The sequence below is a fragment of the Zootoca vivipara genome, chromosome 10, assembly GCF_963506605.1.
Source record: "Zootoca vivipara chromosome 10, rZooViv1.1, whole genome shotgun sequence".
In the NCBI taxonomy this organism is placed as follows: domain Eukaryota; kingdom Metazoa; phylum Chordata; class Lepidosauria; order Squamata; family Lacertidae; genus Zootoca; species Zootoca vivipara.
The window spans coordinates 35,937,212-36,081,390 of NC_083285.1; the positions used below are offsets into that span (position 1 = coordinate 35,937,212).

Here is a 144,179-nt window from a genome sequence, read left to right on the forward strand (position 1 = left end):
ACTTAAAGGCATACTAATTGAGACTTTCATAGGCATGGTATAAATTCGCAGACTGAAAAACCTTATGCTTTTATGTATTCTCTTATTCCCCTCCCCAACACAAAAAGCCTGTCACAGCTTGGGTCATTATGTATACCTGCACTTATCTTATCGTGCAGGATTGCCTTTGGGAGGCAAGGTCATCAGTTGCTTCTGTTACAGTCCTATAATCTTGGACAGGACAACGATTGGCTTCCCAGAGCAGGGCTAGGAAACATGTAAAATTTGCAATTGGAGAGAAAGGAACATGGTCAAGTGTTCAAAACTAAATATATGACAAAAACTAATTAGCGAGTCACATTTCTTTATTAACATCATCATCATCATCATCATCATGTAAAGTTGTTTGACTAAAAATAAATTACTATGGCTACTGTGGCTCTAGTTATATATAATTTAGCATGCAAATCTACTTTTTCGGAAGGTAAAGATAACATTCACCAACTAGAGATGAACAGATCTGTCAAATTCAGTTCCTGTTTCTCATTTTTCCAATTTTAAGTTTAGTTTGCTCCATTTCTATATCAGTTTACATTTGGTTAAATAAAGGCTGCACAAAAATTTGAGCACAGTTCATGTGTATTTCTCCTAACAAAAGCATTTTTGCAGATATCTTTGTGCACTTTTTCAATAAACAGATACCTAAGGCTGCTTCTGCTGTTCATGTGCAATGATAAATGAAATGTGTTGTAGCAATGCTAGTGTTGTAGGGATGTACAGTGGTGCCTCGCTAGACGAATTTAATTCGTTCTGTGAGTCAGTTCATTTTGCGAAAAATTCGTCTAGCGAATCCCATAGGAATGCATTGAATTTTTTTTAAAAAATTTGCCCATAGGAACGCATTAATTGAATTTCAGTGCATTCCTATGGGAAACCACGATTCGCTAGACAAATTTTTCACAAAACAAATTCGTCTTACAAGGCAACCTCCGCTCGAAAAATCTCTTTGTTAAGCGAAAAATTCATCTCAACAGGGCATTCGTCTAGCGAGGCACCATCACTGGCATTCATCTTCTTATAACTCTTCCCTCAAAATTCCTCAGATGGTTTGTTAAGGTATACCTTCAAATTTCTTACAGGTGGAATTTACTGACAATTTTGCTGGTATATCATGAGGGAATAGTACAAGTAAGAAAGGACGTGTTTAAACATCACTGCTGGTGGAAAGCCATGCTCCATGCATATGGAGCTTCTGAACTGTATGATTTTACATGTTCATTTTTGTAGAGAGAGATATTTGGCCCCATTCTAACAAAATGAAGCAACATTGCAGCTGTTAATGTCTTCAATATAACACTTTCCGTGAATGAAGAGGGTGGGAAAGAGATTTCTGCTACTTATTTTTATCATTAAACATGCTATCTGGCATCTACAGCAATGCTCTCTTTTTTTAAAAAAAAAAAAGATAGCAAAATAAGCAGTTATATATTCTACTTTTGCTTAATATGTGATATGTACTACACCTGAATCTGCAGGCCCAATATGTATAGAGCGTAGAAGAATGATGCCAAAACTTTACTTGAACCCACAGCTAGATAATACATTTGAGTAGCAAAAGCATCGTCTTAATAGAGTGACATTTAAAATAATTGGGCCAGGTTGGCTGTACCAAGAGAGTATTTTTGAGAAAGAAGAAGAAGTGGTGAAACACTAAAAATTTAAAATCAAACTCCATGGGGGGACAGTATAATTGACCAGAAAACATCTGGAAGTTCTAACAAGTTTAATGCCAGCAAAACCTGTTTACTAACGCAATAATGGTACCGGTAACACTAAGCTGTCCTTAAATAACAACAGCATGAAGAAGCCGGAAGCATAACATGAGGTCAAATGGAATTGGAGGTTTGATTTCATTGCCATCCAGGCGGAGATAGCGGAGTCGTGGTAAGTTTCTCTCATAGACATGATCCCCTGGGATAGGAACTGGACATATTTGGGTTCCATTAAAACCTAAAACAAAAAAAACCAAAACAAGTGCATAAGAAAAGTGGTTGGGAGTCATCGTTCTCCCTCCCCACAAAAAACTACCAAGTAAATATTTCAAATATGATCCTGTAAGATTAGGCCTTGTTGGGAAGCCAGAGGAATATCAGTTCATCATTTGCTTCCTTCTATTTTTTTTTATCATGGAAGATGAGAAAGGTAACAGAGCAAATTAAAAGTGGCTGCTGCTTAACAGTCACCAGGTGATGAGGCTGCATGTTGCCTCTTAAAACTTGGCAGTGTCTTCTTCACCCCTTGTGAGGAGTGGTTTTCTAGTAATTTTGATTTGCCTGGGATTTGAGTTTTCTAGTGTGATTGTTCTTTGAACTAGAAGCTCTTAGTGTTTCCCATCTGTAAAATGGGTGAATTGTTTTTGGAAACAATGCCTAATTCTGTCGTGCTATGATGCATGTGTGTGTGATAATGTGACTCAATGTGTGATTTGTTGTTAGGCTCAGCAGCTTATGGTATGCACTAATTGTTTGTTTTATTCTTGTGATGCAATTGCAGTCTGGTTTGTATTAAGCTGATCTTTGTTGGCCTGGTATCATGCTTGGATCGGTTGTTTAATGGTAAGGGATCTGCCAGCACACAAAATATCTGTGTACCTTAGGTCAGGGATGGGGACCAGGGATGGGGGAAGCCTTGACCATGCCAATAGGCGTCATCACTTCCCCCTTCCAGCGGCGGCGAACAGGGGGCGGGCTCTCTCTGCTTGAACATATGTTCTCCAGAGCCAGCCCCAACCCCCATACATGTGGATAACCCCGATGCCTCTCAGAACCCCGCCTGGGGACTGGGAAGGATAACGCCCAATGCCTGAGCCAAGGTCTCCCTACATCTGAATCTTAATAAAGTTGTGGCCAATTTGAATCCCATAGCACATTGTCATGCGTCTTTATTCTGCTCAGCGGGTCACCTGGGGGTTTGGGGGACTCCGCCTGTCCACGCAAAATATCTGTGTACCTTAACCTTAGGTCAGGGATGGGGACCATTCTTCTGTTAACATGTATATTCCTTCTGCAGCAATCTATTGTGACTTGTAAATCATTATTGTGTGAATCCATCCCTTTGGCTGTTCTCACTGCTCAATCCTCCTCCTCCTCTGCCTATGGCCTTCCATAGCCACATGAAGTTAAGCTATGGGCCACAGAGTCTGCATTATTGTCTTAGGTGAGCAGAGCATTCTGTGGGCTCCACCCTCTCTCTCCAGTTAATAAGACCCATCTACATTTTACTTTGGATCTCCAACCATGTGCCAGAATTTGTTTTGTGGGAGCTGACCCTATGTTCATTGTACTTGATCCTCATCCCATTATATGTGATCACAAATATGAATGCCGAATGCCAAAAATTCAGAAATGACTGCTTCCATTTTTGAACACGCCTTGGAAGTCGAATGGCTTCCGAGGTGCATTTTTCAGGTTCCCCCATTGAACTTGCTGAGAGACCTTTGATCCTCGGTTTTCAAACATTTCAGAAGTCAAACGGACCTCCAGAATGGATTATGTTCAAAAACTGAAGTTCCACTGTAGTAGACAAAATAGGGCTTAGTCACTAACCAATGGAATTTACAATTTAGATCAAATGTACAGAACTTATATTTCTGAAATACAATAGGTTTCTCATTAAACAAGAGCTGGTCTGATTTCTTGTTTCTTTTAATAACTATACACTTTTGGACTTGTGAATGTGTGTGTGTGTGTGTGTGTGTGTGTGCGCGTGTGCACAGCACTGCAACATTTGTGCTATAAATGGGAGTGGGGGAGGGGTATTTCTGTGGAAAGACTTAAGTCTGAGATTGCTGATATGCACTTACTGTTGATCCTGTTGTTGTCAAGATAAAGGTGCTCGAGGTGAACATTGATAGATGGGATTTTGGTGAGTTCATTGTAAGATAACTGAAGGTCAAGAAGAGATGAAATGTTAAATACTTTGGATGGTAGACCTTTATCAGTTAATTTATTGTTGTTCAGTCGAAGGAAAATCAGTTTGAGCGTTGCATCAAAATAATTTTCTGGTATTGCTTCAATGGAGTTATTGTCCAAAAACAGCTGTATTACATTAGCTGGAGGGGTTGGTGGCATTTTTGTAAGTGAATTTTGAGCAATGTTGAGTTGCACAAGGCTGTTAAGTCCTTGGAAGGTGTCACTTGAGAGAGTACTGTCCAACAGCTTGTTTTGATGTAGATCTAGTGCAGTGAGGTTTCCCATATTGTTGAAGACCCCGGCAGGGATTGTAGTGATTTTGTTTCTTGCCAAACGCAGCTGCTCTAAACTCAATGGCAGTGGAGCAGGCACTTCTTCTAACTCATTATTCTCAAGAAATAAGTAGAGTAGATTTTTCAAGTTGCTGAATACACCCTTTTCAATTCCATTGCTGGTAATTTTGTTGTTGTTCAGATTTATCCATTTTAGTTGTGTGGCATTCACAAAAGATTTCCCTGTAACTGTTTCAATGAGATTGTTTTGGAGGTAGAGATACCAGATTCTTGCTGGGATGGCTGGAATATCTTTAAGTTCCTTGCTATCGCAATATAAGGCATTTGGGAAACTAGGAGGGCAGAAGCATTCTTGTGGACACTCAAAGCTGTAGAAAGACCAGTCATATGTATCATGCTGATCATACATTGGCCTGATATTACGAGTCCACACAGTATTGGTCAAGAAGACTACCAATAGTCTGGAATACAATTGTACATTCATAGTTAACCTTGGAGAAAAGGGGAAAATAGTTATAAGAAAGTATACATCTCCACAGTATCTTTTTCTGAAAGCAACAATGTGCATTCCTTTATAAGGGTGAAATACTGCCTTGCATGGTGTCACAACTTTTTTCAAGAGAAAAAAGAGGAGTCAGTTGTATCTTAAATTCAGGGGGTACTACAAGCTATGACTCTAAGAATAGTATGTTTCAATCTGGATTTCATTCCTTTTCTAGATGCGGTAAGTGTGTGCACATTCAGTTCAAGTTTAAAAGAAGCTAGAGACAGAGTCTGCTTCTCTTATTGAATTTCACTAACATTTAAAAACTTGCCCTTTTCCAAGCTAGGGAAAATATTTCACATGCAAAAATCCCACATCACCCAAAACAGAGGTGGCATACAGTGACTGACATAATTGCCTTTATTGACTGCTATCCAGTCCTACTTTGGTCCTCCATGAAGGAACTCACATGTTCTTTTGTACTCCTAGATGAGAAGGCATATGGATCTGATTCTCTAGGCCTGGTTCTCATCACACACAAGAAAAAGATCAAAGAATATTTTAACAGCTGCTTGCTGGGTATGTTCCCTAGAAGTCTAGAGAGCTTTGTTTGAAAAACCTTCTCCTCTTCTTCAATCGCTCCCCTGTGCCCCAAATTATTGGCTTTCCTCTTTAAAATGTAAATTACTTAGGAAACAAATTATCTCTAGAACTTCACTTTTATTGCTTGGCCACGTATTCAGATTTCTTTGTCCTGTTCTTTTTTAAAATTGTTCACATTAAAACTAACATTTTCCATAGCTATACATTAAAAAAACCTAACATGCAAGCCAAGTTGCTACAATGCAGTAGTAATTATACAGCAACAGTGCACCCCCATTTTTTAATGTCTGTCTTGGTTTTCTAAAAGTAAGTATATATAACATTTCAAAAGAAAGAAAGAAAATAAATAAGCTGGATACACTGGTGAGAAAGGTGGTTTTTTTGGAGGGGGCTGGTTTTTTTTTGGGGGGGGGAGTATTAAAGAAAAGCATAAGTCATAAGGATAACTAAATCAAAGGGAAAACCAATGCTTTCCATGGGTTTTGGTGGTGTTTTTTTTTAAAAAAAACGCTGTTTCTCTAAGTCATCAAGTCCAGTAGCTGAAAAGAGCTAACAGGCTCTGAAACTGCTGTCCACAAAATACTGCCTGAAGTAATAAAAGAGAAAGAAGAGCAAGTGAGAGAAACTAAATTATTTCCAGAGAATGTCATACTGGATTTAACACAATGTCTCTGACATCTTTCTCTTACAAGAAATATATACCAACATTGTTATAATGAGTAACTGAAATATTTTACCTTGTACAGGTTAGATGATGATTTCTGGTGGCTGTTGGAAATCATTTAAGTTCAAAAGTCTTTGTTTCCTTTTAACATTATTTGTAGTCTGATCTCTTGTAAATTTGTAGCATAAAACCCTAAATATGCAGCAGTAATCCCCAGACACATTACCCAAGACACCTAACATTCTGTTGTTTCTAATTTGACAATGCTTGAGAATCTAGCTTACCTCAGCTTCCTTGGATTCTCTTCTGTTCTCCCTATTGGTCACTGCGGTTAGACTGTAAGAGGTTGACTCAGGCAACACGCTGTGTTTGATGAATACAGCCTAATATATACGCATCAATGACTACAATTGTTAACCCTTAAAATAGCTATGCACCTCAGCACCTACATGCTAAAGTACAGGAAATCCTGGCTTTCACATCAAACAGATGCAGCCCTTAAGGTCATTCCCAGAGATGTTAAACTCCAATTTTAAAAGAATGAATAGACTGGGCAAAAGGAATCATTACTGCATATATAATAAAATGTTAATAAATCATTTTCATCTTAATTAGGGAACAAAGCATTAAAACTAGTGCCATCTGTTCCTGCGGAAACTTTTTATTTGATTATGATCAAAAACAGATGCAGGAATGTTTTTAAAGATATGATTCTTGATAAGGAAAAGTAAGTAAGATTATTTGCTAAGAAATTCTTTGATACTGTTAGAATAGTTTGATATAATTTGATGCTTATTTTGCTTATGTTATTTTTGAATAACTTTCCAGAAATGGAACTGACTTTCTGCCACCTGATCTAACTTTTACGTTAATTAGTTTTAAGCATTTGTTTTCTAAAGAGTTTTACAGTGAGAAGCATATGTATCCCACATGAGACTAAAAATAATAATAAAACAAAACATAAAGTGATCTCCAGATCTGAAGAATCTTTTTGCTTTGAAATTGTCTGATGCAACTTCTAAAGTGGGGTAGGGGGTAGTAATAGGTGCCTCTATGCCCATACTGATGTGGTGCCCATACTGAATGGTGCCTCTATGCCCATACTGATGTGCAGCAGCTTGCCTATAGTGGGGCAACTTGGGGCACAAGGCACAAATATCAATAGCACTAGCATGGTACTCAGCCAACCTCCACCTGCCTCTTGCTGTTCACTTGCAAGGGCACATGTTTTCCTCTACTGTTGGCCAGTAACCACATGCAGATCTTTAAGACAAAAACATTACCAATCTGACAACCTGACTACTTGTCATTTGCAAAACAATTTTTTTTTAAAAAAAGAGACTGTGATTGAAATATTGACGGCAAAATGCGTTTCTGCTTAATTAGTAGGACTTGGGGTGGAATTCAGTGTTGAGCAAGTACAAGTGTTCTGACTGTGTAAGCCTAGCAGCTTGCTACCCCTCTCTACCCACTGCATGTTATTCTGGGGGTTCTCTTAATCCCACCTGCCCCCAACCCAATTTTGATAGCGGGGGCTGGGGGGCTGGGGAGGAAACATTCTTGCTTAGGGTTTTCAGTGCTGGGGCATGTTGAGTTAATCCCTCCATTGGTATCTAAATGCTCCTGTAATGTGAAACAGTTTTGGTTCTAACTCTATGGCCTTTTGGTTTAATAAAACATATAATTACAATGTTATATAGCATTGAGTACTTCATTCCTCAAAATAGTAGTAATAAAGGAAGAATGCCAATGAAAGAAGGTGTCATAGAAACACTTTTAATGTGATCCATGGAAAGTGTGTTTAATTCTACAATCGGGAATATGCTTACTTGAATTCAATGCCTACTGTGTGATTTAATTTCCCAGGTAAGGTGTTGGGACTTGATTGTTCCCATTAGAACTTTTGTGTATCTTTAAATGGACAAGTTCCATGGATTCTAGTGAGGTTAAACTATGCCTAATCTTTATTGTATTCAATAATCTTTCTTGTATTCAATTTAATCAGAGAATCGTAGAATTGTAGAGTTGAAAGGGATCCTAAGGGTCCTCTAGTCGAACCCCCGCAGTGCAGAAATTGTTCGGGTTTTTGCTGAGTCAGTAGCATAAAACACCATCAGATTGCTTCTTCACTCAATCGAATCTAGGTCAAACTAATCTAGGTCAAACTAATAACATTTGGCAGAAAGCCAAGGTCTGCTTCTACCTTAGCAACAGCGTTTCTATTGGTTGAGGTTCAACACTGAGACTAGTTATCTGTGAAAGCCAGTTCAGTATGTGTGTGGTGAGTGTAGGAGAGAAATTGCTGTATAGGTTGAGAGAGAGACAGAGAGGAGAGGATTTATTTTGCTTTGTATATAGAAACTCTGTTTTATTTTATTTTAATAAATCCTGTAAATAGTTTATTCTGCGTCCAGACGTCTAGTCATTTCAGTTACCGCCAGAAGCTTCCGGAAAAACCTGCGCAAACTCTGCTGTGTTCAGGCTGCAGTCACACCTGACACTTAAAAACTCTAAGAGGTTATGGGAAGGACACTGGCTGGTTCCTGGCTGGCGTGTTGGCATCAGTGAGCTGGTGAAGCCGTGGACGTGTGGAATCGTTTGGACAACAGCTGCAGCGTGGAAGTGCTGGATGCTGTGTTTCCTGTTCTCTCTCGGAGGCCGTGAGTAGCTGGTTCCAGGTTCCAGGGAACATTGCTCTCAGATGGCGTCACAACCGTTTCAGATGGCGTTTGAGCGTCTGAATGACAGCAACTACTTGCTATGGTCTGAACGCATGCAGGCAGTGCTGCAAAGGGAACATCTCTGGCAGGCTGTAAATAAGCCACCTGCAAAGCCAGATGATGAAGACCTGGATAATGACCAAAGAGCAAGGCACCCATGGCAGAATGCCATCCAACCTCTACTTAGGGTTTCCGGACCCTTGATCATTTTGCTCACTCTCCTCTGCACAGGTTCCAGCTTGTCAATATCCTTCTTAAATTGTGGCACTCAGAACTGGACACAGTGCTTCAGGTGTGGCCTGACCAAAGCAGAATAGAGTGGTGCTATTACTTCCCTTGATCTGGACACTATACTTCTGTTGCTGCATTAGAATAGTATTAGGTTTTTTTGCTGGTGCACCATACTGTTGACTAATGTTGAACTTTTTTAAAAAATCAAACCCAAAATGTGATCATAATATCGTGCCTTGCATGCACTGTATAGAGAAGCATTCATATTTGCACCAAGGAATTGTGCAAGCTTTTGCAAGGATGCAGAGTAAGAGCCAGACTAAATGTGACATTAGGAACACAGGAAGTGCCATATACCAGATACCCATCTAGCTCAGTATTGCCTACACTGATTGGCAGGGGTAAAGAGAGTTTCAGACAAGAATCTTTCCCAGCCCTATATGGAGGTGCCGCAAACTGAACCTGGGGCTTTCTTCATGCAAATCCATGATCTCTTCCACTGACCTGCAACCACTCCCTAAAATGCATATTTGAATTTAACATGCATGTCTTCTTCTTCTTCTTCTTCTTCTTCTTCTTCTTCTTCTTCTTCTTCTTCTTCTTCTTTAAAAACAATGCAAATAGCTGCTAGGTGGTAGTGTGTGATCACTGTCAAAATTGTAGCATGTATGGAGGGAATTTTTTTAACCCTTGTTTTGGTCTTGAATAAAATAGCTACTCTGAAGCTTTTATTGCATTAGCATGAAATTCCCCATATGTGCTTAAAGTGACTTTCCTCCTAATAGAGATACGGTTTCAGAATAGTGATCTTCCTCATAGCTGCAGCAGGGGAGGAAACAGTTAAATTCACAGTTCACACATGTTGTGAAGCATCCTTTCAACAATGGGTGTGGTTTCACATAAAGGCAAATACACTTTTAATGTCATGTCTCGTATGACCCCTATTGGTTCATTTAACACAGGTTTGTCAATTGTCTATTTCACATACCCTCATCTTTATTAATAAGGAACACTCTAGTTTGAGCTTCTGGGCACATTCTTGAGGGAGGAGGCAGCGTTGCAGTCTAAGTGTGAAGTCACAATGGAAAAAACAATTGAAGTTTGCAGAATGCGTACAGACACCTAAGGTGTTATGTATTGTGATAGCTACACATTTTGGACAAAATACATTCATTTAGTGCAATATAAACATTACTAATAAGCAGACTATTAACAAATAGCTTATATTTTCTTTTGTAGACAAGGTTAGTTCGTATCACAGTTCACATTGATTGATTTCCTTGAGCAACCCTAGATTAGGGTCATCATGTAAGGGAAAAAAAACCCTTTTTCTGTAGAAATATGGGGTGCCTTAATAACATATGTATCAGGAACTGACTGCGACATGCAACTTCCGGCAACACATGCCCAATTGTGGCAGGATACATTTGGCTGACCCCTGTACCTTGTTAACTTGAGGGAAGGGGGGTGATGTTTATTGTAAGGGGATTTTTTTGTGTTGTTAGATTAGAAAAGCTAAATAAAAACATTTATTTGAAGGAAGCAGCAGAGCAGAATGTTCCAAGGACAACCAATCAATATGCCCAAACTTTTACAGAAGAACTCAGTCAAGGAAATAATTGGAGGTGAATGCTCCCACTTCAGATGTATTTGGAGCACTTCCAAACAAGATTAATCTGAAGTGGTTTGAACCAAAGCATGCCAGTCTGAAACTGCTTTGGAGATTTGGAAAGGTTTTCATTTTTAGGGTCCTTCCTCAGGTTGATACTTTGATGTAGCTCCCCCATTTGACTCAGTGTTATCCATAAAGCAAAAATGCCAGGTAGAGAAGGTGGGGTGTAATTTTGTGACAGACAGCTTTATTTTCCAACCAGGGAATGACTTTACCAGGGCTATTTATTTTGCTTCCTATCACAGAGCTTTTGGAAGGATGCAGATGACCATGATAAAATACGGTACTCTTCTTTGCACTTTGTAACTGGCAGCAGCAGTGCACAGGGTGTTTTGAGAACCATGTTTTTGTTGTTGTTTAGTTGTGTCCGACTCTTAATGATCCCATGGACCAGAGCACGCCAGGCACTCCTGTCTTCCACTGCCTCCCGCAGTTTGGTCAGACTCATGTTGGTTGCTTTGAGAACACTGTCCAACCATCTTGTCCTCTGTCGTCCCCTTCTTCCTGTGCCCTCAATCTTTCCCAGCATCAGGGTTTTTTTCCAGGAAATCTTCTCTTTTCATGATGTGGCCAAAGTATTGGAGCCTCAGCTTCAGGATCTGTCCTTCCAGTGAGCACTCAGGGCTGATTTCCTTAAGAATGGATAAGTTTGATGATCTTGTAGTCCATGGGACTCTCAGGAATCTCCTCCAGCACCATAATTCAAAAACATTAATTCTTCAGCGATCAGCCTTCTTTATGGTCCAGCTCTCACTTCAATACATCACTACTGGGAAAACCATAACTTTAACTATACGGACCTATGTCGGCAAGGTGATGTTTCTGCTTTTTAAGATACTGTCTAGGTCTGTCATTGCTTTTCTCCCAAGAAGCAGGCGTCTTTTAATTTCTTGACTGCTGTCACCATCTGCAGTGATCATGGAGCCCAAGAAAGTAAAATCTCTCATTGCCTCAATTTCTTCCCCTTCTATTTGCCAGGAGGTTGATGGGACCATTGGCCATGATCTTAGTTTTGTTGTTGTTGAGCTTCAGACCATATTTTGCACTCTCCTCTTTCACCTTCATTAAAAGGTTCTTTAATTCCTCCTCACTTTCTGCCATCAAGGTTGTGTCATCTGCATATCTGAGGTTGTTGATATTTCCTCTGGCAATCTTAATTCCGTTTGGGATTTATCCAGTCCAGCCTTTCGCATGATAAATTCTGCATATAAGTTAAATAAGCAGGGAGACAATATACAGCCTTGTCATACTCCTTTCCCAATTTTGAACCAATCAGTTGTTCCATATCCAGTTCTAACTAGCTTCTTGTCCCACATAGAGATTTCTCGGGAGACAGATGACGTGATCAGACACTCCCATTTCTTTGCCATAGTTTGCTGTGGTCGACACAGTCAAATGCTTTTGCATAGTCAATGAAATAGAAGTAGATGTTTTTCTGGAACTCTCTAGCTTTCTCCATAATCCAGCGCATGTTTGCAATTTGGTCTCTGGTTCCTCTGCCCCTTCGAAATCCAGCTTGCTCTTCTGGGAGTTCTCAGTCCACATATTGCTTAAGCCTGCCTTGTAGAATTTTAAGCATAACCATAAATAAGACATTTTAGTGCCTCTTTTGCCATTAGTATCACATTGAGCATTGTATTTTATTTTTAGTACATCTGCTTTTCTAGAGAAAAGTAGGTGATTTTCTTGCCATCCTATTTGAGATTTGGTTAAAAAAACAACCTAGAGATGCCAGGATTGAACCAGGGATTTTTGCATGCCAAACATGTGCTCTACCATTGAGCTACAACTCCTCTACTACCAATTTGAAGGGTAACATCAACAGGCAGGAATGAAGAATAAATTAGAAACACAGTTGCATAGAAACTTTAGCTATTGTTTTATCAATTTGGCTGTGATATTGACCAACTTTCTGGGGAAAAATTATTCATTGTTATTCTAAATTAAATATAAAATCTGGTTTGAATTTGTGCTTTTGTGGGTTTGTCTAGTACTTGTATCTAGCAGATGGACTATTTAGAGGAAAATGAAGCCACGAGGCTCTTTTACAGAGTCTGGGACTTGAGAGTTCTAAAAAAAAATTGTACCCATCACACTCTAGAAGCAGAGACAGCTGGTATTAAAAGTGTGGATTCTACATCATCACCACCATTTAATTATTAAAAATATGTCTAAGCAGGCTACAAAAAAATGAAGCAACAACAGACAAAAAATACAGTTACTTATAAAATGTACAGCCACAAAAGTCTCACAACAGCAAACATTACCCTAGCATCTCACTCTGCTTGCTTTTTATGGGTAGGCCTAAGGTAGATGGTATTTCCTGAGGCTGCCAACAGCTGTGTCCCACTCAGCTGCGCTCTCCACACTCTGTTCCAGGTACAGCAGATTTATTGAGTTTCCGGGGGGGGGGGGGGCATAAGGATGGGGAAAGGCTCCCCCTCCACTCACAGCCCTTTCTTCACCCTCTGTTATCTCCTCCTCCTTCTCCTCCAAATCCCATTGAAGCAGTTAAACCACTATAACTTACTTGTGTCCACCATCCCTAAGCTCTTCCTACCTCTTCTACTAGAGGTCTGCAACAGAAGTTCCACTCATTTAGCCATGACTGCTAAATGATTCAAAGAGAGTACACCTCTGGATGCTACATACAAGTGACAAAGAGGCATCTGGCTAGCAATGAATGCGGGTCCATTAGGGTGAATGAGGCTCTGCCCCACCAGGCTCAAGCAGCCCCCATCCTGCTGTATTTTGAGCCCGGAAGGAAATTGTCTGCAAACGGATTGGCCTCCTTTGCAGGTTTTGCCTTCCTGATAGCAATAGTCACAACTTTGGCAAATGGAATCCTTTAGTCGAACAGCAGGTGGGGGTGAAGTGCATCACCCCATCCTCAGAAAATGGTGTTCACAGGGTACCCCATTAGAGAGGTCTGGATCAGGCCTAGGCAAACTCGGCCCTCCAGATGTTTTGGGACTACCACTCCCATGATCCCTAGCTAACAGGACCAGTGGTCAGGGATGATGGGAATTGTAGTCCCAAAACATCTGGAGGGCTGAGTTTGCCTATGCCTGGCCTAGATGGAAGTCTCTGTCCAGAGGCCAAGGCATTTGGCTGATGGGCCATAGAACTGCCTTCAGCAGCCTGGGAGGGCCATCTGTGTAGGTCTGCATCTTGTGGATAGCCCATTAATCCTAAGCTTGACCCTGTCATGCCTCAGCCCTACACCAGGAGGCTGAGAGGGATATACACCCAATACTTAAGCCAAATCCTACCTCCATCTGGAATTGATAAAGTTCTGACCAATTTTACAATACCAGAACGTTTTCTTGTCCAGTTTGTTCACTTTCCTTAATGCCTTGATCCCTGGGGAGGGTTTGCTGTTCATAGGTCTGCAATAATATTGTTATTAGTGGAATCAGCATCCTACCTTTTTTCTGGTGTTTGAGCTTCAGAGACTTGCCAGCAATCACTTAGTTGGATTGGATTTATGGCTGAATTTAGGTAAAAAATTTTTATCACCCTTCATCCTAAAATTACAGGACAGTTCACAGCATAAAAGTACAAAATGAGAACACAAAATACATAAACAAAAACAAACCAATAACCCCCTTCCACCCCTCCAACCCCCAAATTTAATAGGCCATAGAATGTTAATCAGCCAAAGGTCTGTTTATAGAGAAACTTTTTTGCCTGGCACTTAAAGAAATATACAGTAATGAAGGTGCCAGGCAAGCCTCTCTGGGGAGAGCATTCCCCAAACGGAGCCACTGCAAAAAAGGCCCACTCTCATTTTGCCTCCCCCTGGACCTCTAATGGATGAGGCTCATGAACAAGGGCCTCGGATGATGAAAGCAGGGTCCGGGTTCGTTTATATGGGAAGAGGCGGTCCTTGAGCTGTTGCAGTCTTGGATTGGAAGCTGTACCTATCAACAAATATCCTGCATCTAATAACCTGTGACATCACACACATACACACGCACACACGCACACACACACACACACACACACATTTTCCTCGTATGATGCGTCTATAAGATTTTGTTTCATATTTGAAACATCACTAGTGACACCAGTCTGATATTATACAATTCTGAGTTGCCTGGTTTGTTGCACCTGCTCCAGGAAGGAGCGCACTGCCCTGTACGAACTGGAGGCTGCAGCAATAACCTCTGTGGCACCCGAGTTCAGTTTCTAATTGATGCTTCATAGTGAGTCTGTGTATAACCCCAGTAATTTTGACAATCTGCTATAGTCATTCATTATTGTACACAAAAAGAACATGTTAACTTGGCTGCTGTTAATAAATTTCCAGCTTTATTTAACATGATCTATGATGGCTATTTTTAGCATTTTCTTGCTGTTTCTTTACCATAGTGATTCCATAATGGTTTTGTGATTCTATGCAAGTGCTTAAGAATTATGTTTCTTTTGGCTGTATAATTTAACCAGGCTGGTATATCAATCTTGACATAAATCTGTTTCATAATTTGCACGAGGACCTGGTTGCGTTGTTCACAATGTAAAAAGTTGGTCCTGATTAAATTATAAAGTAGATAACCAAATGTCTGCAAGTGTCTCAGGTATTTCTGCTAAATGAATAGAAATTACAATGTCAATTGGCAATCTAGACAAATAGTAGAATATACGGTTGTCTGAATCATAGAATTGTAGAGTTGGAAAGGGACCAAAAGGGTCATCTAGTCCAAATCCATACAATGCAGGAATCATATCAAAAGAATGCATAATATATAATTTTGGGGAAATGATGTCTCTATTTGGCACACAGAAATTTCAGTGAGCACTGGATAATCAGAGGTAGGAAAACTGTGCCCCTCCATTGGTTGCTAGACCTCAGCTCCCACCACCTGTGACCACTGGCCATGTTTTCTGGGGCTCATGGGAGTTGGAGTCCAACAACATGTGAAGGGCCGCAGGTTCCCTAACCCTGCTCTGATTTTGTAAGCCTCAAGGGCAGGGAAGCTGCACTCAGTGCCACACATGGATATATTTGGTCTCAGCTCTATGTCTCGTTTGGATACTATGCTCCCTGAGTACTTGAAGGACCATCTTTCACCGGGCAAACCTGCCTGTACATTGAGGTACTATTGATGGTCCTTCTCCAGGTGTCTTCACCTTTAGAAACTGTGGCACCTCTTTCTTCCCCAATGCAACAGATTGCTGTACCCCAGAGCAGTGGGATATGAGTATCGTCCTGCAACATTACACACAATGGGATTCCTACTATTAAGAATGATGAGTCTGTATTATATTTTACTGCTTGACCTACTGTATTCTTATGCTAACATTTTATGGGCGAGCATGAGGAAGTAGGGAGATGCAGCCCAAGATAGGAAAAAGAGGTGGTAAGGGAACACCTAGCTACTTTACATGAATTCAAATTTCCAGGGCCTGATCAGCTGCATCCAAGGGTACCAAAGGAGCTTGTGGATGTAATCTCAGAGCCTCTGTCTGTAATATTTGAGAATTCTTGGAGAATAGGTGATGTACCTGCAGACTGGAGGAGGGCAAATGTCCCCATCTTCCAAAAAGGGGGGAAAGACCCAGGTAACAGACAAGCCTGATGTGACCTTGGAGTTTTCAAGGTATCTGGCCCTATTGTTGTTCAACGTCTTTATAATTGACTTGGATGAAGGAATTGAGGGGATGCTCATCAATTTTGCAGATGATACCAAACTGGAAGGGGTAGTTAATGTCACAGAAGAATTGTTATAATCAGGATTCAATATGATCTTAACAGAGTGGAGAACTGGGCCCAAACTAACAAAATGAGGGTGACCAAGATGACCATTGGTCTGGAAACCAAGCCTTATGAGAAATGCTTGAGGGAGTTGGGTATGTTTAGCCTGGATATGAGGAGACTGAGAGGAGATATAATAGACATCTTCAAATACTTAAAAGTCTGTCACATTGGAAGATGGAGCAAGCTTGTTTTCTCTTGCCAGGACCCAAACCAATGGGTTCAAGTTACAAGAAAGAGTCTAGCTACTGGAAACTCTCAGAACATTCAAGAATCCATCAGATTCCATAAGTCTCCAGGGGTAGAACTTAATAGTCCACCTGCACTGGTGAAGGTTGTTGCTATGAGATAAAACCTTAGGTTATCCAACATCACACTTGAGACCACTTCTACCACTACCATTACCAATAGTCAAGGAAGCTATTGGGATGCTAGGGCAGTCTCTGCATCTGGGACCTTCTTATCTTTTCTGCCATTGTTTGTGGTCTCCAGTCCAGTAAAACTTGTATAATAAAATGAATTTGTCATTGGAGTTGATTCAGAATTTCCTGCTTCTAGTGCTGCAATAAAATAGGTTTCTGCCATACAGTATGGCTAGTCTAAACCCTTTATACAGAACTTGTGTAGCTATATTTGAAAGTATTGGCTGCAACCCTGCACACATTTGCATATGCTTATGTCTCACTGATTTCCTGGGAGTTCTATGAAGGTTATTATGAGAGTATCCTCTTATCCATAATTCAGCTCATTGGAATTAGATACAATGCACATGGTAGATAAGTTTTGTTTTGTTTTTTTCCTTTTAAAAATAACTTTTAAAACTATGAAATACATAAAACAATTTATTTGATGGAGTTGTAGTCTTACAATAATTCAGCAAAATATAAAATAGTGTATTTTTTGGTTTGTTTTCATCTGCACTTACTGTTTTCTAAAAATGTAAACATACATTGACAATAATTTGCACTCAGTATTTTTATTTGCTATGTTTTATTTTCTACAATCATGTTAAATGTAGCATGCAAATAACTGAATAACAATATTGGTGTACATGTTTGACTGTAAAGTAACAATTCCATTTTAAAGATTTAAACAAACCACACCAAAACATTTTTTACTGATTAAATATAAAATGCATTAACAAAATAAAAACCTGGAAAATGTTGCTATTTATTTCAATTCTTTGCATAAATCATAGTTAACAGGGTTTTAAAATATGCTTTTGTATGTGTTTTCAATAGCTATAATGATTTATTGCTTTCATGTGTAATATAATCACAACAAGAAAACATATCAAAGGAATAAAAGTGGGTGAGACCCTTTGATTTGAATATAGGAAAATAATGTACATATATTGGTCCAGCCCTAAAGTACTAAATACTCTATCTAGATCAGAACATGCCTGACTTCTGCAAACCTGAGTTAGGACTGCACACCTGAGTAGGACTGCACACAAGGAGTGGTGTGTGTTTATCGTGCATGTACAGTGCTTTTCAAAAATATCCTTTTCAAACTCAGGCTGTACTTGTCTAGAAAAGAAACATGAAAACAATTTTGTCCACAATCTATGGGGACTTCCTAGCTTTACAAAACTTTGACCTCACAGATTTGCTAGAACAGAAGCATTATTTTTAAAAGTGGCCATGCTACTTGTTAACAAACACAATTGACATTATGCAATATGGCATTCTAGCTTTAAAGTGTGGTAAATTACAAAAATGGATATGGCCACTGAATGAAGTAATGCACAAATCACTCCACGGTGATATCAGCAGCCATTCGGAGACAGCTGTACATTTCTTGAGGAAGATCAGATCTTGTGAGATTATTTGCATCCAAACGCAGATGTCTGACTCTTGAGTAGGCCAGGGCTCCCACAACTTTGCAAAAGCTGCTCACTGGAAATTCTGTAATATCAAAGGCACATTATTAGTAGTAGAATCATATGCAGTGGTCCCTTGGTTTATGAACAACTTGGATTAATAACGCTGCAAACCCAAAAGGTAGGTGCTTTGGTTTGTGAACTTTGCCTTGGAAGCAGAACATATTCCGCTTCCTGTTGAGTGTGTTCCATTTGTAAATTGAATCCCCCGCTGCAATGGGAAAGCACGCCTTGGTTGAAGAACGCTTTGGTTTAAGAACGGACTTCCAGAACGGATTAAGTTCGTAAACCAAGGTACCACTGTATTCCACAAGTGGTGTTCCCTGGAATCTACAAAGATTTTGTATATTGAAACATATATTGACTATTGGATTTGTCGTCTTTGCAATAACAACATGATTGTGTCATGTGATCATCTCATGAGTCATAGTCAAAGCGATCCATGTCTGTGTTTTTAGATTCATAGCTAATTATAAAAAATAAATGAATTAACATCTGATATTGGGTCAAACCACAGAGCCTAGGGCTTGCTAATCAGAAGGTCGGTGGTTCGAATCCCCACGACAGGTTGAGCTCCCGTTGCTCGGTCCCAGCTCCTGCCCACCTAGCAGTTCGAAAGCACATCAAAGTGCAAGTAGATAAATAGGTACCGCTACAGTGGGAAGGTAAACGGCGTTTCCGTGCGCTGCTCTGGTTCGCCAGAAGCGGCTTTGTCATGCTGGCCACATGATCTGGAAGCTGTATGCCGGCTCCCTCGGCCAATAACGCGAGATGAGCGCCGCAACCCCAGAGTCGGTCATGACTGGACCTAATAGTCAGGGGTCCCTCTATCTATTGTATTATTTTAATACATTTTCTCTACAACTCATGAGAATTATGCAATTCCTCCCCCTGCATTAAATTATAATTACTATCAACAACTCAGTATCTCCTGAAATTTTTGGAATTAGTGAAGTTTTCTAACAAATATTTCAAACTGAGTGTTATTGTATTTCATTTTCATAGATAAATTGGAAGCGGTAGCAAAGTTTTTAAATGAAGATGATTATTGTAAAAGATTGTGGAAACAAACTGGTGATTTGGTAATCAGAACAAGTTTTTTAATTATTACAATTTTAGGATTCCAAAATTGGTCTCCTTATAACAATTGTAAATGAAAGATTTGCACTAGATTTGAGGTAAAGAGACAGGGGTAAATTTAGAGAGGAGATTTTGTAATTTTAAACTCGAGACCTCATTTGTGGTCCATTGTGGTCTGGAAGGTTCCCCTCAATCTTGTATGGAGTAGATCAGGCATCCCCAAACTGCGGCCCTCCAGATGTTTTTGCCTACAACTCCCATGATCCCTAGCTAACAGGACCAGGGGTCAGGGATGATGGGAATTGTAGTCCAAAACATCTGGAGGGCTGAAGTTTGGGGATGCCTGGAGTAGATTAAAGAAGTGCTCCTTTAGGGAGAAATTTGCTCAGTTGAGACTGAAGGTCTCATTAGAGTTTTAACTGGGTGGTAATGGTAACTGTAACTAATACTTCCACTCATAAATTTGGTTTTATCTTTGCTTACTTTGGTACTAGTTAAATTTCCATTGCCACCGAGGCCAAACTAGATTTGATGCAGTAGTGGTTGGTGGGGCTGCACAGGTGGGGACTGTGTTGGTTGAGCTCTTGACTCCTCCCTGCCATGCATCACTGGGCCTCCACCATGCTGAGCTCCCAGCTGCCTTGCCTCAACCCTCCACTGCCCTAGCAACCAGCAGTGATGCACAGCATTGGGAAACCAGGAGAGCAATGCAGCCCCACATGCAAAGTCCCATCAGGTGCTACTGGTTTGATGACAAATGCAGGTCTGTTAACCCAGGTGGCTGCCACACTGTTAAAAAGCAGCAGAAGCACACTGTGATTTGGACGGGAGAAGTAGAGGTAAAGCTGAGGGTTTTTTTACTTTCTCAACAGTTGTTTTGCCACTACAAAACTGATTTAGAGCTGATTAATCTGATGAAGCATACTAAAATCAGATAAAATATACCAAAATACAAATTACAGTCATTTTAAAGTAGAATGGCATGAAACAACTGAAAGCATTCAAAGTAATGCTAATCCAATCATATATTACTGTCCTGCAATGAGAACATCAGCCTGCCCATAAAATGTGGGGAAATGTTTGAGTAGGAACATTTTTATTTTATTATTATTATTTGGCTGCAAGATGCAGATTGATGTGATACCTTTGTTTGATCTCACTGGAAACACCTTGAGATTTTAAAATGATGACCTGTTGATGTGTGGATGCATGACTATGAAAAGAACTTTCTATACAATCAACCATGGGTTGCCTTGTTGGGATGGAACAGATGGGAGACCATTTTGCAGTGACACAAGTCCTTTCTTGTCTGTAGGTCTTGGAGGGTAGTGCTTTGAGGATTTGTATTCAACCCATTGACTGGGGCTCCACAGGGTTCAGTTTCATCCCCTTTGCATTTCAGAATCTTCATGAAACCACTGGGAGATACTATCTGGGGATGGGGGATGGGTTTTCATCAGTATGCTAATACTGTATCGTCTTTCCATCACATTCTGGTGAAAAGGTTCTTAACCAGTGTTTTGGAGTACCTTGTATGTGGAGCTAGGGTATCTTTTCTCTCTATGTCCCAGAGCAACAGAAGATATTGTTCTTTAAACAAATTTTTGATTCTGTCGCTGCTTAACTTACTTTATTGATTGATCGTTTTGGCTCTTTGATGCTGTCTTTAGTCTATTGTGTCTTTTGAGATTATTATTATTTTATGCTTTTATATATATATTGTACCCAGGTGGCGCTGTGGTTAAACCACTGAGCCTAGAGCTTGCTGATCAGAAGGTTGGCGGTTCGAATCCCTGTGACGGGGTGAGCTCCCGTTGCTTGGTCCCAGCTCCTGCCCACCTAGCAGTTCGAAAGCATGTCAAAATGCAAGTAGATAAATAGGAACCGCTACAGCGGGAAGGTAAACGGCGTTTCCATGTGCTGCTCTGGTTTGCCAGAAGCGGCTTTGTCATGCTGGCCACATGACCTGGAAGCTATACGCCGGCTCCCTCGGCCAATAATGCGAGATGAGCGCGCAACCCCAGAGTCGGTCACGACTGGACCTAATGGTCAGGGGTCCCTTTACCTTTTTATATATATTGTAAGCTGCTTTGAGCATGTAGTCTAGACAAGCAGAACTGCTTAACTTCTATTCACTCAATAACCAAGAGGTTGTGTAGTGCTTATACATTACCTTGGGTACCCACGGGCCCACATTGTTTTTCAGAGTCTTCTAGTCACCCTTTCCCAACTCTTATTCTGAAAACTAATAGCCACAAATCTAAAAACTAATAGCCACCACTAGTGCCTGCTTGTTTCTTTACTGCCTTGCCTCTTCCCAAGAAGTCTTCTTTTTTACTTTTGCTGGATTGCTTCCCTTTTACTATGACTTATTACTCCATCAAAGAAATTTCAGTGAAGCTCATCTACAGTAGACATGTTCCTTGTGTTTATTCAAAACAAAATTTGACAACTCTTCACCCCATGCTTGTTTGATCATGCCTTAAGAATACTTTCACTGGAATAAGGATGGAAATGTTAGTGGCCCATTCTGTGTTATTTGAGTCCACTGGCAAGTCTTGCATGAGTTCCCAAGCATCTGTTGAATACCACAATGCTCCCTTTATGTAGTCATAGCTTTTTATTTATTACTAGTAGCAGCAGTAGCAACATTACAATGACACATTTCTTGTATATTAATGGACTTCAAATAATTTTGACCTAGCGTTTTCTTTTTAGGCCTAGTTTTGGAGTCACCACTTAGCATCCTATTTATTAGATGGGTTTGGGTTTTTTTTGTGCAAATTCAGATCATAAATGGGTGATAGCCAACATTAGTCATAAAATAGACCAATTGAAATCAGTGGACTTAAGCCCACTGATTTCAATGGGCTTGGTTTGAGTATGACTAATGTTGGATATCACTCAATATCATTAATTGATTTCCCCATGTCTTATGCACTGTCTACTCTAGACCAAAGTAACTAGTACTTATTGGGACTGGGTACAGCCTCCTATCTACCTCATGACCTCAATCCATGGGTTCTGAATCAAGTAGACCCACACTGGGCTAAAATGGCGACCACCTGCCTAGCACTGTATCTGGTCCCAAAGTAGGGGTTTTTTTTGGGGGGGGCTTATGTTTTATTTGGAATGGGGTTTGTGTGTGTGTGTGTGTGTGTGTGTGTGTGTGTTTGTGTGTGTTTTAAGCCCGAATTAAACATACAGTCAGAAGGGGGGTTGCTCTCTTTCCTTCCCTCCCAACAAATAGCAGGGGGTAAATTCTGTGGGTATTACTCTGCAGGCAGCTTCTTTGGAGCCCTATTGAAATTAATAGGAGAGCAAGCTGGTGCTCAAATGAACCCTAACAATTATAGATGGGATTGTGCAAACAATTTTCTAAGTGAACTATGCCTACTTATGTTGCAGTAGAATTGATTTATGGGATAAATAGATAGATAGATAGATATGTTGAAGTATATCACAATTAGAAAAGAAAGCCAAAGGGGGCTACTAATCGAAACACCAGGTTTGCTTTGAAAGCAATGCTTCCCATAAGAGATGGTAAGCACCAAATTCATGCCACATTATGAATTGAATACAGGTTATAAAGACCACCTGCTTTCCCCATCTAGCGCATGTATTATCATCATACATCATTATCATCATACAGTATTGTTAGGACAGCCAGAACTTCTTTTCTGAAAGAAGAAAAACACAATTTTTGTCACCAGGTCTGTTATTTTCCAAGGTGCTACCTTCAAGCAGGTTTCATTCATCTCCTCCAGCACCTTGCTAGGTGAGACAGAATAAATGAAACTCCTGTTTGTGATGATTACTTGAGCCAAAGCATTGAAAACTTCTGAGAGCCAAGTTCTGAGAGCCAAGGTTTCAGGTAATAGTAGGTAGAAGAACTATATTTGAGCTGATGAAAGATGAGACAAGTATGAAGTAAAGGGAAATGCAGGAGAACTGTGCAGGAAATGCAGGATAACTCTGTGCTTTTCATTATTTGGAAAGGCTATTTGTTTATGAAGAAGTAATCTATTTGTACATGTGGGTATATATTTTTATTAATGGAAAGTATACCTATTTCTGAATAGGGGCATCTTTTGATTGATGTAGTAGAACATTAGTTTTTATGAAGGGACTGTCAGATCCCACTGCTCTTAATTCTAATTCTTCATATTATTATTCATATATTCATAGTACACTATTCTCAATTATTTTGATACTGGTTTTGTTGGTTACAAGTTGGCATCCCAATGTTCATGTCTTGTGAAAATTTTGACATCATAAAATACACAAAGTGATGTATTTTGGAAGAACTATATTCAGGCAAGAAGGTTGGTTCTTCACTTCCAGAGTTGACTTCTGTGGAAGTCAACTGGCCCACTATGAGGTAGTCGCTTCCACTAAGTTCTCACAAGTTCTTGCCAAAATATCACGAGATCTTGTGAGATCTCGTGTGCTCCACAAGTTCTCATGATAGCTCTGCAAGATCTCACTGCTGCTTTGTGGGCGCTGGCATGCAACTCAGGTAAGGGAAAGTTTGGCAGAGATAGGACTTAAGTGGTGGAACCTTCCCATGTCTCCTCAGGTGGACCCCTGACCCTATAGTCATCTCTGTGAGGAAACCAATGTATGAATGCATTCTGGCAATAATATCACTCCCTGTGAGGAGTACTAAGCAGTGCAGGCAGGAGGAAGTTCCATAGGTCAAACTTAAGGACACACCTGTTATTTAGCTAACATTTCATTGTATCACCTTTACCTTTTTTCAAAAGTGGAAACATTACTCACTGTTTATCTGATTGACTTGGAGGTAGTAGTTTTCGAGATGCTCATTTACTGTTGGAATGCTCTTCAGCTGATTATAGGAGAGATCCAGCTCAACAAGGGTAGATATATTGAAAGCATTGCCTGGTATTCCAGAATCTGTCAACTTATTGTGAGATAGACGTAAATACTGAAGATCTTTAAAACCCTGGAAATACTGATCAGGAATGTTGGTAATCTGATTATTGTCAAAATATAGCATCATTAAATTAGGGGGCAGTCCCAAAGGCAGTTTAGTAATCTTATTAAAGCTCAAGTCAAGATACAAAAGTGCATTTAGGCCTTTAAAAGCTCCAGAAAGTGCATCTTCAGACAGTTGGTTGTGCTGTAGGTGAATGACAGTCAGGTTCACTAGTCCTTCAAATGTGTTGGGATTGATTTTTGAAATCTTGTTATGAGTGAGTTGCACATCATCCAGAGTATTGGGAAGTGGTCCAATAGCTTCAGTTAAATTGTTGTTGTTAATATGAAGTTTTTTCAAACTCTTTAGTTTGGCGAAGACTTTGCCTTTTATTTTTGAATTTTCCAGATGGTTATGATCTAGGATTAGCCACTCCAGGTCTGTTACATTATCAAAAGCTTTCTCTTCTATACCTTCGATCATATTATGGCGGAGATACAGGTATTTAATTCCAGAAGGAATAATTGGGAGACTCTTCAGTTTAAGATTGTCACAATACATGGCTGATGGGTAGCTTATAGGGCAAGTACATTCTGGTGCACAGACTGCTGTTGAGTGATCAAACATTGAAACAGCATAACCATAATCAGGCTGTGGAGCATAATACCCATCATAATCATATTGACAAAAGATGCCACTAATCAAGAAAATGAAGAAAGGAAGAGAATTCAGATGCATCTTTGCAGTGTGTGCTGATCCTGTTGATGGAGATAAAATGCATACAGTTACTTGACATGATTACAAGGAAGCATATCAAAATAGTAAAAACAGAAGTTCATTTTTCTATGAAGGGATGTATGGAAAATGAACTGACCGTTTGAAAGTATAGTGAAATTTGGTGCATTGTTAATAATTATAATCAATAGAGAAATTAATATAGCTCAGAATATCTGTGTTCATATTCCAGTCAGGGATTGAGCCAGTTGGGATACTTTGGGCCTGTCATTCTTTCAATGTACTGTAACATACCTGTCCATGTGAAGATGAAATGGGATCACCTATGTATGATGACCTTGGTGCAAAGTGGAATGCATTATCTGTTACAAGAACTTCTTAATACATGTCCAATATCCTACATAGATATCACTTTCACATAACCATCATGTGCTGGACCATTTTCTTGCCTCAGTAATGGACTGGATGAGAGCCAATAAACTGAAGCTTAATCCAAATAAGACTGAGGCACGGTTAGTAAGTGGTTTCCTAGACTGTATGGGTAGGAGGTGGCCTGTTCTTGATGGAATAACACTCCCTTTGAAGGAGTAGGTATTCAGCTTGCAGGTACTTCTGGATCCTTGAGGCTCAGGTGGCTTCAGTGATACAGAGTACCTTTCATCAGCTTTGGCTGGGGGCCCAGCTACACCTCTATCTGGACAGGGATAGCCCAACTTCTGTCTATGCTCTGGTAATCTCTAGATTAGATCACTGCAACACATTATATGTGGGGCTGCCTCTGAAGATGGAAACTTCAACTGGTGCAGAAATCAGTGGATAAATTGCTAACCGGGGCAAGAAGGTTAGAGCATATAAAGGTAATCCTGGCCCTACTGCACTGGCTGTCAATTAGTTTATGGGCCCAATTCAAAGTTCTGGTTTTGATCAGAAAGCCTTAAACGGCTTAGAACTGCAATACCTCAAAGACTGCCTCTCTCCATATGAACTGACCTGGACCCTGTGATCATCATCTGACGCCCTTCTTCATGTCTCCTCCACAAGAGGTCTGGAGGATGGCAACATGAGAACAGGCCTTTTCTGTGTTGGCTCCTCGTTTAGGGAATACTCTCTCCAGGGAGACTTTGTTACATATCTCTAGGTGCCAGGCAAATTGGCTAATTAAACAATCTATTACTGTATTGTCTTTTAAACTCTGTGGGGCAGGTGTTGCTGTTTTTGTTTGTTACTATGGTGGGTATTTATGTGCTTTTAGATTGTAGACCTCCCTGTAATCCTTGCATGAAGGGTGTTATATAAATTTAATAAATAATAATACGCTATGAACACACACTTTGGCATGCATTCATGTTGTTAGATCAGACTTTATTGGGGACGTGCATGTGTTCATTCTTTTATTTATAAAGCGGCACAAATTGTGTACAATAGAGAGAAAAATGAAATGGTGTAAACCCAAGCCTTTATGCCATATCTGTAATAATTTCACTAGGAAATCAGAAAACATTAGGAAATGGATGGCTAATACATATTGGAAATAGTAAGTCTTATCATATTTTTGTTTAACACGTTTTATTTGAATATGGTTAACACGTACCCTAAAGCACTTTCACAGAAACATAAGAACATATTCTGATTTCTTAACATACTGGATGGAACGTGTGTCTTTCATGTAGTTCCTTATTTGTTGCATTTAGGTTATTAGAAATATATTTGACTTCAGAACTTTCCCAAAGCAACAGTTCTTTGTAGTAAATGTTCTGTGGCAAACAACCCCCTATTGTTTCACACAAAGTGGGATACTTTATTTGGGTTTGATGAGGATAGGCTACTTGAGCATTTCAGCTGTTAACCTTTGAAATTCCACAAGTAACAAAAGTTAGTGGCAGTCTTCCAACACAACATTGCATCTCAAAACTTGGGAACACCAAGAACACACTTCAGCCTGACTGTCAGTAATATTCCAGTCATTAGTGCAGGGAAAATGTGGTCAAAACGTATCTGCACAACCTCAGAGTGGAAACAACTGAAAACTTTTATGTGGTCAGTTGTCAACTTAGTACTCATAGGAGCTTCCGTCAGTCCATACTGTTCTCAATGAACAAGAGTATGTTTTGGTACCCTTGGTAGAGGCATACAGGATAGGTTGACATAGAAGTGAGACAGAAATTTGGGGAAATTTAGCAGAATGAGTAGCACAGAAATTTAGGAAATCAATAAATAAATGCTGCCCAGAGTATGGTCTGAAGGCAAATGAGGCCATCATCACCTTGCTGTAATAAGCAAGTCTGGGTCTGGTCAGTGTCTGGAAGGGGGACCATCTGGGAACCTCATGTAATGCCCCTTGGGTTCTGTGATGGAAGAAAGGCAAGATAAAAATGTAAGAAAGGGAATAAATGCCTCCATGGAAGCTAATCTTTGCAATGCAGCTGCCACAGCTGCATTAGATTTGGACAGCCACAAGCAAATTTCATGTTCTCATGTTACAAGTGCATATTTTTTTGCCACTTGATTTTTTTTTACCCTGGATAAATATGCCTAGCAACATCTTAATGGAATGGCTGGATCATTTCTGTGTGCTGCAGAGGAAAATAAAAAATTAAAAACCCATTGCTTGTATTAAATATTTGTGCAGCAAAAGTCTTTTTGTCCTAGGCAGTGATCATTCTGAAGCATTGCATCCATCCTCTCCATCCCAGGGAAATTTTGAAATATTGCCCTTGAGACCGTAACATATAAATGCACCTTATTTTTTTAGCTGTAGCAATTTATTTTTAAAGTAAAACATTTCTGTGTAGATCTTTAAGAGAAATAATAGTTGGGTGTACAGCAAATGAAAATGTTGGGCCTTGGTATGCATTTATGAAATATTTATTTATTTATTTAGTGAATCCTTGCAAATTAGAGGTAATTAGGACCTTGGAAGTTTTGGGGAAGTGAAAGACATATGGATGAGATGGTTGAGCTTCCATTGAGGATACTGGAAAATTTTCATTGATTTTAGTGGAGTTAGACAAATACTCAAACAAAAGGCTTTATATTTTAACTCCTAACCAATATATTTAAAAGATCTAGGATGGCATAGTATGTGGATGACTCCTTCAAGATTTCTCTTTAAAATTTGACTGACAGTTCATCATTGTGCTTTGTAGTCCTAAGTATTATCATTTCACATGTGTGTGAATCAAGATAATTGGGTCATTAGTAAACTGGTACTTTATGAACACTTCTCTGACACATGTTTGAAAATCATCTTAAAATCTCCTTAAAATTTCTATTGCAAGCATTACTTTGACATTTGGTATCTTCTTCCATGAAAAAGAAGCCTGTTACTTTGCAGTAAGCAAGCAAACTTACTTGTGTGCTAGTTTTAAAAGTTTCATTATGAGGACTCCAGAACATTTCCATGAAACAGGGAAATTAAACAGTAATCTGCTGCACACAAAACTCCCCAGCATATAAAATTTTGGATAGTCTTCTTTCATGCATCATAATATTCCAATTATAGTGGAGTCAAATTAAGCATATTGATTTAAATTTTAACTCTATTTAAAAATTAAAATTATTTAATTTTTTAACATACTAATCAGTAGTTGGATATATAGAAATTTTCATTTGCTAGGATTCCCCCCCCCCCAAAGGCTTGGTCATTTGTACTGAATGTCCCTTCTCGTAGAAGCCAACATGTTCTACAAAGGAGTACAACAATAACCCACAAAACATGTGGAGCATTTAAAAACAAACTGTGAAAGCAACTGCACAAAAGCAACTGTATTCAGTTTGCAAATTGGCAAAGTTGTGGCATGTTCTCATTACTGCTTCCTTCAGCTGCTTGATTGTTAGTGTTAAAGCATGCGAGAGCACTTACCTTTCTGACGTGAAGCTGCTTGCTTTAATTCCCACAGCAGATTCAGTAAGGGACTGGATCAACCAATATATGCTATAAACAGTGTCAGAAGGTAACTGGCTGCCAGATCCTCTGTGATACAAGGGCTTGGGGGGGAAATCCTAGTCACGCTGTTGTCTGAGGCTATGTCATCATGGGATTCTGGTGGTGCGGTATGTAAAACTGCTGCTGTCTAATCAAGTGCAGGTGGACACTGAATGGTAAAGGACAACCCATCTGTCCTCCCTGTGGAACAGGATGGAGATAACCCCTTTAAGGAACCTGAAAAAGTTCAAGCTGACTACCACAGCATGAACAACAGAATTATAAAGGGGGGGGGGGTAAACCAATTTTAAATAATGCTCAAATTGCAAACAGACATTGCATTTTCCCTAGCTCATTTTATAGCCTTCAGCAAAATCTAACAAATAACTCTCAAACCTCAGTGCAGCCACAGTTCTTAAGCCAAATGACTCGTTCCTTTTTTCCCCTTGTTTTTCTTTCTGCTAAGTTATGTACAGTACATAATAGTTCAATGAAAGCCTTAGCAGTGGAAAAAATATATAACCCCAAATGGTGAAACTACACAAGGTTTTTCCTTTACTGTACTGTAAAAAAAGTATTAGTAAAAGGGAAGGTTGGATATGATGGTTCGGGTTAAATATACATCTAACCATAAACCATGTACATTTTATTTTATGGCTTAACCTAAATATTTATATAACAGAAACTCTCTCTCTCTCTCTCTCTCTCTCTCTCTCTCTCGCTCTCTCTCTCTCTCGCTCTGTGTGTGTGTGTGTGTGTGTGTGTTTTGAGATAGAAATAAATGGTTGGCAGCTTCCTTAAAATTATACTAACATTTGTCCCTTTTAGGACTTAAAGACATTCAGAATCTGGAAGCAATCAACCGAGTGTTGTCTGTTTCTTATTTCATGGATACTATTCAAGAATGCTTCCTAAAGCTTGGATGTGAATGCTATTGAAATAAGACACTGCCAAATATAGTGCTATAAAAATAAGGAAAATAATTGGCAAAACTTTAAGTATTCTTTCTGGTTCCAATATATCCAGAAAATTCCCATCAAATATCTCCATTTTGTCTGAGACACATTGCTCCTTTAAACCAACTGGTTTGGTGAGGGACAAGGAAGAAGGGGCATGTTGTTGTCGTTTAGTCATGTCCGACTATTCGTGACCCCATGGACCATAGCACGCCAGGCACTCCTGTCTTCCACTGCCTCCCGCAGTTTGGTCAAACTCATGTTGGTAGCTTCGAGAACACTGTCCAGCCATCTCGTCCTCTGTCGTCCCCTTCTCCTAGTGCCCTCAATCTTTCCCAACATCAGGGTCTTTTCCAGGGAGTCTTCTCATGAGGTGGCCAAAGTATTGGAGCCTCAGCTTCAGGATCTGTCCTTCCAATGAGCACTCAGGGCTGATTTCCTTCAGAATGGATAGGTTTGATATTCTTGCAGTCCATGGGACTCTCAAGAGTCTCCTCCAGCACCATAATTCAAAAGCATCAAATCTTCGGCGATCAGCCTTCTTTATAGTCCCGCTCTCACTTCCATACATCACTACTGGGAAAACCATAGCTTTAACTATACGGACCTTTGTCGGCAAGGTGATGTCTCTGCTTTTTAAGATTCTGTCTAGGTTTGTCATTGCTTTTCTCCCAAGAAGCAGGCGTCTTTTAATTTCGTGACTGCTGTCACCATCTGCAGTGATCAAGGAGCCCAAGAAAGTAAAGCTCCTTGATCAGCATAGCATGACTCTTTCAGACAATCTAGAACAAACTTATTATTGCATCAGATATTTTTTTTTATAGATTGCAGATACCATTGGTGTTGCAGATGTATACAGTAAAATGCCACTGATTTGTGTATTAATCAATAGCATAATAACTACATTTATCTTCATGGGCTCTCCCACTTTGATCTTATGCTAAGTTTACCTTGTCTGCAGGGTGTTAGACACTCAATCACCCTAGGGCTGTCTCTGATGTTGGTCATACTCACAGTAGACCTACTGAAATTAGTAGACCTTAGGTAGTCATGTCCATTTACTTCAGTGTGTCTACTTTGAGTATGACTAACATTGGAGGCAACCCATAGTATTTAGACTTGCATTTAGACTGTTGCTTTATATAAAGAGAAGATAATTTGAGAACAACAGTTCATGCTGGCCATGTTCCTTAAACATATTGAAACCTTAAATAGTGCTCATAGCTCTTAACATTTTAGCAACTTTTTACCTATTTAGAAGTTTAACATCATACTGAATCATATAAATGTTCCATGAAAAACAATCTGCCTCCAATCGTGCAAGGCATTCATTATTTTTAATGGGAATGTTCCCAGACTGTCATTTTGCTTCTCTGATATCCACACTTTACTTGCATTTCAAATGGAAAGTATTATTGCACATAATATAAGCGTTAGAGAAGTTGTGGTACTCTTGGACATGTTTCTTATTCCTAAAAAGGAAATAGCAGCTTTGGAGATTTACAAAGTGGTACTCCTAGTACAACCTATTAACAGACCACAAGAGTATTAATTTGATCCCTGTATCTTTTTTATGGGAATTGAGAATTACTCACTGCATTGCTTCTTTCTTGAAAATGTCTAAAACTCCCCAATGTTATCCCATTTCTTCCTTCTTTTTATTAATGTCTAATGTTTACAGAAACAGGTTTTCTGATTAATTTGTTGAGAAAAATTGTGCGCAGAAAGCTTCAAAAGAGCAGGAAGAGAGATATAATTTTAATGTGAAAAGGGCAAAAAGATTAGGGGCGAATCCAGTTAATTCCACAAATGAGGGAAATCTGCACGCTTAGAGTTGCATATGCAGAAGAGGGCCTGGTGAGATCTGTGGCAGATTCAAATAGAGTGAAGCATGTGTCAGGTCAATTTACTGTATGTGAAACTATGGGTTGTGCCATGTGGTTCTTGGCTACATTAACTGTTTTTTACCAACAAAAAATTATCCGGATTTCAGTTGGCATATATTAGTTTGTCAAAAACCATTTAACCCTTATTTATTCATTATGAACAAACATGTAGAGAGAGTAAAAGATGCTTAGAAAATACAATTTCATATCTTCAACTTCATTGAAGCAATGGGGAGAGGCAGACAACTTATTTTTATTACACAATCAGTGCAGGAGGGCTTGTGTGTAAGAGCAGTCTGTGAGTACCAGGGACACGGGTGGTGCTTTGGTCTACTGTGCCTCTTGAGATTGCCAATTGGAAAGTTGGCGGTTCGAATCTGTGTGACGGTGGTGAGGTCCCATTGCTCTGTCTCAGCTTCTGCCAACCTAACAGTTCGAAAGGACACCAGTACAAGTAGCTAAATAGGTACCACTGTGCAGTGGTGGACGAAGACTTTCCGCGGCCCGGGGCGGCACTGGGGGCATGCCCCCGGGGGCGGGGCATCGCCCCACGCAGCACACATGTGCCGTGTGCGCACGACTCATGCACAGGAAGCATGTGATACATGCGCCGTGTGTGATGGCTCTGCGCATGCGTGCTGCGTGGCGGAGCTGCCAGCGGACCTTGGCACCATTTGGGGCTGCTGCTGCCTGGGATCCTCTGCTCGCGGCTGCAGCGGCTTCATCCCTGTGCGGCACTGGGGGTGTTTGCTGCTGGCTCCGCTGCGTAGCGGGGCCTCTCTGCGATGATGGTCGCACCTCGACAGCGGCAGCTGTCGTCAGTGGAGGTGGGGAGAGGGCACTGCCCCCCCCAGAGTGGAGCCCGGGGTGTCCCCACCCCTATCACCCCCCTCTTGCTACGCCCCTGCCATCATGGCAGGAAGGTAAAAGGTGTTTCCATGCGTTCTGGTTTCCATCATGGTCCTCTGTTGCGCCAGATGTGCTTTAGTCATGCTGACCACATTATCTGGGGCACTGTGGGTCAAACCACAGTGCCTAGGGCTTGCTGATCAGAAGGTCGGCGGTTCGATTGCTCGGTCCCAGCTCCTGCCCACCTAGCATTTCGAAAGCACATCAAAGTGCAAGTAGATAAATAGGTACCCCTCCAAGCAGGAAGGTAAACAGCGTTTCCGTTTGCTGCTCTGGTTCGCCAGAAGTGGCTTTGTCATGCTGGCCACATGACCTGGAAGCTGTATGCCGGCTCCCTCAGCCAATAACATGAGATGAGCGCCGCAACCCCAGAGTTGGTCATGACTGGACCTAATAGTCAGAGGTCCCTTTACCTTTACCCGAAGAATCTGTTGATGAGGGTTTTAGCTCATTTCTCATTTGGTATTGAATCCTGCAACAATTTTGGAACAGTGTATTTATCACTTATAAAATGAATGATTAAAGGACATTTCCTTCAAAATCTGATAAGCAATTTACAGTGCAGGAAGAAGAGTTTTAGAAATAAATACTTGCATATACTGTACTTGCTTTTTGCTAAAGTCACTGACACTTAACAAAATAATTTTCCAAGTCACAGGCAAGATTTAGAAAATAATTTTTGTGATACAATTATTTAGGTATGATATATAGGTGTTTAATATGATTTAACCAGGTAGATCACATTCTAATCTCTAAACCAGTTTGATGACTCTGGAACTGGTGGGTTTCCTTCAGAATATCCCTTCCCCAATATCCAGCACCTAGTTAGAACACAAGTCTTTGTTTAATTTGCATGCTTTAGGGGAAACCCAGCCAGATGGGCAGGGCACAAATAATATTTATTTATTTGGAAATGTAAATGTAAAGTATGCAAGTATAATGATCCATTTCATGGCCATCTACTCCCTTTAAGTTCTTCAATGTAAGTTCTTCAATATTTGTCTCCTAGGTCCTATTACAGAACATTAAGAAAGTGAGGAAATTAAAATGCCCAATTTGTATGACAATAGGTGGTAGTCTGTATGTTTTATTCAGAGTAGACCCATTGAAATGGATAAACATGACTACATTAGGTCCACTAGTTTCAATGGTTGTACTCTGAGCAAAGCTTAGTTGCATGCTTATCCTGTGCTGTTTTTCTCTTTTCACATCTTTATATACATGTAAGGAATTGAAGGAGAAAAATGAGCCAGGTGTATCATTCAAATCATCCAAATTTGGATACATGTGAGCAGTATATTTCCTTTCTTCATAAGGAACTCTCATTTGAAATGTTGGTGCATTTGGTGAAAACAGAAAGTTAGTGAATTAAAATTCTCTGAAGTGTGAAACATCCAGGACTTCTTCCATTTCCATCCGGGGGTGGGGTGGGGACGCATTTTGTGGTAGCTGTACTATCATGAAACACAGAACATGATAATGTTCATTATTTTAAGACACATCTATCTATGCCATCATTCATGGTGAATGCAAGAAAAACCTCTGATCACTAGAGGCCGCTGGGACACAGTGTAAGCAGTTAACTGCCTGGCCTCCTTACAGGATAAGGGTGCCCGGAAGTAAGAGACACAGGGAAGGGCACTCTCCATCCTATGGCCTCATTTGTTTTATTATTACTTCCACTTCCCATTCTCTCTCTCTCTCTCTCTCTCTCTCTCTCTCTCTCTCTCTCACACACACACACACACACACACACACACACACACAAACTTGGATACCCTCAGTTCTACCACACCCATATCCCACCTGTTTCCCCAAAACTCCCAACTCCAAGCCTTACCCAGATTTCCATTCACCATTACTGTTCAGACCTTGTTACATTATTTTAACAGTTAAACATGCTTTGTGTCTATGTTTATAGTTCTTTCCATTTTCATCAACTTTTTCTGCAAGCTCAGGATCCGATTGCATTTCTTCGAGACAATTGTTCTTTTCCTTTCCTTTTAAAAAGCAGTTGCTAAATTTGCATGAATTACATTAGATTTTGGCATGTAGCTTTATATCAGTATACTCCAGGTAGGGATACACTTTGGTTTAAACCACTGAGCCTCTTGGGCTTGCCGATTGGAAGGTCGGCAATTTGAATCCCTGCAATGGGGTGAGCTCCCATTGCTTTGTCCCAGCTTCTGCCAACCTATCAGTTTGAAAGCACACCAGGTACCGCTGCCTGTTTCTGTGCACTCTGGCACTCACCACGGTCCTCCATGTGCCATTAGTGGTTTAGTCAGGCTGGCCACATGACCCGGAAAGCTGTCTGTGGACAAACACCAGCTCCCTCAGTATGTAAAGCAAGATGAGCACCGCACTCCATAGTCACCTTTGACTGGATGTAACCGTCCAGGGGTCCTTTACCTTTACCTATTGTACTCCAGGTAGGAAGGGATCTGTCAACCCTCCATTCTTTCAAAATTACCCGAGAAAACCCTTTACCCCCTCAAAGATCTCAACTTTTTGCTGTTCCCACAGAACCACCAGGTGACTGTTCTGCTGTTCTCCCCCCACACACACCTTAATGCTTTTTAAAAATAAATAAATAAAGCATAGTATTGTGGATTTGAATACTGCACCTAAATTACAATTGCAAACAAAAACAACCAATTTCCATAATGATATTAATTATTCTAGTGTAAAAAGTCAAAATTTCATTTGCTATAATAGAAACTGAAGAAATTTTGAATGGTTAAGAATTTATTTGTTACTTCTTGGAATAGCCTTCTTCATCATATTAGTGGAACAACACTCATTCCTAGCAACCGGCGTTCTGAAGCTCGGCGCCTGTGAATTTGAAACCAGCATGGCTAGTAGCCACTGATAACCTTCTCTTCCATGTATTTTTCTAATCTCCTTTTAAACACACCAAATCTGTGGTAGCAAGATCCATAGTTTAAATATATGTTGGGTAAGTGCATGTTGTGAAAAAGCACTTCCATCAAGGCCATATCCAACATTCTCTGACAGAGTTTAAAGGTACACAACAACAGAATCCTAACACAGCAGTTGCACTAGCAGAGGCAGCAGCTGATTATTCTTGTGCAGTCTGTTCCACAAGAATAGTTTGTAACAACGTAAAAACAAGTACAATGTAAAGGGACCCCTGACCATTAGGTCCAGTCGTGACCGACTCTGGGGTTGCGGCGCTCATCTCACGTTATTGGCCGAGGGAGCCGACGTACAGCTTCCAGGTCATGTGGCCAGCATGACTAAGCCGCTTCTGGCAAACCAGAGCAGTGCTACTGTAGTAGTTTTTTTGAAGCTATTCTGACATTGTTTTGGACAGGAGAGGCTATATAACACACACCAAGGTTTTGGAGTTTGCCAGTACTGTTTAATATAAAAACATACATACATTGAAAATATTGTATTTTAGACAATTAAGAGGTATCCAAACTTTTATTTGACATGTGGAAAGATGTATAGTTAACTTTGAAGACAGTGATCCCAGAAATATACATCCTTATTTTGGTATGCTCGCCACTAACTGAAGCCAGTTATAAAGATGAATGTAGAAGGTTTGGTTTCAGATGACTTCTAAATCTGCTCATCAAGTTCTGGCCAGTTACATATTATCAGATGTAATTCTAGATACTGCTGGAAAGGAAGTCTGCACATCTCCCTTCATTCTATTTTATTTGAAACTCAAATGCAGTGAAAAGATGAAAGTGCATTGTTGTATTTAAGAGCAATGAATTAATGTGGGCTTATGCCTACTTAAATTTACACATGCCTGCAGATTCACTGTGTACATCCCCTTGAGTGGGTTACTGCAGTTGCTCAGATGAATGGGAATCATATGGGTATATTGTTTGGTGGATTATGACACAGGGAAGTGGTAATGAGAGCAAGGAGAAACAAATTGCTCCTCTAGAAGTTAGCTGTTGTAGTCCAGAAATAGCAGCATCCAGGGATACAATAATCATGTATTTTGTGCAGCAGATGTTTCCTAATCTTGCATAGAATTATATTTAGGATATTTATAAATGAAAATTTGAATATATTAAGAGAGTATTTTAACCAAGAATGCTAACAAAAGCAACATTTTTAATATTGCTTATGTTATGTAAGCACACCTACATTCAGGCTGTATTCCTATGGAATTTGGTTGAGTCTTCGGTTGACTATTCCTGCCCCACACCAAGAATAATATATATATTGGAAGTTTCATTTCCTTTTCCTCCAAGTAATTCCTTTGTGTTGCTGTAAATACCACCATCTATATAATTTCTAATTGTGAAAAGCATGACAAATATTTACCCCAAATCTCATGCACAGTGGAATACTGAAATCTGTTGCGCTCAGCTAATCAATAGATACCACAGAAATATACCACATGCTGGCAAGGAAGTAAAACATAGTAAATTCAGCAATTTTGTCTTGGAATGATCTATTAGGTTTTTGCTTTTTTTACATACATAATGATATCCACTCTGCAGGTAAGTTTCCAGTATTTGGCTTTAATGTTAGCAAACATTTTAACAGGCAATAGGTATTTCTAGTAGAAATGCATTTGTGCATTTATTTGTAATTTCCAAGTTGTATTACAGATCGTTCATAGATACAGCGGAAGGAGGATGGTTGGATTTCCCAGTACTGCACAGGGTTGCTAAACAGACTCACTCCTGAATAAGCAGCCTTTTTGGTGTTGTATCCAGGAGGACAAAAATCATTGGGACCAACGGCAGCAATTTTATTGTTGTGAAGGTAGACCACCTGGAAAGTTAGAAACATTGAGTGAGACAAGCTATTGTGTTGCAGAAACCTAACATGGGTCATTTATCATCATTTCTTACATGGATTTCCACATACTTTAGCCAAAATCACTTTTTAAAAAATCATGTCTTGAGCAATCACTGCAACCAGAATAGAAGAAACTTGCTCCCACTCATTATTAATATTTTATTCTGCCCACCAGGAAACACACTAAAGTTCCCTGCATTGTGTTGTCATCTCCATATATATTTGTTGCCATCCTTGTGATACTACAGGAAGACCAGAAGGCAGAAGTTCTTCTGATCCTCTTATGTACATTTCCAAAACATATAAAAGTCCTATGCAGGAGTTATAGTGCTTACACAGTTGGGTTGGGGGGTGGGGATATGTCCCAGCCCCATTCTCCCATCTTTTCTTTTGATTGCATACACTTAGAAGCTTCTTTGTGACTGGGAACACTGATAATGCAGATGTTATCACTTTGAAGTGTGTTCAACCAAACCTGCTTAAAAACTTTCTTCAGACCTTCCCACTCAGTTCGGGAATGTCGACAATGGAGCAGTTGGAGATGAGGATATTGGGAAGTGGGGACAGCATCCCTCATGCTCCCCCTGCACCCATGGTTTAAGCACAATTACAATAGCACTAGAGCAGGGCTGTAGACTTGCACAACCCCAATTTATCACTGTTGAGGAATGCTCTCTGTTACACATGTGGAACAGTGAGTGACACTGAGATTAATGTGGCCAATCTCTGCTTGTCTGCTGCAGTCCCTGCTTTCCCCCCCTGGAGCCACTGGATTACAAAAAGACTATTGAGATTGTTTTACAACAAATGAAAATAAGATACCTTGTAATGCAGATATTATCACAAGATCAGTAGCTAAGCAAAGTGGGTGGAAAAGTGTAAATGAAAATGGTTTTTTTGTTTGTTCACCTGGTAATTAAACTAGTATTGTGTTATCTGTTATTTATTCATTTATATATGCTTTTATTCCTATGATGGAAGTGTAAATAGTAAACATCAGGTTCCTAGGTGGTGTCCCACCCAGGTAGCTAGCAGACACAGACTATCCTGTGTTAACTTCAGGAAGGTTACTATAACTTTCAGAAAGGTGGTTGGATAATGGCATTCAGACCAATTTTTACATCTCTGCATGCACCATTACTTCATATAATTAAAAAGGTAGTTCATCAGAATGATATATTGCAGGTAAGCATTTATGTATTAGTGAATGGAGGAAATTCAGTTTACTGCTCTATTATATTTTCCAACATCTTTGTTAGATGTAGGTACTACTGTCCTATGTTGCCTGTGAGATATACAATAATTAGAAATGTTGTGTATCTCAGTCTTATGGTCTACTTTACCTGTACATATTTGTGTTCTCCAAGCCCAGGAGGTACTTTGGCAAGATCATTGTGGTCTAAATGTAATTCTCTCAAATGTGGCACGTTAGCTAGAGAGCCATTATCCAGGTTAGCAATGTTATTGAAACTGAGACCAAGCCTGCAAGAGAAAAACATTGTGCAAGCTGTAGTGAAATAACTGTTCTCATAGATAATAATTGTTTCTGTAGATTCACCACACATTAAATACATTGTAACTTATTATCTGTATTCTCTAGCCATGCCACAAAAACAGGAAAATAGTGCACTAGTTGCTATACTAAAAAACATGTACTATAGTTACATTTAATTCCATTGCACATGGCCACTTGTAGCCATGTATTGGGCCTACATAGGCTTATTACGAAGCTAATTTCACATCATACAATTATCACTATGTGGACAATATATCAGATTAGTAACTGGGTACTTAGTAATATTATTTTAAAGTTAGATTTTAGTACCAGATAAGATTGCAATACATCTATACATACTGCTGCAGCTAGAGATACCTGTATAACAAGAATATCAATGCATACCAGGGCAGGTGGGATGTTGTTTTATGTAGTGCAGCATAAAAAAAAATTGTGGAGTTATTTGTGGAAATTGGGAGACCCCAGCAATATATATGTAATTTTTGAAGAACTGGTTCTTTACAGCTTTGTTTTTGTGGTAGCATGTATACAACCCCAGGAAATATGTACTCCAGTCTCATATTAGACATTTACTCAACGAAGGTAGCGCAAACTACATTAGTATATGAAAATTGTTGTTCATTTAGTAGATTTTTAGCCTACCTTGAAGACTATTAAACACAGAAAGATGAAACAATTCAAAGCTAGAAAACTAGCTAATGTAAAATTCAATACTTTTTCAGTAACTGCTGCTTTTCTTGCCAAAGTGCTTGGAATGATCCAACTCTAAACAGCCTGAAACTTGTTAACAGATGCAGTGAGCTGTGGCTGTTGAGGAAGGTTTAGGCTACCAATTTTGCATAATGCTGGGCATTTTTATAAAACAATAATTACTTAGCCAAATTGGTGAGTCCTTTTAGACTGTCTGCATCAACTTTGTTGATTTTGTTGCCATCAAGGTGAAGTTCTGTCAGAGATGTGGGAAGACCTGCAATAAAAGATGGAGAACATGTGTTGCAAAGACCCATGGAAGGTAGACTGTATACAAAAACACATTGCACACAAAGCTCCTGTGGGAGTCAGTGGTTGGTGTGAGCCCATCCACATCATTTCAGGGGTGATGAGATATTTGGCCTTTACTATAACATAGTCCCCAAATGCAACCCTCCCTCCACCCTTAGATGTAAACTGCAGGCATTCACTTATATGGGAAGAAGTAAACGTGCACTTTCTGGTTCATTTAGGGCCACCATACATCCAGGTTTTCAGAGTGTCCTGGTTTTTACTTTTTAAAATACGGCAACCCTAGGTTCATTATGGAGGAAGAATCCAAACTTGTTCGCTGACCAAGAAGGTCCTAGCTGCCTTGTTTATCAAGCTTGATCTTCTCTGTTTAGCTACTTTTTAGACTCTCTTTTTTGGTCTTGATAGAAGGTGACAATGTGGTTTTCAGATAGATAGGCAGACTGCTAATTAGTTTGAGGTTTATAAATGAAAGATAGAGTGGTACTAGATATGGATGGATCACTCTCTTTATAATATGTTGCAATTGCACGTGTTCCATCCTGTTTCTATGTTTATGTGATTTTTTAAAACCACCAATTAATATATGAATATGTATTTAATTATTATATATTAACACATCTTGTTCAGTTTTTGAGTTGAGAACTGTACTGCAAAAGTTGAAGAGAAAATCTGAAGGATAATTACATTACGATCTGCAGTTCATGAGGAGCAGATCAGGTCAGTTAACATTGGAATTCACATAAAATAAATTCCTTATTCACTCCAATCAGTTCAGCATTGATTCTGTCCCTCTTCATGTCCATCAACCCTGACCACTGGTCTTGCTAGCTAGGGATGATGGGAGTTGTAGTCCAAAAACAGCTGGTGACCCAAGTTTGGGAAACAGTACTGTTGGTCAGTGGTTCACCCATGCTTGTGACTGTACACATATTCCTAAAATCATTCCTAAATCTTAAAAGCAGAATGTAAATGGAATATAATAAAGGCTGACCATGCAGAATGATAGAATTAATCTCACAAGTTTAAATAAAGGATAAGTATATAGATACTTTATATTACTATTCTCTGCTCTGTGGGAACGTCCACCCTCCTAAGTGTGAATGATAAATGTATATTTGATACCACATACCGTAAATTTCCATGTATAACGCGCCCTCCTTGTATAAGATGCCCCCTATTTTGGGGGAACTCCAATTTAAGAAAATTACCCAGAGTTGTTGAGCTTTTGGGGGGGAGGATTGGAATTGTTGAGCTTATACACGGAAAAGTATGGTATATACTTCCCATTTAAACTTGAGTGTCTTTTGTTACTGTATTATAAAAGTAAAGTGATATTCTGCATGTGATGTATTATTTGCATTCAACAATTTCTTATTATTTTTTACAATTTACACAATTTAAGATAAAAATATAAAATAAAGTTCTTCATAATATTTTGGCAGTGATACTGTACACAGCCTTAGTTTCCCAAATAGTGTGCTTACCTTTAGGGACCGTTGTTATATTGGTATCTGAAATACGGATGTAAGAAAGTCTCTTCATCCCTTGAAAGCATCCATTTTCTACACCTGAGCTTTTTAATGGATTGGTACCTAGTTCTAAAAAATAAACATGGACAATTCTTAACCAACAGATTAATACCCCTCCCTCCTTAATTCTTCTCCAATTGCGTTCAGTTGGCTGGATTGTACATTGCAAAATAATTCCAGCCTTACTTTTAAAATAAAAATCACATTTAGTGTTGTGATACCCCTGTAAAGGTTCAAACTCAGTATGAACCAAAACACTTGATACACCCAATTACACTTCACTTTTTTCACATTCAACCACCCACTGTTACATCACCCCCTTGGAAGTGTTTACATCAATAATAGAATTAGGAAATTTCTTAGTCTGGATTCTGTCAAATTCTACTGACTTTGAATTTTACCATCTTTCATCTGATAAAATCTTATCATGGACTCTATTTGTAAGCGGCGATGCATACCTACAACAATCATATTACTTAGTCCATTGAAGACGGCTTTCCTTAGTTTGTTTATTTCATTTTCATGTGCTCGTAGCTCCTGCAAACTTTTAGGCATGTTTTCTGGAAGTTCCTTCAAATTGTTTTTGGAAAGGTAAAGTCTCTCCAGTTTCTTGAGTGGAGCAAAAGCTCCCGGGCTGATTTTGCTGATTTTGTTGTTAACAAGGATCAATGCCTGTAAAGCAAGAAACAATAAAATAGAACTTTGTTAATGCCATACATCATACTGTTAAAGGAAGATATAAGTATCCACTAAAGATACAAACGTCCATTAGAATGTGATTTGGCCTTCATGGTTAGGACTGTGACATGGGGAAGGGGGCCGTTAACTCTCCAGCTGTTCAACTGGAACCTAGTGCATGCTCTGAAAATAAGGGTTTACTTTGGCTTTGTTCTGAGAAATGAATGCAGTGTTACTGCAAAGAATCGGATGAAGTCACAGTGGTACAAACTAAGTACTGCGGGATGCCCCAGTAGTTCCCTCCAAGCAGGGCCGGCTCTAGGTAAGGTCCCGGTGGCGCGGCGCAGGATGCTGCGAGGGCGGGGGCGCTGGAGCGATCTCAGCGCCAGGGCGCCCGACCTGCTCCAGACTGCCCTGCCTCCAAGTATCCTCTCCATAGTAGCTGCTGTACAGAAAAGTTATCTGTGCTTAAGAAAATGCATAAAGGATCATGTAAATGGATGCCTTAATAGCCCCTCCCCCCAATGTCTACCATATCTACAATTATTTAACTCTGGACAGAAGTTGAGGTAGCCTCCAGCAATAGCCTTCTTCCATTAATTGAATTAAGCCTACATTTACATTTCCTGGGAATCATCTCCATCTTTCTCCACAAGGGATGTCTCAGTCACTTGTCTGAGAGTTATGAAATCCTTGTCACCATGCAGCATGTATTGACTGTAAAGACTCAGTACTTAAATTAATTAACAATTAGTCCCCTTTCTGTCCAGCCTTGTCTTCAAAAAAGATCACCCTTTGGGTTTAAGCTAATGCCAATTGAGAAGATTTTTTTCCTATTTGGGCTTCTCTTAGTCCCTACTTGGTTCAGCTTTCTGCGCAGGAGATCACTGCCCTGATCCATTTAAAAAAAACAACAACAACTTCCAGGAGGCTGCTTCATATCACTCTTTTTCAAGACACTCCAACCTGTTAGGGATCTTGGTTGTGATTGTGCACATAAAGGCAATAGTGAAAATTAGAAAACCATTTATATCTCCTTTTCTTGCAACAGCTATTTACATCTCATTCTTTCATTATTCTCCTTATTTCTTCAATCATGTTCTCTCTGAATTCTCACACTAGTCATTGACATTCAAGCTTCCCCCCCCCCCCCCGGTGCATTTAGGCCTCCATCTATATTTTGCCTGGTTCCCATCTATATTCCATGTAAGGTATTCTTTAAGCTCTATCTGTAATAGGAACATTTTAAGCTTATGATTCAGGGAACATGGGTTTGGGTAGACTGTGACTCATAACAACTGACCATCTTTCTAAATTTCTGTGCCAGTTATTCAAGCTACAAAGCCATTTTACTTATTACCTGTCCTTTTGTGTAAATAAACCTTACAGTGGTGCCTCGCTTAACGAATGCCCTGCTTAATGAAATTTCCGCTTAACAAAAGGATTTTTCGAGCGGAGGTTGCCTCGCTAGATGAATTCGTTTTATGAAAAATTCGTCTAGCGAATTGCGGTTTCCCATAGGAATGCATTGAAATTCAATCAATGTGTTCCTATGGGCAAAAAATAAAATAAAAAAAATTCAATGCATTCCTATGGGATTCGCTAGACGAATTTTTCGTTATAAGAAAAGACCCGTGGAACGAATTAAATTCGTCTAGCGAGGCACCACTGTATAATCATTGGAACTGGTTTTGTTAGTGTTTGCTAGTTTTCTGCAAGTAAGCAAAGCAATGTTTTGCAGAGTAATCTGGTCCATTGCAATAACCTCTATGACATACAATTATTTCCACTGAAACTCCCAGGACACACGTCCTAATCAGAATCCCCATGATTGTCAGAGTTGGCTCAGAATTTGATTTACATAGCTCACTAGCTGGCCCGGCCACACGTTGCTGTGGTTCTTTCCTGTGATTCCCCCCACTCTGTCCGGACACATGACTTATCCTGTCCCCTCCTCCCCCACCCCCGGTTCATCCCTGTGACTGCCCCTACCCTGTCCCGACCCATGAGCTATCGAGCCCCCTTTCCCCCCACCTCCTGTCTGAGCTCTCTGTTGTCCCTGGGGAGTGTTGGCCCCTCCCCCCGTATCTTCTATTAGTTACTATTGTTTAATTTTATTTTGGGGGTTGTCATTTATTTTGGTGGGTATTGTATGATTTGGGCATTGTTGTATGGTTTGTGGTTTGTTTGGGGGGGGGGAGGATTGGTCACTGCAAATATCCGAGGACTTAAACTGGGGGGGGGGGAGAAAGTGCGTGGTTGTTGTTGTTTTTAAAGATGCAGCGGCTGGCAATCAGTCATAGTATAAAGCCTAGGTTAAAAGGGGCCGCTTTAGCCTCGCATGTGACACAACGCCCACTAAATTAAAAAGCAAAAAAACCTTTTCGTACCCCCAAGTGCATGTTAGGGGAAATGATGAACGACTGCCTAATGCTGCCAGGCGTTTATTAATGCGGCCACCGGGAGAGGCTTTGGGCTTGGGCTTTGGAGGTGGAATGGCCGTTTTGGTGGTTGGCCTACTCAGTTCTCCCTGTCCCAACCCACCCCCACTGCTTTGGCTGACTCAGGGTCCTTCCCCCCCCCCATGGCTATGTGTTTCCCCCCTCCCTTTGTTGTGCCTCATCCCTGTGCCCCCCCTGGGTTGTGAAAGGCCCTATTCTGTTTGTTTTTCCCTGCTTGGCAATGCTACGGCCTATTGAAAAAGCTGGGCCTTGTTGCTGCAAAAGGCCTGTTTTCAGTTGTGTCAGAGGGCCTGATATGGCTACTCTAGAGTAACGACTCCAGCATGGTCTTTTAAGGCTTTTATTAAGTGCTGATTATTTACAGTGTTCAGAGTAGTAAAAATGCATCCTTAAGGTGAGGTGTCAGAACCTCCGAATGGCGATTGGCGCGTTTTCTTCCAGCACCAAAGCTTTGGCAGACCCAACCTCTTCCCCCTACGTTTGCGTCGCAATTCGGGAGTTGGGGGGATTGGCCTCCCCCCCCCGTGCGTCCAACTTACTGTCCCACCTGCGGCATGGGCTCCACAACCTTGCCTGAGCCTCGGACACCACTTCCTGACTCTCCGCTGGAGGCAGAGCTCTCCTTACTCTCTCCAGCGCTTGGGGATGGGCTGGAACTTAAGATGGGAGGGACTTCCCTGTATCCCTTGTCCCTCACAAGTTGGTTGCTGTGGAATTTTGTGGTGTCATCTGGCGGCGCAGCTTTTGGATGCTGCTGGAGTCTTCAGAGCTTCTGGTGGTGACATCTAATTTGGGCGTCACTTGTTTAATCATTATTTTAGGTGTGAAAGGTGTGGTTTTTTGATAATTCTTTTATGCCAGATCCCTCCCTGATATGCAAGGTACGTTCTGCCCAAATTTGTTACAATTCGGTTCAGTGGTTATGGAGAAAGGCTGTTTCATCCGCGTGCGCAATACCTACATTTATATATATATATAGGGACCCAGGTGGCGCTGTGGGTTAAACCACAGAGTCTAGGGCTTGCTGATCAGAAAGTCGGCGGTTCGAATCCCTGCAACGGGGTGAGCTCCTGTTGCTCGGTCCCAGCTCCTGCCCACCTAGCAGTTCGAATGCACATCAAAGTGCAAGTAGATAAATAGGGACCGCTCCGGCGGGAAGGTAAACGGCGTTTCCGTGTGCTGGTCTGGTTCGCCAGAAGCAGCTTTGTCATGCTGGCCACATGACCCGGAAGCTGTCTGTGGACAAACGCCGGCTCCCTCGGCCTATAGAGCGAGATGAGTGCCGCAACCCCAGAGTCGGACACGACTGATGGTCAGGGGCACCTTTACCTTTACAGGACTAACCAGTTTTTTTTCATAATGGAACAAAGTACTTTGGTTCTCTAGGTTTAAGGTTCAGTACATACATTCTGTGTTGTCACAACTATTCATCTTGCACAAGTTCCGAATTAATGTTATGTCTGAGTCACTCAAAAAAAGTTCAAGCCCCTCAGATTCTCACACAAATTTATTGTGTGTATAACCAAGAAAAGTGTTCCTTGTTCCCAATTTGTGTCTACTTGAACTCAGACTTGGAATATGTTTTAAATATCTGGTCTGTCTTAATATCTAAAGTGCCTTTGAAAACGTGAAGAGCATGCTTCCTCCTTTACTGAACAGCTATAGCTTATATACCGTCTTGTCAAATACTTAGCAACAAACTACACATTGCTTTAAATGTAAGATCATAATTAAGAAGAGCCCCGCTGGATCAGGCCAAAACCCCATCTAGTCTAGCATCCTGTTCTCACAGTGGCCAACCAGAGGCCCAGAGAGAGACAGAACCTGAAGCCAACAATATTCTCCTCTTTTTAAAGGTGAGAAGGGTCTGATTATGGAGGATTAACTCTCCATGTGCAGTAGTATCAAATGCTGTTTGTTGAGAGAGAGAAGCTATTGACTTCTCTTCGTGCATGCTGTAGACCCAATTCTGACTGGATCCCACCCATAGAGCTTCTATTAGAAAAATACACCACAAACAGGCATTAAATATGATCACACATTCAATGTATTACATCAGGTATCCCCAAACTTCGGCCCTCCAGATGTTTTGGACTACAGTTCCCATCATCCCTGACCACTGGTCCTGCTAGCTAGGGATCATGGGAGTTGTAGGCCAAAACATCTGGAGGGCCGCAGTTTGGGGGTGCCTGTATTACATTGTCCCTATGGATCCAGGGCAACTGGCATGGGTTCCATGCAGTCCTTAACCCCAACACTTTCATTTTTAGCAGTTATTACCTCCTGCTTTGCCATCATACTGTACAGTCAAAACTGCACACTGTTGTTAGTCCAGGAAAATGTTTTTACTCATGATCCCCTCTCCTCTCCAGTCCCCAAGGAAGTCCATTCCAGATCCCACACCTGCTTCTTTCTAGTTACAGAAGGTAGGCATCTTCCTGAGTAAGCTCCTGGACAGGAACTTTGATTTCACTGTTCTATTCTCCCTCACTCTCTCAGAGGCAGGCTGGTGGCAGTAGCCAGACATCTGTCAGGTGGAGGGGAAGTCGATCTTCTGAAATGAATGGTTAGAACTAGTAGGAGATCAGAAAGTGAGCTTCAAAGAGATAGAGCACTCCATTAAAAAAAAACATCTCTCTCTCTCACACACACACTCCATAGCTAGGTAACCAACCTATTAAATAACTACAGGGAGGCGATGGGGTTAATCTTTCATCTGTTCTCTGTCCCCTTCCTTCTTGATGCATCACTCCAACCACCATATAATGTAGAATATAAATTGCATTCACTTAATATGCAGCAAGTAAACTGAAGCAGAGATTGATTTGCTCACATAGTCACCAGAGCCTAAATCACTGGACCACAGAAGCAGTCATGTGGCCCTACTATGTTATGTGAACATTACTTCTTTTGTGCTGTGTACCTGTTTCCTTGTCGGACTCTCACAAAAATATGAGATTAAATATATTTACATTTGGAAAGTGCTTTGAGATGTTTGGAAAGCAATAATTATTCGGGAATAATGTTCCCTTGTTATTTTGACCACTGGAACACAGCTGTAGAGCATATTTGCTCACTGAATGCATTATCTTACTTGTAAGAATGGAAAAACAGATGGTTCAACTCTGTTTTGATTTCTAGCCATTCTAAATCCTTTCAGAATAAAACTTATGCCAGCTATCTTTAAAACGTGCAGGAGGAAAAGCTGAACATTTGCAAAGATCAGAAAATATATAAACAGCTGCAGGGAGGGAAAACATGAAGAAAAAGCAAAAAGAGGAGAAACTATTATTTTGAACAGTTCATGTGTTGTATATTTTCTCTCTAGTGTATTTGATTTCCTGTTCATTGTCAGTAAAACAGGAGGTATGTTTTGCAGATGGCTCTACTGTGTTTATGATAGATGTGCATGGTTTTAATTTTGTATACTAGCCAGGAGTGGCCAGATCTCTGAGAAGAAGAGGTCACTCAAAGTTCAGCAGTGCAGAAAGCCTCTCCCAAAAACATTTACTGTTCATTTAGCTGTGGACATATTTTTCTCTCTTCAACTCAGTGCTACAAGGACTGCCACTGAGAGTTAAATGACCAGTTCATTTTAATACGAATCTCTGAACATTGTTGATAATGTTCTATATATGTTTATACACCACCACAAACAGAGGCTGCTTAAAAATAACACACCCCTTCCCCTGCATGCGGTAGGAGTTTCAGAGCACTTTTTGTTGGCAGGAGTCAGCAACTAGATTAGGGATTTAGAGAGCTGCAGGGCCACCAGTACAAGATGCAGGTGGCGACAGGCACGTTGCTGGGTCAGCCTGGAGCTGATACAGTGATCAGGCCTAGATCAGAGCCAGTGCCATCACATGACAGCAATGGCACCAGCTTGGAATTCAACATCCTTTGCCAAATCAGCCCTCCACCCTGAAATGACTCATTTCAGGGCTTTCTGTTGTCTGCCACTTGTGGGGATCCCACATGTTCAGTGGGTGGAAAGTGGAGCTACACACCAGTGGACTGTTCCTGGCATCATTCAGCATACAAAGGTAGTGAGGGCCAGGTAGAGGGACACCTCCACCCAGTCTAAGCACACCTTTACTTTATTATTACTATTATTTATTGAATTTGTATACCACCCTATACCTGCCGGTCTCAGGGCGGTTCACAGAATATAAAACCAACAACCCAATAACCCTGCCAACACAAAATAAAAACTCCCCAAATTAAAATAAAAAACAACCCAATAATATCCCTTCCATCTCACACCCTCTCATCACTGTTGAACCTAGTCATTAGGTGGATGAATTGATAATCAATACAACTTTCCCTTTCCTTCCCACAGCTTTAAATTAAGGTGACCGCGCTGGTGGGAAGGTAAACGGCATTTCCGTGCACTGCTCTGGTTCGCCAGAAGCAGCTTAGTCATGCTGGCCACATGACCTGGAAGCTGTCTGCGGACAAATGCCAGCTCCCTTGGCCAGTAAAGCGAGATGAGCACCGCAACCCCAGAGTCGTCTGCAACTGGATTTAACGGTCAGGGGTCCCTTTACCTTTTTATGGGAATGGCATACCTTGATGGTTATTATTTCTTAAACAAATTACTAATCATCTTCTAGTGGTTAGTAAAACCACTCAAAAGGAAGTTCACAGAATAAACACGTCAATCATAATAAGCACCAACCAATAAATACAAGAAATTGCATTTTCAGAAGTCTTTAAAACAAGCAGCAAATAAACCCCACCCTCAGCATATTAACCCAAAGTGAACGAGTAGAAAAACACCCAGAGCCACTCTTGTCTTTAGCATTACTTCATGTATTTGACAGTGGATTCTGGTGGTGTCAGTGAATTCCTGGTGAGAGATGAATTTATGGCAGTAACACATGTAGCACTTGGGCTGATAGCATACCAAGTGAATAGTGCCAGATTTAGCTGGCTATCAAACACAAACTCCTCCTATCCTATCCATATAGCAAAGAAGCCAGGTGGGAAAACTTGAGAGGAGGGATTTGCCTGGACCAAGGCTGCTAGACATGCTCATGGCAATTAGAGTTCTAAAAATTAAACTGGAGTGGGAAAACAGGGATGTAGCCCATATGTTACTGCTAGGCAACCACACAAACATCTAATAATCCTGGGGCAAGGTAAAATTCTCCAGAGGTCTGGGTGAGCTCAAAAAGAAAAGAAAGCAGTGACGGTTACAGTTCTGCATGAAGCAATTCTCTTCACACAAATGTTCTCCCAATAGTTTATATGAATAGTCTTGGTGGAATCTCTCTGGGCTTTTGTATTTTGCAATTATAATTGAGTCATCTTGAGTTCAGTCTTGCATGGGATTTTGCCAAATCTTTCCAAACCTTATTTTTTTTAGATCCATTAGGGACACGGGTGGTGCTGTCGTGTAAACCACAGAGCCTAGGGCTTGCTGATCAGAAGGTCTGCGGTTTGAATCCCCGCGACGGGGTGAGCTCCCGTTGCTCAGTCCCTGCTCCTGCTGACCTAGCAGTTGGAAAGCGTGTCAAAGTGCAAGTAGATAAATAGGTACCGCTCAGGTGGAAGGTAAACAGCATTTCTGTGCGCTGCTCTGGTTTGCCAGAAGCGGCTTAGTCATGCTGGCCACGTGACCCGGAAGCTGTCTGCAGACAAACCCCGGCTCCCTTGGCCTATAGAGTGAGATGAGCGCCAGAACCCCAGAGTTGTCCACGACTGGACCTAACGGTCAGGGGTACCTTTACTTCCTTCTGCATAATTCATATAATGTTTTCGGGTTTTTTTTTCCCTTTCCCATATCCCCTTTCCATCAAGCTGTGTTGCTGGAGCAGTGGCCCTTTAGTCACAATATTGAGTCCCTGGAAGAAAACAGAACTATATGATTCCCTAAAGATGTTACTATTATCTAAGGCCAACACAATTTTTTTAAAAAATTATGTTGCCTATGCTTCATTTCTCAGTTAGCTGCTAAGCTACAGGTAAAGCAACCAGTCAAGTGCCTGCCCTTATATCACTCCATATCATAGCTGCCAAGTTATCCCTTTTTTTAAGGGAAATTCCCTTATGCTGAATAGGCTTCCTCGTGAGAAAAGGGAAAACTTGGCAGCTATGCTCCACTAGGGGTCAGGGAGTAAAAATGTAAACCATTATTAGTATTCCTGTTGTTGTTTTTGTTGTGTGTGTAATGGCTGCTTGCTAAACACAATAAACCAAACTGACTGACTGACTCCACATCCCAGACGTGAGAACTTTCTACATGTAACACCTCAGTCTCTTCAGGATTCAGCTTTAGTTTGTTGGCCCACATCACCACCTCTAAGCACTGGTCTAACACTTCAGCAGCCTCCTTTGATTCAGTTGGAACAAAGAGATAGAGCTGGAAGGGTACACTGAGGTCATCTAGTCCAACTCCCTGCAATGCAGAAATCTCAGCACATGGCCCCCCATCCAATTTGAAACCATACTGGACCTGGCTTAGCTTTGCAAATGTGCTAGCAGTTTTATTGCTGCACCACTAGGAGGTATATAAAAACTCAGTCTCCCCATGGGGGAATCAAATCCCAGTCTCCCATGTGACAGGTGGGGATACTTACCGCTATACTAATGATTTAGATGGAAGAGAGAGAGAGAGAGAGAGAGAGAGAGAGAGAGAGAGAGAGCGCTGGGTGTCATCTGCATAGTGATCACACTTCAAATCTCCTAAGAGCAGCTCCTGGAGGCTTCATATAGGTGTTAAATATCATGGCAGACAAGATGGAGCCCTGTGGGACACTACAGAACAGTTCCCATGGCACAACTCCTTTCTGGAAATGGCCCTGAAGGTAGGAACAGAACCACTGAAGCGCAATTCCCCCATCCCTCTGATATGCTCCAGAAGGATACTCTGGCCACCAATAGGAAAAAGCACTGAGAGGAGAAAGAGCAGGGTCACATCCACCCATCTCTCTTCTGATAAATGTCATGAACCAGGGTGGCCAAGGCAGTTTCAGGGCCATGACCTCACCTGAAGCCATTGTAAGGAATGCACCTAGCTTATTCATGCTCATTAATGTCAATAGGTCTACTCTGAGTAATACTAAATTGACTATAACTCACAATTATAGTAGCAATAGAGGCTTACTTCATAACCTTTATATGTTTATATGCAAAATATTTATATAGTATCAACAGCAAGGTAGATGATATTCCAGGTCAGTCTCTGAACCTACTGGAACTGATCAAACATGTGACTAACATGTAATGTGTATTTCACTGTAACTTACATGAAGATCCTTCAAGTTCTTGAAATCTCCATCTCTTATTTCAGTGATTCTATTGTTCTGTAGGTCCAGTAGAGTCGTATCTGGGGGGAGATCCTTTGGAACTTGATCCAGACCTGTAATGGGATTTTTAAAATGGCAATTACTGTAATAAGAACAAGTTAAAAGTCCTGCTGGATCAGACCAAAAGTCCAGGTAGACCAACATCCTGTTCTTATAGTGGCCAACTAGATGTTCATAGTAAGCCCACAAGTAGGATCTGAATGCAACAGTCCACACTTGTGATTCCTAGTACAGTGGTACCTCAGGTTACAAACGCTTCAGGTTACAGACTCTGCTAACCCAGAAATAGGACCTCGGGTTAAGAACTTTGCTTCAGGATGAGAACAGAAATCGTGCTCCAGCGGTGAGGCAGCAGCAGGAGGCCCCCATTAGCTAAAGTGGTGTTTCAGGTTAAGAACAGTTTCAGGTTAAGAACAGACCTCCAGAACGAATTAAGTTCTTAACCAGATGTACCGTGTTTTCCCTTTTTTAAGACACCGTCTTATTACTTTTTTTTCTCAAAAAACCACAGGGTGGCTTATTTTTGGTGGGATGTCTTACTGGTATTTTTATTATGAGTCTGAGGGAAGGGAGGTGTGTGCGTCCCTGGCCCAGCCCTCTCTCCCCAGCCCTGGGATGTTCGCAAAGGGCTGCTCTCTCTCTCCTCTGATGTGGGGACTCACTTAATAGCAATTTGCTACACTGGAGCTTCTTAAATCTAAACCAGTATAATGGAATCTATCTGTGTGATACAGTCCTAGCAGTAGCCTATACGTAAAAGCAAATAAGGATCTCTACTAGCCAGCTGCCCAAGACTTAAGTTCCAACAGTCTGAAGTTCCAACAATGTACATAGCTGCCAAGTTATCCCTTTTTTAAAGGGATTTTCCCTTATGCTGAATAGGCTTCCTCGTGAGAAAAGGGAAAACTTGGCAGCTATGACAATGTAACACTTTGTAGTGCTATCACTGATAGCAAAGAAGGTACCTGCTGAGAACAAAGAAGCCAGCTAAACAGCAATTAAGATTGCTGACTTGGTAAATGGTAGCAATTAAGAAGCAATTGAGCTAGCGAGGTGAGTTAAATTTTTGTGGGTAAAGGAAGCTAGGACCCGCAGTTTAACTTTTGTGCTCGCAAACAGCAAGACGGAAAAAGTCCTTGATTTAAAAAAAAAGTCCCCAAGGCAAGGACTGCGATCCAGACTACTTACAAATCCTTAAAGGGGCAGCTCCACAGACAAGCAAGCATAAGGTAGAAAGGAAGGCTGCTTTATTCCATTCGGTAAAAGCAAGGAGACAACAATCAGACACAGGAGACTGCCGTCAAGAGGAAATCAACAGGCAACTCATGGGTGGGCGCATAGAATGGAAGGGAAAGGTGGAGGGAAGCGAGAGGTGGGTTCTCTCTCTCTGTGTGTGTGTGTGTGTGTGTGAGAGAGAGAGAGAGAGAGAGAGAGAGAGAGAGAGAGAGAGAGAGACGCGCACACGGAGATCTCCCTTAAAGGGAAAACAGCCTTTGCATTCGCGAGGCAGCGGCTTCAAAAGCTCCTCTCCCGTCAACAGGAAATCAACAGGCAACTCATGGGTGGGCGCATAGAATGGAAGGGAAAGGTGGGGGGAAGCGAGAGGTGGGCTCTGTGTGTGTGTGTGTGTGTGTGTGAGTGTGTGTGAGAGAGAGAGAGAGAGACGCGGGGTGTGTGTGTGGAGAGACAGAGAGACGCTCACACGTAGATCTCTTCCTTAAAGGGAAACAGCCTCTGCATTCACGAGGCAACGGCTTCAATCGCCCCTCTTTTCTTCCTCGTGCCTTCATCTCCTCCCCACCCCACTTTTCTCCTCTTCACCAAGTACAGCTTACACAGGGGGTTATTGCTACTGGGTGAAGGGTCTATCAGTATGTCTTATTTTCGGGGTATGGCTTGTATCGCGCAATTGCTTAGAAATCCTGCTATGGCTTATATAATGACTACGTCTTAAAATAGGGGAAAGACGGTACCACTGTAACTTGTATACAGAGGCATATGGTCTCCAACAGTGGAGGGAGAATGTAGCCAGTATGACCAGTAGCCACTTACAAGGTTAAAGGTAAAGGACCCCTGAATGGTTAAGTCCAGTCAAAGGTAACTATGGAATGTGATGCTTATCTCACTTTCAGGGCGAGGGATCCTCTTTGAATTTATCTATTCTTCTTTTTTAAAGCCATCCAAGCTGGTCACCGTCACAACATACAAAAGCATAAAGATGCTTTAAAGAGGATCAATAGTTACTTATATCTTTATTATTGAAGCATAGCAATTGATTTCTAGCTTTCACTACCTAAAAATTGCAAAGATTGATAATAACTGCTACTCTGAAACGGACAAGTGGTTCATCTACCTCAGCATTCTGTCTTTGATAATAGCCAGTTCCCTCAACGAGGGTTTAGACCAGTGTTTACCAAACTTGGGTCTCCAGTTGTTTTTGGACTACAACTCTCATCATCCCTAGCTAGCAGGACCAGTGGTCATGGATGATGGGAGTTGTAGTTCAAAAACAGCTGGAGACCCAAGAATGGGGAACATTGGTTTACATCAGGCATCCCCAAACTCAGCCCTCCAGATGTTTTGGGACTACACTTCCCATCAGCCTTGTTAGCTAGGGATGATGGGAGTTTTAGTCCCAAAACATCTGGAGGGCCGATTTTGGGGGTGCCTGGTTTAGAAATGTAAAAATATCATAAACATCTGATTTGCTACCTTATATCTTCAACTGTTCACAGTAGTCTGGTACTATAACAATTCATCTATAGTTCTTTTCTCCCTTAGGTCCTTAGCCAAGGCATCATTCATCATCAGTGCCATAGAAGGAGTTATTCCTATTGTTTATTCCAGGGGGCCCTCCAGAAGTTGTTGGACTATAACTTCTGTCAGCCCTAGCAAGCATGCCTCATAGTCAGAGCTACCTCTTACTTATTCTATTGAATTTTGAATGAAACCAGTCCTGCTGACATCCCCACCCCCACCCCTGCCATCCATTGAAGTAAAATAGCTTCCCTTTCCCCACCAATTCAAACAAGCAGTTTATTCATACAATTTCAAGTCAAGCTTTAAGTCCACTGCTTCAAATTCCAAGTCCTCCATGTTCTAATCATGGTCAGTTAAATCCTAAACTCTAATTCTGGATGACAGTCAGGGACCCGGTCTTGGAAACTTTCCAAATACCATGTTCTGCTGACTTCAGCAAATATGAAGTGCTTGAAGAAAGACCATGTTTGGATTCAGTTCCTTGTCATACATCTAAAAAGAATAAATTGTATGTAATCAACGTAGTCAGACCAAAAACATGCCTCATTTGATTTGTATCCTTCCACTAAAGTAAAGAGCTGATCACTGATTGTAATGAGTAAAACATCAGAATATAATTAAAGAAGTTTTGCATTGTTTTTACATTCAGGCTTTTCCACATATCAGTGCTCTCATATTTATCCTCATATAAAATGTCCAGACTATTAGATTTATAAAAACTAAGACAATTTTAAATGACTCCGCTGCCATTTCTTTTTTTGAAATGGAAACTATATACAGAGCGTTGTTTTTACAAAAAGATTCATTTCTGTTCTGTGAATGCCTGAAGAACATCAGTCAGTTTAAATTAAAAACACTTGTGATACCATTTCAAATATGTGGCTTAGGTGGAGGAAGAAAATTAAAATTATTGCATATTACCTAACCCTATCTGAATAAAATAACTCTGTCACCCACTTTTGCTTTTCTAACCAAAATATCTTGTAAGTATGCATATTCATTCTTGACCGATTTATCCTGGTTTTTAACAGAATCAAAAATTCTGTCTGTCCTGATAGTATAGAAAGTCTTCACAGAAAGAGAGAATTACTCAGTACTGTGATGTGTGCCCATTTTTGACACTAGTCCTGAAATGAATAGTCACGAGTAACTTGGGTCAATTAATTTAAATGGCTACACAGTTTTTAAAACACAGAGGCCCAGAATAATATTTCAAATGCCTGGATGAACAGAAAGGTATTCACTTGGCACCAAAATTGAAAGGTGCCTCTGAAAGGTTCTTAAGGTTCAACTAGGTACATATGGGAGAGTAAGCAGAGAAGATAGGGTAGTGAGGAGTCCGGGCAATTTATATAAAATCCACAATTTATTTCAAACAAAGCTAACACTAGAAAATATCATAGAAGTACAATCTGAAACTTTTGAAGGTAAGACTAGATTGATTTATGAATGAAACCAGAGGTAGAACCTTAGTCTTATCTTGATTCCTCTATCTTTTTAAGTTCCCATATTCAGTCTATTGCCAAGTTACCCCCCTTACATCAAAATAATAATAATAATAATAATAATAATAATAATAATAATAAATTATTTATACCCCGCCCATCTGGCTGGGTTTCCCCAGCCACTCTGGGCGGCTTACAACAGAAAAATGAGATAAAATAATCTATTAAAGATTAAAAGCCTTCCTAAACAGGGCTGCCTTCAGATGTCTTCTAAAAATCTGGTAGCTGTTTTTCTCTTTGACATCTGATGGGAGGGCGTTCCACAGGGCAGGCGCCACCACCGAGAAGGCCCTCTGCCTAGTTCCCTGCAACTTGGCTTCTCGCAACGAGGGAACAGCCAGAAGGCCCTCGGTACTGGACCTCAGTTTCCGGGCAGAATGATGGGGGTGGAGACACTCCTTCAGGTATACTGGACTGAGGCCATTTAGGGCTTTAAAGGTGAGCACCAACACTTTGAACTGTGCTCGGAAACGTACTGGGAGCCAATGTAGATCTTTCAAGATCGGTGTTATGTGGTCTCGGCGGCCGCTCCCAGTCACCAGTCTAGCTGCCGCATTCTGGATTAGTTGTAGTTTCCGGGTCACCTTCAAAGGTAGCCCCATGTAGAGCGCATTGCAGTAGTCCAAGTGGGAGATAACCAGAGCATGCACCACTCTGGCGAGACAGTCTGCAGGCAGGTAGGGTCTCAGGCTGCGTACCAGATGGAGCTGATAGACAGCTGCCCTGGACACAGAATTGACCTGTGCCTCCATGGACAGCTGTGAGTCCAGAATGATTCCCAGGCTGCACACCTGCTCCTTCAGGGGCACAGTTACCCCATTCAGGGCCGGGAATCCTCCACACCTGCCCGCCTCCTATCCCCCACAAACAGTACTTCTGTCTTGTCAGGATTCAACCTCAATCTGTTAGCCGCCATCCATCCTCCAACCGCCTCCAGGAACTCAGACAGGACCTTCACCGCTTTCACTGGTTCTGATTTGAAAGAGAGGTAGAGCTGGGTATCATCCGCATACTGATGAACACCCAGCCCAAACCCCCTGATGATCTCTTCCAGAGGCTGCATATAGATGTTAAAGAGCATGGGGGAGAGGACAGAGCCCTGAGGCACCCCACAAGTGAGAGCCCAGGGGTCCGAACACTCATCCCCCACCACCACTTTCTGAACACGGCCCAGGGGGAAGGAGCGGAACCACTGTATGACAGTGCCCCCAGCTCCCAACCCCTCTAGACAATCCAGAAGGATGTTATGGTCGATGGTGTCGAAAGCCACTGAGAGATCCAGCAGAACTAGGAAACAGCTCTCACCTTTGTCCCTAGCCTGCCGAAGATCATCAACCAGTGCAACCAAGGCAGTTTCAGTCCCATGATGAGACCTGAATCCCGACTGGAAGGGATCCAAATGGTCCGTTTCTTCCAGGCGTGTCTGGAGTTGTTCAGCAACCACTCGCTCAATCACCTTGCCCAAGAATGGAAGATTTGAGACTGGGCGATAGTTGGCCATATTGGCCGCATCTAAAGATGGTTTTTAAAGAAGTGGTTTAATAACCGCTTCTTTCAGCCGGTCTGGGAAGGCTCCCTCACAGAGAGAAGCATTCACCAACCCGCGAAGCCCATCGCCCAGCCGTTCCCGGCTAGCTTTTATAAGCCAGGATGGGCATGGATCAAGGAGACAGGTGGTTGCTTTCACTCGTCCAAGCAGCCTGTCCACATCCTCAGAGGTAACAGATTGAAATTGATCCCACACAACTGGACTAGACAGGACTCTAGCACTCCCCCGCCCTGGCCCTGCTCCCACGGTGGAGTCTACCTCTTCCCGAATCTGAGCGACTTTGTCTGCAAAAAAACTTTGCAAAATCATTGCGGGAGATCATGCGGCCCGAACTGGGCCCCGATGGAGCAGGTGGTTCCACTAAACTGCGAACCACCTGAAAAAGTGTACTGCTGCTGTTTTCTGCAGATGCAATAGAGGCAGTGAAGAATGTCTTCTTCGCTGTCGCTACCGCCACTTGGTAGGCTCGACATTGAGCTCTAACCCGTGTCCGGTCAGCTTCAGAATGAGTTATCTGCCACCAGCGCTCTAGCCGTCTCAGCTATTGTTTCATTGCCCTCAGATCCATGGAAAACCACAGGGCTGTCCAGGCTCCATGCAATCGGAGAGGGCGCTTCGGAGCCAAACAGTCAATAGCCTTGGTTAACTCTACATTCCAACGGGCCACCAGGGAATCGGATGAAAGGCCATCAACATGGGATAAAGCATCCCCTACCACTCTCTGGAAACCATTTGGATCCATTAAGTGGCGGGGGCGGACCATCCGAATCGGTCCCACCTCCCTGCAGAGGGGAAGGGTTGCAAACCTATGGTCATTTCTCTCTGCTCACTAGTGAAGTCTGGTTTCTGCTCAGGCTTTCTCCTGCCTTGACTACTGCAGCCTTCTTATCTCTGTTTGGCATATGTCAGCCCTATTTCTATCCATAAGTTTATGAATAAAAAAATTAATTTATTTTAACTAAGAAATCTTACTGGTTTACTGTTGGTTATAAGTTAAATATATCTTCCAAGTCCAATTTGCATGAATTCTGAGCTTGTAAGGGTTGACTCATAATACCTTGCTGTTATAGATTCCTTGTTGCAGGAGCTGATAGAATTGCCTAATGTATTTATATAAACCCATACTTTTGGATTTACTTATTGTGCTTAGGTTTAAGAGAAGACTTATTGCCACTACAAGTTTGTATCAAATTTGCATTTTCTTACAGAACTTGTTGCAAGCACAACTTGTAAACTTGAATTATTTCATCCATCTGGACTCTTAGCAAATTAAAACATGTGAAACTGATCTAGCAACAGGAAGCCATATGGCAGTGATTGATTTTCTTGAAGATTTCTCCATTCATTGCTCATACATGACTCAGCCTGGGCCACCGGGCCTATAAATTGCCTTTGTCATTTATATCTTTTGCCGAATATATTCTGGAATGACTAACCATTACAATGTGTTCCAAATAATAAGACCTTTTGATCCTAGTATTTCATAACACCATTTCCACAGCTGAAGTTATCAGAAATACTGTGTAGTAGTATATACAATTATGGTAGCATTTGTAAATTTCCATTAATCAGAGTATTTGTCCTCTCCCCTGACATGAAACTGCATACATAGGAATAGCCCCATATATCTCATATCTCTGTTTTTAGCCTGAGCCAAGCATCCAGGTACCACAAATTTCCTACAGGCTGGTGCTACTTTGCATGGTGGAAGGATGGAGGCATGTGCTTGAACTTTGGCTGCAACATTAGTTCCTCTCTGTGTGTAAATGGCTGGAGTCTTTCCAGGAGACCCCCATATGACAGTTACCTCCATTTATCTTTCCGTCAAGTTGCTTCTATGCAGAAAATGGTACAATTCATGTGCCCTCTATTTCACATGTGGCATGAAGTCTTGATTGGCAACAACTTTCCACCACATGTGCATGTTGCAAAATGTGTTAGTGGTTCATGACGAACACCACATGGGATTCATGTGGTTCACTACACTGAAGTGATGCCATGTATTAAATTTCTATTTGAGTGTTTGAACATTCTTTCAAAAGCCTAGTATGCCTGTGGTTTGTTCCTCAACAACCCTAATTGCTATGTGATACAATTCATTCATTCATTTTATTTTATTTTATTTTTTGTTTGGGAAGGAGTGGCAGACTGGTAGAGATGGGAAGGTGTGCTTCCCCTCTTCATTCCCCCCTATAGTGTTCTTGGAAAAAAACTTTTAAACAAGCCATTGGCATATTGATTACAAAACCCTAACAAAGCAAAACGCTCATATGACTCTTCCTATGTGATGTCTATAACAGCAAATGGGTAGAATGTATTCTTCAAGTCAACTCTTCAGCAATGTAGGCCAGATTGCTAAATGTGCTGGCAGGGCAATCTCGAGCAGGTCGGGCGCCCTGGCGCTGAGGGATGGAGATCGCTCCGGCGCCCCTGCCCTCGCAGCGCGTAGCATGCCCCACCTACCAACCAGGCGCCCTTACACCCCGTGCCACCAGACTCTACCTAGAGCCGGCCCTGTGTGCTGGAGAGTTTTAAAATAAAGTACAGTAGTACCTTGGTTTACAAACGCAATCTGTTCCGTGGAGGTGTCTGCTCGCCAAGCCACTCGCTCACCGAAGGCATGCTTCTGCACATGCACGAAGCGCTGATAGAGCGCTTCTGCACATGCACGAAGCGCTGATAGAGCGCTTCTACACATGCGCGAAGCGTCGCTAGAGCACTTCTGCGCACGCATGTGCTGCGCAGATTGCTTCTGCGCATGCACGAGCTGTAGACACTTCCGGGTCCACGGCATTAGTAAACAGAGGTTTTCGTAAATGGAGGTAGGCGTAAACAGAGGTTCCACTGTACTCAGTTTGAAAATCCACATCAAGGGTAAACAGAGAAGTTCCTTCACACAAATGAGAATACTGAGCATCTTTCACAAAAGTCTGGTTTTTAGCAGCAGAAGAAAGAGTTTCAGTGTTGTTTTGGTTTGACCAGCTCTTGAAAAACTGACGAAGAGTCAAATAAATTTGAAAACATACTTTGTGCATGTTAAGGAACTTCTCTGTTTACCCTTGATGTGAGAAGATGTTTTAATTAAACCACATTCTTCCAGTGCAGAGCCTTTGACTCCATATATGCTAACAGAGGATGTACTTAATGCACATATATTTATTACTGAATTCAGGGATGGGAAACTGTGGTCCTTCAGATGTTGCTGGACTCCAATTTCCATCAGCTCAAGTCAGCCTTACCAATGGCCAGGGAGCATAGGAGTTGGATTCCAGCAACATCTGCCCCTCTGAGTCTTAAGAGGGTGGAATGAGAGTGTTGTATGCAATAAAATTCAGTAATGCATGGGTGGAGAGAGGAGAATCAATTATGAAAAGTAATTATCCACCCAAATTGCTAGGCATTTCAGTAGATATTTAAACAGGCTCTCAAGTCAGCTAAGCAAACCATCCAAAAATATTTTCATATTTGATCATTCAGTCCAGAGGGAGTTTTAACATAAATAATATGTTGTAAAAAGCTTGTTGATGGGATATAGTAATGTTATCTTGTTCCACCCTTGCACACTAGGGAGGATGAAGTCTGGATAACAGTCAACTAGAATTCTTACAGCATAACAGAATTAATTCAGCCAGCATTCTGAGGCTCCAACAGCTAGAGCAAAGCAATAGTTTCTCTGGTGTGAAAAGCTATAGAAAATGAAGTCCCTATTCAGACACACTAGTAATTTAGAATCTAGCAACAGTTTGGGATGTGAGTGAGATACACCATACATATATGAAGTATATTCATGAAATGGACTGTGATTAAAACCCTCAAAATGGCACCATTTATCAGTGGACATAGCTCAATCTGAACTATTTCCATCATTAATGGGTTGGTTTTGAGATTTATGAACAATGTCAGAAATGTTTGTTTCATGAAACTTGTTTTGGACAAACACAATCAGTCCTTGGTGATGACTATTCTTTACCTGTAAGTCAAGGAAATTAAATTTTGATTTTACTGGCCTACTGAAAGCCAAAAATGACAATATTTTTTGATTTTTTGAGAACTGTATGATTCAAGTTGTGATTAGCCAGTCATCTCTTTTGCTAAACAGATTTCTAATGACACAGGATGGATGGTGAATGTTTTTTCTAAATGGGAGCTAATATTTGGGAGATCTCAGCTTCAAGAAGGAGACCTCTCATCCAGCTGAGGGGAAGTGGCTGTTGAATGGTTATATGTGTGTAAGAAGCAGTTTCTAACTGGAGCAGAGAATTGGAGCCTAACCAGACTTTGCTTTAATAGCATAATTAGCAACCATATTTTTTAAATTGATAGTTGTGAAAGTGGGGTGGTTTTTCATAAGAGTCACTGAAATTAGGGGAGGACAGTTTTACACTTCCTTCCTCAGCTGTAATCCTAATAAAATCACATACCTTAGCTTAATATTTAAATAACAACAACAACCAAGCATAGTTGGCAATCACACTATTAAAGTAATACAGTGGACGCTCGGGTTGCGATCGTGATCCGTGCGGGAGGCATGTTTGCAACCCGCAGCGTTCTCAACCTGCAACGCCACATCTGCGCATGTGTGGGTCGCAATTTGGCACTTCTGCACATGCACAAAGCACAATTTAGCACTTCTGCGCATGCGCCGAAATCCGGAAGTAACCCATTCTGGGACTTCTGGGTTCAGTGCGGTGTGCAACCTGAAAACGTGCAACCTGAAGCAGCCGTAACCCGAGGTATGACTGTACAGTATCTTGTTTGCCCCTTTATTGAAGGCTAAAAGTATATTGGGTTCTATGTAACTCTGGGAATCATATGTAGGCAGGAGCTTTGCTGTATGCCTCTCCCAACCAGCCAAATATTACAAAAAGCATCATAATATATCTCTTCCAAAAACCCCAACAACATCCAGTAGCTTCATAGCATCAAGGCCGTCAGCAGATCTCTTCAGAAGAATGTGAAGGACTAAGCAGATGGGATAAGTTTGGTGTTCATTGTCTCCTTTTGAGTTCTGGTTTCAGTTTAGAAGACAACTGATCAAAACAGAAATCTGTCCTGTTCCAGTAATTGTCTCAGAATGTCCTTGGCATCTCCACATACAGTACTTAAAACTGTGCTGAATTTTTAACCTGCCTAACTGAAAATTCAAAGCATAACCAAAGCTCTAGTTCAGTCACAATGTCTCTTATCTAGAAGATACAGGTTGACTAAATAAGTGTAAGGTAAAGGTAAAGGGACCCCTGACCATTAGGTCCAGTCGTGACCGACTCTGGGGTTGCACGCTCATCTCACATTATTGGCCGAGGGAGCCGGCGTATAGCTTCCAGGTCATGTGGCCAGCATGACAAAGCCGCTTCTGGCAAACCAGAGCAACACATGGAAACGCCATTTACCTTCCCGCTGTAGCGGTTCCTATTTATCTACTTGCATTTTGACGTGCTTTCGAACTGCTAGGTTGGCAGGAGCTGGGACCAAGCAACGGGAGCTCACCCCGTCACAGGGATTCAAACCGCCGACCTTCTGATCAGCAAGCCCTAGGCTCAGTGGTTTAACCACAGCGCCACCTGGGTCCCATAATTGTAGAGACATGCATTTTCACATAAGGAAGTGATAGGACAATTAACTTCCTAGAAAAAAATCACCAAAAACCCCAGAAAATAAAATTGTCAACTCAACAGAAAAAACAGTCATCATAGAAACTAAAAAAAACAAACAAAAAAACTTTTCCTCTTTTGATTCTTAACTTCCCCCACCATTTCTAAGTTTTATGGGGGTTTGTTTCCTTTACTTGGGATCTACTTCCTCGCCTAGATGTTTCGCCGTTGCCCATTGCTCTGCTTCCTCTTCGTGCCTGGAAAGCATCCAGTGCACAGACATATATATTTGTATTTGTCAATGAAGACTAAAATAGTTACATTTTAATCAAACTAGAATAATTAAAAAGCATTACTGTTAGTTCCAAATTAAGGCCAATGTTAGAAAATGTTAGAGTCCACTTGCTCATATTTCCAAGTTAAAACTGGTAACAACCAGTTTTATGTGGCCCATGTAACCTATTGATTAGGAAATAGAGTGAATCACAATTTCCTCAGGAAATTATGAGTGGCAGATTTTGGTACTCATAATTTAGATTTATCTGGATTTGTAATATAGGTCTGTGTCACCCAACCATATTTAGTTCATGTTTATTTACACATGATAGAACATTAACAACCTGACATTTCCTTAAAGAGAAATGCCTGTGGTCTTGAATGAAAGGCAGTGTAAAATGGACGGAAAGCAAATGACTACCACTATTTCTTTCATGGTCTACCACCACAAAGACTCTGTTTTTCAGCTGACCTATTCTCAGCTGAATTCACTCTTCTTATTTTCCTTGTTGTTTTCGACAAGACTATCATACAGATACTATCACAACAATGGCAAAATTATAGTGTGACAGGAGAACTCAGTAACTATGTTGGTGCTGATACCCAAAAATAGCTTAAGTTGTCATTGTGAGCCAGCATAAACAGACATTTTATGAAGCAACATTTCATTTTGCTCACCTAAATCGGAGCACTGCACAACTCGAAGATGGCACTGGCAGCGGAATGGACATACTGCTGGGCCTTGCAGTGGAGGATAAGTATCTGGAGCATCCGTTGTTCCAGAACCTGCTTCATCTTCAAGCATAAAATCAAACAAGCCTTTTTGGTGGAATGGCTTAGCCGAGCAAAGTGGCAGGAGTAGAAGGAAGAAAACAGCTACCTTCATGGTTTAGTTCATCTATTCAAGGTGGCAGCTGTGAATCTAGAAGTAAAAAAAAAAGCAAAGATTTGTAAATTGGGGGCATTGTGTTCATGCTCATATCTTTCACATAATTATAACCGAAGCAGTTTTTGATGGAGTTGTGCTGCAGTGTGTAAATGCAATGATGAAAGCATTACCCAGATATAATTTGTGTAGGAAACCAGTAAGTATTTATAAAACAGAGATTCACAGAGGAACACAGAGTCAATTATGTGCACAACTGACTGGATAGTTTGATTTGACTTGTATTTATTGGTAACAAACAGTTGTGTTAGGATTCTGCACAAAAATTAAGGGAAGAATGATTTGCCAGTTCTTAGTCAAGATAACAAATGGACTGAATTGGTTTTTTCCCATTGTCGCGGTTAGCCTGAGGCTGTGAAACTTATGATAGTATTGGGAAGGGAGGGAAATAATATTCTGTTGTTGATTTTTTTTTTAAAGCCCAAAACTTGCCAAGCTGGCAATATCATGTGAAAGGAATCTTTACCGTAGTTGCTTAAAGTAAATCCTGTAAAGCATTTTAAGGGAAAAGCTTCAACTTCAAGTTTGTTATTTTTGGCTTTCTTGTCTGTATTTCAAAATATAGCCCAATTTTACCATCTGTCATAATACTACAGGTGCCCTTTAAACTGATTTTAAAAATGACAGCCAAGCACCTTACATCTAATTTTTACATTCAGCTGGATGGCGTTTCAGGTATCTCAAGGGTGGGTGGGTACAGGAGGAGGCATGGCAGGGCCTGGAGGCTCCTCTGCTGTTGTTTCTCGAGTCAGATGCAATAACAGAAAGGATTGGGCTATCTCTGGTGTTTCGTAATTGTGTGCAATACTCTTTTTTACCCACAAGTTTTGTTGTTCTATAGTACATTTTTAAACTCAAAAACATAGCCTCACAGATGTATGCTGCTTATTGTCAGCACCCTTAGGGCTAATTCATGTTACGATGGCCACTCATACCATTGTGGCTCAAATGCTGTTTCCTCATATCTGGATCCCATCCTATACCAGTAACATCTGTCAAAAGAAACCACACAGGATGAGTGGATGACACAGTTATTTCCCACACTAGCATTGCTAGAGTGGCATTGGTATGGGAAGAAACCATGTCATCTACTTGCTTGCTGTTCATAATTATTGCTTGCATCATAAAACCTTGCTGTAGGGAAACAGCCCCCAGCCTGCATTGCCAATATAGAAAATCAGCCCAGTAAGTACCTAGGGTTGCAACCCATCCTGTATAATACAGGATTGCCCCATGTTTTAATGCACAATTTTACATCCTGTGTTGTTTCAATACAGGACATCTTTTGTCCTGTATTTCCTGCATGTCTGTTCTGCTCTCTTGTTCTTGCTCTTTCTTGGCCAAGTTAGGGACCCTCTCCAAATGACTGCCTCAGTTCCTACAGAGAAGGCATTGCTGGCTTGGTTGGAGAAACCGCCTCTTGCTTCTTTCCTTTCCTTTTTTCTCATCGCTCCTTCTCTCATCCTGCCCCCAAGGATGAGCAAACAATGGGGCAAGGCTTTCATGTTGTTGCTTCCAATTCCCTTCAGCTTCAGGGTGGGTTGAGCTGCAGCCTGGGAGTGCCAGGCCCTGTTTCTCTGGGAGCAACAGGGTCTGAGGCTCTGGAAACAAGTGGGTTTGGTCAGTGTAGCCTAGAAGCCCCAGTTCTAAACATAATTATCTGCATGATATTTGAGAGAGGAGGGTGGAGGAGAAGTAGCTCCCCAGAAGGCTTGGTCCCCACCCACTAATATTTTTTCTCTCTTTCAAAAATTTAACATACTCTTCATCAGAATACGCCCGCCCCATTTACTTATTATTTTTTTGCCCCAGCCTGCATACAATAGTGTATGTGTGTTAAAGGTCATGAATTTAAGCTCTGGGTAGCAAAGCACAGACATACAGTATTTACAAATTCATATGTATGTATGTGTGTGCATGTGACAAATCCCAGAGGCGTAGCTACCCAAAGATGGTAGCCCTACCAGTAAGGCCCATGCCCCAGGTTATAAGGCCTCTATTGGAAGGCTCTTACAACTTCATGGAGAACAAACAGTAATGATATTCCGCTGTGCATCCCCACAGATCATAGCTAACTGTAGGCTCTTTCTCCCAGCATGAAACAGGACAAAATCTTTTCAGTTTGCCATTATGAGGATGACAAAGCTACTGTAGCAGAAGTTCTGTAAGGTGGTTGCAGGTTTGTGAATCTCTTTGAAGTGAGAGTGGGAGCAAAATTTTTGCTATTGTATTCTGAACTTCTAAAAGTCATTTGGGCGGTATTTTTCTTTTTCTATGCAGTGTGAATTAAAGCACAACACAATGAAGCAATGAACTTGGTTTTATTTTCACCTTAACCTTCCTCAAAGGAGTTCTGGTTTCCATATCATATCCTCCCCACCCCCAATATATTTTATTCTCATGATAGCCTTGTGAGGGAGGTTAGGCTGAGAGATATTAACTGGCTCAGAGTCACCCATTGAGCAAAAATGTGGACCCATGCCTCCCTGATTCAACCCCAACACTTTAGAATGATACTGCACCACACTGGCACACAGGTCTCAAAGTCTAGTAACTCTACTTGAAGTTAAAAGACCTTGGCATGTTTCCAGATTAATAGATTATTTAATAGATTAATAGAGGAAGTCTATCTAATCCTGAGAGTATTATAAGGGACAAATGTTCTAGCAGATCCAAATGTGAAACATAAAATAGCATAAATGGTATTTTATTTCTTCTCCCAGTTAATCAGGCAAAAAGGATGGTTTATATGAGCTCTTATTCCCCTGTTGCTAAAATGTTCTGATTTTTTGAAAACATTTCTGTGCCTTAAATTAGAGTCTAGAATAAAGTCTGTAAGGGTTTTGTTTTGTTTATGAAACTTGTAATATTTTTTGGTAAATAATCAATTGATCCCATCGGCCATTAGGATTCTCACTTTAGGGGCATAACTGGCACATGAAGAATGTCATGGTAATTCCATGTAAGTCATTGTTGAAAGGTGATTTACAAAAGAGGCACATCCTTTGCTTATGTCACTGTACTTGTATTTGCACAGCAAACAATAGCAATATGTTAACTGATTTTGAAGACCAAAGATGTAGGATTTTCAAAAATCCAAGTATTATTATGGTGACCCACACAATTTAAAATGCATTTTTAAAGCCCCCTGATTAACACTGATATTCTGAAAGATCTCAAAGGAACTAAAGTTCAAAGGAACTTCAAAGGAACTTAAGTAGATCTGATGAACATAGCAGCCTAAAATATATGAAAAAACTCTGACCGCCAACTAACGATGGGCCTTATCCTTCAGTAATTGCTGGAGTATTCCTTCCACAGCTATTCTGTAGCTGCAGAGAGAAAGCCCCATTGAACCTTGTGAGACTTACTTTTGAGTAAGCATGCATAGAATTGTGCCATATATTAGTTCAATCAATTATTTCTGAGAACAGCAAATCAGGCTTGAGGTTATAGTGATTCTTTTATCGGATCAACTAACAGATAATTGTAAAAGGTATGTAAATAAAAAACCCAGAATAGCAAGAAAAAAGATGTACTGTACAAACAAACAGCAAAATAAACAAACCATATGGGGAGAAGGATTGTGAGATGATACATATATATTACATTGAAGGTGGGGATGGGTGGGGAGGTTTAATTCTATACTGAATTATGCTGTGGTATTTCTTTCTAGGAGTTTAAATCTTACACAGCCTTATCCATAAATCAGTTAATCCAGAGTCCTAGGACTGGGTGTTTGGCATAACTAGTCTGCAGAATAAAGAGATGTCTATACCATTTATAAAATGGAGAGAATAAGGTCTTTTCTAAAAAGAAAATTCCAGCTCTATCTCAGTTTCATCTACTTCAACACAACTAATATACTGCATTTCTTTTTCATAGCAAATACTTTTCTTAGAACAGATGAAGTGAAGAACATTCTACAGGGCACAGTCAAGATTTTAAAAGCATGTTTATTTCCATTTTAAAACTGTATGGAATGCCTGCTTGTTTAGTTTTACCAGTCCAGAAACCTCTTGTCTTAAATATGTAATCGCTGTTTACATATGCAATATACCACTCTGCAGTGTTTAGAAAGATTTCTGCTACTCTGGGCAAAACATTCCCAACACCACCCCTTTAACTTAAAACAAATACCTTCTGGTTTTCAAACGACAAAAGATGAAGTTTCTGTTTTCCTCCTACAACATCATATACTCCAAACTTTGCATCAGAGCAAGAAAATGCACAGCTGGAAAACTCGAACATACAAATCCTTACAAAAATACAAAGAAATGGCCCCAAATGTAAAAGAATGCTAGGAAACGTCCACAGTTCTCTAAAACGCTCCCAAATAATGCAGATATAACAGTACTAAACATCTTGTTTAAAGCCACTTCTTTCAGGCTTCCTGTTTCTCTTAGCTTTTACTGAAGTTTTACTGTACTGGAGCAGAGTTCAGGATAATTATTGAAAGCCATACCTTTTAATCCAGGGATTTGCAAAAGGCGCCCTCAGAGCTGAGATGCAATTAAACTGAAATATTCAAGCCAGGCAGAAGAAGGTGCAGGTGTGGAAAGGAGGAGGGGTAGATTACTGCTCAGTTGACTGTCACTTGGTGGAAAACCCTCCTGCGTCTTCTATTCCATAGCACAGTTAAAAAAGTAAGGTTTTCCTCAATGAACAGAATCCAAGCTGACACCCACAGTAGATCATATGGTAATGATATGTCTCCTGTATTGTAGCCAGAAACTTTATCAGCCCCCTTTCCCCCCTTATTTCTTTTTCAAGTGTTCAGGATCCTAAGTGCTTTTACAGATCAGCACAGAATGCTTTGCTTGATGCCATTTTTTTCTTTTTTCCGTCATTTTCTTTAAAAATCACATATTTAGTTAGATGGCTTTCTAACTTTGAGCAATCATTTTCTTTCATGGAAGAAAAATGTCTAGAGAGAGTGAGAGAGACTTCTGGTTTACAGAAGTGTATGAAACCCAAGGAAGTGGAAGGAAAGTAATCTCTCAAAGTTAGTAAAAAAAACCAAAACCACGCAGATTTACAGGAGAAAATAAATGAGTTAGCTTTAAGTCAAATATTTCTGCAGGTACCTTTTGGTTTACAATAGGAAAAAAGTAAGCAAGCAGACATTCCTTTGCTGTGCAGACATAATCCTATGATTTTGTACTTTTTAAAAACAAGTAGGACTGGAACTTGCAGTCTGTATCTTTATTAAGATACTAATGCACGGTGCAATCCAGTATATGTCTATTCAGATCTAAGCCCCAATGTGTAAAATGAGGCTTACTTTCAGGTAAATGGGTATAAGATTGTAACCTTTTCTGTGTGACACAGAAATGTATCATACTGACAATTTTAAAAGTGCAGAACAGAAATAAATACAAATAGGAGATTTTTAATAATACATTTTTACTTGTTTTGTGATCCAGGATCGCAACTGTTACATGAAACATTTTGTACAGTGTGGCTTCTCAAAATATACAGGAGTTATACATATATGCTCTAGTGACGTCACCTACAGTAACTGGTGGTTAGACCAACCTATAATCCCATGTATACCTTGGAGTCAGGCCCAATAAACTCAGTGTGAGTTACTTCTAAACAAACTTGCATCAGACTGGGATACAAATGCCAAATGAACACATGGAACTTCCTTCTGTTCTTACCTTTTTTGCTTAAAATATGTGGGTTTGAGTTGCCATGTTTAAACTTGTAACTTTCTCCCTCCCCTCAGGCTGCAACCAGGTGCAAATGCAGTGTCAGTTAAAGTTTTTTTTTTTTTAGGATAGATAGAAGTTATTGGACTCGTAAGAGACTTTTAAATCTTACTCACTTTGTATTCCTGATTGAGCACCAGAGACCTAAAAGTCATTAAGTTTGTTCTTATTCCTTCCTAGGATTTAAGAACAAGACACATTTAGCACGACTTGATTGCAGTAAAGGGTTCAAATCAAGGGGGTTGTTTTAAATAAGGCATGCTACTTAAAGTAATATTTTAGAAGTGCTATGAGGATTACTTATCCATCTTTTTAACAAAGCTGAGTCAATTTAGGCATTCCAGGGAGCTGATAGTCCCTTTGTGCTACCCATTGAGAACAATAGTTGGCAATTCTTTCAGATGAGACATTGTGGTGTACATGATTGCTTTTGGCCTTGTGCATTTCAAACATCTAGCAGAAACTAATCCTATTCAGATGAGCCACTCTTAGGTTCACTGACATTGCAATGGCTTCTTAGCAATTTCAGGTATTCAAATCCAGGTCACTTGCTACGTATGTCTGGTGCTCGGAAATGTTTGCAGCAAGACTTTTGATTGACAGGAGGTCAGGCAGTGGGTCAGTTCTGAACCTCCTCAATTGTCACTTTTCCTTTGGGTTCTCTTTAACATCTTCCAGCAAAATTCTTGCACAAATAACTGAACTTTCTATGTACAAGTTATTCTCTATTTAATGGGGCCTTTTCCCAGGAAAGAATGGAGTTTGAACAAATACCCTTCCTACCTCCTACTTTGCTCAGCCCTTGGAGCACTGAGCCCTTGGAGCACTTTAAGTGTGCCTGAACTGGGACATTGACTCTCTAGCCTTCCCGCTAGTAAGTAGAGCAACACTGTCAGTGATGGTTAATAAAAAAGAAGCATTTGATAGTTGCCAAGTTCTCCTGTCCTCTATATTGTAGAGCCTTCATGATGATGTTCAGTGAGTTTCACCTTGGCAGACTAGAGAAGGAAGGAAGGAAGGAGAATTTACCATTAATTCTTCAGAGAAAAATGCACTAATGTAATTTCCCAAGTGGGGTTGTTGTTGTTGTTGTTGTTGTTGTTGTTGTTGTTGTTCTTGTTCTTGTTCTTGTTCTTGTTGTTCTTCTTGTTGTTCTGCCCATCTGGCTGGGTTTCCCCAGCCAATCTGGGTGGCTTACAAAATTAATATGGCTAGTCATGGAACATTAGCAAAGTATTGTTTTTCACCGCATAATAGTCACCCATACATAATGGTGGCACCCCTTTTTTCAGGCCCTGAAATCGGCCTCAAAGCATTCACCACGTAATAGCCACAGGGCGTTCTCAGGGCGCATTCTCAGCACCAACCAAAGGCTCAAGGGGAGCAGGTAGGCAGGTGAAGCTGCCGTGAGGAAGGCACAAGAGACTTGAATCTCAAAAGCAAAAGACGTGAGACAGTAACAAATAAAAAGCAACATAACATAACTATGTTCATAAATATAAATTGTTCCCTCACGTAATGGCCACACCTCAGTTTTTCACTGCATAATAGTTGCGTCTTGGTTTTTCACCACATAATAGTCACATACCCCTTTATTGAAAAGAAGAATCGGCATAAAAATGTGACAAATATGCGGTGAAATACAGTGATATCATTTTACATATTCATATACTTTATGTATTTGTTTCAGAAAATTTATGCACCACTTGATTGTAAAAAAACCTCAAAGCAGTTTACAAAAAGGTAAAACAACAAAATTATCAATAAGAAAAATTAACAACAATAATTTAACACTTTCAAAAACTTAAAATAACAAATAGATTAAAACCTCATCAATTTTCTAAACATCTGGAGAGCAGTCTATGAGATAGGAAATTCATCAAGTCCATGGTTAATCTTAAGTCACCCAGTTCAAAGTTTAGCACTGGAATGTATTAACCCTTTGAGGGCCTTTTGGTGTTTAAAATAATCATTGACAGACCTTTGGTTACTGCACTGATTTGATCTGCATGCTTATTTTTTGACAATTTCACTTCCATTTTCTTAAAACATTGTCACAGCTGACAACTGGATAGAAATTGTCAATGTATTTCAATGTTATACAAGCCAGTCACTTTTTTGAGTCATGTGGTCTTTATGCTTTTTTTGTTGATTGCCATAGTTTGGATTTTCTTTTTGGCAACTTTATTCAACACTTGCTCATGAGAAGATTATTTGAAGTCCATTGCTTCTTTTAACATATTGTTGCACACCATCCCAATCTCTGAGGAGTGCAAGATTACAGTGGTTCCAGGCTTCAGTTTCCTCGGAATGGAGTGACAACAGAGACTATGGTGCCTTTAGGATGTATGGTTTATTTACACATATATACAACCTGAGCCTATGATGGAGGGGCTCATAGCATTAACACCCTCATAAAATCTTGCTTCTTTCATAGCCACAGCCTTGGATCTCAGCAGAAATCAGGCATGGCTCTAATTCTCAGCTGCCCAGCCTACTTCTTGTTTCTACATCTCAAACACCTCAACTCTGGCTTTTGTTCTTCTAACAAACAGGCAGTCGAAGGAGGGGGCCCCAACCATTTGCTGTCTGGCACAGTGACACTTCCTTTGTTACCTTAATGACCCATACTTAGCGGGCCATTACCAAGAAGCTGGCCTGTCTATTCCAGCTATTGAATCCTTGTTGGATCCAGGAGTTAGAAGAAACTCAGCCACCCCCAACTCACAACAATACATTAGAATCCACAGTTGCATTTAAATTGACCACCCTATATGTGTGTGTGGTGAAGCTGGGAATATTTGTCAGAGTTCCTGGAATTTTCCAACTCTTTTGGAGAAAGCCCCCCAAAGGAAATTCTCAGAAAAAAATATTTTCTGATAAATTTTTACTTATCCTTTAGTTACTGTTGTTTGATCCACCTTCTCTCCCATGTATTTTTTGAATTGTCAGTGAATAAAACAACTATGATTTGAAGATACGGGAAACATATTTTTTGAAAAGTGTGTGGTTTTGAACCCTTATATTGTGGGGTTTTCTTTAAGCGTTTGTGTTTCTTGGGCTGCCTTTGTATTTTATTTTTATTTCTTTTACTGTGTTTATATGGAGAATCATGCCTGAAGTCGGGGGGTTACAAGCAGGATGGGGGGAGAGAGAGAAAGTTGTCTGAGCAGGGTTGTAGGAGTAAGAATAAATGCACAGAGTGGAGGGATGAAGGTAAGTGAGAGCCCTTGTTTGATGGTCAAATGGACATGGCCCAAGTTCATCTTCCAAATATATTTTTATATATTTTTGCAATATCACTTTGTGCTTGCATTGTGATAAAGTGGCTAAAGTATTGGACATACATACAGGGATACATACATACATACTTCCAGGGAGACCCAATATCAGAGCAGTGCTCAGTTCAAAGCTTGTAGGGAGGCTATAGAGACTAGTCATCTCTCCTCCTAACCCACCTAATAGAGTTTGTGTGATAATTTAAAAGGGAGATCTTATATAGGTGAAGGTTAAAGGACCCCTGGACGGTTAAATCCAGTCAAACTTGACTGTGGGGTTCGGTGCTCATCTTGCTTCAGGCCGGCGTTTCTCTGCAGAAAGCTTTCTGGGTCATGTGGCCAGCATGACTAAACAGTTTCTGGTGCAATGGGACACTGTGATGAGTGCCAGAGCGCACAGAAACACCATTTACCTTCCTGCTGCAGAAATACCTATTTATCTACTTGCACTGGTGTGCTTTAAAACTCCTAGATTGGCAGGAGCTGGGACAGAGCAACAGGAGCTCACTCCATTGCACGGAATCTAACCGCCAACCCTCCAATCAGTAAGCCCCAGAGGCTCAGTGGTTTAGACCACAGCGCCACTCATTCCTGTCCTGAATTCCTTGGGGGAAGTGGGGGATAATCAATGCTTTTTTTCTGGGGGTACGCAGGGGTACGCATACCCCTATACATTTTGGGAATCTAAGTTTGGCCTTATTGAGGGGCAGTATTTCAGTATGAGTAGGAAAATGTACCCCTAAACATTTTTAAAGAGTACACCTAAACATTTTTTAAAGAAAAAACTCACTGAGGATAATCATTTTTAAAAATGTGTTGTTTATCTTAAGCTACTCCTCCCTCCATGGCCCATTGTGATTTCTATAGCAAGTGATGAGATGCCTCATAATGGGGCATGTGCCATATGAAATAGAAGCTGGGAGGACAGAGAGGCATTGTTGCTTTTCACTAATTGTTATCACTCAGTTTTGTTTCTCAGTTCTTAACTAAAGCAAGTAGCATTTTTATCATGCAGTCCTTTCAAAGTCCTCAGGAAGCATCTTAAGAATGTTTCAAATTGAGAAAGTAAAGTTACTGATGTTAACACAATAAAACATGCACAAAATGTTTCCATTAGAAATACTGGAGACAGCAGAAAGGTTCTATATTGGCTGAAATATTATTTGGACCTCAAAGGGAAGGTTTAGTCTGTCTGGAAACTTTTTTTATAGCTTCTCCTGTGAAATTACATCTGAAAAGCTCTTACTCAAAAATGAGACCACAAAATGTACTTGTGTTTATAATTAAAGCACTGAGGAAAGTTAAACTGAATTGGTTTGTATTTCAGGTCTAACTTTGTTCTAAGAATGTATTTTATTTCACCAAGGAAAAATAGAATTGGGTTATTGCTTTATGACAAAGCTTTGCACAACTTTGATTCGTATAGCTTGGGGACATATTAGACTTGTGTGGGCTTGTTTGATGTAAGAATTCTCTCCTATAAGAATTCTGCCTCCACTATAAAAAAAAGTGGATTTTACTAACTCCTGTTCTTCCCACCTGGTTGTGAGCAAAGAGATTTTTCTTAATGTTACCTTACAAACAATAAATACCAGATTTTGATGTGTGGAAAGAGATAAACCATTGATGGGGGTGTCCCAACTAGAGTTCTGTCTACCAAACATCTTCTAAACCTCATAAACTCCCTGCTCCCACAGGAACCTGCTTTTAGGATTGGCCTCAGATGTCTTGTTATTTGTCCTGTCCATACATGGGATCAGGCATGGGACTCAAGGCCTTCTTGGTGGTGGCACTGAGATAATTCCGGAATCTGTAGTGGATAACTGCTTTGTCCATCTTTAGATTAGGAATGAGCAAAAAAAAAAATCGCCTTCCCAAAATCTTCATGTTATCTCTGGGTGGCAATATTAGGGTGGGGAGCATTTTGCCAGATTTTTTCTGGGAAGAAGTGGAATTATCAGTTTGGATGAGAGTGAAAGCAAAAATGCTCACAAAACTCTCTTCTGATCAATTTTGGCTCTCTTAATCTTAAATGAAACTCTATTGTTAGTTTATATTGGCTGAATGTGATAATAGAGGAAGACTAGGGTAGAGGCCAAGCCCGTTGCTTAGAGAAGGATAGGGTTCATTGTGTAGCCCTAGTGCAAATGCCGAACTTTGTGAAACACCTACCGGTAGTGATGTGGCCCTGTGATTCTTAAATCTCATTTCTTCTCCATCTGCTCATCTCTCTCTCTCACACACACACACACACACTTCAGTTCCATAGCTACTTTATGAAACTGTTCAATAGCAGGTGTTTGTTTCTGAGGCAGGGACAGTTTCCCATTCTAGATTCACCTTACACCTTGTAGGGAGTTTGCAACTAAATCCAAATTGCTGCTGCAATTGTTTAACAGAATATGAGATAAGGCTCTAAGGGGGAATTGGTATGAAATCCTTCCAAATGTTCCAAGCAGCAGCTGCTCGTGCAGATTAAGTTATATTATCCACACTGTATAAATCTTTTTGGGTAGAATGGGAGCTTTGTAGTAGAAGATCCCTCCATCTTTCATGTAAGTAACTGCAAGCAAATGTTCTGTCATGTGGAAGGTGATGCGACAGGGAGCAATTTAAAACATTCTCCTTGTGGTGGCTAGTTTCCTATACAATAGCCTTTTAAAAGCACAAGATAGGTGGGTACAGAAACATCCCAGGGATGTGGTACATGTCATCCTCTGGTTGTTTTGGACTCCAAATCCCATGAGCCACAGGGAGCAAGATCAATGGCTAGGAATTATGAGAGTTGTAGTCCAACAACAGAGATTTTCCATCCCTACTTTATCCTATTTTCTCCTTGTGTGTCACTTTTCTTTATATATGTAGAGAGAGATTATAAATCTGCAGGCAGGGATTGTTCTGTTCTAACTGATTGTATGTTAGCCACTCTGGGTGACTTTTGGGCTGAAGAGTGGGGTACAAATGCTAAATAAACTGCAGCCCTCCCTTTACATATTTGTAGTGGGCCACTGAACTGGCCTGAATCACCACTTCTGTCACACTCTTGTACAATTGGAATGCTTCTTGTTACTGTTCATGACCACCATTATCTAATTTCCAAATGAATCCATTTAGTAGTTTGAGACTCTCACCTGAGCTATGAGTAGATTATCTGAACTTCTTTAGTTCTTTGTCTGTCGGCTAGGTATATCCATCACAAATCTTTCTTTAACTTTTTGTTTTAACATATGGTGGTCTTTTAGCCTCCAGACTTGATTCAGGAGCTCCTGGGTGTGGCAGATGTGAATATGACTTATTGAACCTGACAATTTCGTCTTGCCTTATGTTTCTGCAATGTGCTAATCCCTTACCGCTTGCCAGCCTGAGGCTTGCAATAGGGATCTTTGTTTCTAGTGAGCTTTGCTCATCACTATCTAGGAGTGCATTATTTGATCTGGTTCCACAGATTCCATCTGTGGAGCATGATATCTTAAGGCAAGGTGATTGGGAATCTGTGACCCTCCACAAGTTCCCTACCGCTGTTTCAAGGGAAATTTTGCCTCTCATATCTACCTACCTCAGATTTGCAATAAGGTCAGCAATAAGGATCTGAAAATAAATGATCTGGAAGCAATTTTCTGTACAGACATCAAGAGTGAAATGATTGGCAAACAAGCATTTCTTCAAAGCTCTTTCTACGGGCTGTTGATAATGAAGACTGAACAATTTGCTGTCTGTTTTGAAGTAAACATCAATGTCTTGATCAAAATCTCTGGAGGCGTAAACAAACAGAGAAGCAAGATCCTGAATAGCATGGGGAGGAGATGTAGATGTTACTAACAGCAAAGAGCTGGACATGTCACCATCTGCCTTGAGCTTGACCATCAAAAGAAGAAAAGTATTGGGATAGACCCAGCTTTGATCAGTCATTTCTAGAAACCCTTCCAGATGATTCTACTGAAGGGCTTTTTGAAATCCACAAGGATGGAATAAATATAAATAAGAATCCAGACTTGAGTTTTGCAAGATTTCATAGTACGGTCTTGTTGTAAATAAAAACTACATTACAGTTGATGTAATCCTGCAGCAACAGTTCTAGCAAATACCTTCATAGCAATGGTGTCTATTAAGCAAATTATTTTTCAATTCTTACACACATTATTTTCAGTGTTTGAACAGGGCTGTTGTCTGTTTTGCACAACATTACTTTCATGTTTGCTATACCTACATCCAAAAGTATGTACCTTTCAAACCACAAAGCCACAGAAATCACCAAATGTATAGACTTGTTGAACCCAACCACAAAAAGAGTAGACACAGATTTATTTTAGGGCTATGATTTTTTTTTGTGTGTGTGAATCAGTTATGTGATTATCCTTTATCCATATATTTTTAATTTTAGTTTCTGCTGAAGATCCATACAATCTGTAGCCTTCCAAAGCACATGCAACCAACCAGCCACGTCAAGCAACCCACCAAGGCCTTCCAATACTGCAAAACATGGCAAGTTATACAGCTGGTCATCTGTGTTTGCTAGTTGGGTAACAATGGTGCAGGTTTGATATGTTTTGTGTGGTTGTGCAGCTTACGTGGGCTCTCCAAGTGGCAGCAACCCCCTTTCTCAAGGTGCCTGTCTGCTCCTTACTGAAAGAAGTAATTAGGTTCAGCATGAGCTCTGTCTGCTTTGTGAATGATATGGAAAGGGCAGGGTTACAGAATCACTATGGAAGTTGAAACTTTTTTGCAGTATTCAGGTGATCTGCTATAAAGGGAGCACAATCTGTAAACAAAGTCAATGAGCATTTCTCACAGGTTTCTGGACAGTTGCGGCACATAAAGTGGGAGAGGAGAGGAATGGAGTGTTTTCAGGCTTTTTCAATGGGTTTCAATTATACGTCATTTCACCAACGTGAGCAGTGCCTTGGAATATAAACCGCGCGGAAAACAGGGGCTGCCTGTAATACAGTTCTAAAGCATTGTCGTTTCATGACTGACTATTTTGGTAATGTCCAGCCCTCTGCAATGCAGGTGTCTTTTGCCCAGCATGAGGTTCAAACCATAACCTTAAGAATGAGTGTCTCATGCTCTACCCTGGCTATCCCTGGCTCTATGTTGAATTTGAAAGCGCTGAAAAGCAAGGGTTGCTAGCCTAATGGTAAAGTAGCCATCTCGTTGTAAGAGATTATATGATCACTGAAGATCCACCTATAAATTGGTGAAATTGATTTTTGATGCCAAGTTGTGATGAGTTTTATATTTGCTCATTTCAGATTACTAAAATAAGAGGCACCAAAGTTGGATAGTAGATTACAAGATGGTGGGATCATGCAGTAAACTCCATGGTTTAAACCATAGCACATCTGTAAAATTTCCCTTAGCATGTTCCTGTTCTGCTATACCATAAATGCTTTACCTGGTTGGGACCAGTTTTTAATAGAAATTAGTCTTGTTACATCATTATAATAGTGTATAGCATTTTGTACATTTAAACATCCTTTATTAACATCAAGAAGGGGATCATTCTGGACAGAACCATTACTCAGTAATATAAATTTTGTTATGTTTGCTTCCCAATTATATAATGTTGTGTAATTCAGTCCCAATGGGATGTTAATAAACAAAATATTATTTGTGGTGGAATGTTAATTTTAACTCTGGCTGTTCTCCTGAGCCATGGTAGATTATTAATCTTTTGTTTATAATCTTTTTCAATTGTGGTTATTAATGTATTAAGATTATACTCTGTGACTGATTTGAGGTCAGGAGAAATATCCAGTTGGTTTGTCTTTCCATTGTAAATTGCATTCTGTTTCAAATTGCATGTTACTGCTAATCATTAGTACTTATCTAAGTTTACTTTATAACCAGATGCTTTGCTGAATAAAAAAATAGTGTCCATTGGTTGTTTGAAAGAGTTAATTGGGTTGGTTAATTGGGTTAAGGCAAGATATTCTGCATGCATCATCTTAAGTTCTATATGTCCAAATTTGATTCCAGAAATGTTCTTTATTGTTTCTGATTAAAATTGCATGTGGTTCCAAGAAAAGAGCAAAAAAACAGAGGAACAAGTATTGTGTGTTTTTACCTGGAATGGACTGCTGGAAGTTGGGAGCCAAAAGGCAATGCTTTGAAAAGTAAAAAAACAAACAAAAAAACAGACAAGCAAGCAAACTGTTACTGTATAAAATATTAGAAAATGACATATCAACAATGACTATTTGGGTAACTACTTTAAAAGTTCAAACAAAGTATGTTTTTCCATTCTAACAAACAAGAGCAAGGTTAGCATCCAAAAAGTAGCAGAAGCTGCTTTTGGAAGACAAATGGAGAGGATGATTGATAAAAGGGTAGAAAAAGCCTGTAATTCGCTAACCACTTTAGCTGACATTCTTGTACTGAAGCTGGCTTTAATGCTCTGGAAGACCATAGTGGAAGGCAGCTGTCTTAAATTAAAAGCTTAATGCTATTGACCAGATTTAGCTGCAGAGGTGTGCACCAATGTATACAACATTTTTGGCCTTGAAAAGGTCCTTGCTATAGATGCACAAATGAATTGATAATTTGGCTCAGGATAACAGATGACCTGCCAACCTTATCTCCATTTGTGGGTTTTTTTTTTTAAAAAAAACCATATGTATCACTTTCATTCCAACATAGGTAGCCAAGGAATGCACTAATGGAGGGAGTGTAGGCCCTCACTGAGCATGGAAAGTGAAGTGATGTTATACACCTGAAGGGGTTTTCATTTATCCTGTTCTCCTGACATAGTGCATCTCTCAAGCTCCACTCTTGGAATCCTGCATGACATCGACCCCACTTCTGACACATTGAGCATGGATATCTGAAGAGGGGAAGCATGCCGAAATAGAGTTCTACACACATTGGTTTCCACATGATCTGGATCCCTGCCACAACCAGGGTTCCACATCATGTGGAAACTTATGTACATGGCCTTTACATATGCACATGTGCCCTCCTCAGATGTCCACGCTCAGTACATGGATGTTGGAGTCAAGGAGATGCATCACATTGGGGGTGGTGTCCACGTGGAGTGCCCCTCACACATATAATACATGAAGGTGCCTATAGTTGTGGTTAGTTTTAACTCTCTTGTGATCTTGGGGTTTTGCTATCCTATGTACAGTCCTATACTGCTCTACCCAAAAGTAAGATACATTGAATTCAATGGGAATTACTCCCTGGTCAATCTATATAGCACCACAGCATTTGTGCTACTGAAATTGAAGTCACTTTAGTAATACCTTGCAATTTTTATTATTATTTCATTACAGGTAGGTAGCCGTGTTGGTCTGGATCGAAGTAAAATAAAAAAATTTTCCTTCAGTAGCACCTTAAAGACCAACTAAGTTTTTATTTTGGTATGAGCTTTCGTGTGCATGCACACTTCTTCAGATACAGTGAAATGGAAGTTTCCAGGCACTTATGTAGAGAAAGGGTGGGGAGGGGTGGGGATGGGGAGGGGGGATCACTCAGAGGGGTGGTGGAAATGGGTGATTGACTGACTGATAGCTGTTGATGACCGCAAACGACTGCAAATGGTTTTGCATGAAAAAGCAAGGGTTGAGATGGCTGAAGATCGCTTATCATGTATAATGAGATAAGAACCCGATATCTCTGTTCAAACCAGGTCCCTCCATGGTTTTGAGCTTGGTGATAAGTTGCAATTCAGCAACTTCTCTTTCCAGTCTATTTCTGAAATTCTTTTGTAGTAAGACAGCTACTTTGAGATCTTGTATAGAATGTCCTGGGAGATTGAAGTGTTCTCCTACTGGTTTTTCTGTCTTCTGGTTCCTGATGTCAGATTTATGTCCATTTATCCTTTGGCGTAGGGTTTGGCCTGTTTGTCCAATATAGAGAGCTGAAGGGCACTGTTGGCATTTGATGGCATACACAATGTTAGAGGATGAGCAATTAAATAGTCCTGAGATGGTATGTTGGATGTTGTTGGGGCCAGTAATGGTGTTGTCTGGGTGTATGTGGCAGCAAAGTTGGCATCTGGGTTTATTGCAGGCTCTGGTACCAGTGTCCATGTTAAGTCTGGTGGTTGTATTATTGTGGGTGAGGAGTTGTTTAAGATTGGGTGGCTGTCTGTAGGCAATGAAAGGTCTTCCTCCCAGAGCTTGAGAAAGGGAGCGGTCATTGTCCAGGAGAGGCTGTAGATCTCTGATGATGCGTTGTACTGTTTTAGCTTGGGAGCTGTATGTGATGACTAGTGGTGTTCTGTTATTTTCTTTTTTGGGTCTGTCTTGCAGCAGGTTCTCCCTAGGTATCTGTCTGGCTCTGTTGATCTGTTGTTTAACTTCATCAGGTGGATATTTTAGTTCTAAAAAGGTTTGCTGTAGATCTCTTAGGTGAGATTCTCTGTCTGTAGAGTTGGAACAGATGCGGTTGTAACGTAAGGCCTGGCTGTATACGATGGATTGTTTGGTATGTTTGGGATGGTAGCTAGAAGCATGTAGATATGTTTGTCGGTCAGTTGGTTTTCTGTATAAGGTGGTGTCTATACGTCCATCCTGTATTTTTATAGTAGTGTCCAAAAAATGTATTTCTTGCATAGATTGGTTCATTGTTAGGTTGATGGTGGGGTGAAAGTCATTGAATGTCTGGTGGAAGGTTTCCAGGGTCTGTTGTCCATGTGTCCAGATAATAAAAATATCGTCAATGTATCGCAGGTACAGGAGAGGTTTGAGTGGGTAGGAGTTAAGGAAACGTTGTTCTAAATCTGCCATGAAGATGTTGGCATACTGTGGGGCCATGCGGGTGCCCATGGCTGTGCCGCTGATCTGGAGGAACAGGTCATCACCAAATTTGAAGTGGTTGTGGGTAAGGACAAAGTGGCAGAGTTTGGTAGCAAAGTCCGCTGTGGTTTTATCTGAAATGGTGTTCCTTATGGCTTGTAAACCATCATTGTGTGGGATGTTGGTATATAGAGATTCCACATCCATAGTGGCTAGTATAGTATTGTTAGGAAGATTGTTCAAATATTGTATTTTCCTCAGAAAATCTGTGGTGTCACGTACGTAGCTGGGAGCACTGATAGCATATGGTTTCAGAACAGAGTACATCAACCTAACAATGAACCAATCTATGCAAGAAATACATTTTTTGGACACTACTATAAAAATACAGGATGGACGTATAGACACCACCTTATACAGAAAACCAACTGACCGACAAACATATCTACATGCTTCTAGCTACCATCCCAAACATACCAAACAATCCATCGTATACAGCCAGGCCTTACGTTACAACCGCATCTGTTCCAACTCTACAGACAGAGAATCTCACCTAAGAGATCTACAGCAAACCTTTTTAGAACTAAAATATCCACCTGATGAAGTTAAACAACAGATCAACAGAGCCAGACAGATACCTAGGGAGAACCTGCTGCAAGACAGACCCAAAAAAGAAAATAACAGAACACCACTAGTCATCACATACAGCTCCCAAGCTAAAACAGTACAACGCATCATCAGAGATCTACAGCCTCTCCTGGACAATGACCGCTCCCTTTCTCAAGCTCTGGGAGGAAGACCTTTCATTGCCTACAGACAGCCACCCAATCTTAAACAACTCCTCACCCACAATAATACAACCACCAGACTTAACATGGACACTGGTACCAGAGCCTGCAATAAACCCAGATGCCAACTTTGCTGCCACATACACCCAGACAACACCATTACTGGCCCCAACAACATCCAACATACCATCTCAGGACTATTTAATTGCTCATCCTCTAACATTGTGTATGCCATCAAATGCCAACAGTGCCCTTCAGCTCTCTATATTGGACAAACAGGCCAAACCCTACGCCAAAGGATAAATGGACATAAATCTGACATCAGGAACCAGAAGACAGAAAAACCAGTAGGAGAACACTTCAATCTCCCAGGACATTCTATACAAGATCTCAAAGTAGCTGTCTTACTACAAAAGAATTTCAGAAATAGACTGGAAAGAGAAGTTGCTGAATTGCAACTTATCACCAAGCTCAAAACCATGGAGGGACCTGGTTTGAACAGAGATATCGGGTTCTTATCTCATTATACATGATAAGCGATCTTCAGCCATCTCAACCCTTGCTTTTTCATGCAAAACCATTTGCAGTCGTTTGCGGTCATCAACAGCTATCAGTCAGTCAATCACCCATTTCCACCACCCCTCTGAGTGATCCCCCCTCCCCATCCCCACCCCTCCCCACCCTTTCTCTACATAAGTGCCTGGAAACTTCCATTTCACTGTATCTGAAGAAGTGTGCATGCACACGAAAGCTCATACCAAAATAAAAACTTAGTTGGTCTTTAAGGTGCTACTGAAGGAAAAAATTTTTATATTATTTCATTGTTGCGTATAACAGATGAAGCACACATGAAACTCTTTAAAGGCACTTTCATGGCAAAATGATACAAGTTATACTGAAAGCTCTACTCATTTTTTGCTGAGAAAGGAATTCCAGACACGAAGACTGAATGCCTACGAATGCTTTTCTCAGATATGCTGTATGAAAGTTCATAGCTTTAATTCATTTAAAGTTTTTGACGACCAAGTATTGTGTATCTTTAAAATAAGGTTATAACAGCTGTTTTTCTTCTATTTCAGGCACCTGCCCAAACAGCTTATTAATCCAAAGTATACAGAAGTCAGCAGGATTTCTCCCACCCCCATCTGCCTAATTTAATTCAGTGAACAATAGATCAGCATCCTAGAGCTGTTTTCACAAGGTATGACACTGATAAAGCATCATTGGATGAAACTACAAATTTAAATCTGGTATACAGATATCTAATATTGTTCACTAGAACAGCAGGTTAAGGGCCTTTCCACACTTACCTTTTATAGTGTAATTAGTGGGGAGTGCCAGACATGGCCCATAATTAGTATATTTGTGTTATTGTAATGGATGAGATTCCAGTCATATAACTTTTCTCAATTTGGGCTCAATCTGCCATAAATGGAAGGCAAAAAATGCAATAGCTCTCCAATAATAGGAATATGTAGCCAAAGGCACAGGTGGTCTGCTAAAAATTTACAGTACTCCTAAAAATGTCAGATCAATTTACAGCAACCATACCTTTATAAATGGTAAGTGTGAAAAGGTTCTAAGTCCTACAAGTTGCCTGTGTTAGGGTCACCGGGGATTGAACTGGGAACCTCAAAGTTTCTGGAGCTGGGACATCACATAAGGTATACTGGGGTGTATAGGTTCTCAGGCCTCAGAGCCCCCCTCAAGTGCACGGAAAACATCAGCTTCTTCAGTTGACAGGTGCTATGGAGTCTCTTGATGCCAGGCCTTGTATAAATACTGAGAGCCAAGTCTTGTGCCCTTTCAGAGCGGGGGTTATATTACTTGCTGTATCTAAAAGTCGACTGAACCATCCCAACATTCCCTTTCTTTTTTGGCCATGTGTGGGCCATGAGGCAAAAAGAAAATGCCCTCAGAGTTTAGGAGTAAGAGACTTAGGTGTGGATGGGGTGGCTCGCCTTAGTTTTGACAAGGTACTGTAGTCAACAGAGGGGCCCCCATCCTTTTTTACAGTTCTGAAAAAGCTTTTTAAAAACCTCAAAAACTGGTAGTGGCAGTAAGACTCTCTAAAGCCTCTGAGTTGTGTTTACTGTGCCAGAATGCCCATTTAAGCATTGGTTTGCTGTGATTAAACTGTTTTTCCCTGGAGAAGAAAAGGATGATTTCACCCTGGCTTTTTTTTTAAAAAAAAGTAAGTGAAAGATTCCTTGAACACCTCATCAGGAAACTGAAATGTCAAACCCGCCATGAGAATATGTGTGAAATTCACCACTACCATCCAAAAGCTATAATTCCATGAGGGAAATGCATTGTATGTAGCCCACAGAGGTAAAAAAAATGCATACTTGAATGCTTTTACCTTTACTACTTGAATGCTAGGGAAATCTTTCTATTTTTGATCAGTTCTTTGAGGCTGTTACACAAAAATGTTAGATGAAACACAATTCCTGGCTTAGCTGATTGGTAAACAACAACAAAAATGTGTTAAGAAGGACAAAATTATTTCAAGTTTTCCTGTGTACAGTACATGAAAGCTATTAGATAACTTTTTTTGCTGTATTTATTCTGATCTCTTGACAGCCAGAATGATTGATGGTTACCAAAGTAGCTATCCATTTTGCTGACAATTGCAGTGTTGGTTAAACCCTTGGCATCATTGGCTAGTACTTTTTGCAATTCAGCTACTGTCTTGAGTATTATTAGAAACCATTATTTTGTGAAATACAGTATTTTGTAGAGTACAGTACAAAATGCACATGCAAACATACGGTAGCTTCCAGTGGGAAGGATCCATATATAGACTTCCACAGAAATGTTAAGAGCAGATCAGTTGGGGGTCTAATGTTGATCCTCTTGTTTGCATTTCTACAGTAATTCACAACAAGTGGAAAGGTGTGCAGCAACTCATTTGTAGCTAGACCTGTCTTTTACATGTAAAACTGCCCTGCCACTTTACATGGGAATGAATATTCTTCAGGAACTTGGATACAACACATTTCTCACTGTTATGTGCTGCTTCTTTCATTCTGAGTAGGATTGTAGCCCTGTTCACAAATTGGGCGAACTGTACAATAAAGGTACCATGGGTTTGTGCCATAGGTGCCAACTCCCATAGGTGCCAAATCCGGGATCGGCAGCGGCGCGGCAGCGGAAGTCGTGCTGCGGCCATTTTAGAACTGGGCAGAGCAGCACCGGAAGTTGCTTCTATGTATGCTCTGCCCATTTCCAAAAATGGCCGCAGCACCAGAAGTCGCGCTGTGGCCATTTTGGAACTGGGCAGAGCAGCACCAGAAGTTGCTTCTACACATGCTCTGCCCATTTCCAAAATGGCCACAGCGCCAGAAATCGCTTCTGTGCATGTCCAGAGACTCCAGACATACGCAGAAGGAGCCTCCCTGGGCCGGTAAGAATCCGGGGGGTTTACGGTGTTTTTTTTTAATCCGGGCTGCTAGCAGGAAACGGCTTGAAAAAACGGGGGTTTCCCGGGTAATACAGGAGACTTGGCAGCTATGGTTTGTGCCCACCCCACCACTGAGGCTAGCTCATTTAAATCAGTAGAATATAAAGGGCACATTGAGGGCAGATCCATACCATACATTTAAAGCATATTCAACACACATTTAAAACTTGCAACTTCCCCCAAAGAAACCTGAGAACTGTTGTTTGTTAAAGGTACTGTAAATGTTAGTTCTGTATGGGGGGTGGTTCTTCAGTTCTCATAACTGTTTGAAGGAAGTCATGTGCTTTAAATGTGTGTTTGATTTGCTTTAAATGCATAATGTTGGATCTGTTCACAGAATCTGATTAGAAGAAACCTTGAAATGTCTTGCTTGAAAGCTTTCAAGTTGCGATGGGGAGTGAATTTTAAAAGGTAAAGGTAAAGGGACCCCTGACCATTAGGTCCAGTCGTGACCAACTCTGGGGTTGCGCGCTCATCTCGCATTATTGGCCGAGGGAGCCGGCGTATAGCTTCCAGGTCATGTGGCCAGCATGACAAAGCTGTTTCTGGCAAACCAGAGCAACACATGGAAACGCCGTTTACCTTCCCGCTGTAGCGGTTCCTATTTATCTACTTGCATTTTGACGTGCTTTCGAACTGCTAGGTTGGAATTTTAGAGGACCCCTAATTTTGAAGGGAGGTCGGCAATTTGCAGGTTAAGCGAAATTATTTGAAAGGTTTAGTGGCGATGGCAATCTATATCTATCTATCATCTATCTATCTATCTATCTATCTATCTAATCATCTCTCTCCTTCATTCCTTCCTTCTGCCACTACAGGCAATAGAGGCAGAGCTCTTCTTCAAAGAGATGGCAATCAGTAATGGCTGCCATCCCCCCTCCCTCTCCCAAATGCCATGGAACAATTTACATTGTGTATTTTTTTTTTGTGAGAAGGCAGATCTATTAAGCTGTGCTAAAATATCTGCAGCTGTTACCAAATGTAGCCTCATGAGCTTATGGGAAAAAAACACCCCACATACACCATTTGCTGCCTATGAATGGGATAGAAAAGGGCAGAGTTTATCTCAGCTCTGTGTGTACAATTGTGACCCCCTGAACTTTGCTGCTGGGTGGGGTTAGAATATAGTGATCATGCCCATGAACCAACTTCCTCTGGTAGTGGGACTCTGCATTAGAGAAGCTCCCATTAAAGGGTAAAGTGACCCCTGACCATTAGGTCCAGTCGTGACCGACTCTGGGGTTGCGGTGCTCATCTCACATTATTGGCCGAGGGAGCTTCCAGATCATGTGGCCAGTATGACAGAGCCGCTTCTGGCGAACCAGAGCAGCACACGGAAACACCATTTACCTTCCCGCTGTAGCAGTACCTACTTGCACTTTGCCGTGCTTTCGAACTGCTAGGTTGGCAGGAGCTGGGACCGAACAACGAGAGCTCACCCCGTCGTGGGGATTCGAACCGCCGACCTTCTGATCGGCAAACCCTAGGCTCTGTGGTTTAACCCACAGCACCACCCACGTCCCAAGTTCCCATTACTGCAATGGAAAACACAGCTGATGGAACATTACTGCTGGCAGGGCTTGTTTTTTGGGGGAACTCACAGGAACTCAGTTCCAGAACCTCTCTGATTGCCATTCTAAGAGAATGAGGGAGCTGTTCATGGTGAGTTCCAGCACCTCTTTTTCTAGAAAAATGGCACACACTATTGGCAGTGTTACACTTTCTGTTTGAAACAATTGTCTTCCCTGACTGGCAGCAGCTCTCCACGTTGTCATATACAGAACTTTCTCAGCCCTGTTCCCTGGGATCTGGAAACACTGGAGCTTTCTGCATGCAAAAATGGTCCTCTACCACTGCATTGTAGCCTCTCCTCTTAGAGTATTCTGCTTATCCCAATTGATGCCAATGTTTAACATTTATTCCAGTAATGTAAATATTTGAACTGCGAAGCTTTGCTGTTTTAATATTCCAAATGCAAGTAGAGCATTTCAACCAAATACAAGCTCATAAAAACGTCAGTTTCATTAGAATTTAGAGTCAACATGCACGGTACACAGAAAAGTAAGAATTTTTTTGACCATGATTTCTGTTAGTTTCCAGGAGCAGCCAATGAGGTTGTGCAGACAGATGTAAGGAGCAGGAATAAATGGCCACTGCTAAGTCATGAGTGATGACCAAATGGGTGAGGGCTCTGATGCCCATACTAGAAGGAGAAGCAAGATACCAAGGGAAGCAGAGGTTGTATAAAGTCATGGAAGCACATAACTGCTGAGAAGCAGGAAATTTGAGTAAGGGCTGTTGATGTCAACATTGCACTGAGCACTCCTAGCAGCTGCACATCAGCATGGTGCTTAGTTTGTCCAGTTTCCTCCTGCTTCTCCTTTTATCTTGCATCTCCTGCTAGGTAACAGGTTCCTTTCCCTCTTTTGGTTGCCCTCAGCAGCAGCAGCAGCAGGTTATTGCTGTTTCTTAACCTTGCAGTACAACACTTGCCAGCTGCTGCTCGGGACAGCTAATTCTCAGACAACATCCAGAAAGACTGTTATTGATGCTCACCGCTGGTCTGTTAGCATATCCTCATCATTTGAGTTGGTGGAGAGGACTGTTTCCCATTAACTGACTCAAGGAAAAGAGAAATGATTAACTTAGTTTTAATACACTTCCCAGAAAGCGAATATATCTATAACATTTGTCCTGGGACCACACATTTCTTCACAATCTGTTTCTGGTATATTTGGGCTTCCTGTGAGCAATTTCCAAAGGAAGTAGGCACATTCTCCTTACTCATAGTTCCATTTATGGACTATAAGACACACAACCCCCCCCCCTACCATCAGACGCTACACAAAAGAAATAGGTAAAATATGTGGTGATTAGATTCAAAGCTTTCTTTTTAGTAGACCATTTGAGCTAAATCTGCCACATTGCCATGTTTTTCATTACCTTGCTTGCTTTTTCCATGCCGTTAAGTCCATAATTTCATAAACATAAGGAAACTAAAAGTATTTTGGCTCAGCATTTATAGAAGACATCAGCCATTGTTTGTGTGATGCCATTATTTACCCTTAACAGTTTCAATATATATTGTATCATAGTGATCAGGTGAGTCAGAATTTGTTTGAGAAGGCATTCCCCATCACAAGTGATGCTCAGACTCCTTTGAATTCAGGTCCAGTCTTCCCCCCCCCCACACACACCTCGAAAAAGGTACATTTGGAAGAATGGAAGAGTAACAAATGGTGAGAAGGGCTCGCTAGAGTCAGCAGTGATCTGCTTGCAATTCAGTTGCAAAAGCAGCTGCAGTCCCATGGTCCTAGCAGGAAGTGATGTTTGTGAGTATGCAATGGAATTTCATTCCAGTTAACAACAGTAGAGCTTATGTCTCCAGTGAACCCTCCCCACCAGCTCTTCATTTTCTCAAGATTAAATATTTTGCTGGGTGGGGGATTGACAGTGAACCAGGGGCACATTTCTCTCATTCCTTATTTCAGCTTAAGAAAACTGAGAAAGAAGGGGTAGTTTTCTTGGGCGGGGGGAAGGAACATAAACTGAATCAAGGTGAGGCAAGTTTACTCTTTGTTAATATTCAGTGCCAAATTCTGCTTCCAGGTGATTCATTAAGGTTTTTGATGCTAGCATATTATTAAAATGATACCATTGCAACTCTTAGAGCAGGCACCCCCAAACTGCGGCCCTCCAGATGTTTTGGCCTACAACTCCCATGACCCCTAGCTAACAGGACCAGTGGTCGGGGAAGATGGGAATTGTAGTCCAAAACATCTGAAGGGCCGAAGTTTGGGGATGCCTGTCTTAGAGGATATAGGACTCCTACAATAGGAGAATGTAAGCAGAGCTTGCTGGATCAGGCTCAAAAGTCCATCTAGTCTAACAATCTGTTCTCCAGTGGCCAACCCAATGCCTATGGGAAGCCTGAAAGCTGGACCTGAGCTTGAGAGCACTCTCCCAGCAACAGCCATGCAAAATCATAAGAGAGGAAGGAAAAATTTTCTCTGCTTTATCACAGAGGGAACAGCCTAAACTGGGGGTCTCAGCCAAAAGTACTTATTGTTTTTGTGAATGTGAATGCTCGGCAGCGTCAAACAGCCTGAGGAAAGAACCCAAGGAGTGACATGGTGCTAAGAGCTTTGGAATGCTGGGGGTGGGGAGAGAGAGAATAACTTTCTGCTGGAGAGACTGGGAGGTGAAGTGAGAGAAAGGAAAGGTGGCAGAGAAGAAGTGGAAGGAGAAATTATGATATTTACACTAATTCATACATGTTTTTGTACACATTGCTAGGCTGGAGGACTGCACTGCAAGATTTGGAGCAGTGTGAATTTCAAAGAATGGCCCTGTTTCAGTTCGCACATCATTCTGGAAAGTGTGGACTAGGTAAGTTCACATTTAAATGTGTACTGAATCAAATGGTTGCCTCATATTTGTTTCCTACTGACTCTGGTCTTGGCCATGCTCTCATCTGCATGTTTACGTGGTGCATGAAAGGACTGTACATGCATACAGATGTAAGCACATGGAATTTCTCCATACAGGGGACCCCATTGGTCCAAGCAGTCCATATGTAGAGCTTCCTCACACACCCCATGCTCAGGCACATCACCACCAGGTGCATGGGTAGAGGAAGATGAAGCTAACCTTCACAGCCCCACAATGCCACTCATATATATTTTTCAGGCACATCTGAATTCCCCTTACATGACCCTTGCTTGACTTGACCATGTGACCAAAATGTAATAATCCAAAGCAAGAACAATGCTGGCCCTGTTAATCAGTGACCACAGCAAGCCTCAATGAGAGCCTCTAAACCGAGGGAAGGAGGGCTTGGAAAGTTTACTCTACTTGAGGAAAGGAGTAAAGAATTTAGGCAAGGTGCCCCATCCTTTTAAAGGAAGCTAGCACTCTCTCCTGAGATTTTGCTAGGCTGTGTGAGATGCAGAGCCCCCAAGATCTTGCAAGAAAATAAAACGCCTCCTGTTCAACCATCAGATGTTGCAGATGTTGTGAGATGTCGCAGTATGTTATCATTGTAAGCTAAAACTGAGAAGCATGAAAATGAGTGATTGTGCAGGGGTGTGGTATAGCGACCAGCAGACTAAGACACATGGCAATGGATTTATGGATGGTGATCCCAGTTTAGGACCTAGTGGTTTCCAGTTTGTAACTTTTTGCTTGTCACTTGGCTAAGAATTAGTATTTTGTTGAGTGCACTGAATTCTGTTTGCCTGCTCTGCTCAAACTGACAAAAGTATTACAATGGAAGATGGATTTCCCTGACTGCATATTTTTAGTTGTACAAGTAAGAGCCTGAAGCCAAGATGACTGTGATCCAGAGAAATGTTAACACATACCTTATGATAAGGCTGTTTGAGGAACTGGCCTAATCCATACCTCCTGGACTACTTTACATGCTACCTGACAGACATACGCATATTATGGATGTATTTAAAAGTGTATCACAATAAAATGTTAATCATTCATGAAATAAAGCTTCAGACATGGTAATGAAGCAACAGGAAAAAGAGATAGAAGGAGAAAAAGCTCCAGGATGTTTAGTCTAATTTGCGTAATCAGTGTGGATGTTTCCCAGGATCCAGCCTATTGCTTATGTGGCAAGGAAAGGAGCAGGACTGTGTAGTTTATTGCCTTGTGACATGGACTTTCCTCATATTTCCAAGAGGAGCCCTGCTTTTTCAGAGTTTGCATGTGCACTTTAGACTCCTAACACAGAGACTTAGAGGAGCCTTTCCTCCTCAACATTCTGGTCACATTGCCTTCTTCATTAGTCCATCGTTCTTTCATCTTGTACTTCCCTGGAAAATTTTTTGTAAAGAATGTCATGAAGTGACTTGCTAAAAATGCATTAAGGGCCCTTTTAAGGAGATGTTGTGTGATCCCATATTAGGGAATGTACTCCAATATCCTATTCAGATAATACATATTTTTCAGATAATAGTTTGCAATGAAATTAATTGCCTGTGCCAATCTACAGTAGAGTGGTTTGTGCATTTGATTTGTTTATCACCTAACATTAGAGTATCAATGTGACTTCCACTAAAAGCGGGCAAACTTCAATATCAATGTGACATATAAGAAATATAACACAGCTGGACCACTTCGATTGATCACACAGTAAAAAAGCTCCCTACCCCAACAAACTTAAGCATAGCACTAATAAAAAAAATTAATCAGGTAAAAAAAAATTAAATTGCCATTTAAATTTCTACTAAGTATTGGTCAGAGATTAAATGTGCCTCATTATGCAGCAACACACCTTTCGAAGACAAGGAGGTTTCCATTTTGTATGTGATGATGGCATAGAGAGCACAGGAAGAGCAAATGGTTCGTGCTTGTTCATCTGCCAAACAAGAAAATTCACATCACCCTCATTAAAGAAATATGTACCCTTCCAATTCAAGGACAATCTGCACATCTCCTGGATGGGATAGAGTGATGGCTTGATATTATAAAGAGGAACAGGAAGTGAAACAAGCGCAGGGCACTTGAGTCCATGGCTTGTGACTGAAGTGGGTTGCTAAGTCTGATGTGAAAAATGTACAGTGAGAGAAGTCTGCAAACTGCTGTCTCTCCATCTCCACACCTTTTCATTCTCCCCCAAATACTGTCACATGGTCCCTGTATCACAGAGTTCCAGTTCCAGTGTTTTTTTTTAAAGGCAAGCCATATTGGGTATGCCACTCTAGTGAAGTTTTGTCCTGTAATCTCAAAAGGGTGGGAGATCTGATGAAACATAAACTATACTCAGTTTGATTCTTCTCTGTTTTGTCAAGCCATTCCAAATTTCAGAGAGAGCAGGAGATGAACCATATCCCAAATAAGAAACTCTTCACGTTAGCTCTTCACACAGCTATCACATTAAAAAAAAATGTTACCATCAAGTCTATCTGGGACCACAGGTATTTCTTTTATTCAGATAGCATGACCTGCTTTTCAATTGAAATTACATGGCAAAATAGACTACTATCATGGCCCGCCCAGATAAGGAAGGGACATGTCTGATAGTTAACCCTTTATTGGCAAAAGAAACACAGCAGCTTTCATGTTGTTCCAGATAACAACCTGTTCTGAAGTCACTACAGGGACAGAAGGCAAAAGCTCCAGACGCAGTCGGAGTGGCTCCTCTTTGCTTGAAATAGTGTTCTGCACACTCCGATCCTCACACAGATATTTAACAGATATTTTGTATAAAGTACGTTTACATTGTAAAATTAGCCAAAGCAAATTCCAAGTAGTATGTACCGGTAAGTACTTGGCAAATAAATTACTATTCTATTCTATAAACATGCTTACATACTTATAGCCTCTAGGCTCCTGTCCACAGGTCTGGGCCCTATGGAGCAGTTGCAGCAACAGTGGGGTCCCTCCCCTCCTCTGGCTTATATCCCTTCCTTTGGGTTGCATGCCTGCAGCCTGCGATGTCTCCTGCACAGAAATGATTGCTGCTCTTCCCTCTTCAAGCCCCTTCTGGCTCTAGAAGACAGTGGGCGGGGAAAGGTTGGGAATCTACTGATCCGTCATCCCTTATCTGACCTATCCCTTCTTCCATCACCAATAAAGCCTAAAGCAATCCATTTAAAACAACACGGTATCATTGTTCAACTCTGTCCTGCAAGCAAAGAAGTTGACCCAGCTGGGGAGTTTCCATCTCCCCTATCAGTTCTGCTAGACTTTGGTTTCTGTGTATGTGTGTGTTAGAGAGAGAAAGAACAAACCTTTAATACCGCCTCCATGGTAACAGTACAAGTGATAGTGGAGTGATGTGGGGATTTTTGATCGCCATGCATTAACATGCTGGTTATTGATATGAATCCATAGTTTATTTTTAACAATGGTTTAATTTGATGTGCAAACCAGGCCACTGTAAGTTCTTTATAAAAAAGTAGGCTTTAAAAGAAAAAGAAAGAAATAGAAAATTTGATATGCTGTATTTAAAGAAGGCAACATTGATAGTATCTTTGACTACCTAAATTTTAAGCCATCCCTTAAGGGACCTATTTTATGAAACAGGTACCTTGTGAAAATATAGAAAGATTTTTTTCCAGATGGTAAGTGCAAAATGACCACTCTTCCCAATGCATTTCCCTTGTGATCTATAACCATCAAAGCTACCTCTGACTCATTTTGTTGATTCCATCACCAAAATCAACATCAGCCGGTCACTTAAAATAAGTTTATAAAAGTGTTCAAGGTTCACTCATTGCTGAATCAGGGTATGTTTATAGAACAGGAAACTTTAAAAAATAAATTTGTCTCCATAACTCCATGGAACAAGAACCTAATCAAAAGCAGCCTTACAGCTGGCTGTGTTTCCTGCTTGCCAAATTCATATTGGCGACAACTAATAAAATATAAATGCAGTGGTTATCTTTTGTTAGCATGGGAAAGAGACATATCTGAAAGAGGAGCAGCCAGTCACAAAAGTCTTTTAAAATGAATTTGAAATATGGACAGAGCTGGCCCAAGTTATTTTTCTGCTTGAGAATCAAATCCCTTCAGAACAAACATCTGACTAAACATCAGGAAGAATTTTCTGACAGTAAGAGCTGTTTAACAGTGAAATGGACTCCCTCGTAAGGTGGTAGACTCTCCTTCATTGGAGGTTTTTAAGCAGAGGTTGGATAGTCATTTGTCATGGATGATTTAGTTGAGATTTCTGCATTGCAGGGGGTTAGACTAAATGACCATTGGAGTTCCTGCCAACTCTTCAATTCTATTGTTTTATGACAAGATGGTGCCCCCATCTTGGGAGAAGAGTGATATTACATCCACATTTTTCTCTAATACCGGTATCTGTGGGATAGGTTGAGTATATTTAATTTTCTACATGAAGTTCGTTTTCTGCCATTTCTCAGACAATGCTGATTGCATGCATTGAAATGACTTTTATGGGGAAAGTGCTTCACCAGCCATGGCAGAGGGCTGCAACAGTGTTGTCAACATGGGCGTACCCAGGATCAAAACTAGGGGGGGGCAAGGGGAGGGGCCAAGGCACGGAAGGGGAGGGGCCACAAAGTGGGCGGGAACAGCGAACTCGCGCTCCGCCGGGCTGTGCCCCTCCCTAGCAGCAGGGCTGGTGGGCGGAGGCGGAGCCCAGCCCAGCGGAGCGCGAGTTCAGCGTTCCTGCCCGCCGCGCTGCGCTCTCTGGTTCCCCGCCGCGCTTGGCCTTGCCAGAGGGCGCGACGGGGAGCTGGAGGGAGGGCGCAGCGCGGCGGGCGGGAACGGCGAACTCGCGCTCCGCCGGGCTGTGCCCCTCCCTAGCAGCAGGGCTGGTGGGCGGAGGCGGAGCCCAGCCCAGCCCAGCGCGAGTTCGGCATTCCCGCCCACCGCGCCGTGCTCCCTGGTTCCCCGCCGCGCTTGGCCTTGCCTGAGGGCGCGCCGGGGAGCTGGAGGGAGGGTGCGGCGTGGCGCGGCGGGAATTGCGAACTCGCGCTCCGCCGGGCTGTGCTCCGCCTCTGCCCACCAGCCCTGCTTCTAGAGTAGGGCAGCTGCCCTAACTTGCTGCATGGTGGGTACGCCCTTGGTTGTCAAGTTGATAAATGACTGAAAACAGGCTTCTTGCAGAGAATCAAATCCCTTCAGAACAGTCCCTTCATTGCCTCATCTCTCTCTTTCTCTTCCTACAGTTGTCTATGAGCATCTGAAAACATCTGGTTCAGCTCTTATTACAAATTCAACTGCACTGAGCACAGAAAGAACTAAGCAGTTCTTAGCTGCTTGGGTTGCTCACGTTCTTGCACTGTGGACTGGATTTTCCCTTTTAATACAAAGGAAAAATAGGCTCCACAGAACGTTATGAAATAGGTTATATAAAGTTCATAAGATGAAGAAAGCAGCTGTTGCTTTCAGGCTTCTAAGAGCAACTGTTTCAAACAACTATAGATGCAAAGAGAGGCTAGAGAGATGTCATAGGAACTAAAATGCCATGAGACCTAAACCACATGCTTAGTCAGTCCATCAGGTTAGCTTTGGGGGATCCTGGCTTCATGAACAATGGAAATCCTCTATCCCCACTCCGACACACATACTCAGTGTGACTATATAGCTTCATTTTCAGTTGTGCACTGCAAAATTCTTCCCTTCTTTGATGCCTCCTCAGGTTGAGCTCCACCAGCTAGTATCATAGATGCAAGATAAACCTCACACTTACTGGCCATATTTACACCAAAGCTACAATTCTCAGTTGTTGCTGACATCCGTCTGTCTCTGGAGACAATGGAGGAATGTGCCTTTAGGGGTGAAGTCAAACTGTTGGAAGGTTACAATGCCTGCTGTGGTTGTAGAGACTGATACAGGAGATGTTTCATTGTAGCTGGGGCAGATCAAGGCAACCAGTTTTGCTGATACAGATGCACCATGGCGTTTGTGCTCCTCCCAGTGGTCATTCCTCCTCTGGTCACTGCTATGGATGATCACTGCAAGGTTGGTGTTGCCAGTCTATTTATGTCACATTTGCAGACATCTTTGCAGCACGGAGTTGGTCTGGCAACAGGCCTGGTTCCTTTGACAAGACAGGTACATCTAAGGCTCACCTCTCCAAAAGGCTATGGGAGAATATCATGCTAACAACCAATACCAAGATGAAGGTCTACCAGGTTTGCACGTTGAGGCTGTCTCCTCCTCCTCCTCCGCGAGGCCTGTCAAGGTGCTTTGGTGCATCCCTTTGAGACTGCTAGTGTGCCTTCCTGGAAGGCACCTTGGCGATTGTCAAAGGGATGCGCCAGGGCAGAGGCACTTTGGCGCAACCCGTTGACAATTGCCCTAGCGATCCTGGAAAGTGCTCTGGTGCTCGTCAGCAGGGTTGGGCTGACTCACACCAGCGTGCCAGTCTTAATTGGGACATTCCAAGATTGGTTTCTGTTATCCGGGATGTCCCACTGAAAACAGGACAGTTGGAGAGCTATGGATTCAGGAAGTAATGATGAATTAAGTAACAAAAACTGGTCCATGTGGAGGCAGGAACTAGACGTCTTGGGTAAATATGCACTTCTGGCTTCAGTTGCTATTGCTCTAAACAGATAGTATAAATACCACTGCTGGCTAACATGGTGCCCTGTGCACTATAATTCTCATCATCACTGACCATAGCCATGCTGGCTGGGGCTGATGGGAACTGTAGTCTCAAATATGTGCCAGCTTGGACACTTGGACATTTGAACTGTATTTACCCGTTTTGAATATGCTCTTAGCTTTGGGCACTTGACTTGATGATCTTATTTACAATTAAATAAATGTAAAAATAAAGCTGTAGTCCTATGACTTTTCCTTGGAAGTAAGTAAGTTCTGTCTTTTGAATAAGCATAAGATTGAGTTCTTAGAGTGAAATGCAGAACAAGCTCTAAACTTAGTACTGTATGTATAAATTGACATAGGCTATTGAGGCCAAAACAATTTTTGTAATCTCTTCAACGTTCTAAGCCAAGTTAAAACATTTGATTGAGGCTCAAAGTGTGTTGTGCCCTGACAGCTAAACAAACATGCAGTTCTGTATCACTAAAAGGCTTATTGGCAGAAACAGAACAATGCGTAGGCTGATGTGTCAGGAGAGCTTTCTGACAGAAAGCATGCTTTAAATACCCTGTTAGCAAAGTAGTTGAACTCTGTGACATGTCAAAAACATGAAGAAGTTCAAGGGGGAAAGATGTGAGAACAAGCCTTTGGGAAACCACTTCAGATTATGTAGAATTATTTGGGGCAAAAGGGTTGAAAAATAAATCACTTGAGGAAGAATAAAGTTAGAAATATGACTGGAAATACATACATTGGACTTTAAAGGGGATGAAAAAAAGACAGCTAAAGGCTGCTAATGTCTTGTGTTTCTTTTCTTTTTCAGTAGAAGCAAGCTATTTTTATCATTGTACAATGCCTAGTTTCTGTAGATTCAGATACGGTAGATTCCCTACTACTACGGATAATAATAATAAATCATAGCATGTTTAGAGGGACATCTTATCTCAGATGTTCTCTGGGTCTACTAGCAGAGGACCTATATTTTATAGTTAATCATTAATAAACAACAGGAAATCTTTGACGTGAACATTCAACCATAATTTAATGCAGCCTCTAACTTGGCAAGATTCCCAAATTAGCAGATGTTTCTCCTTTATATAGCACTAACAGGGCGTGACTGGCAATGCCCGGGAATTTCCAGAACCCCCCCCCCCAAAAAAATTGTGATTTTAGAATGGATAGAATAATTTGTGGGTTTGTGCCCATCATGCCAAAAATCGAGTGAAGTCACACCAAAGTCATGCTTGGGCTCACCATCTTGATTCAGAATGGCACCTGGCATCCAAACATCAATGAAACACCACCAACCCCAGTGGCAGCTCTTAGGGCGTCAAATTTCAGCGGCGCCCTGAGTGACATCCTCCACTTCTCGCGCTCCATTCTAAATCATCTTTGCAGCATCCCCAGCAGTGTCCCTAAGGCTCTGTGCCCAGTGTGACTGAACTAAATCCACCTCTGCCCCACCTCAGAAAACCTTGTGCTGTGTTTGTGTGGTGGCCAAGCCGGTGCCAAAAAAGCAGGCGAAGTCACACCAAAGTTATGGCTTGGTTGCCATATTGAATCAAAATTATGCCCGGGATCCAAATATTGATTAAGACTGCCTTCTCCACCTTAGGAACCCTCGTGCCAAATTTGGTGATGATATCTCAAGAGATGGCTGAACCTGTTTCTCTAAACCAAAGCATAGGGTTACATTGTGCAATGCAGGCCTAAAATAGGAAAACAGACAGTCACTGTGAGTAGAAGCATGACAAATTCCAGCTCAGATAGAAAATAATAACAGAAATTCTCTGGGAATGAAACTGGATTATGCTTTCTTCTGATAGAAGCTTATGAGTTATGATGACACTACCCATAAATATCTTGCTTGACCTATCACATTGTCAACAAGAATGCCTTTTGATGCACACTGAGTAAGTTTATATTCTCCATTGCCCAGTTTTCTCCAAAGTGTAATGCACAGGCAAGAAAGAAGACAATCCTTGTTCACATAAGAGTTCACAACTCAGTGGCCAGATAGTTTGGACAGATGTGATGCAGGGGAGGAGATAACAAATCAACATTCAATTGAAAAGAAGCATGATCTGCTGCCACATTTCCAGCTTATGTCCTATAAATCGGGGTATAGAAATTGTCCATAATGGAGGTTCCGGTTTCCGCCGGCAGGAATGGCGGACCTGTTTTCCATCTCTCTGACCTTCGTAAGGAATTTGGCGGTTGCTAGGGGAGTAAATGGCAACCCCCTACCCTCTCCGGGGGTTACGGAGAGGGGCCGCTGGCCCGCGATGCCCCCAGACCCACTCCGACTGTTTTTGGAGTGGGGGGAGCTTGGGCTGAGCACTTACGAGGGCCAGGACTCCCGGGCGCTAATCTGCATGGCGGGGATTTCCATGGTTAAAGAAGATAATTAGGCTTAAATCTATGGACATACTTCAGAAGGAGGGGAAGAAGCGCTGTTTACTGCTGAGAAATTTATGCTGCTGAGGGAGAGGAGTCAAAGGCTGTATTTCATCTGAAAGAAGGATTGATGGGGACGGAGCGATAAGGGAAGTGAGTCCTTTTTTATTTTTCTTCATATGAGTTACTTCGTACCTTCCCAGACGCGATGTCCTGGTTTGTTTGGAGTGAAAGAGAAGCAAAAGACTGTGTGAGTTGAACTTTATAAACTGTTGTTACTGAGCATATTTTTTAAAGATGTGGAGTTGCTGACGAGAAAAGCCCCCCTCTAGCTGGACGGAAGGAGTCCTGGACGCGTTCGGAGGATTTATGAGCTGTGACGCACTTTGAATTGGAGCAGCGACCTGAAGCTAAGTTCAGCTATAGGGCAAGGAGATCCATTAATTTACCAAGAGTCTATGGTTTGATGTTTGGGTCTTCTGCCTGGAAAAGCTGTAAATTTTATAAAGATCGTTAATCTACCCGGTTATGAGAGAAAACGAAAGTGTTTTGAGTTTTTTTAAGATGGCGCTGCTTCGTGTTGATGCAACAGGGAGCTCCAGACCAAGAAGATTTATGGGGAGGCTGGACTGATTAACCCACACAGGAGAAAGAACATTTGTGAAACCTTGTTTGATATTTATCTCAGCAGCTGGGAAACAATCGGTTGAAAGTGGAAAACATCTATGTGACTATAAGGGAAAGATTCGGATTATTATGAACTTGGAGAGACGATTTGAACTTTAGAAAAAAGACGGCAGTGGACGGTTGCGAGGAATCCCCAATTTCTTGAAGCATGGGAACCCAAAAAAATTTTTTAGATGATTTGGCATAATATTCGGTTTGATTGATATATATGTGTATAATTTGAAATAACGAATGTGATATAATTGGTTTTAATTGGAAAATTAATAAAAATATATTTAAAAAAAAATAGAAATTGTCCATAATGTAGACAATGAATCTGACACTATCAGATGAATTGCTGCCAAGACCAAAATATTTGTTGTCTTTGTTCCAAATGATTTGCAACTGCAACATGTTCTCTGATTTATTTCCTAGATTTATGTGGCAGCAGTCATTATATATTTAAGATGAAAGAAACAGGAAGGAGGGTGGTGGAGGAAGTATTTGTAAGCTAAATCCTGAACTCAAACTTTACTCAAGCAGAATATGGAAGAGAAATGGGAGGGGAAAGATGAAAAGATGATTTGCTTGTTGTCTTCAATACAGAGAGCAAAGAAACCATTTGTTATAGAATCATAGAATTGTAAAGCTGCAGGAATCTTTCACCCAAAGTGGGGCTTGAACCCACGACCCTGGAATTAAGAATCTCATGCACTACTGACTGAACATTTATTGCCTTCTGCTTTCACAAAAAGACACACGACTCCCAGTTGCTAATGATTTTGTTTAGATGATGATTTTGTTTAGCTTTTAGCTTGCATTTTCTTAAAACTGAGATGAAAACAACATTAAGCGTCATGGGAAATTCAATGACATTGTGGCACAATAAGCATCTTATTAAGGTCTTGTGGTGGGAGGGTGTTCTAGAGCAAGCACACTGACCCCATGTCCCCTTTTCATTACCCAAATATTATTGGGTAATATGACACATATACCGGTAATATGTCATTTCTATGAAAATGTGGACCCCACTCTGTTTTTGTTTCCTCTTTTCTGTGGTTGCATAACTGGTCATCCTACCACATGGGGAGGGCATGACATTACATTGGTGCTGCAGTTCAAAATCCACCCCCAGACCAATCAGGCAGTCCCTCCAATATCTGGAAAGGATATCTGTAGGAAATCTGTCTGAGGAGTTTTTGCATAGCCCTCCTCCGTCAGAGTATGGCTGTTGCCTGAATTTACGTGGCATAGTGAGTGTGTCTTAGAGGCAAAGTACGTGAAGGAATGTATTCCATTGGCAGTAATTCTATCTCTGCTCCCTGGGAGTAAGAGTCAGTCTGTGTTGGTGACATAAATTTCCACACAGAACATTTTTGTTAGTTTTGGAAGTAAATGAAAGGCTGCTTATTTCATTCCATTCTTCCACCTTGAAGGCTAATCCAGATTTTAAAGAGATGTGTGAGGTTAAGAAATAGAAGCAAAAAGCTTGCACTTAAAAAACAATTGCCCTCCCCATTCCTGTGGGTTTTCTTGCTTCTTTCCAGCTACGAAGCATCAGTCAAAATGTGATGTTTCGTAAATGGCTAATCTTGTCCTTTCATGTCAGTCCCTTAATTTATCAGCATCTTTTCTGTTTTTCTCTGACAGAGAAGAATACCAGAGCTTTTGCTTTAGGTTGTGGGGCACCATTGTATGGGAGTGGGTAGTATCCTTGCTGCTATGGCTGTTGTTCTTTAAGGACTATACGGGCTGCTTGAAGTGCTACAGAAACAAACAAAAGAAACTTTACTGTGAGCCAAGGCACGACATCAAGACCCAGGCTAGACACAGTGCCATTTATGCAACTAGCAATTGTTTGAATGGCTTAAATTGCAGGTGTGAAGCTTCAAACAAATTGTTCTAAACGAATTGAAAGCATTTGGGGGGCTTTAAGGAAAATGAAAAAGATGGCTACACATGGATACAGGTTCCCAACACATTTTGGGAGAGATATTTTTATTGAGGAGCATGTCCTTCGGTGCTTCCTAAAAAGAGCAGTAAAGACTACAGCACTGCTAACTCAATTAACTTCCATCTCACCCACCTAGCATATATGCACCATGGGCAATGGCAGCTCAAGACTGACTCTGGATCATCTTGCCACATCCCTTATGGAATTCCATTATGAGAGAGGCCAAAAAGCCCTGCAGGCCGGGCATTTACCGGGTATCATTGCCCCAGGCATGGTGCCAAGCACTGCTACTGGTCAGTTGGCACTGCACCCAGTTAAAACCCCCTAAATCCCTGCTGCCATTGGCCAATTCAGCAGCTAGAGGATGATCCGGCCTACAATAGGCCAGTTCACAGAGGAGGCCTGAAGACCACCTGCCAAGCTGCCCGCCCGAGGAGGGCAAACATACTTTTCGGGGGAGGGGAATCATCATTCAGCACAGCTGAGACCTATTCTCTCAGCCAGTTGCTATTTACCCCAGGAGTCTCCAACCTGGTGCCTATGGGTGTCATAGCATCTGCAAAGGCTTTTCCTGGTGTCCTTGGGCAGGTGCCGTAGACTCTGAACTTTTATTCTAAAAATTACGTCTATAGCTCTCCTAGAAAGAAAGCTATGGGGCAAAATTGCTCCTAGGCAATTTCTGTGAAATGAGAATGGTGTGGCAACTTTTCATATTTTTTCCTGGTGCTGAGGAATGCTCCTGCTCCCTGTTGCTATTAGATAGCAACAGCATCAGTGTGTGTGTGTGTGTGTGTGTGTGTGTGTGTGTTGTGTGTCCCATAATCAGGATCAGTGGCAAATAGCTGATTTTTCATTGTAAGCATAAGGTTGTTGTTCTGATTTTATGTCATTCCCCAAGACAGCCATTTTGTGTTATGCCATGCCCCCTCCATGGCACCCATTTTGTGACTGGCACCCCAGCACTCTAAAAATTCAAAATGTGCCCACTATTCCCAAACAGTTTGTTGCCCCTTGATTTAATGCACTTTCAGAAATGATGGTTCGGAGGAACCCAGAAAAATAGGACGCTGCCATAAACCAGGTTAGACCATTGTCCATCTACTCAGTATTGTGTACACCGGTGTACACAGTATTGTGTATGCCGACTAGCAGCAGCTTTCCAGGCTTTCTGGAAGTGTACGTTCCCAGGGGACTGAACCTGCATGCAAAGCAGATGTTCTATCACTAAGCATGAACCCATTTCATTCAGATTTAAGCATGTGTATCTTGTTCATTGAAAAGAAGGCATTTGGAAGGTGCACAACTGGAACTAAATCTTGCTTTCGTCTCAAATTGTGACATTTTCTTCTTTTTAATATTTTGACAAAGCAATCTTATACAAAAGTATGGGGCTTACTCTACATAGGATGACAGCCAGTAGCACATGGTGAAGTACGGCACAGTGGTGCTTACCCGACCTCCCAGCATGTGGATCGCAGCTGCTTGCAGGGAGAGAAATTGAGAGGGTCAACGTGGCAGGGAGGGAGTTCAGCCCTGTGCGGGTGCACCGGATGAGCCAATGTGGTGCTCCTGCTCCTGCGTTTGCACAGCGCTAACCTCTTTCCCCTTGCCCATTCCACTCTCCCTCCCAGTAAGTAACAGCAACCCACCTGCTAAGACAGGCTTCCCCAAACTTTGGCCCTCCAGATGTTTTGGACTACAATTCCCATCATCCCTGACCACTGGTCCTGTTAGTTAGGGATCATGGGAGTTGTAGGCCAAAACATCTGGAGGGCTGCAGTTTGGGGGTGCCTGTGCTAAGAGGTCAGGTATACAGTGCCCCATCACTCCTATGAGTTGTAGGCCTAAGCATCAGTTTTGATTAACATCTTTATGTATCTGCAAGTTTGATTTGAGTAGGATATTGTCTTACTTGCTCTGTGCATTTGAATTATTTTATAATGACAAAAAATAAATAAACCATTTCATGCACTTTTATCATTGCTCCCCAAGGTGAGCTGCTAACTACAAATATAGATTCCCAAATGGAATTCAGCAGAATCCCAAAGTTGTTTGTAATTCATAACTACCTCATGTTGAAAAAAATATTTTAAAATGTTTGGAACTATTGAAAAATTAGATATGTGAATCTGGTCTTCACCTAAAACAATGCCAGTTACAGGTAGGTAGCCGTGTTGGTCTGCCGTAGTCGAAACAAAATAGAAAAATTCCTTCCAGTAGCACCTTAGAGACCAACTAAGTTTGTCATTCGTATGAGCTTTTGTGTGCGTGCACACTTCTTCAGATACTCACATGAATGACAAACGAAAGCTCTCTAAGGTGCTACTAAAACAATGCCAGTTCATATTCACCAGGTGGTGTGCTTCAGATGAGAAACCTTTTTCTTTTAAAAAGGTTATTGAATATAGATAAGCAAGAATGAAGTGGTACCATACAAATTTAGAAGTTAAGAAACACACACCCTTTTTGCATCCGTTTACATAGCCTTGGTATCATTTCCTGTGAACTGTGTGATGATGAAGCTTCAAATACTGCTTTGAACATTTTTGTGGTTTCTTGAATAAATAGTCATAATCCAGTATTGTATGCTCTTAAATTTTAGGCATGTACTTTTTGGAAAAGCAATAAAACCTAATATAGTTCAACAGGGGAAAGATTAAAAAATGTAACAACAGAAGAATGGCAGTCACTCTGTTGCAAATGTAAAAGAAAAAAGAGCAAATGACTCCTCAAAATATCAGACCATAAACTGTCTCAAAATGGTAGGGCAAGCATGGCCAAACTTGACCCTCCAGCCATTTTGGGACTACAATTCCCATCATCCCTGACCACTGGTCCTGTTAGCTAGGGATGATGGGAGTCCCAAAACAGCTGGGAGTCACAAAACAGCTGGAGGGCCTAGTTTGGCCATGCCTGTGGTAGGGGTTAAACCGCTGGACCCCCCCCCCCCATCCAACTCTAGTTGCACTTTTAATAGGATCAGAAACCTTTATTTAAGAGAATAGTTATATTTTATTGATGTAAAAAACCAAAGAAACTCTAAACTATGGCTCCTGCCGTTAACTACCGTGTTTCTCCTAAAATAAGACACGTCTTATATTTATTTTTCCTCCCAAAAAACACACCACGGCTTATTTTCGGGGGATGTCTTATTTTTTCGAGAGGGAGCTGGCAACCGCGCCACCGGCCGAGCAAGGAGGAAGCACACGTGCCCTCCCAGTGTTCCCCAAGGGATCTTGTGGGCCGATCCCTCCGGACCCTCTTGGCTTTGGGGTCCCTCGCTCCCTTTTGCCGCTGTCCTCCCCGCCCCCGGGCGAGCGCTTGTCTCTCCCCAGGGAATGGCATCCACACGGCACGCATTCCTGAGCCGGCGGAGGGGCTGCTGGACTTGTTTTGGCTCAGAGGACCAATTCCTCCATTCAAACGCCAGTGTGCAAATCTGCCCTTGCCTGCCTATAGCCCGGCCCCCTTTTGGGCCGGGACCAGGCTGGTGACTGGTGACTGCTCCCGGCAGGTGTGCGTGTGTGTGTGTGCAAGGGATGAGTAGGCGAGAGTATGCATGGGCGAGAGGCGGACCGGGTGCGGGGCTAAGACGGAAGACGGCGAGGAGGGAGGAAAAGGGCGGGCGCGCGCCACCAAAAGACAAACGGAGCGGGGAAAGTGGACCAACTCCCCCGGCTGCTCCTTCTGGCTCGGGAGTTTGCTCCTTGGGATGCCCGATTCCGCCGCAGCAAGAGGCGGCTGCACGGGAGCCGCTTCGGGGAGCAAAGCGCCGCGCGAAGAGCCTGGTGAGAGGCAGCTGCGGCTGCAGGTGAACTGGGGGCGAGCGCCCTGAGCACTGTGGCGGTAGCGAAGAGGCGCCCGATCAGCCCGCTTCTCAGCTGATCGGGCGCCTCTTCGCCACCGCCGCAGCGCTCAGGGCGCTCGCCCCCAGTCGCCCACGCAGATCCCGGGCTTCACCTGCAGCCGCAGCTGCCTCTCAGCAGGCTCTTCGCGCTGCGCTGCGCTCCCCGATCAGCTGAGAAGCGGGCTGATCGGGCGCCTCTTCGCTACCGCCGCAGCGCTCAGGGCGCTCGTCCCCAGTCGCCCACGCAGACCCCGGGCTTCACCTGCAGCCGCAGCTGCCTCTCAGCAGGCTCTTCGCGATGCGCTGTGCTCCCCGAGGCGGCTGCACGGGAGCCGCTTCGGGGAGCACAGCGCAGCGTGAAGAGCCTGGTGAGAGGCAGCTGCGGCTGCAGGTGAAGCCCAGGATCTGCGTGGGCGACTGGGGACGAGCGCCCTGAGCGCTGCGGCGGTAGTGAAGAGGCGCCCGATCAGCCCGCTTCTCAGCTGATCGGGCGCCTCTTCGCCACTGCCGCAGCGCTCAGGGCGTTCGCCCCCAGTCGCCCACGCAGATCCCGGGCTTCACCTACAGCCTTCCTTTCCTTGCCAGACCTGCTCCCCCCCGGCTTATTTTCGGGGGATGTCTTATATTTATTCTATTAATGAAAAGCCTGACATGGCTTATTTTTGAGGACCGTCTTATTTTAGGAGAAACACGGTACCTCTAGGAATGAGGGAGAGATTGGATTCAGTTCACTTCTAAAGATGAACCTACTTCATTTCCACTTGCAAACCAAAATACACCCTCCTTTGAAATTTGCACTTCTTTGAATTTTGCAGTGCAATTCTCCAACCAGTTCTCCACGTTGCACACCCCCAAACTGGTTCAAGGTGGTGATGGAACAACCTCCAGAAAGAGCACATTGAGGGAAGAAAAAGGAGATTGTTCCATGAGGCAAGCAGAAATGCTTGCACTGATGGAACATTTGTAACAATGCGACATTGAATTCTTTTCACAGGTTTTTTTTGGGGGGGGGGATACTAAAATCTAGAAAAGCTGCAGGGTTTAAGCAGCAGTGACTTATGCAGACAGAAAGAGAATAAAATAAATACTAAGCACTACGTTGCACTTTGTGTGAGCAGAATGACTTGCCCTTGTGCAACAGGACTCTCCCTCCCCAATCCTCCCCCAATTTTCAATCTGGGAGTTGTGTCTATTTGTGAAAGCAGAAGGCAATAAATGTTTGCCTCGATCTCAGTGTTCCTTTCAATTCTATGATTTCCCCTTATGGAGCATCATTCCCAAGCGCACTGCATGGGCAAAAGAATGGCTGTGCACATGGCCCATTAATGAAATGTAATCCCCAATTCAGCTCTTGTGAATAGGGTGATGAATTTGGGTGGGTGGAAACAATTAGTTGTAGTCATAGAATTGACATTTTTTACTCACTTTCCTTCTCACAGTTCATCTGGAGAAAAGGACGAATCCTAGTTTGACACCATGCAATGTTAAAGTATAGCAGCACAATTCTAAAAAGGAACTAGAGAGTGACCTCAGACCTGGAAGTCCCTGTTTATATTTAATAATAAATTTTATTATTTTTAATTTAAACATTTAAAAGTTAGTTGTGTGTGTAAAAGATCACATACAGATCATTACAATGAAAATGTAAATATTCTTACTTAAAATACAAACGAGCAGTAGTCAAAACAGATTACATTAATACAAACATACAAAGGAAACAGCCTAAACATACCCTCCCCCCCTCACTGCCACAGCTTCATAAAATAAGTTAATTTTGTTCAAGATCCTCAAGCAGGATTGAGTGGTTTCCCTTTAATTGCAGGTGGTGGTTTTCAGATATGGGCTATAAGAGCTTTCCCATTTTAAAAAACAACAACAATCATTTGCTGAAACAACATTTATCTAACATTTTTTTGACTAGAAAGTGCTGGCAAGTCACCAAGGCACAGACAAATGCCTTCAAATACAAGCAATTACTATTGTTCCAAATTCAATCCATTTTTCCCTTTCCCCCAAGTATCAACAAACGCAATATGAGATGTTTCATGAATAGGACGATGCTTGAGGCAAAAAAATAAAAGTGGGCTGTGTTGGCAGTCCACAGAAGAAAAATGGGAGACCACCTAGTTAGAGGGATTGTTGCATTTTAATCCTACTAGCGGAACAAATGCAAACGGGGATCAATTGGCAGCTCTGGAGAAGAGAAGCAAATGGACAAATGCTATAGTCTGGTTATATGGAACTTACCTGGTGAAAAAGAAGGAGATGGGAAGACATTTTGCAAGGAAAAGCCAGCGTGGTGCAGTGTCAGACTAGGACCTGCATACACCAGGAGTAAGCAACATGCACACATGGGATTTCTCCCATTCACTTCTAGGGAAGAGGTTGCGTCACCATGTGCACACACAATGTGTGCATCAGAGGTTTTGTTCCTGCAGCAAGTCCCTGGAAGGAGGGTTTCTTTTTAATCAAAAGTCAGTGGAAGCTGGCATTCGCAAGAATCTCTTACTTTATCTGCATTTCTCCTTGCTCTATCCTAAGGACTTGGGGGAGTTAGAATTTATTCTTTTTGCACATTAATTATCTTGACAACACATGAAATACATTTAGCGATGAAATAGTGAGCTGCCTGTGGCCACACAGGTTTCAGAGCTATTGTAGTCTGGGTCACCATTGCAAGGTCAACATTTGCTGCAACCCTCTACAGATCTCCCAGGGAGTAAGCCTCAATGAACTCAGTGAGGATTACTTATTGGTAGATACACATAGAATTGCACCGATTCTGTCCACTGCAGCACTTGCTTCAATCCAGCTCAGTCTTGTAATAATTACATTTCCCCCTTGGGTAAGCAAATGGTGTTCCTAAACATAGATTTGCCTTATGTTAGTTTACACCAGAATAGACTATCTAACCCTCTACTGGTAGGACCAGGGAAGAGGAGAAACATGAAGTTGATCTCATAGGAGTCCTGCCATCCCTGATGATTGGCCATGCTAGCTGGAGCAGGGCACCACCTTGGCTAACCCTGCGTAGTAATTTTGCAGATATTACATTGATGGGAGGAAATTACACTACAGACGTATAAAGCATGACTGAACCTAAGCAATTCCTCACTAGGAATACCTGTAATGGTAGAATGCTGATATGCTTAGTGGTCATTAATGATCTTAAGCTCTGTGGCACAACCCCCTCCCTCCTTTCCAAAGCTTGGAGTGTCTACTTCCTGACTGTCAAGTGAAGCCAGTAATGACAAAAGTCCGTCTAAAGCTAAAACACGACTGCCTCTTGGCTTCCAAATGGCAGATGGTAAAAAATATACCCTAATTTCTTTTCCAGGGTGCATTACCCCAAGTTTCCACTCCATTATGCTGAAAACAGCCCACAATGTATTTACTGGTGGCTTTGCTAAAATAGCCCTTGTGCACATTCTTCTTAACAATTCACTTTAACTGCAGCAAGGAAAGGGAGGCTGATTACGAAGCCACAGAAGCTCAGTCTACAAGAATGTTGACAGCACAGTGCTGTATATAGAAATCCATTGCATGGATGTAATGAAGTTGCAAAACTGAACGAGGGTTTGCAAACTGCCCTTTGCAATGTTATTTTCCCCATGTCTCTTTCTGTACCATATTATTTCCAATCTCCACATCAGATGATGGGCTGATTCTGGTTTACATTGTGGGTTCTTCTTGACATAATGTTTGGCTAGTTGAAGTGGCTTTTTATTACCATACATCTAGAAAACTTACATAGACATTGATAATTCGTGTAATGTTTCTGGGCTTAATGTTCAGAGTCATAAGCATAACAATGGAGATCTTTGATCCATTTTGGTTTCTTATTTGTCCAAAATTTCTGATTATCTGCTCAACCTTTGGACTATTCAGGATTTTTATTCTAAATCTAAGACACTGTGGAATTAAACTCTTAAACTTCTTGGCTCCTCTCATTGGGCCAGTTCAGCTGATGCTTGAAAGGTCCACTCCAGCCCTGTTCCCTGGCTGCACCCTGGCTCTGGCTCTGGCTCTGGCCATCCATGCAGGAAACAGCCACCCAAAATGCAGCACATATGAATGAAATCCTACAGACATTAACCAAATTTGCATGATTTCTCTATACCCCCAAGCTTTTGCCCATGCTGGTCACATACCGGTAGCTACATTTTAGACATTATAGTAGAATTATGGATGACACTCCTTACTGATGACACTCTTGTAATTTTTAAAGACCTGCAGCTGTGTCAGTGGGTCTTTCTTAGCATTACATCATTGCCCTTGATCCTGGTCAGGTGATTATTTTTGTTAAGCCCATGTGATTGGCCCTGAGCACATGGTTGTAGACCTTTAAATTACAGCAAGACTGTGGGATGACCCATATGAAGACAACCTAAGACCATTTAAAAAGTACATCAATTCACGACAAAGCAGAGGCATATATATTATGCAAGGAAAGGGCTCTCTTTCTCAGCTAAGACCATTAAATTAAGAATTTAATTTTCACAGGGTTTGAAAGATGTGAGTTATCCTTTCTTAGGAAACCAGATGGGAGACTAATGCAGTGTATTTCACAAGCCACTGAGCAATAACTGTATGGGATCTGCTTTCATATACTTTTGACACAGTTATATTTGAACCAGTAACGCTCAGTCTGCATAGCCGTTATGATTCCCTTGAGCCATCTAGCCTGCTAAGTGGTTTACCCTCGGATGCAATGTGATGTTGCAATGAATTGCAAAATATGGGTGTTCCAGAGCCAGGATGAATGGTTTACAGCCATTTTATTTCATATGGTTTCAAGCAGATCTCCATGTGCTGGTCTTTGTGGCTTCGGCTGTCCTCCTCCTTTGCTTTCTTTTGCAATTTGCTTACGATCATTCCTCAGGCTTATCATTAAAAGCAGACAGCATTGAAAGAATTTCAACCAATTTCATAACACATTTTACATTATTAAGATTCAAAACCACAATCTGACCCAGTTCTGTTGAAAAGCGAAACTAACTTGATTCCATGTGGGTAACACTGTAGGAGTCTAATGTGTAGAGACTTTGGGCTGGGGGAGGAGGGATAGCTTGATCATGTTTTCTCCCTTTCAGCCCCTTATGAGGAATGCTTTGGATTATTTACATTAGGGAGACACACAACTCCACAAAAATGCAGTTTATATTTGATAGATGGCTGCTTTGTGTTACCAAGGAACACAATCTACTTCCAGAGATCTGTTTGGTCTTTGAAGATACAGAGATTGTCTCCTGCTATGACCCCTCCTATCTGAGTAAAAGCCAGTAATGCCCCTTCCTCCTTCCCAGTTTAGAAAACCATAAAATACAATTCCTTTACCTATAGAGTTTAGCTGTGACAAAGCTTTTCACATCTGCTGTCAGAATATTGGGACTTGATGGGCACAAGCTGACTTATAAGCCTGTTGAAATTCTGTATTAATTAGATGACAAAGATGGGAAGAGACTAAGAGAGGGGGAGAGGGAGAGGAGAGATGAAAAACAGCCCCACTCAGTGTTATCAAGCAAATTAAAATAAAGCATGGGCGGAATACATCAGGCATGTCTCATTGCAAACAGGAAAGCTCAATCTTTAGCTGGAATTTAAACAGCAGTCTCTGCTTTGCAGAAACACACGCAGTAATGTCAGACTCAGCAATGTCCCCGCTGTTGTTTACAGCTATGCTTTGGTCTGTGGAAATGTAGAAAATCAGGCGGTGGGTCCGCTTGGCTCCCCTGGCTCCGAGACAGCGAGCAAAAGAAAAAGACAGACTACACAAGCGCCACCTCACTTTCAGAGGTGTAATAGCAACAAAAAGGATGCTCAGCTTTTGCAGCATGCATTTTCTTAGTATGCATTGTGCATTCCAACAAAGTTGTTGTTAAGGAAGATATTTGCAAGTAAGGTATTGATTGATGGTGTTTTGTGTTTTCTTCTCACTGGAAAGTTTGTTGGTGTTTGACGAAGAGACAGAAGTAGGCTACAAGGCAACACCACCATATCATTAAAGGAAATAACCCCTAAATTTGCCAGTTATTGCTGAAATAACAGAGCTCTTTTTGCATCCAACTTCGATGCTGTCCGTATTGCTTTTCTTGCTGCTTTGATCTTCCACTCCATTTGTGGCTATTTGCAGGGGGTGCAGCAATTCACAGTGTGATGACATCAGATTGCAAGTGCTGTCTTTCTAGATAGAGGCAGGGCTGTTGCTGAAAGTGCCATTTCGTTCTGGTCCTCCTTCCATTGTTTTGCTATTGTTGTTAATGTTCCCAAGGTGCGGTGCTGTGAGAGTCACTTTTCCATGGCTTTGTTCCATGGTGGTGTTGTAATGTTGAAAAGCCAGCAGTCACATGGCCAGGCCTGATGATGATCATATGGATGCTTCCCACCAAAGTGGATCCCAAAGAGAAGGAACGTGCTGGGAAAGACGCCACATGGTTTAACATACCCGCAGGACTGTAGGCCTTTGAATATTCAAAATAAAGCAGAGGAATGAAGTCCAGGAAGAGTAATTCCCATGGTGCTGTTGTAGGGTAAAAAAGCCAAGAGAATTTGAAGCAGTTCCAGCCTAGTAGAGTCAGTATTTTATAACCTGGGGATGCATCCTTCTTTAACCAGCCCTGCAGCTTTGAAAAGGTTGTAGCCCCAATTTTTACTGCTTTCTTCTTTTGTTTAAAACAGGCCCGGCTCTAGGTGCACTCCCGGTGGTGCAGGGCAGGCGCTGCGCGATGAAGCCGCACGGAAGCCATAGGGCGGGGGCGTCGGGGCGATCTCCGCGCCAGGGCGCCCGACCTGCTCGAGACGGCCCTGGTTTAAAACATGTTCATCGCAATAGCTTCAAGAGCAACTTCCTATAGCAGGGGCAGGCAACCTAAGGCCCATGGGCCAGATGCGGCCCAATCACCTTCTCAATCTGTGGATGGTCCAGGAATCAGCGTGTTTTTACATGAATAGAATGTGTCCTTTTATTTAAAATGCATCTCTGGGTTATTTGTGGGACATAGGAATTCGTTCATTGTTTTTTTCAAAATATACTCCTGCCCACCACATGGTCTGAGGGGCAGTGGACCAGCCCACGGCTGAAAAAGATTGCTGATCCCTGTATTATAGTAACCAAATCTATAATGGATAATCTATAGTCATTTAGATTATCCATGGAAATTCTACTTTTGGCACTAAAATGTGTTGACCCCAAAATGAGCATGTTCACTATTGCCCCTTCAGCCCAGAATGTCTTTACTGAGCATCCATGCTGCTTTGTTTATGGGGTGCTTATACTACAAAAAGCATTCATCCTGATTTTTGTGTGCGGTGTTTACAAGTCTTCCCATTAATGATTTGTTCATCCCATGTATTTCAGTGCATTTCCTCGTCACTTCCCTAATGTGAAAAGTCATTTTTAAAGGGAGGGGGGATTTGTTGCCCTAGGGCAACAGAGCACTTTAATCAACTTTAATTGTGCAAACCTAAATTTTCAGGACATGTCAGAATCCCTCCCTCAGAATAGTGGTATTCTAGAGGCACTCTTACTTTTTCTAAGCCAATGAAAGCCTTTACATAAGATGTGGGGGAACTATGGCCCTTAAGCATAGATGGAGTCTTAGCCATAGAGGCTAGTGGTGCGGGGAACTACGGCTCCAAGTTCTGGAGGGTGCCAGGGAAGAGATGGAGGCTGGATGCAGCGCCTCCTGGCATCAGCTCGCTGCCCTAGTCCGCCTCCACCATGCCGCACTGCCCCCGGAGCCTCCTCCCTGACAGAGGAGCCACCCTCCAGCCCTGCTGGCAGTGCCACTCTCGCCTGCCATGCCGTGCCATGGCTGGAGTCTCCTCTCTGCCGGAGGAGCTTCCCTCCAGCCCCACCGGCAGCCCCACCCTCACCCGCCATGCCACACCACGCCCGGAGCCTCCGTCCCACCGGAGGAGCAGCCCTCCAATTGCTGCCCGCCCGGAGGGAAATGTAGGGGTGGGGTGGGGTGGGGTGGGGTGGAGGGTGCCGGAGGGATCTGTGCACCACGGCGCCAGATAGGCTCAAGACGGCCCTGCCCTTAAGATGTTGCTGAACTACAACTCCCATCACCCCTGGCCATTAGGCTTGCTGTGGCTGATGGGAGTTCTGGTTCAGCAACATCTGATGGGCAAAAGTTTCATCAAAGCTGCTTTACATAGTTTTCAGGCATGATGGGTGGCTATCCTCAGATTCTTTTGGTTCAGCATAGATATATTTGTGGAACCAGTGAGATAGAAGGTATTCCACATTACATCTTGTTTTGCTTTTTGTTCTTGGAAGCCCATTTTAAATTTCTGGATACTATGTTTTTGGCATTATAGTCAAACCACCCCAGGAAAAATACATTGTCAGAAACTGCTTTTTTGTGATTTATAGGGTGTCTCTGTTTGTGCTGGCTGCTGCATATATATGATTTTAGGCAGAGATAGCTGTAATATAGGTGAGGTCCTGAATTGAAGATAACTTTATTTTATTGCTTTTTCCCTTTGTTTTTTTTCTTATCAATTGTTTTATTGTAATTGGATTTTTTTTATTTTTTTATAAAAACAACATTATTCTGGCTTTTTTTGATGTGGTTTATACATATAGCATTTTTAGTATTTGCACGTGCAAATGCGATTTGCTGCATACCTTTGAGCCAGTTTGAATTTTTGCAAAGACTTTTGGCCATAAGCAGTAACAGTTTGAGCTGACATATCTGATTTTTCCTTCATGAATCACAGGTGCTGCTAGGAACCTTTGTACTGCCAGTGAGGCCTTTTCCCCCTAAGGTTCCTAGCCTTGTGGCAGACAGATCACTGTTCTGATTGCAGTGGGGAAGGGAAGAGATAAGCCCCCACCTTGGGCCGCCTGCAGATGACCATATACCTGTAGAGTTGACTACATAAACTTTGCTTTGTGTACCTTTGAGAATTCATCTGCCCTCATTTTTTCTCAGTGTGTGGGCAGGAGGATATGGGAAGAGGTTTCCATTTGTCATTCCATTTGTCATTCCCTGGATGATACAGGGGAAAGTTTCCAGCTGTCACATGCCCTCCAACATCTCACGGAGGAAAACTGGAATGCACATCTTTGGGAGCTATGTTCTTGCGGGCACCAGGTAACTCACATGAGAGCATTCCCCCCCCCACCAAAACGGGTAACTTTTGGTGCCACACACTCGCAGGAACTAAAACAGGGCATCCTGGGGTGCAATCAAAAACTGGAGTGGCTTCTATAATCAGGGGTGTTCTGCTCAAATTGGGACGGTTGATGGGTGTGCTGTCATTCACTTGGAACCAAAAAGTAATACCAACAGACAGGAGGAGAGGGATTGATATGAGTTGCAGAGAAAGAATGGGATGGGGGAGCGGAGTATGGCTGCATCAACTTTCACAGCTCCTGGACACTTCAAGGAACATATCCTCCACCATGTCATACCCCTTTTCGTATAAAAAGGTCATTCCCTAAGGCCTTCCCAAACTGCTTTTATGGATTGCTGAAGCTACTGCTCCATTGACTGTATGTGGCACTCACTTACTCTGTAATAGCCTTCCTTCCACTGATGTTGCTCTTTGGGATAAAGATATACAGTCCTAGAAAATTGCCCTACAATAGGATATTGACAGTTCATTGAATACCCTTTGTGGTTTAAAATGACGATTGTTTGCCTTTTGGTTTGACTCATTTTAAATAGAAGTCATTTTGCAATCACAGGATGAAATCTGGAATATAAATCAAGAAGCCTCAGCAGCAGTTTCAGAGTGAAAAATGATGGGTCCTGTGTGACATGGTGCCTTATGGTTCCTGTGAATGCATTTAAATACATACATTTACTAAAGATGTCCCCTTGGAAATTTAATGCCTAGAGACATAGCTGCCAAGTTATCCCTTTTTTAAAGGGATTTTCCCTTATGCTGAATAGGCTTCCTCGCGAGAAAAGGGAAAACTTGGCAGCTATGCCTAGAGACCTGGGGAAATGACTGAAGCCTGAAGAATGACCACTAGCAACTCCACTGAAGTGATTGAAATCCACTTTTCAATCACTCTGAACTCTGAACTGATTGAAAAGTTCACTCTAGCAATAAAGGGTTGTGGTTGTCACCTGCCAATGCCTCACACTCATAAGTGAAATAGCCTAAAGTGGGGAGCACCCTCTAAAAACCATTGAAATGCCCCCACGCCTGCTCTCTGTACAATCCATACCAAAAAGACTGTATCTGAAAATATCCACAACTGGAATTTATGCTCTGGGGACAGCTGGAAGCTGGAGGATGTGCAGGAAAGTGGTGGCTGCTGCTCATCAGCTGTTAGGCAGGGATACTGAGCAGCGTAAACAAGGCAGTGCTGTGCCTTTGGTCTCTCTGGCCTCACTGGCATATATTTGGGCTCTAGGGAGGGTTTCCCCACGAGCGACAAGCAGTGTCCTGTTCTCTCCTGCCATTTCCAGGTCTGAATTGAATCATTATTTTTTATCTCCCAGTGCTGCACATATACACAATAAACTTGTGCATCTGTGTATAAGTGGGGGGGATGCCTGTACTGTATGCTAAGCTTGGTAACAAAAAACTAGGATATGAAATGCTTATAGGACACATGAATGGACAAGAACTTTTTATCTCTCTCTTAAACAAGAACAGAACAGCAAAAGGAAACTCCTGCTTCACCCTAGATAGAACTTAAAACTGCGTAATGACACTTACCACACATATCCCTCCCTCCTTATTTTTATGCGAGAATTAAAGAAGTTTCATAACAGAGAAAATCCCATCGCTACAAGATAAACCTGATTCTGTATATAACTCCCACCAACGGCAGTGTGGCAAGCCAGCTCCAGCATTCCTATGAGGTGAATCCATTCCTCAGTTCAATACTAAACTAATGCACAAATCATGGGAAAACAAATCAGAGATAACTATGCCCTGGCACTGATTTTTATCTTTTAAAGTACGTCATTCATTGTTCCCTTTGGGTTGTTTCTGGTGGCAGACTTTCCTTCATTTGAAAGGCTAGACCTTGTGAAGTAGTTTGAAAGCGATCAGACCTCTGGGGGTGTATGCTGTTGTTTCAGGAGCTGCACACCTCCCACACAGCTCTACTTAAGAAGTCTCTGTAGTATCAGGTGAGGAAAAGCCTGTCCAAGGCTTTTTGAATCTGTCATCCATACTGTGAGAACAAAAAAGGCAGACCTTATAGGAAACACCTGTGGAAACGGAAAGCAATTTAAAACCAGATGAGGAGATAAAACTCCAAAGGTGGATGTTTTACTAGGCTTCTTAATTCTCACTTGAGTTTCTGTTGTGAGTTTTATGAGAAATAGTTGCTGCGTTTTCTTTTCTTTTTGGTAATGAACTTTTCTTTTGATTGGGAGGGTCCTAGAGGACCATAAGGCTGTATTGGTGCAGCAGAGGAATGCTGTATGCACACTTTGTTCATCATTTACAATTCACAGAAAATGTATAGAGCACCTCACAAATGTTTCCTTTTCACTCTTGCAGACACTTCTAGGGGAAACTGCATGTATGGCCAACCAAACTTCTGTAAGCAACAACCTCTCCATGCTTTCAGTTGAGCATGCCCTTCTGGTCTTAAGAATCTAGAAATGTTAACGTAACTTAAAGATGGGGGAAATCAACATTAATTTCCCCATTTTTTCCTGTTTGTTTCATTTCTTTAAAGCTTACATCTTGAATATCTTCTTTCAAGTGCATTCACAACAAATACGCAACTTTTTATATACCTTGCAATCAATAAGTGTTCAAAGTACTGGCAATCAAGTAACTTTATTAGGAAGCCTGAAAATATATAGCACAGAAGATAATAAAAGTATCTCAGTGTCATGAACTGGCAGGACAATGGGGAGAAGAGGAGGGTGCTGGTGAGGCGTGTAGCCATGACTGGTACACACTGGGGCAATCTGAGGGTGGAGAAGCAGAGATTGGGGGTTTAGTAAGCACTCATGGGGTGACAGAGGATGGCAAATAGATGGAGGTCAGTTAGGACTGCCATACGTCTGAAAATACTGTCTGGGTAGAATTTTCAGAAATTGGTTTAAATGTCCAGGAAAATCCAGGGTGTATGGCAGCCCATATCAGAAGTGTTGATTTTTTGATGAATTTCCTAAAAAGCGCAACAACTTATGTGTCTGAATTTTCACTTTTTGAAATATGAGAACCCTAGGTCAGTGCACAGGAGCCAGAGGAGCAGGACGCATCAACAGAGCAGCCTCCATCTCCATGAACATGGCAGGCTCTGAAGCATAGGGAGCAGCGGGAAGGGTGCTCTACATACCTGCCAAGTTCGGGACCTAAAGATCCGGGATCGGCAGCGCGCGCATGACCGGAGGTTGCGTGATGCAACTTCCGGTGGCGCTTCGCCCTTCTATGGGCACCAGAAAATGGCAGCGCCAGCGCCGGAAGTCGCTTCCGCGCATGACCGGAAACACGTAAAAGCGACTTCCGGCGCCAGCGCCGCCATTTTCTGATGCCCATAGAAGGGCAAATCGCCACCGGAAGTCGCGTCACGCAACTTCCGGTCATGCGCGGAAGCGACTTCCGGCGGCGCCGGCGCCATTTTCTGGTGCCCATAGAAGGGCAAAGCGGCACCAGAAAAATGGCCGCCGGGCCAAAGCCGATTTAAGGGACAATACCGGGATTTTAACCTAAACGGGAGACCGCCGGGAAACGGTAAGAAAAAAGGGGTTTTCCCGGCGGATACGGGATACTTGGCAGCTATGGTGCTCTAGGAGGCTGTGGCAGGCAAGGGCATACATCCCAGCTCCCTAGCTGGCCAGGTGAGGTTGCTAGCTCTGGGAGGATCTGTGTGATTCCTCAGCTGGAGTAGGTTTGGAACAGGTGAGGCTCACCTGCCTCATCAAGCCCAAATGCTGCTGCAGTCAGCATACAAAGGATGAAAGGGCAGCAGAGCTGAGGTGCTTTGTCTGTTCAGCTTTGCATGCTGATGGACCATAGCTTGGGTGTCCTAGGAGCTCCAATGGAACTGTCCTTTTGGGGATTGAACTCCAGGTTCCCTGACCCTGGACTGGCTTCAGAGGTGGGAATCGGAACTGATTGTTGGACTTGGCCTGCTGTATTGATCCTGGACCATGTTCCCTGATCTGTTGGGCTTCCGGAGTACACACTAGCATTTGCCAGCAGGACTGGTCGCCAGGTATGCTGGGGTTCAGGACACACAGAAATGGGAAACACAAAAACCAGACTTGTGTGATATTGTTTCAAAGCCTCAAAGTCGTTTTCTCTGTGCTTTTATTATTCTGATCCTGTAGTATCCAGTGTTTGAAGCCTTGATGGAACTGACATCAGGGAGATCTGAGTTCAAGTAAATACTCACCCATAAAGCGATTGGGTAATGTTTGGCCAGTCAGTGTCTCTCGGCCTTCTGTCTTCATAGGATTGCTGTGAGGTTAAGGAGGGGGCATGAATACCCCCTTGAACTCTTTGGGGGAAGAGTAGGATAAAAATGTAATAAATAATAAAAATGAATAAGCTTTACTAAGACATTTTGGTAAAGTCATAGGAGTACAGATGTTAGAAATGCAAACATTAATGCTACCAAGCCTTTTTTTAAAAAAAGTTTTTCTTTTTTTTATTAAATATTTCTTCATTTACAAAGGTATATGCAGTGCCTGTCCCTTTTATTTTTATGTGTATCATTTTTGTAAATCAGTTTCATTTGTTGAGACATTGGAAAGAAAGAGGGGGGGCAAGGTGGGTAGGGGTTGGGTGGGGGTGGGGTTAGGTGATGTTGTTTCACTTGATATATGTGGGGTTTGATATCAGTGTTTGTGCAGGTTCTCTTTTATTCGTTTGTGTTCTTTTGGTGGGGAGAGAGATTGGGGTTGCATAGCTGCCAAGTTTTCCCCTTTCTCGCGAGAAAGCCTATTCAGCATAAGGGAAAATCCCTTTAAAAAAGGGATAACTTGGCAGCTATGGGGTTGGCCTAGGGTGTGATTTGTGGTTAGCTGTGGTGGTCTTTATTTACATGTTTGAGTGGGGTGGGTGGGTTTTTTTGGATCAGGTTGTCAGGGGTCTATTGCTGCTGATTTTACTGTTGGATTGTTCAGGAGGGCATGTAATTGGTGTTGTGCTAACCAGGGCATTTGGATGTTTTCTAGTTTGTCCTGTATTTCTTGTGTTGACATAGGTTTGTTGTTTTTATAGAAGTCTATTAGGCGGAATTTTGTTTTTCTTAAAGATTTTCTTAGGTCATAGTTTTTTCTGCCAAACAAAGGTTCCATGTTAGGATGCAGGAACACGCACCTTTTCCTGCTCAAGGGCCACATTCTCTTGAGCAAACTACCGAGGGGTCACATGCCAGTGATGGCCAGGGCCAACACACACTTTTTCACCCATGCATGCACATCCATTCATGCTCATACTTTCTTGCAACTGGTGTGGATGGTACAAGATCAATGTAATGTAGCCTGATTGACTAGCTCCAGTCAAAATACTAACAGCTGCACTTCAAACCAATTGAAATGACTTGCTGTCACTAGCCTTTATTAGCTCTCCACAATTTATCTTTTTCACTCTTCAAAGTAGGAAACTCTGTGGCTAGTCTTTTTCACAGAAACCTGGCTGGTGTGAACTGTTCCGTCTTTCCCAGTTCTGTTGAAGCTATGCACCTCCCACTAGCCCGAAGAGCAATAAATGTGACTTAGTCTGACCAAATGTAAGGGGAAATCTGAGTTATAACAGCCTGACCACAAAATATGCAAGAGAGTATCCATTCCAAGCCCAATGTTAGCTTTGAAATTAAAATGTGATTACTATTGCTGAGTAGTCTGGAAAAGGGCTAAGATGGAATTACTCACACATTTGTGATTTTATTTTTGCATATATTTAAAAGGAGGCTTTAAAAAGCATTTTTTTCAACTCTCTTGAACTTTTCACTAATTTTCAATCCTGATTTGAAAAGTGTGGTGATGTTCTTGTGAATCTTGCACTTAGCAAAGTCGATGCATATACCCTCTGTAGATAAATCCAGCTGGGCTGTCTTGACCCAAGTAATGTTATTTACTGAAGGACAACAATGTCATCAACAGTTTGCGACACAGCATACTGTTGTCCTATTTACAGCACATTATCTGATGCGTTCTCCTGTTTTGTGTGACCTTGTTTGAGGAAGTAATATAAGATGGAGAAATTTTATTTTATTTTATTTTTTTAAAGAAGTACTGTGGGGTGCGGGTAGGGCACTGAACAGCACAGGAAAGTTGAAGTTTGGTTTACGGATGATGTTTTATATATAAATCAGTAAATTATACCAAACTTTTGAAAATTCTTCTCGTCTCTAACTTGCACTTTGGTCTCTTAGCTAACATACTAGTAACAACTAATTCAAAGCTAGCTGCAATGTGTTGCCTCCAGATATTGTTGAACTACAACTCCCATCATTCCTGATCATTGGCTAAGGCTGATGGTGGCTGATTCCAGCACCATCTGGCTGGCATCCCATTGTCTAACCCAGGCATCCCCGATATTCGGCCCTCCAGATGTTTTGGACTACAATTCCCATCATCCCTGACCACTGGTCCTGTTGGCTAGGGATCATGGGAGTTGTAGGCCAAAACATCTGGAGGGCCGCAGTTTGGGGATGCCTGGTCTAACCCCTCCTCTAGCTACATTTCCCTGAAGGAATTGCCAACATGTCTCTTCTCAGAAAAGGAAAGGAGCTTTGACTGTAGATTCCAAATTGTTGTTGTTTAGTCGTTTAGTCGTGTCCGACTCTTCGTGACCCCATAGACCATAGCACGCCAGGCACTCCTGTCTTCCACTGCCTCCCGCACTTTGGTCAAACTCATGTTCGTAGCTTCGAGAACACTGTCCAACCATCTCGTCCTCTGTCGTCCCCTTCTCCTAGTGCCCTCCATCTTTCCCAACATCAAGGTCTTTTCCAAGGATTCTTCTCTTCTCATGAGGTGGCCAAAGTATTGGAGCCTCAGCTTCAGGATCTGTCCTTCCAGTGAGCACTCAGGGCTGATTTCCTTCAGAATGGATAGGTTTGATCTTCTTGCAGTCCATGGGACTCTCAAGAGTCTCCTCCAGCACCATAATTCAAAAGCATCAATTCTTCGGCGATCAGCCTTCTTTATGGTCCAGCTCTCACTTCCATACATCACTACTGGGAAAACCATAGCTTTAACTATACGGACCTTTGTCGGCAAGGTGATGTCTCTGCTTTTTAAGATGCTGTCTAGGTTTGTCATTGCTTTTCTCCCAAGAAGCAGGCGTCTTTTAATTTCGTGACTGCTGTCACCATCTGCAGTGATCAAGGAGCCCAAGAAAGTAAAATCTCTCACTGCCTCCATTTCTTCCCCTTCTATTTGCCAGGAGCTGATGGGACCAGTGGCCATGATCTTGGTTTTTTTGATGTTGAGCTTCAGACCATATTTTGCGCTCTCCTCTTTCACCCTCATTAAAAGGTTCTTTAATTCCTCTTCGCTTTCTGCCATCAAGGTTGTGTCATCTGCATATCTGAGGTTGTTGATATTTCTTCCAGCAATCTTAATTCCGGCTTGGGATTCATCTAGTCCAGCCTTTCGCATGATGAATTCTGCATATAAGTTAAATAAGCAGGGAGACAATATACAACCTTGTCGTACTCCTTTCCCAATTTTGAACCAATCAGTTGTTCCATATCCAGTTCTAACTGTAGCTTCTTGTCCCACATAGAGATTTCTCAGGAGACAGATGAGGTGATCAGGCACTCCCATTTCTTTAAGAACTTGCCATAGTTTGCTGTGGTCGACACAGTCAAAGGCTTTTGCATAGTCAATGAAGCAGAAGTATTTTATTTATATGTGAGTATTTGGAATGTAGATTCCAAATACTCACATATAAATATTTTAAATACATAAAAATAAATTAGACATATTTCTAGGAAAAATCATAGTGGTGCTCAGCAATTCAGACTATGAGGGTGGGAGTGCAATGCAACTAGGAAAAAACATTACATCTGAACAATTAATACAAATTACGTCCAATTCTGCTGGAAGATTACAAATTTTTATTACATTTCTTTGTCTAGGCAAGCAAGCACAAACAATGGTCAGCTTCTCTAGGAGAGAATTGCATACAATTGCACTGATTATTTTTAAAGGCCTCTGGACCTTTATACAATGAATGGCTATGGTATAAATGTATAATTATTTCTATGCTTTTAGCTGCTTTTGAGTTTCCATGTAGATGTGCTTGAAATAAATAATGGTCATATGTGATTTTCTCCATTTTTGGAGGATATGCTCTTGATTATCTAGATATTGAATCAAGGAGTGTTGCAGCAGTTTAATTTGCTATAACTATTATTTTTAGTTGCTAGTTAAAAAATACTTAATCATCATTCTGAAGAAAATGTTGCATATTTTTCACCTCTCCCTCTCCCTTGCTGCACTGGAAAAATGGGGGGGGGGGGTAATCTCCTATAAAAGTAGGAGGCAATTATTCTCAGTTTTCCCCTATTTTTCTAGGCCTTCATGTCTCTGGCTTTGCTACTTGATCACTGGACTCCGCTCATCCCTTCACTGGTATCCACATTGTGTCCTTGCATGTTAAATTTCAAGATTTACAAGGTAAGTCTAACCATCTGCACTCCTATGGCATTATGTACAATTCTGCAAACCCATCCACACAAAAGTTTATGACTGCATTAGTTGGTGAGGTTCTTGAACATGTTATGTCACTTCGGTGAGCAAGAATATTCACAAAAATAATTGGGATGGACAGGTCCAAATACATTAGCTGTAAATGTCCCTGCAGTACCACTGAGGCTTGCTCTCAGCTCCACCTGTCGGAGAAGCAACTACTGTCTTAAGAGCAGGGGTGTGCAACTTGCAACGCAAGGATGTGACCCTCGTGTTTTGATTTTGTGGGGTGCTTAGCGTAGTTTCATGTAGGTGGCAAGGAGGGGGAAATAGGGGGAAGGGTGGCAGGAAAAGTGGGAAAATGGGGTGCTTCACACACTCTGGCCTACCCACTTTTGCTTCTGACCTCTCTTGCTTTTGACTGACTTGTGGATCACTGGCTAGCTGCAAGCAGTTGGGGATAAAATCACTCAGCTCTGTAGCCCAGTGTTACGAGATTATTTCCAGTTGATGGTTTGAGTGGGGTGGCCATGTGGATTCTGAGTATAATGAATGCATTGTTGCATGATAAAATGGTGCCCACTTCCCTTAAAGAGGCTGTGGTGCATCTGCTCCTTAAAAACTCCAGTGCTATTTGTTTTGGCATACTGTTCACCTACCACACATACACATGGGCAGACACAAACACATGCATCTTTCTTAACTGATCCCAATTTTAAAAAACTCACAGAAACTTAAATTTAGATTGCAATTTAATGTTAATTTAATTGTGTAAAAGCACACTGGTTTTTAGTTTTCTTTTTAAAGATTTGGATAGCATTTCAAAAAGTTATGCTGTTCCTTTACCAAAGTCATTTGGTATTTCATATGCCTGCCTCTGTGAAGCATTTCTCTCTAAGGTGAATAGGGCAAACCAGCTAAATTGATTCAGAGGTCAAAGGTTAATCTAGGGTTAACATTCTTTCATAATTGCATTTCACTTTGAACCGCCCCAAACAAAACCCTGAGCACACTCCAATTTAGCATATATGTTTAATAAAAATGGACAGCCTGAGAGCCTTTTAGACCCAGAAATGTATGTTCACATCAGGTTTGCTATTATTATTTTTCCTCCCTAAATGACAAAAACCAGATGACACTCTGCATTGCAAGTTCATACTAGCCCTATATGGTCCTTCATCCCCCCCTCCCCATGATAACTTTCACATGAGAGAGAGAAAGTAGGGGCAGGTTAGCAAGCACCACCAATTCCAGCCCCCCTTTGCAACCCTCCACAAGTTGTAGAGTGCCTTTCTGAAGTGAAGAGCCTTCGCCACTCATGGAGAGACAAGGGACCAAAATTTGGCAATCATGTCTTCCACCAGAGAATCCTGAGAACTGTAGCTGGGTGAAGATTTTGAAAGTTCACTTCAAGATTACTCAAAGAGCTACAGTTCCCAGAATTCCCGGGGGAAGGGGAAATGCTATTAAACTAATTTAATTCTATGTTGCAGATATGCTCTCTGAATGCTGGAAACAGCAATAAAATGAAAGCAACAGTCTGCTAAGGAAATGATCAGTAGCTGGGGATGTACTAAAAAGTTCAAAGTCTAACATCTTTGGCCTCTTCAGTACATTGCCTGCTCACAGGTTATATTGTGCTGACAATAAAGAAAAGCAGCAGGTAAATGGAGGCTCCTTTCTCTTTGGTAACTTTGTCTCATTTGAGAGCCTTTCATTTCTGTATTTGCAGTGAGCATTACATACCTGAAGCTCTTATGCAGCCTTTCCCAACCTGATACACTTCAGTTATTTGTTAGACTACAACTCCCATCATCCCTGACAATTGGCCATGCTGATGGGTTGATGGGTCTTGTAATCCAACATCATCTGGTGAACACCAGGTTGGGGAAGGCTGCTCTAATGTCAAGAAGGTTGCTTATAAAATGCATGTGTGGGCTGCATCCAGTCTGCTAGGGCCTTCCTTTTCCCTCTTACCTTCAAGTGGAATTGACACATATGGGTTGTCCAAGCATTCATTGTGGACCCCATCAACATTACAGGCGAAGCATTGCCTGCCTCTAATCTATGTAGCTGGACATTGGTGCTAAATAATTCATTTAATGAGTGTTGTTGTTGTTTAGTCAAAGAGAACAACAATTACCAGACCTTTAGAAGGCATCTCAAGGCAGCCCTGTTTAGGGAAGCTTTTAATGTTTGATGGATTTCTGTATTTTAGAATTTCTGTTTTGTTGGAAGCCGCCCAGAGTGGCTGGGGGAACCCGGCCAGATGGGCGGGGTATAAATAATAAATTATTATTATTATTATAGTCGTGTCCGACTTCGTGACCCCATTTAATGAGTACTTATGATTTATAATAAAATGATTTATAATAAAAGCAATAATGACTGTTCAATCCATTACTGCTGTTATTATATATTAACACACATTAAATTAATGCATGAAATCATACACATTCCATTACTTTTTAAATAAGTAAAATATATTTGTTTTATTATGCTTTTCCATATAACTGTGGTTGATTGACTTGAAAGAAGCAGAATATAATATATCTCTGCTCAAATTGTTTTGATAAAAGATGGTTAAGCTTTAAAATTTCCTCCAGTATTTTCCCTCTGAATACTTGAAACACCCAAAATCCCCTCTAGGGATTATAGTTTTTATTATTTCCCCATACATTTTTGTAATCATTCCTACTGCTGATTGTATATGCCTGTATATGCCTCAGCACATTTTGCAGCTTTCACTACACCGTAGGCAAAATTCTTCTTTTATTGCTGCTATTTCCCACCTCCCTGTTTTATGTGCCAGAAATATACACCTGGAAAAGGTAATGAATACTGAATATGATCATACTATTTCCACAGATTAAAATTGTTTTAGGCAAAGAGAAATGTCTCAGCTAAGCAGGTTTGAGCTAATTTAGACAAAATGTGGATTTCTTGCCCCCTGAGCATATGTTATATTTCCAAAGTGTTCGTTTTAACAAAAGGAAGTTCCTAGTGCTCATTGTTGTGGAAGAAAAGCCTAAAATATGCAGGGAACATGTCAAAAGTTATGAAATGACAAGACCCCTTATAATCAACCATGACTAGAGCTGCTCTATATGCTTTGGAGGGGGAAAATATGCAGTGGGAAGCCTGCTCTACTTGTGTGGCCTCCATGCATGGTTTAGTACTCTTACCCTGTTGGGCTCTAAATCACATGGGGAATGTTCATGAGCAGGCCATTTAAAAATAAATTTTAACTGAGTGCCTGTAGTTCACCCGCATTGTAGCCCCAAAGCTCTTCAGAGGTCCCCACTTCAGTTTGGGGCACCTCAAACACATCCCATGTTGCCTTGGACAAGCCCAGAATCCCTCACTTTCATCAAATTTGGGATCCACCTAAATGTACTGCACATCCCTAGTACTGTGGAACACTGCTGATGTACTTAGAATACAGCTACTAAGTGTTCAAAAACAAGGCTCATGATTTTATTTCAAATGCTTTTTTTTTAATACACAAAAAATGTATGTTTACATTTATTACAATGTATTTCATATTTGCAATATCTTGAAATGATTTATTTTTTCTCTTTCATAAAGTTTTAGTCTATTTATATACCACATTTCCCACAAACACATCTGTGCTCAAGGTGCAGTCTAAATACAGTAGTACAGTAAGTAACCATGATACATAATAAAAGTTACAGTATCACTGCAATGTAACACTAAAAAAATTCAACAATTAAAAGTTCACTGGAAATATATAAAAATAAAGCTCAGGTAACAATATCCAGTAACTTCATATCGAAAAGTAGCCCCAAAGCCGATGAAATTGGCACCTTGAAACCCACCCACCAATCTTTAGTACCTCAGTTCCAGAGGCCATTTTCATTAGAATTCTCTGACATCCATATTTACAGGGGGGTGGGAATTAAACAGGCCACTAACATGTTCATTAGGCAAGTGTAGATGTAGAATTAAGAACCCCAGTTTCAGAGTCAAACCCTGGAATTTTCCAATCAAAACATTGAAAATGAATAGATGCATAGCAGTGGAACGGATGGTCATTAGCAGTTTTCATACACCAAAATTTTCCCCATTATCTTATAAACAAACCATTATTTTATTTTAAACTATTTATATTTCTAAAACTTTCCTCTCAATTATTTTTCACTTTTAGTCCACCTCCTCCTATCCCCCGGCTCCTCCTGCCACGAGAAGGTCCCGGGGCAGATGGTCGTGAGGTGGTCCTTATTATAGTTAAGTTTCCCCCCCACCTTCCCCCTCTCCTCCCCCCAAAGCCTCCGCCTGCCACCAGGAGGCTCCAGGATAGAGAAGAGGAACAGAGGCAGTAAGCCGCCCCCAACTGTCTGATTCCACTTACATTTACTATTTTACATTCACTTACATTTACTATTTTACTACCCTAAACATTTTCTTCAATTCACAGCTACATATAATTTTACCCTCCCTAGCCTAAAATCTTCTCCAAGAAAAATTCATATAGAGTAGCTATTCATTCCTTTAATTTCTCAAGTATCATCTACATCTTCATCTGTTCCTGCCTCATCCTCCCCCCGGTCTCTTTTCCCCAGTCGATCCAGCAAATTCCATAATACAGCCTGTGTTCAAATCCATATTTATTCAATATAACCACTACAATTTCATTTCTCATCCCACTCCCTTTCTCATATAATTCACCACCCAAATTTTTGTTCTGCCCTCCTAACTCCATGAGATCTCTCTCTTGCCATTCCCAAAACAACACATTTTCCCTCCCTCTTTGTAAATTCAGTCCCAAAATTAATTCTTGTTCTTCCGTCCCTGCAGTCTCAAAGTTCCCCGATGCGCCTTTATGAGTTCACTCTCCTTCTTTTTCCTCTTTAGAGTCTATTGCCTTATCTTCAGGGACCGATTCTTCATCTTTTCTTTCCTCTACTGTAATTTCTTGAATTTCCAATCCAACTTCCTTTTCCTCGACGAATTTCTCAGTCTTTTCCAATAGCAAACTAAACCAATGCTGCCCATTTATAAGTTCCCATAGCAGGTTTAGTACTCTCTGTTGAAAACCAGGTGCAGCTCCGGATGTTGACATTCTTTCCAACTTCAAGGGCAGAGCTGAGATTAGAGAACTAGAAATAATGGAGTCCAAATTGGCTAAAAAAGTTTCCATATAGATTCCTTTTCCAAGCTTTAGATTCTTGTAGCCATTCGGTAAAAGAACAGTTGCAGTTTTTAATGCCAGCTGTCAAATGTATCTATTCACACCATTGCAACAGTTCACACTCTGGGCAATAAACACATTCCATTCCATTGTGACATCATAATAGGGTCTTGCTGATTCTCCTGGGGTGCCAATTCCAGGGCAAAGGAGAGGCTTTTCCCAGAGCCAATTGCTGCTTTTTGCAGGGATTTTCCTTTAAAAAGACTCTTCCCTCCTTCACCCTGCCTAAGAGGGGAATGTATGTTCATTCCTTGGAGGTTTAAAGCTCTCCAAATTCCTTTCCGGCTTCGGGACATGTTACTGCTTCCCAGTCAATCAGTGGGTAGAGATCGACTTCCGTTTTTTATATCTCTCACCCATGGCCAGATTTTCCTAATTTTGATCCGATAAATCAATTTACTCACTGTCTGTTGCTTTTGATAATTTTCCTTGGAAGAATCAACCGCTGTTCTCTCCCAGTCGCGCAGCTTTGCGCTGTCAGAGTTAGCGATCTTAGTCTGATACACCACAGCTCTACCCTCTCACTCTCAGGGGCTCAAAACAGAGCCTTACCAGGGAGGGGAGAGCCCGCTTTCGGCGCCCACCAGACGTTGGGTCCCCAAAACGCTCGATCTGGGCCTCTTCTGTGGATTCTGCTGCGCTGGAGCGGTCCCCCCCCCAACACCTCTGAAGCACCAAGGTCTGCTCCGCTGAACAGACCTCCGACTGAGAAGATGGCGTGGTTGACCAGAAGTCATGACTTGTACATACAACTTGAGCTCTACACTTTCTTGCTTTAAGGTATGGTTAGGATCACTTCCCAATGTGCCACTCTTCCATTTTCCCTATTCATCACTCCCAGCACTGCAAAATTTAAAGAAAACATCCCTGTTCTAGTTAGAAGAGTTAACCAAAATACTGATGCACAAAAAGCTTTTCAGTTCAACAGTGATTTCAGAATTTCCAGTTTGTCTGCCAGAAAGACAGCATTGTATTGCAATTTGCGAATCCTGGACGAGTCCCCTAAACTGAGAAAAAGGTCAAGCTTCCATAAAGGACATGCCTTTTCCATTACTCAAGTGAGGTTTCAGTGTTTCAGTGACAGATATAATTCCCAACTTTATATCTTTATTCCCAGAAATGTATTCTCCACATATCTATATTTCTGGCTGGGCAGGCTCTTGTTTCAGCTACTCTACCTTTACCCCTCAGTTATCTTCTCTGCCTTAAGTGTTAGTGCTGCTGACATTGACATTAATTTTCTGGATTTCAGAAAGTTAGTCTTTATTTATTGCACTCTGACTTTCTTCAAGGATCTCACCAAACATCTTGATTTCTTCTATACTTCTGCAATGCTTGATCCTTTGTAAAAACTTTAGTTTAGCTCACTTAACTACTCACATTGTCAGGCCTAGTTCCTTGGGGATCCATAACTATTCCTCTATTTGGCTTTCTACGGATATCAAAGTTTATTGCATTAGCCATATAGCCATAGCACACATAAAAGATCAAACAGGCAACTGTCGCACAACAACATAGAATACAACAAATACAACTATAACATTAAATATAAAATCCAGCTGAGTGCGACTGGTAAGGTAAAAGACAAAGCAAGACATGTTGACTGTGAGTATAACAGGGATTTACATAGGACTAGGGCTGGGCAAGTTAGCCAAAATGGTAGCCCTGAGTTTCAGGGCCGGTAAAATGTAGATGGCCACATCGCGTGAAACCAATGGGTTGGCGTCCACCAATAGGTACTTCATGTGGTCGATGTCCCGTGTGATGGTCGTCGGGGTTAAAGAGAGAAGCCTGGATCTAACTGAGGCATATAAAGGACAGTAAAAGAAAAAGTGTATATAGTCCTCAATCTTTCTCTCATTGCATGGGCAGAGTCGAAGGTTCAATGGTGTGTTGGGAAAAAACGCCATGTAAGAATGCTGTGGGGATGACGTGGAATCGAGCTAGTGTGAAGGTCCTTCTTAACATGCTGTTTGTCAATTCGCTCAGATAGTGGGCCAGAGATCTAACTGCCTTCATGTGGGGAAGCCACGTGGAGCGTTTGGCCGCTTTAGATTGTGCTAGATCGAAAGCTTCATCCCTAGCTAGGATCCAACTGCGGATTTTTTCGTTTTCCCATGAGGTCAGGGCAGCAAAGTCTGGAAGGGAGTAGCGGTCACAGATGAATTACATGGCCTTAGACCAGGTACTGCTGCTGGTAAGGGCTGTAAAGGCTTGTTTAACTAGTCGGGAGTTTTGAATTTCTGCAAGGGAATTGTAGTAGATAATTATCCTGGTATGGGCTTTAGCTACTATAGATGGTAATCCCAATTCTAGTCTCAATTGGGTGGCCATGGACCCATTAGGGAGGCCCAATATCTTTCTTGTATTTGGCTTTCCAAAACACAGGAAAGCTCAGGTTATTTTCTGGTCATCAAATGGACCAAATTTCACCTCATTCAGCCACCCTTAATTTCTCATTCTTATTTTAAAGTTCTACCTTAGGTTAGATGTCTAAATATTACTTATAAAACAGCTTAGGATAGAGACAGGAGCAGCTATTACGGCAGTGGCAGTGCAGAGCCGGCCTCTGGCAGCTCCACCACTACCAGAACAGTGCCATGAAACCAATCAGTTGCTCTTGTGCTACCCAAAACTTGCCATTGCCCTTCCTCAGCCCCACACTTTCCTGGTAAGCATCCACTGCCAGAATACCAGCTCTGCAGCTGTGCCATGCCATTTTGGCTGCTCCTGGATAAAAATCTGAATGTTCATTGGTCTTCTGTTCCATAAGATTGTTTTCTGAGATATGAAATATCAGAGGCAAATTGGTTTACGAGTTGGGAAAGCACTGCAATTAGTGCAGGTTTTTATATGTCTTTAGTGGAGTTGTAATATGATACAAAGATACTGGAAACAAGTTCTGGAGATAAATGATCAAGGACCAGGGGGCCACACTTATTTTGGATCATAAAATTGTTTTGCTTAATAGCTTGGATAATTCTCTACAAATTTCTGTAAGACTTTTGGCTCTAAATCTGTTTGTAGTGGCCAAAAAACGGTTCTATCCTGGAAAGCTCCAAAATGTTATCAAAGCCCTAGGAACTAGAGAAATTGATGGCTGATACTGTTCAAAAGAGAAATGCTTCAGTATTATTAGGGGTTAAGAAAGAACCTTTACTGTAATGTCCTTGTTGATTTCATTGTTTAGGACTAAAATTTGTTTCTGTAGAAATCTTATTTTTTTATTTATATTATTTGACACCTATTTTCCCTGCATTCAAAACAGATATATGTGTGTATATGTACACAAAAGCAAACAGACATGTATTTTTGACAAAGATGGAGATAAGCTGGCAATGGGAAATGCTGATGGCTTACCAAAGAGGGCCTTGCAGCACAATCCTGTACATGGGAGCTTTGAAATGAGGTGTACTGTGTTCAATAAGGCCTCCTCTCAAGAAAGTGTGGATATTAGTGCAGCCTTAAAGACAGAGCCATTATTGTCCTAGTTCTGCTTTATCAGGCAGACTTTTATTCTGGAGGGGAAACAGTAAGGCACAGATGTTTGCAATACATTTTTTAAGGATTAATATATGGAATTAGACAAAGTATATAGCTTAATATCTTTTCACAAAAGCACTGTTTCTTGGGATTGAGTTCTAGAGTGACAGGCAAATGAAGTGAAGTTCTAAGTGGCAGCAAAAAGCAGTTGGCTGCTAACTTTGGAGATCAACTCAACATTTGGAAAAACTTTGACAGGAAGAGCAGTTCAGCAGTGGAAAAGATTCCCATGAGAGGCGGGAATCTCCTTGGGAGTTTTTAAAGCAGCGGTTGGATGGCCACCTGTAACGGATGCTTTAGCTGAGATGTCTGCATTGCAGGGGGTTGGACTAGATGACTGTTGGGTGCCCTCCAACTCTATGATTCTTTGAGTATTTGCTCCGGACAGGCTTATGAGGAGAACTTCAGGTGATGAATCCAATTTTGTGTAGTTTTATTAGGTGCTTGGAAGTAGAACACCAAAGAGTTGAAAGCATGTTATGTCAGCTTTGTCAAAGTATTGTTATTTTTTTAAAGCATCATGCTTGGTCTGTATCATTCTCCATCCTCCTTATGTTCTTGTAACACAGACAAGTAAATATATTTCCAAGAAATCTTAGCTGAGAAGGCTTTTGCAAAACAGTCTGTCTCTTCTTGATGCTCTACAAGCAAAAAGTAAGTGATATCAACAAGGACAGATGATGGAAATAATCCAGAAGAATGTTAGACACACCTAAATCCCACTGAAATGAAGTGTTAAGTCCCTTTGACATACTGATTGTCCCTTTGACTTGACTTCTTCTCTTTTAAATAGGAACCAGTGAAGGCAATGAGTGTCTGCAGGCGGTTGGAAGATGGATAGCGGCTACCAGATTGAGGTTAAATCCTGACAAGACAGAAGTACTGTTTTGTGGGGAAAGGAGGTAGGGTGGGTGTGGGGGACTCCCTGGTCCTAAGCGGGGTAACTGTGTCCCTGAAGGACAGGTGCACAGCCTGGGAGTCATTTTGGACTCACAGCTGTCCATGAAGGTGCAGGTCAATTCTGTGTCCAGGGCAGCTGTTTATCAGCTTCATTTGGTACGCAGGCTGAGACCATACCTGCCCGTGGACTGTCGCGCCAGAGTGGTGCATGCTCTAGTTATCTCCCACTTGGACTACTGCAATGTGCTCTATGTGGGAGTTGTGGAGCTGCCATAATCTTAAAAATGGCACACAAATATGTACAACACATTTATTAAAATAAATACCAGATACTAGTAAACATTCCCCTTCATGGATCAATGCCTTGTCGTGGCGAAGGGGCTTGAATAACTCAGAGAAGCTATGAGCTATGCCATGCAGGGCCACCCAAGATGGACAGGTCATAGTGGAGAGTTTTGACTAAACATGATCCACCTGGAGAAGGAACTGGCAAGCCACTCCAGTATCCCTGCCAAGAAAACTCCATGGACAAAGACAACAGGCATATAAAAGTTATGACGCTGGAAGATGAGCCCCTCAGGTCGGAAGGCGTCCAACATGCTACTGAGGAAGAGCGGAGGACAAGTACAAGTAGATTCAGAGCTGATGAAGCGGCTGGGCCAAAGCCGAAAGGACGCTCAGTTGCGGATATGCCTGGAAGCGAAAGGAAAGTCCGATGCTGTAAAGAAAAATATTGCATAGGAACCTGGAATGTAAGAACCATGAGTGGAGGTAAGCTGGATGTGGTCAAAAATGAGATGACAAGAATAAATATCGACATCCTGGGCATCAGTGAACTAAAATGGAAGGGAATGGGCGAATTCAGTTCGGATGACTATCATATCTACTACTGTGGGCAAGAATCCTGTAGCCGAAATGGAGTGGCCCTCATAGTCAACAAAAGAGTGGCAAAAGCTGTAATGGGATGCAATCTCAAAAATGACAGAATGATCTCGATACGAATCCAAGGCAGACCTTTTAACATCACAGTAATCCAAGTTTATGCACCAACTACCGGTGCTGAAGAAAGTGAAATTGACCAATTCTATGAAGACCTACAACACCTTCTAGAAATGACACCAAAGAAGGATGTTCTTCTCATTACAGGGGACTGGAATGCTAAAGTAGGGAATCAAGAGATAAAAGGAACAACTGGCAAGTTTGGCCTTGGAGTTCAAAATTAAGCAGGGCAAAGGCTAATAGAGTTCTGTCAAGAGAACAAGCTGGTCATCACAAACACTCTATTCCAACAACACAAGAGACGACTCTACACATGGATATCACCAAATGGACAGCATCGAAATCAGATTGATTATATTCTCTGCAGCCAAAGATGGAGAAGCTCCATACAGTCAGCAAAAACAAGACCTGGAGCTGACTGTAACTCAGATCATCAGCTTCTTATAGCAAAATTCCAGCTTAAACTGAAGAAAGTAGGAAAAACCACTGGGCCAGTAAGATACAATCTGAATCAAATCCCTTATGAATACACAGTGGAAGTGAGGAACAGGTTTAAGGATTTAGATTTGGTGGACAGAGTGCCTGAAGAACTATGGATGGAGGCTCGTAACATTATACAGGAGGCAGCAACGAAAACCATCCCAAGGAAAAGGAAATGCAAGAAAGCAAAATGGCTATCCAACGAGGCCTTACAAATAGCGGAGGAGAGGAGGCAAGCAAAATGCAAGGGAGATAGGGAAAGATACAGGAAACTGAATGCAGATTTCCAAAAAACAGCAAGGAGAGACAAGAGGGTCTTCTTAAATGAGCAATGCAAAGAAATAGAGGAAAACAATAGAATGGGGAAAACCAGAGATCTGTTCAAGAAAATTGGAGATATGAAAGGAACATTTCGTACAAAGATTACCATAATCAAGGACAAAAGTGGTAAGGACCTAACAGAAGCAGAAGACATCAAGAAGAGGTGGCAAGAATACACAGAGGAATTATACCAGAAAGATATGGAGGTCTCGTACACCTCAGGTAGTGTGGTTGCTGACCTTGAGCCAGACATCTTGGAGAGTGAAGTCAAATGGGCCTTAGAAAGCATTGCTAATAACAAGGCCAGTGGAAGTGATGATATTCCAGCTGAACTGTTTAAAATTTTAAAAGATGATGCTGTTAAGGTGCTACACCCAATATGCCAGCAAGTTTGGAAAACTCAGCAATGGCCAGAGGATTGGAGAAGATCAGTCTACATCCCAATTCCAAAGAAGGGCAGTGCCAAAGAATGCTGCAACTACCGCACAATTGCGCTCATTTCACACGCTAGCAAGGTTATGCTTAAAATTCTACAAGGCAGGCTTAGGCAGTATGTGGACCGAGAACTCCCAGAAGTGCAAGCTGGATTTCGAAAGGGCAGAGGAACCAGAGACCAAATAGCAAACATGCGCTGGATTATGGAGAAAGCTAGAGAGTTCCAGAAAAACGTCTACTTCTGCTTCATTGACTATGCAAAAGCCTTTGACTGTGTCGACCACAGCAAACTATGGCAAGTTCTTAAAGAAATGGGAGTGCCTGATCACCTCATCTGTCTCCTGAGAAATCTCTATGTGGGACAAGAAGCTACAGTTAGAACTGGATATGGAACAACGGATTGGTTCAAAATTGGGAAAGGAGTACGACAAGGTTGTATATTGTCTCCCTGCTTATTTAACTTATATGCAGAATTCATCATGCGAAAGGCTGGACTAGATGAATCCCAAGCCGGAATTAAGATTGCTGGAAGAAATATCAACAACCTCAGATATGCAGATGACACAACCTTGATGGCAGAAAGCGAAGAGGAATTAAAGAACCTTTTAATGAGGGTGAAAGAGGAGAGCGCAAAATATGGTCTGAAGCTCAACATCAAAAAAACCAAGATCATGGCCACTGGTCCCATCACCTCCTGGCAAATAGAAGGGGAAGAAATGGAGGCAGTGAGAGATTTTACTTTCTTGGGCTCCTTGATCACTGCAGATGGTGACAGCAGTCACGAAATTAAAAGACGCCTGCTTCTTGGGAGAAAAGCAATGACAATCCTAGACAGCATCTTAAAAAGCAGAGACATCACCTTGCCGACAAAGGTCCGTATAGTTAAAGCTATGGTTTTCCCAGTAGTGATGTATGGAAGTGAGAGTTGGACCATAAAGAAGGCTGATCGCCGAAGAATTTATGCTTTTGAATTATGGTGCTGGAGGAGACTCTTGAGAGTCCCATGGACTGCAAGAAGATCAAACCTATCCATTCTGAAGGAAATCAGCCCTGAGTGCTCACTGGAAGGACAGATCGTGAAGCTGAGGCTCCAATACTTTGGCCACCTCATGAGAAGAGAAGAATCCTTGGAAAAGACCCTGATGTTGGGAAAGATTGAGGGCACTAGGAGAAGGGGACGACAGAGGACAAGATGGTTGGACAGTGTTCTTGAAGCTACGAACATGAGTTTGACCAAACTGCGGGAGGCAGTGCAAGACAGGAGTGCCTGGCGTGCTATGGTCCATGGGGTCACGAAGAGTCGGACACGACTAAACGACTAAACAACAACAACAACTAGTAAACATTATTTTCATATGTTCACTGTGTGTGTGCAGGGAAGGGGGTAACAGGATTCTAACATGTGAACAGAGCCCATGAATGTACAAATGATATGTGTGTGGGATCTTTGCACTTGACTGAGAACCCTTCCAAAGTCAGGGTCCCTGATTATGCAAGCATTTGTACAATTGTGGGCTTTGCTCAGACCTAGAGTGCAAAGGCAGATCCAGAAGATGCAATCTCCCTCCTTATGTAGGGGTTGTTGTATGAACAATAATGATTGGATGCGACCAAATCACTGTTGTTTAACCAAGACTACAGATTTGACCGGATTTAGTTGTTTGCATAAGTCACCACAAGTTGGTTTGAGTCTGGCACACCCTATGCCTTTTGGCAACAGTGGAAGTAGAACACATTAATTGATATGGGATTATGCTTGACCTTTATTTTGCATTTAGTTATTAGTTTGAATAAGGAATTGGAACACACCTAGCTTTGTTTCATCATGTTCTGTTATCTCTTACTCCGTCTGGGACCATTGTCTGCATTTGACAAACTCCACCCTATGAAAGCTCATGCTGCAATAAATTAGTTGGTGTTTTAAGAGCTTTATAAGCTATCTTTTACAGTGGTGCCTCGCACAACGAAAAACTCGCTAGACGAACGAGTTTTGCGTTGCGGGAGGCATTCGTAAGACGTCAAAATTTTCTATGACTGCCGCTTCGTCTTACGAAGCGCGGCCATAGAAAGTAGCAAAGGAAGATCAGCTGTCAGCGCAGGAAGCTGACAGCTAATCTTCCTTTGCCAGGGGGGACGGAGCCGAAACGCGGCGGCTGCCCCTGCCTGTCTTCCCCTTGGCTCGGGGAAGACAAGTGGGGGCAAGGCGCAGGATCGTTCCTTCGCCTTTCCCCCACCCCGCCCGACAGAGCAGGATCTGACGAAGCTTCTGAAGCGCCTGCCTGCCTTCCTCGAGCCAAGAGAACAAGCGCTGCTGCCGCCTCCAGTTCCCCCGGAGCCCATAGGAACGCATTAATTGACTTTTAATGCATTCCTATGGGAAACGGTGCCTCGCTAGACGAAATTTTCGTAGGACGAATTGAGTCCTGGAACGAATTAATTTCGTCTAGCGAGGCACCACTGTATTGTTCTGTGACATCATGGCTGTTTAGTCAATACCTAACACTTGAAGACTACAGCTGATTTTTAAAGGTAAAGGGACCCCTGACCATTAGATCCATTGTTACCGACTCTGGGGTTGCGGCGCTCATATCGCGTTATTGGCCGAGGGAGCCGGCCTACAGTCATGTGGCCAGCATGACAAAGCCGCTCCTGGTGAACCAGAGCAGCATATGGAAACGCTCTTTACCTTCCTGCCGGAGCGGTACCTATTTATCTACTTGCACTTTGACGTGCTTTTGAACTGCTAGGTTGGCAGGAGCTGGGACCGAGCAACGGGAGCTCACCCTGTCACGGGGATTCAAACCGCCGACCTTCTGATTGGCAAGCCCTAGGCTCTGTGGTTTAACCCACAGCTGATTTTTAGGCTATTGTTATTAAAAGATACTGTTGTACTATTCTTGTGCAATTTATTACAATGATAATGTTTATTTGTTTTCAGTAAATGTCTACATTTGAAAGCAAAACATTTGGAAGTTTTTTTTGTTTTTGTTTTTTGTTTTTTTTGCTCCATAGGAGACTGGGTTTTCTGCAATTGGGATTTGGTCCATGGGGAATTTCCCCAAACTTACACCCCATTACATAAATATATCCAATGTCAAATCTGCCAATTTGCCACCTGTTCATATATATTTCTGATTTTCAACTGAAAACTTTCCATATTTATGGAAGTTAATCAAAAGAAGTATTGTTGATCTTCTACATGGGCTCATTGATTTTTGTCAGTATTATAATTATTAGTTCATCTTCCCAGCATCATGGCTTCTATTCCAGCACCAATAATGTTCATTCAGCTAACAGTTATTTCAGTTACTAATTTTAGTTATTTTCTTCTCCAAGAGTGTTGATGCCCAAAGGAACTATTTGGAATGGATTTCTCCTCCTTGCAGGAATGGAACAATCTTAAGTTTTATATTATTTTACATGTCCACCTTCTGCCAATTCATTTTCCAACAGCAGTACAATAGCTGGAAGGAGAGACTATTTTCCTTCTCTCAACTAAAACAAGCCTCTTACATACCAGTGTGGAGTTGCTCATATTTCTATAAGTTAGTTTCCAGATACACATCCACCTAGTTAAGCTTTCAAATGGTACCTTTGATTCTAATACAATGAAGTTTGAGAAGATTAATTAGATTTTGTTTAGCATCATGAGATGGAACTTTCCACCTTCATACCAGCAGCTTGTCACGAAGGATAGAGAAATCCGATTCCGTTTGCATTAAAAGGCTAACTTTCCACTTCACGTTTTCTAAAACAATACATGAACTAAAACACACATTCCTCTGAATTTTGAAATGCAGTTCTTCAGCCAGGTCATGTTTACAGAAAAGTATACGCACGGGTAAAGTGTGCATTTTAAAAAATGATAAAATACTGAAAATATATTAGGGGAAAATGCATTATATTAGGAGAACACTTGGAAAAAGTATGTTGGGCAAAATTGCCTGGAAAATTGTGTATATTAGGATAAATTCACATAAAAATTCTGATGAATTTTCAGGTGGAGGACTAAACTTGAGATTGGGAAAGTAAGAAACTTGTCACCAACTAGGGGTGCTCCCTCTCTGCCGGTGGATCAGCATATCCACCAATTCCATGGGCCCAAGGAAGCAACAGGATTGCTCTCATGATGTAGCAAAGATAGTTAAAAACATAGTCATTAGGGAAAATCTTTCTTACCTTTGCTTTGTTCAAAGGATGAACATGTCGCTCTTAACCAATTCAGTTGCTTTAGGAATAGCCAAAATGAAGCACTTTGAAGTTCTGTTGATGAAACATGTACTTAAAGCTCTGCCACTGGAATTAATAAGACTTCAAAGTCTTTCTGCATGCCATATATACCTGAAACAAAGAGTTGGAAAATTACAGAAGAAACGGGGGAATGAGTATCTTACGAAAACAAAAGGACACCACCCAGGGGTAGATTTTTGATTTTCTTTTGTTTGTGCAGGAGCAAGCTGGAGTAATAAATCAAGAAAAATTGAGTATTAAGATATTCATGTTGGCTCAATTTAAACCACTGGAAATGTGATCATACATTTGAGCAGTGATAACAAATAGGCTTGTACATGTTTTTTCCTTCTGCGTGTTAGGACTTTGAATATTTGGCTAATGTTTTATCATGGCTGAAGTTGAAAGAGACAAGGTATGTGTGTGAAAGCATGGAGGAGGCTTACAAAATGTTTCTGCAGGCACATGAAGAAGAAATCCAACACTTTTAGAAGGAAATGTTATCTTAGGTAGGTTCAAACCATATAGTCTTGCCCAAGGCTAAATCTTGCAACGTTACCACTAAGCCATTCCAATATCTTTTTATAAATAGTTAAACCACTCTTTTAATACTAATCTGCTGCAATATTCATTTCTTGAAGTGTTGAAAATACAACATCTTCCCCATATGAAAACATATGCTTAAGACTTTCAACCAAGGAGATATTCTCACACAAAAAAGCCTCTTTGAGCATCCTTTGTTCTATTTGTGTGGAAGTTTGGATTTTATGAATGCAGGATGGCAAGTCAGGCTTTTAGAGATACAGTGCAGTCACAACACACATGCACTTTACTTGCACAAATTCAATTATACGTGCTTGGCTCAACCTTCCCAGGGATGGTTGCAGCAGAGGTCCTCTGCACAGGGCTTCCCTCGCTTCCAGCAGGCAGTTTTTGGCTATGTGTGATTTTGTGTTTGTGTGCTGCCTCTGGAAAGTACCATATTTTTCCATGTATAACATGCCCCCAATGTATAAGACAACACCTATTTTTTGAGACTCCAATTTAAGCTTTTCTTGAGGGGGACTGCTGAGAGTTGTTGAGCTTTTTTTGGGGGGGGGTGTGCAGAAAACCACTCACCTGCCTGACCAACACTGCCAATCACAACAAATGGTCTGCCAGCAGCAGTTGCCGCAGCCATCCATCACCCGCCCAATTGCCGCAGCAGCAACCAATTAATAGCAGGACTTGCTGCAGCCTCCAATCACCTGCCCTATCGCCACTGACAATCTCCTGCCCGCGGATGCAACCAATCACACGTTTCCCCTCTGAACTATCAATGTATAAGACAACCCCCAATTTCTTAACATTTTGTTATAATAGAAAAACATTGTCTAATACACAGAAAACTATGGTAAAACTCACACGAGTTGTGACTGTACTGCGACAGCCCTGCCTTGCTTAGCTGGATCAAGATAATACCTGCAACATGTCTCATGGCCAACTCTGGATTTTGATATGGTTGCCAAACATTATTATTTCTAGTTGTACAACTAAGAACACAGCCTTATACCAATTCAGATAATTTGCCATGGAGGCCAATACACTCTACTTCAACCAACAGCATGCCAGGGATTGAGCCGGGGACATTTTGCATGCAAACCATGTGTTTTAACCATTGTAGAATGGCCCTTCTTCATTCTGGCATGATACCACCTGAACTAATGTGCAGACTGGAGTGCAATAATCCTTTGGATTTCACACTTCTCCAATTTTCACAATGCAGTTCTCAAATAATGGACATGCTTAAAAACAACTACTGTAGAAGGTTGCTCTTTGAGCTCACATACATGTTTAAATATATAGATTTCTTCTTCTTTTTTAAATCGCCAATTGATGCAGAAATGTGACAGAATGGAGTTATGAAGGAAAACATACAAATCTGTCAGAGACTGGAAATAGAATCATCCATCCACCATTTCCTCCTAAAATCACAAAAGGGAGGTGATGTCTTATCCTTTGGTTTGATCTCAAAACCTGGAATTCAGATCTATATTGCCTCCTATTGTACAACTAGAAATAACAATCCACAGAGGTACCATTGAATTATTGTGGTTAACAGTCACTGACAGACAGATCTATTTCCTGTGAATTTGTTAGATCCACTTTCTAAGTTACCTAGATGTGGGCATCATCAGGTCATACACAAGTAAATCCTATAACTGAATACATGGTGAATCTGCCGGTTCTTGTTCTCCATGAAATTCTAGTGTGCTTTGCAAATTCAGACTCATAGGTTCTGCCCTATGCAGAGGCTGGCCAATAAATGCTCTCATCATACTCCCCAGATGCCTTTCCCCAAATAAGATAACTTGATTATGTATGTGTGTGTGATGTAATTTGGCAAGCCCTGGAGAAAATATATATCCTTTTAGGCAATCCAAATTGACTTTGCAACTTAGAAGCACTTATGTTCCTCCCTCCTCACCAATATAGAAAGTGACAATGGAAATTTTAAGAAACAATCCTTCTCACCATTACAAATGTACACATGGTGCAAATTATGGTTTATATACCCAAGCCATTAGACATACTTTCTTGATATACATTACCCAGTACAGCTGGGTGTGCCACAAATTGTTTACAAACATGCACCAATGAGTATATAACTAGACTATGTAGATATTATAAACATCTCCATTGTCATCTAGCAGGTTTTTTCCTTAATTGAGCTAAATTGATTAAGGCTTATCAGTTTAATAAACAGACTGCCCTGTCAACCTCTGGCTTTCCTTTTCAAGGATGTTCCTTCCCAGCCCTTTGTTTACAGCACTTCACTGCTTGTTACAGTCAGATCAGATGTACCATATTTATATGGTAATAAGCACATTGTAACTGGAGTAACAGGCCCCAAATAACAGAGTATTACATGTAGCATGAAGCATAATACAAACAAGACATACAAAACCTTCTATCCATCGAAAATCCACTCTGAGATCAGAACTCCTATCTTAATAGCCAAACTTTAAAAAAAAGAGTACCCTTCTCATACTTGACCTCTCCCTTCATACAGAATTATAGCATAAAGCTGATCTGGCTACCAGGTAAATGCTTTTAAAAAGGGCATAGATCTAATTTTTCCTAATACCATTATATTATATGCAATAAACAAAGGGATTCCTACCAGCTCTCATCACAGGAGACCTGCTCTTCTCTCTCTCTCTCTTCCAACGGGGTCTCACTAAATCAACCCTCCATTAATGCTCCCAGCAGGAAATTATGGTGCACCAGTATAAATGCTCTTCACAATTTAGGGAAGATAAGAGAGTTTAGATACTTGTTGATCTGAAAAGATTTCCTGTCATCCAATCACAAATATATTGGGGAACAAGTTCCGAAAGAAGAGGCCTTCAACTAACTCCTGAAAATCCATGTCTTTAACTTGTTGTGTGCCCCATGCTTTTGGTTGATTTTCTCATTTTAAAAAGCAGTGCAATCCCTGGCCCAGTATACCTGAAGAAGCGTCTCCACCCACATTGTTCTGCCCGGACACTCAGGTCCAGCGCCGAGGGTCTTCTGGTGATTCCCTCGTTGTGAAAAGCCAGGTTACAGGGAACCAGGCATCATCATCATCATCATCATCATGAATATGTTTGCTGAAATGAAATAGCACAGACCCATTTAGTGAAATCTAGAAATTATGACCACTAAAATGAAATGCTTGCCAAACTGTTTAATGAAATATTATGATGAGTTTTAAATAAGTAAGAAGATGAAGAAGAGTTTGGATTTGATATCCCGCTTTATCACTACCCTAAGGAGTCTCAAAGGGCTAACATTCTCCTTTCCCTTCCTCCTCCACAACAAACACTCTGTGAGGTGAGGCTGAGAGACTTCAAAGAAGTGTGACTAGCCCAAGGTCACCCAGCAGCTGCATGTGGAGGAGCGGAGGCGTGAACCTGGTTCCCCAGATTACGAGTCTACCGCTCTTAACCACTACAC

At 41.6% G+C, this 144,179-nt stretch overlaps 3 protein-coding genes across 5 annotated transcripts; all 3 read right to left on the minus strand.

Moving 5' to 3' along the window:
• Positions 1-1,435: 1,435 nt before the first annotated feature.
• KERA (keratocan) lies at positions 1,436-6,511 on the minus strand. 2 transcript variants are annotated; one of them, XM_035128081.2, is made up of 3 exons: positions 6,279-6,511; positions 3,842-4,734; positions 1,436-1,989 (listed from the first exon to the last, which is right to left on the minus strand). In XM_035128081.2, the coding sequence occupies exons 2-3, from the start codon at positions 4,725-4,727 to the stop codon at positions 1,823-1,825; spliced, it is 1,053 nt and encodes a 350-aa protein (XP_034983972.1). In that variant the 5' UTR covers positions 4,728-4,734; positions 6,279-6,511; the 3' UTR covers positions 1,436-1,822. The 2 variants fall into 2 exon arrangements, with proteins under 2 accessions (XP_034983972.1, XP_060135681.1); XM_060279698.1 differs by lacking the exon at positions 6,279-6,511 and adding an exon at positions 6,068-6,233.
• Positions 6,512-17,204: 10,693 nt separating this feature from the next.
• Positions 17,205-29,186, minus strand: LUM (lumican). The gene is made up of 3 exons (XM_035128317.2): positions 28,874-29,186; positions 24,120-25,034; positions 17,205-18,282 (listed from the first exon to the last, which is right to left on the minus strand). The coding sequence occupies exons 2-3, from the start codon at positions 25,012-25,014 to the stop codon at positions 18,128-18,130; spliced, it is 1,050 nt and encodes a 349-aa protein (XP_034984208.1). The 5' UTR covers positions 25,015-25,034; positions 28,874-29,186; the 3' UTR covers positions 17,205-18,127.
• Positions 29,187-36,050: 6,864 nt separating this feature from the next.
• DCN (decorin) lies at positions 36,051-69,331 on the minus strand. 2 transcript variants are annotated; one of them, XM_035127232.2, is made up of 8 exons: positions 69,074-69,331; positions 64,341-64,584; positions 51,922-52,034; positions 41,990-42,203; positions 41,487-41,600; positions 39,871-39,964; positions 38,825-38,963; positions 36,051-37,454 (listed from the first exon to the last, which is right to left on the minus strand). In XM_035127232.2, the coding sequence occupies exons 2-8, from the start codon at positions 64,546-64,548 to the stop codon at positions 37,260-37,262; spliced, it is 1,077 nt and encodes a 358-aa protein (XP_034983123.2). In that variant the 5' UTR covers positions 64,549-64,584; positions 69,074-69,331; the 3' UTR covers positions 36,051-37,259. The 2 variants fall into 2 exon arrangements, with proteins under 2 accessions (XP_034983123.2, XP_034983124.2); XM_035127233.2 differs by lacking the exon at positions 69,074-69,331 and adding an exon at positions 68,749-68,905.
• Between the last annotated feature and the right edge of the window lie 74,848 nt (positions 69,332-144,179).

Coding starts and splice junctions, on each gene's coding strand:
- KERA (XM_035128081.2), bottom strand. CDS start 4,727: ATGAATGTACAATTGTATTCCAGACTATTGGTAGTCTTCTTGACCAAT. Junction 1,990..3,841: donor TGACAACAACAGGATCAACA/GTAAGTGCATAT, acceptor TTTTTGTTTTAG/GTTTTAATGGAACCCAAATA.
- LUM (XM_035128317.2), bottom strand. CDS start 25,014: ATGCATCTGAATTCTCTTCCTTTCTTCATTTTCTTGATTAGTGGCATC. Junction 18,283..24,119: donor CCAAGTCAATCAGATAAACA/GTGAGTAATGTT, acceptor TTGATATTACAG/AATTTCCAGTGAGCAGCTTT.
- DCN (XM_035127232.2), bottom strand. CDS start 64,548: ATGAAGGTAGCTGTTTTCTTCCTTCTACTCCTGCCACTTTGCTCGGCT. Junction 42,204..51,921: donor AGAACTTGAAGGATCTTCAT/GTAAGTTACAGT, acceptor CTTGCTTTACAG/GCATTGATCCTTGTTAACAA. Junction 37,455..38,824: donor GAGAACACAAATATGTACAG/GTAAAGTAGACC, acceptor CTAACTTTCCAG/GTGGTCTACCTTCACAACAA.